At 39.5% G+C, this 144,179-nt stretch overlaps 1 protein-coding gene across 2 annotated transcripts; it reads left to right on the top strand.

The window, feature by feature from the left end:
* Positions 1-31,169: 31,169 nt before the first annotated feature.
* CERS6 (ceramide synthase 6) lies at positions 31,170-141,267 on the top strand. 2 transcript variants are annotated; one of them, XM_017838995.1, is made up of 11 exons: positions 31,170-31,450; positions 64,809-64,914; positions 67,155-67,285; positions 84,533-84,590; positions 106,643-106,693; positions 109,260-109,352; positions 116,038-116,166; positions 120,035-120,141; positions 135,296-135,452; positions 135,792-135,815; positions 138,305-141,267. In XM_017838995.1, exons 1-11 carry the CDS (start codon positions 31,281-31,283, stop codon positions 138,464-138,466), a joined length of 1,188 nt encoding a protein of 395 aa, XP_017694484.1. In that variant the 5' UTR covers positions 31,170-31,280; the 3' UTR covers positions 138,467-141,267. The 2 variants fall into 2 exon arrangements, with proteins under 2 accessions (XP_017694484.1, XP_017694494.1); XM_017839005.1 differs by lacking the exon at positions 135,792-135,815.
* Positions 141,268-144,179: the final 2,912 nt, after the last annotated feature.

The raw sequence follows: 144,179 nt of genomic DNA, 5'->3' as shown, positions 1-144,179 counted from the left end.
AAAAAAAAAAAAAGGAAAAAATCAAAGAACATTTGCCAGGTATATTTGCAAAGAATGGAAAGGTGACTCATGAGAGGTGTGGGACTCTGTCCTAGTGTCTAAGGCTCACTGGCTACAGTACAGTGATGCACCAGCATATGAATGATAGACCTTTCAGAAAACTGTCCCTGCTGACTGTGACAGATCCCAAGCTGGAAACAGTGCTGCTCATTCAGCACCACCAGTAGGACTACTTTCTTAGTGCACATATCCAAACACACTTATGCACCTGTGCACACCAGTGACAATGTGAGAGCTCTCAACAGACTTCAAAACTCACTATTGCTTTTAAATGAAAATCTTAAATTCTGAAGAGCTCAGCACTGATTCAAATACTAGATAAATATATTAGGCTGGCTGCCTTCAGCCAGGAGAATTGCAACCTGACATACGCATTATGAATCAGGAAAGTAACCTGTATTGATTTGTATTAGTGCTGATCATGGATTCCTCAGCAGCTCTCAGGTGACATTTCCTCTCTCTTGATTAATTATAAGTTCATATTGTTTGTAGAGGCAAGCCAGACAAATGCAAAGAACTATTACTTTCAAATGAGAGGTTTCAAAACAGAAAGAGCTCATGTTTTCTCAGGTTTTGAAGCATTTTTAACCTTGTGACCCTGAAAGTTGCCAAGCTGACTATGCTGGATGCTAGAACCACTTGCTTAATGGAAGAAGAATAATATTGTAAGGCTGGCAGATAGGCTTCCTCTAGCTGCAGAATTAACAGTCTCAGACTCCACCACCCCATCAGTCTTCAGGGTCTCTGCAGAGAATGCCACAGAACATTTAGCAGTGGCCCCAAACTGCAAGGAGAAAACGAACTGATTTTTCTCAGCCAGGTGACGGGGCCAGGTACACTCTGTAATCAGAGGCAAATGAACTTCTCTCACTTGCAGACTGTCAGTTTCTGGATTTATAAGTTGATCAATGCTCTATAAAAGATGTAATCTCTCATATTTGTCCCAACATAGCTTTACAATACCATTCCTTACTCTTCCATATACCTTTTACCTATGGGCTATTTCTGAGACTTATCACAGAGCAGGGGGCTGAGTGCAAGTGCATTTGGGTGAATACATCTTCTGTTTGGTTTTAGCATTGGCTGTATTCCCAGATTTGAAGCTTCTGGAAGGTGACTGTACATCTCTGTCAATCAGGGAGCAGGAAGGGCTGCATGCCCTGGCAAGGGCAGGTGATCTGGGAGCTGCAGGTGCCAGCGAGGGAGAAGGGACAGCGGCCACACCGAGCAGGGTCTGGCAAGACCCCAGCCAGGGAAGAGGGACAGGTCTCACAGCTTTTCACATCAGGATGGTTCAGGTCACCAAACCACATTGTATCAGAGTAGGCTTTGAGCATAGGCAGTGAAATCCCTGCAAGGGGACATTTCCTGGTGATGTACTCAAGGTACTAACAGACCTATGGCTTTGTTTTAACTCAGTTTTGTCCACTGGAAGTTCAGGTTTGTGAATGATAGAGGCTGCTGGTGGGACCTGTAGTCAAAGAAGAAGCAGTGCTCCCTGACTTGGGTCCATCATATCTAACAGAGCTGAAGTGCTGTAATGTTGAAGAGAAGCTGATGCACGTTAACATTTTGTATTAGTTGTGTTGTTGTGCTTAATAGCAACCAAACCAAAGAATTCAGTGCTCATTGTGTAACTACAGTTAAATTTTTTAAAATTTCATTCACACACAGGGATTCAGAAAGTTCACAGCTGTGTGAACAGCTCTTCCTAGCACTACCTAGCACTGGTGAGAAGGGAAGGGCGGCCAGCAAATGTGTGTCAACATGTTTCTCCCAACATGTATTCAGTCCACTGTTGGTTTATTTATTTAATAATACTCTTTATTCTGTTCTCATCATGTTACCTGATTTTTAAGCTGTCTTTCCTTGTCCTTTCCTTGTCTTTTCTTTGTCCTTAGAAAAAGAAAAAAAAAGGTAGAAATTAACAGTGGAATCTGAATGCTGAAAACTACCATCTAAAATAATTTCCTTTAATGAGAAAGGACATCTACATTTGACATGCCTGAAACAAGTGTTCTAAAGTCCATATTCAAATGAACATTGAGAAATAACAGAGGGAGAAAGAAATGCTGAAGATTTACTTGTTCAAGAAAGTTTTTGGTGTATTCATTTGTACAGCTTTATTCCCTGCTGCATATGTGCATGTATGATGAACGTGCAACATAATTTAATTGGTATACAAGCTCTTTGTAAGAGAACTGCAAAACCAGATGGATTGCTAATATGAAGACACTCAGAGAAGTTTGGAGGGTTTCACTTTGGAGGGTTAAATAGTTGTTTTGCAAAGCTCTTTGGAAGTGTGTAAAAAGCCACCCCACTATCATGCCAGCATATCAAAAAGATAATCCTTCCACAGTTTACCTTTCTTCAAATACAGTATTTAGTTAAATGATTTGTGAAAACTATTTCTAATGCTTTGATTTTCCCTTCAAAAGATACCCCAGCCTAGAGCTTACCCTCAGATTTCAAAGACTCCCCAGAGCCCAGAGGGATGGGGAACAGAGACACGGGTTCTCCCAGAAAAGCCCACTCCTCCTGCCTCTGTGGGGTAAGGGCAAGCTGAGTCACAGGCAAGTGAGACAAAAACAGATTCACAAAAAAACTCTGCCCTTCCATTAACACTATTTTATTGTATGCTTGCTGAGATATGCCAATGGTTGTGGGAGCTACTGCATGGGGAGGCTGCATTTTGCTCCCACTGAATGCCCTTGCCCAGCAGCAGCTCACTGTCTCCTTGAGACAGGGACATTGGCACTGCTCCAGGCACTGCCAGGAGCTGGAAGGTCTTCCAACCTGGCACTGTTGACCAGAGCAGGGCTCTGTTTTTCTCTGACTGTACCAATAGTCCCTTGGCAAAGCAACTAATGAAATTGGGATTGTGGAACTGAAATTTGTAGCTATGTCATTATTAAATTACTTAATAAAATCTATCACAAAGCAGAAATTGCAGACCACATAACACTTTAAGTGATAAATTATTGAAATAGGAGCTGAGAATGAAAGAGCAACTTTTAATGAAATACCAACTCTGAAAATTATGTCCCCAGTTTTTCTTTGTTATGTATGTTCTGAGTCTGTTTATGGCTTTTATTATAAGAAGTGCCTTGAGATAGTTATCATATGCCACAAATCTTAGACTCAATCAGGTGATCTCTCTGCAGTGTCATTATGGCAACTTAAGTGACTGCCATGAAATTTAAAAACAAAAACCACTTCCTTTTCTGTTCCAATCATCATAATTATGATTCAAGTATTGGAGAGAGTGAGAGAAAAAAGAGAAAATGTAAATCACTTCATTTTCCAAAATCACAGTTAAGAGTTGGACTCGATGATCTTGCGGGTATTTTCCAACATTAACAATTCTAAGGCACATATTTAGTTTAATCATTATTATTGTAACTTGGACCAAGGCTATCTGAAACCTGTCTCTTGCCATTTTTTTTTGTATTTTGGTTTTGGAATACAATTTTTTGGGATGGGATGTCCCAGAATTTTTTTTACAGAAACCCAGGTTATAGCTCATGTCTCAAAGCAATTCTTTTGTTCCTGACCAATGCTGGCTCTGTTTGGGAAGACAAATAGAAAGCAACTGTGGGGATGGACACTGCTCTGCATAACAGTTATGTTAAAAAGGCAGGGAGGATCCCGCCGGATCAAAACATAATACCAGAGTGAAGTTCTTATACAAGATCACATGTGCCTTCTTCAAACTCAATGTAATTCACCTTATCAACATCCAGGTAGCAAAATATTGCTAACTCAATTATTAGTTCTAGTTGCACTTTCCTAACCTCTCTACATCCTATACAGTGACAGCTATTGAATTTCCCATTAAAATGAGGTCCAGAGACCTCATTCCTGCCGCCTAAACACCCCTTCCCCCATTGTCACTAAGGTGTTTGTATTTCCCAAGCCCTTTACTGCTTCCAAACCTCAATCTAGTCCTCTTCGGTTCAGAGAGCACACAAATGTCTTTCGATGCTCTTCTCACCTGAAATCTACCATGTTACAAAATTCTTTTCCAGCTATTCTTCTCCCAGACTTATCCAAGCCCCCAGATTACTTTTAAGACCAGTTACTGCTGCAATGAACATCAAACCATTGGGAGCAAACCAAATGATTCCTTAGAGGAAGGCTGAGGGGGGCAGTCAGATGGCGGTCACCTGCCTGAGCACCACAGCAATGGAGAGGGACCTCCTGCAAACTCAAGAAGGTAGTTCCGTCCCTCCTTCTTCACTGCTATGGGCAGTCAAGATGTGTAATGCTTGATCTCTGACATTTTTCCTGACCTTTTTCCTGTGATACTGAAGTGATAATTGTTTGTGTGAACTTGATGTGTTAAATGCAATTTCTAATTATGTAATATTTATATTTTGTGGATAAAAGTATCCAGAAAAGCAGTTTTTCATATGAACTTCACATTTTGATGTTGAAATTGCAGAAAGAATGTATGGTGGCACCATGCAATAGGGTACCTACCTTTCTTCCTGATTTTTTCCATAAAATTGGATTTTTAAAAGGATGCTGCAGTCTCTAGTGATCAGAGCACAGTACTTTTCATAAGCACTGCAATTTTAACAAGCACCTAATAAAGAGAAGAATTTATCCAAACTCTTGACTACAGAAGTACTTCCTGATTGCCTTTCAGAATCCCTTCTTGACTCAATGTTTTTTTAAATTGGTCTTTGATCCTGATATTTTTCTGAAAAGCCAACTACCACTCCTTCTAACTCTATCTCAGCACTTCAAAAGTCCTCTCATGCCAGTATTACAACTTCGTGGAATACTTGTTTTCTTCAGTGAGTTCTTCAAGATTTAACTAAAAATAAAGTCCAAAATTTACAGTTAATGCTGAGACTGGAGATGAAGAGTGATTCCCAGCTCTATGTTCAGCTGATGACTCTATGCAATTAAAAGCAGTGGTCTCAAAGGAATAGCAGTGCAAAACTGTTTGAGACAAATCTACAATCAATAAGACCTCTTATTTGGACATCAGCAAAATATCAGTTCTTACAGTGCAGTGGATAGGATAATTTATCACAAGAGTTCCTACGTGCAAAACATGCAGAATATTTTAATGCATGATCTTTGAAATAACAGAGGGAAAATTCAATAAATATTTTTCTTCCATTAGATAATAGCAGGTAGTTCACCAACTGATGCAGCCATCACATACTGCAAATCACTTATTTCCTGGCAGTTAGCATCATTACCCATGTGATTGCTTGGGCAAGCTTTTGGCTGTATACTCCTATTGTTTTAACCATTTTGGTCCTATCTGATGCATGGTAACATGCTAAGGAGACAGTAGTATGCTTTCCCACTGGGTCTCAGATGTCCTTCTTCTCTAAGCTTTAATCAACCTTTATGCCTCTAATAGTTAATTCACAGATTTAGTGAGCTTTTGCTTTTTCTAGAAACATCATTCAAATTTAAAAGGTGGACATTTTTCTCTTCCCTTGTGGTAAAAAGTGATCAATCAGCCTAAAAAAAATTAAGCAATGCTACTGGATTTTTAATTGTCTGTGTCCTGATTAACTGTCATTTCTACCTCTTGTTTTGACTTTCTACTCTTGATACTAAATATGATGGCTATACAGAGACACTGAACCTCTGCAGTTCCACTAATACTTAAAATATTTCAACTGCTTCAGGGAAGAGTAAAAATATCCACAAGAAAAAGCAATTTTAGGAAGATGATTTTTTAGAGAGATATGTAAATCCCCTTTCTGCACTTGAAGCTCTCCCTTACATAAATAAATAATTTTTGCAGATGCCTGGAAAAGTCAAATTGTGATGACAATTTAATCTGATACATCCATCTCTGGGACTGCAGACTGTCCTTAAAGAAGAATGGACTTGCTCACGAAAAAAGGTTTTTTTCTGTCTCCCTCTGCTATGATTATCCATTTCATATGCCTCAATATCAATTGAAAAGGTCATCCTAGTTCAGAAAATGTTGGCTAACAAACATGTAGAGGCAGAGAGACTGCAGAAAATGCTGTCTTCCACGTACAAGACAATAACTTGAACCAATGCCTGGTCTCTATAGCCAAGCAAGAGCCAAAATACAAGGGGACTGTATTGCAGATTTCTTGATGATTTTTAAAATACTTTTTAAGGAATGGAGGCTCCATCTCATGCCCAAACTGCAGCTGAAAACAGAGTTCACAGTGTGTAAATTGGGCTAAAAGCAGCATTCAGTGTTTTGAATGGATTTTCAAATTCTACTTAATTATTACTTAAAGAATTATTTGGAAAAACTCCTCCTTTAGACCATGTGATGTAATGGTCAGACTCTATCTGACACAGCATGTAAGGTGTAGGACTATTTTTTACTTGTGTGTAGTTTTTGTTATTAATACAGTGAAGTATAGTTCTCCTGGAAACTTTCCAGTGAGATGTTAAAGCTGATTTAGCCACCTCTGTTGACAGTTCTCCTTAGCAGCACAGCCTGTGATCACCTGCCTTCTTCTCTCTTTCCCACCTTGTTTTAAAAACTGCTCCAAGCAAGAGAAGTTAAATCTGCTGATTACTTGCTCTATGTTTTTCAGGCCTTTTGTATGTCTTGGTATATAAGCATCTTAGTTGTGACTTTTCAAACTGTAGTGTGGCACCAAGAACTGAAGACAATTAGTGACCCTGAGATTAGCTCAGTTGGTTAAAACTTGGTGCTAACAACACCAAGGTCACAGGTTCAATGCCCTGTATGGGCCATTCACTTAAGAGTTAGACTTGATGAATCTTGTTGGTCCCTTCCAACTTAGAATATTCTCTAATTCTTGATAAGTGACAACAGCTTCACATCAGCAGCCTGAGAAAAAAAATAGTCTCCTGTCTGTCCCTGTCCTGTTGATTCTATTGTGTAGAATTGATGTTACGAAGGAGTTTGTATCAATAAGATTGGAACAATATTTGTGAAAAAGTAAAATCCTGTGTCTTGACAAGAATATATTTGTGTATAAGAAAACAACAGAAGTCCTCTCACACTACAAAATAGAAGGAAACTAGCTGATAACTTATCCTCTTTTCCTAAGGTGGCCAGAAAATTCCAGCTTCCAGGAAAACTCGGTGTCCATTCATCTTTTACTTCGGATGCATTTAAGTCTTTCAGATATAAATCATCAAGTCCTCCTATATGAAGACAATATGTGGTGGGAGGGAGAGTGAGGTTTGGTACATGCTGTGCTCAAAAGTTATTTGCTAGAAAGAGACTAAGATAAACACAGACATTCCAGGTGGATGGCCAAATGCAAGTAGTGCCATTGACCATGGGCCAGACCTGGCAAGCAGTAGTTTCAAAGGTTTGGATGTGAAAAGAATAGGAAATCTCCTCCCCACAACTTTTTATATGGGTGAAGTCAAACACATCATGTCGCCTGTTCCACTCAAATACAGTGGAAGATGCTGTTCCTTTGGGATAATGAGCTGCTTATAACAAGGTGTAAGTTCCCCTTCCATGTACATGTGGGCTTCTCAGCACCGTGCAGAAAGCTCTCATTGTGAAAGTTAATTCAACAGGAGAGATACAAGAGAAACTCACTCACACCTATGAGGCAGCATCATTCACATTTCTCATTTTTGTGAGCTCTTCCTAGCAGTATGTTTCCATTTCACATCTGGATTAGGATCTATCCTGGTGAAATTAGATCCTAATTAAAAATATTAAACATTGAATGTAGATCAAATACTGCAGTGCCACAGAAGAGAGAATACAGAGAATTTCACAGCTGTATGTTAAGTGATTTTCAAATCAAATACATTTTCAGACTATATATTTGTATTGAGATCAATGAGCTTATTTTACATTGAGAAAAAAAGAATCAGTCATTTTCCTTAAATATCAGTTTGCCATTGTAACCTTGAACAATCAAGTTAGTGGAAGATTTTATTTCATTTCACCCAAATGGTGTCAAGTTCAAGCTCTTACTCAGATACATACTCAGCAAAAAGCATTAGGTTTTTAACACATAGATAATAAGGCTCAATCTTGAATCTATTGAAGATTACAAGATATTTCTGTCTTCTGTATTCAGGAAAATACAGGGTTAAGTGCACACATGAATCAACATAGGTGTCCTTGGTACATATTTATACATTAACTGTATGACCAATATGACAGTCATAGAATTAATGAATCGTCGAATAGATGTTAAGTGTTGGAAGGGACCTTAAAGATCACCTAGTCCCAAATCGCCACTGCCTTGGGCAGGGACACCTCACAGGTTGCTCAAGGCCTTATCCAGCCTGGCCTTGAATGCTGCCAGGGTTGGGGCATCCACAACCTCCCCCTGTTCCCCTCCTCTGGACTTTCTCCAACAGTTCCATGTCATTCTTATGTTGGGGACACCAGAACTGTGCACAGCATTCCAGGTGGGGTCTCACAAGAGCAAGGTAGAGGGGTAGAATCCCCTCCTTCAGCTTGCTGGCCGTGGTCCTTTTGATGCAGCCCAGGACACTGTTGGCTTTCTGGGCTGCCAGCACACATTGCCAGCTCATGTTGAGTTTTTCATCAACCATCACCCCCAAGTCTTTCTCCACCGGGCTGCTCTCAATCACCTTTCCACCCACATTGTAGGTGTGTCTGGGATTGCCACGACTAAGGTGGCCTTGTACTTGGCTTTACTGAATATCAGGAGGTTTGCACTGGCCCACCTCTCAGTCCTGTCAAGGTCCCTTTGGAACAGTCCAACATGTGTAATTGGTAGAAAATGAAAGAACCTATGTCAGCTCCAAAAGAACATTTATATTCAGCCATAAGAGCATAGCTCCCTAGCTCTTGAAAAAGATAGATATATGTAATAAATCATGTGAGGTAATGAGTTAGGTTTTCGGTAATATGCATTTTAAAAGAACCCTGAATATCCATTGTAAGATGGTCAATAAAATATATTTGTAAGAGTTCGTCATTAAGTGGGAGAAATTCACACATAAAAATATGGAAGGTGTATTCACTGTTAAGTATTCAGTTTTAATCTCAGAGTCTATTTTTGCCTTGATTTATGAGCATTAATATAAGTGGATGCATGTCAATGCACGAATACTTCAGAGAGGAAATGCTAACTGATGGTTGTAACAAAATATTAAAACAATAGTAGCTGAAAACACTTCTTTAAAACATCTCTTCTGGTACATTTGAATTGATTTCATTGTACTGAGCTCTCCTGTAGGTGTACAGCGAGACCTAATTAATATTTGCAGCACATTGTGTCTGCGTGAAAAAAGCTAATAGAATCCTAAGTTATTAGTGCCCACATGTCTTCTGTACTGTGACTTATGAGGAACTGTCCAAGTTGACATAAAGCATTACATGGAAACACAGGGCTGATGGGCTGATATACTATCTCATCAATTTATACCCAAGTCTTATTTTTAATAACAGTTTTCTTTCAAATTACTGACAAGTAAAAAATCTGTCTGGGACCAGTATTGTATCTCTGGAGTTCTTGACTTTTCAACATGATGATCAAACCTGAGACAGTTTTATTACACCTGAAAAACAAGCACTCTTCATACAAATACACAAACCACATGAACAAATAAGCGATGATAAAAGTAACCTGAAGTGCATTTCTCCTGTTGTATATGAAGGAAGGAAAACCTGTAATTGGTTTCCCATGTTATTAAGGTGCAAAAGCTAGTGTTGCATCCCACTAAGATACTTAGAAAATAGTACATATAGCTATAAAGTTGTTATCAATTCATTACTGATAAAGAATCATCACTGAAATCCTTTCATTTGCATGTGGTATACCACTGGTGCAGGACCCAAAGACAGTGTGGCGAGTGGAATTCAAAGTCAGCTTTAGATTTCCCTGTTTAAATGCATTTTAAAAAGAACAAAACAAGTCAAGAAAGAAAGCTTCCAAGAAAATAAGCATCATCAGCCAGCTGGAAGGTTCGTGTGGGTCATATTTTTCAGTAGTCCAGCTTCCAGGGATAGATGGTGAACTTTCAAGGGCAGTTTTCCCTGCTCTTATCAGTGTCCAGAAAGAATCTTGTTCTGGGAGGCTGCCTGTTTGAAAGACCTTTGTTTGCAACAAGCTGTAGTTATCTTGCAGTTGATTCCGTACTTACATATTACTATAGAAATCATTGATTTCTAATAGAAGGAATCGTCTTCCTATTAGTTAAGTCAATACTGTAGGCAGCTTTTCCATCTTCCAAAACCCTGGAATGAGTGATCAAACTATAAAAGGCGAATCCTTCGTTGCCATCACATTACCCTGCTTTTTAATTCAATCATACCATTTTAACATGACTGGCATGAATGGTGTTCCAAGTCACAGTGCTGATCACTGCAGACAAGCTGCAGCTTGTTGATGAATATTTGCTATTTTACAGTCAAACAGCATCAGTTTTGCAAATCAATTACTAGGCTCCTGAGTGACTTTTGGCAGCAATACCAACAACTACATTACCTGCAGCTGCTGTAGGAAGACTGTGAGAAAGAAAAAAGAAATTCCTTCCTTCTGAAGGAATTATTTTTGACTCAAACTCACTTTGTTTGGTGTCAATTCCAAGAAGCATCAAATGGCAGAGAGGAACATGCTGCACACCTGAGAGGTTCAGCAGTGGCAACAGGACCAATGCCACCTTTCTAGAGATCTCTGCAGAGCTCCCCTTTTCTCCCCCAAAACAGTGCAAGAGAAGCACTCAAAATTGAGACACACCCCACTCCATTCCCCAGTACTTTCATGGTCTCCATTGCTACTGCTGAATAAACAACTTCACGGAGATGCTCAGAATGACAGCAGCTTTTATTTCATCCTTGGTCTGAGCTCTTAGACATGCACAAACATGCATTAAATTAGGCTGCCGGAAGATAAATTCCCTTTTTAGCTTGTGTAAAGCAGGTGATGACTGACTTGCATAAGGATACATTCTCAGAGATGCATTTCTTAGTGGCTGATTGCTGCAGGGCAGTTATTGGGAGCTTTCTCATCTAAGACAATCAGTGGATCAGCTCACAAGGAAGGTAAGCACAGACTAACCAGAGTATACGCTTCTGGAGGCACGTGGGGGCTTTATTTGAATAAATTTCACTTGGTATAATGGTGCTTCTACCAAGTATCCTGTGGCACCCCAGTTCTCCATGATCAACAAATCTGGTATGACTGAGGGTTACAAGTTACTACGTGGGGTTAATATTGCAGGAGGTCAAACCCATCAAGCAGCTTGCCAGTCAGAGAAACGCATCTAAGGGCCATACAGGCAGGTCCCAGGAGTGGTTTAAGAACACAGAAGAGCTGAGCTGCCAGGTTCTGTCTCCTCTGAAAATGCAAGAGACCTTGCTAGAAATGGCACCTGAACTCTGCCCAGACCAAGAAGGTTTGGATGCACATGGGATCCAAAGGTCAGGACTAATTATCAAGAATGACAACTGGAGGACTCTGCCAGTTTTGTAACACTATTCTCTACCTACTTGCTGTGGAAATTTCATTTTTTCCTGTCCTGCAGACTAAAATTATCCCTGTTTGACAGCTGGAGAGGAAGCGGAACTACTGCGATGTGAACTGATTTGCCTAAGGCCATGTCGTGTTTCTTTCACATAAGGATATGAATTTGTATTTTTTGGCTCTCAGTCTAGTTCTGGTTCCCATTCTTATTCTTACACCTTAAGTGATCATTTTTCTATGTTTTTACAGATTTTTCCTCCTGACACAATGATAAATGGGTGCAAGAATTTAAGTGGCTTGCTAGTCTTCTGTTTTGAGACATCAGTGGAACATATTGAAATAAAAGCCAAATTAATTTTTGAAAGCCAAAATTAACACATAGAAGGAGCTCACTCTTCTGATACAAGTACTTAAGTGACCAGTTGTTAGGCAGCCCTGCTAAACCTGTTTCACAGAAGTATTTCTTAGTGTACTCATGATGAGAAGTGTTGAACAGTTCATTTTGTGTAGAGCAAAGCACTTAATTCTCGACTTCAAAGAAATCTTTGATCAGATTGTTCATACAACTATTATTGAAGGCTTGTCATGGCTGATATGGCCAGAAAGTATCAAACAAGGAGGGTAAGCACATATGATCTGGTGTTACTGAAACCATCAGAATCTTCCCATTAATATATAAATAAAGCAATACCATTGTGTATAATTTAGGTAACTAAAGAGTTATTTGTCATATGTTTTTAAAGAAAGGTTGAAGTTCCTTTAATTAATCCAATATATTTGACTTATTCGGGATCCTAAATACATTTTTAAATAAGGTTTTAAAAATTACAGCAAACAGGCTTGTCCCATAGTTGCCAAAAAAGACTGTAATAAAATAGCTTTAAAAACTTATCCAACAATCCCTCCAAACTCATACTTTTCTTGCACTTTTTATATTGCGAAACTGTAGCATAAAGGTAAATAAAGAAATATTAAAGAAACTGATGTTTTCATCATCCCCTTACTTCTGCAACAGAAAAGAAGCTGAAATTATCTAGGAGTCTGTCATTTAGGCAATTATCTAGGAAAAGGTACAGTTTATGAAAAGAGAGGGGAATATTTAAAAATTGTCCCTTTGAAGTTCCTCAGATGAGATAAAATAGATTTTTCAGTGCTCAGATATGCAAGCTACTGTAGATTGAATGGGAAAAATTAAACTGATCATAAGTCTCCTAGGAGTCCAAACTAGTTTAAAACCTAAAATGAAGGATCACTGCAGGTTTCTCAATGGGCATTGGTGGCCAAAAGAGCAAATAAGTCATTAAAGGGGAAGAAAATAATAGCAGATACGCTGTGATGGAAAAAAATTCTGTCATTGTTTGTATTGACACTGCAGCATCAGCTGCATGGTCTTCATAACTCCATGTCAAAAAGGATGACCCAGAGCTAATTAGAGAGGTTTTGGAATAAAGGAAGGTGAATCAGAAAAAGATGATCAATCAAGGGAATGGAAAAAAAGTCTCATATGGAGACAAGATAAAAATACAAGGTATGTTTGCTTTTCATTACAAGGTATGTTTGGAGATAAATAAGAGCATGGTGGATAAAAGTAATATTATGAACTTACCTAAAGCTTTCTGTCTGCAGTACTTTTATAGACAAGAGCATGGCACATTCAATTAAAATAAAGAATGGGCATACAACAGTAGTGAGTCTCTACACTGGACACCTAATATAACTATTCTACCAGCATGAGGAAAATCATGAAAGCTGAAAAGTGGTAATCAGAGTTTCTCTGAATAACGAATAGCCAGAGTTGTAACAATGGACAAAGGTCTCTGAAAGGTGACCAGATCAGGAAGAAATCTAAAGCATGTGTAGGGGGAGAATGTAAGACACAATGTTTCCCTCATATGCCGGCTGCAGAGGTCTTACATATTCTTCTGAAACACCTTGTACTGACTGCTGGCAGATAAAAAGAATCCTGGGTCCGATTCAGCTGCCAAGTTCTTGGTTTGTGCTGGACACATCAGAATAATAAGTTCTTGACTTTACCTTTTGGAAATGTATTAATTACCTTAAATGCATTGGCAATCAATCATCATGATACAAAATACTAAAGTGATGATGAATTTCAGACACTAATTTAGAAGGCTGGAACATACCTTTAAAGTCTCTTTGCTATGACCTGCACTGTGTGTCAGGAGAAGAGCTGCAGAGCCTCCTCCAAGGCTAGCCACGAAGGTGCCCTGAAACCTCTGGGCTGGATTCTCAGCAGATCTGACTCGATGTGTCTTCCTTCAACCTCCTCCAGTCATCAGCTCTGATCCAGAGCCTCTGCTCTGTCCTCCTACAGGCCCCATTGTACAGTAGGTGTAAAGATTACAGGAGGTTCTCCCAGCAAAGAAGGATTTGTTATGCATTAAGTATCTTGAAGCCTCAAACAGGAGAAGCCTCTGTAAAATCTTGCTATAGAAAAGCGTCCGCTGGCTGTAGGTGCTTGAATTTTTGAGGTACCTTTGCTCTTTTTCTGCAGGGAGATTGCTTCACATTTAGGACAAGGGCAGGGTGCTGGAACAGTCCTTTAGTGAGGAGCTCCTTCAGTGAGGAGCAGGCTAGGTGAGGGTAGAAGAAAGAAACCATTTGTGTTTTCACGTATCTCCAGTTAAAATACATCAGAATACAAAGTGCTCAGCTCATATTAGTATTTCAAAACAAAGCAGTTATAGAAAAACATACACTTCATCCAGATATTATTATTATTTCTAATAATATTTAAATTAAATGGTGAGAAATCACCCAGTAACTGCTTTTGTTCTGGTGCCATGACAGTCTGTGGTTTATCGGCTGTTAGCTTTTCAAGCTAAATCCTGGAATTTATGCTAGGGTTAATTTTAACCAGCTCATTACTGCAAACTTTTAACAGCTTGCTTTACGCTAGGATTTGAAAAGGTGTTAATAAACAGTGCATGTTAAATTGAAGTCTTCTCTAGCAGAGTGTCAATGGAGTAAGCATAGCCACGGAGTACATAAGGATAACAGCTGCCAAGTGAGCCGAAAGATTTTTCACAATGGGATATCCCTTTCTCCCAGTTCCCAGCCTGGCAAGATAAAAATGATCTTGTTGCCAGCATTTGCCACTGCCTGAAACTCTTGCATGCCAGAAAGCTGCCTACTTGTAACATTAGGTTTCCACACAGCATGTGTGCAAAGAATCCAGATTTGCAAAGAGGAGTTTGCCTTATAGGTGGGACAACATCACTCAGACTTCCAGGGTGTTACACAGTATCATTTCCAGCCTCCTACCTTCCTGCCAGAACATGGTCATCAGACTCCCTAGGGAGGATGGTTTGTCTTTTTTTTTTTTTTTTTTTTTTTTTAAATGGGGCCACAATTTTGCATAATGCACTCCTGGACATTTGGGTTAACTGTACCATATGGTATATGTTGCACATTCCTTAGTAAATTGTTTGCTAGTGTGAAGCCAGGAGGAATGCCCCTGGAGAACACTGTGTCTTTGCTACATGAATGTATGCAAAGCAATCAGAGTACAATGACTTCTGCCCTGAGGAAATCTGTCACAGAAAAGAACTTTGACATGTAATGACACCTGCAAGAGTCCATCCAAGTGAATGACCGTGGGACACTCCCACTGTGCCTTCCAGAACCACGGGGCAGGGTGGCAGCATGTGATCTGCAGCCCTTGCTCATCCCTGTGGCATGTTTCCCTCCTGCCATGTTCACACAGGTGGCATTGCAGTCTGCAGTTTTCTTTGGAAGGGTGTGACTCTACCTGTTTATGTTTAATTATTGCATTCCTCATTCATCATCAGCTGCAAAAGTGAGTGGACCCCCTGCACCTTGCCTCAGTTGGGCTACCTGCCATTAGCGTGGGAGGCAACAAGGCAGCACCTCTGGGAGCCCCACAAGGGTGGGAGGACACGGCAGGGGGGCTGCCCCACACCAAGGCCCGGTGCTCTACCAGGGCCACCCCCGCTGTGGGTAGAAGTCAATCAGGACATCGTTTGTGTCCCATCCAAGTGCCTGGTGAGCTGCAGCCTGCTCTCCTCTAGGTTATGGCAGAAGAAGACAAAGAATTCAAAAGGAGCATTAAACAGATTTTTCTCTGAGTAAATCCCAGTTTAGGAGCCTGAAGCATAATGGGGTGGCAAGGCAATTTTTTTTTCCTTCAACTGCTAATATTCCTGAGCTCCTGGCCTGTCTTTTTGCTGATTCTCAGAAAGGATGATTTGTAGGTGTTTACTGCTGAAATTTGAAGTGATTTAAAATGACTGTTTAAATGTATGACTTTCAGAACTAAGTTATCCATATATTACTAATTTTCTAAGCAGTTAATACTTTTTAAGGACTCTTAAAATTTACTAGCACACTTCATGTATTATAGTTTATGCAGAAATACCAATTAACCCACACAATGTGCAGTCAAGATAGATGAGAATTAAGTCCCTACAGCCGAGGGAATAGCAGAGATGCAATGACCTGAAAATTGTATCCTTAGCTCCATTGCCTGTAATTAATATAAATTCACCAGTGGAATGCCTTTACTCTTTTTATTAATCCCTTATCTACAGTCCTGTATCTCTGTTGTTCAAGCAATTAGGACAGATAGCTTATGCTTTCTTGATTCTTTCAGATTTGACTTCAGACTTGCAAGGCGTGCCTGACCAGGCTTGATAAGCTGGGAGGTATTGGGAACACGGTACAATCATCCTGCATATGTGCAATAAATTTCCAGTTATGCAGAAAATGCCAAGGCATGTAACCAACCAGCTCTCCAGTTCCTATTTCTTGTGCATTTGTTTTCCTTGCACATTTCTGAATATGCATTATATCTTCTCTTCTTTACTCAGTGTCAGCCCTTCCACACTAAATTTTGTTCATTGCTGCCTGCTAGCCCACAAGTCCAACATGCAGTGTAGGACTATGGAGGATGTCTCCATGTTCGTGCATGGAGCAGAAGCTGAGGATGAAGGACTCATGGCCTTGTTTGCAGTCACGGAGGCATGGATCAGGATAGGACCAAAATCTTTTAATGGGGAGCAGAAGTGATTGCTTCAATGCTATCCCCCTCGTTTCCAGAGCTACGTGGTAAAAGTAAGAGCCTACTGTTCCGACTCCCGTCGCTGTGGATTGGCATAAACTTTCACATCTTTTGCTTCTGGTTTGCATGTCAGAGCTACACTGCTTTCACTGGAACCAGGCACATGAGGAAAGCTGCAGATGCATGTGGTTAGCTGAAGAGGAGGACATTTGAAACTGCTCCTGTCCTGATGTGGCTACCAGCCACACAACTCAAGGCTATCAGAAAGAAAGGGATGACTAAAGAGGCTTTGAGAGACTTCAGAGCCAGTGTTAGATAGCTATGGTGAATGCTGTGAGGTAATTCAGAATTCAGGTTGGCAAAGAAGTTCATTACAGTATTCTTTTTTTCTCTGTGAAATTACTTAAGATTGTATATAAATTATATATATTTATATATATATATATAAATACAGAGGAATGTACACCTTTGTGTATCCTTGAAGATGAGAAGTGCTGTATACTATTACTGCTGTTTTGAAAGTGCAGAAATTAAGGTTAAGGGAGGCAGCAGGGCTTCACTGAGACAAGAGAAAAACTTCAAAAGTAGCAGGATGCTTATGCTACTGTTCAGAGTTGCAGAAAGACTAAACTGTGTTTTGGTTTAGAAATCTTGTTCTACCAGCTGAGATATTTATAACATTACACTCCTTTGTACACCTCCTTGCTCATGTATGCTCATTTTTTGAGCATAAAAATGTAGCTCATTTGTTAAGGAGGGGTCTTAAAAGTGGTAAAATGTTCCTTTAACAAAGTGACATCAAGCTAGAAATCCACAGCTAAATGAAATGATAGAGAAGGCAAGAACCAATGTGCTAGGAAATAAGGCCGTGAGTCATGGTGACAAAAGGATCTCTTAGAGTCATCATCTGACAATCCTATAGTAAATCTATAGGAGGACATACATCTGCTGACTTAATAGGCAAAATTGATAGGATTAGAGCAGTGCTGAGAAGCAGCTGATTAGAGTCATCTGTTTAAGACAGAATGACATTAAAAGTAGAAGGTCATAGGATTTAAGGATTTGGAATATTAAGCTTAGAAAAATAGCAAACTCAGAAGTCAAAGCTGCTAGACAGTTTTCTTTGGCATGTTATCAGTTACTGCACCAGGGGAAGAACAGTGGCATATGATAGGCATAGGTATGTAGTTTGAGCCACCTACAGAGATGTGTTTGTCCTACTTGTAAAACCACCAAAATATATTCAAATTATGCATACTTTTTTTAAGGCTTTTAATCGTTAGCTTGGGAAGGCAAAGATTGTTAAAGAATTTTTTTCTTAATAGCAATCCTCATATGTGTCAACTGCAACAGACAAGTTGAGAAGAAAACAGAATTTGCTATTAAAACATTGCTGGAAAATGCCATGGTACTCACCTGAAATGTGTTATCATTTCTGAAATGACAGGGGAACAATTCACTGCAAATCAAAGGTGGATCTGATTTCCAGTTACAGTACTTCCATACAGGTAATACAGACATACTGTCAGTGGGGTCTATGTAGTCTTAGCATAAAGAGGTGGAGATGGTAGCAGATTTTTTTTTATTATTTTATTTTTTGTCTCTCCAGAAACCTTTGGGTCCCAGTTTCTACTAACATACGAGCTCTCCTGTCCTGATACTGTGTCTCTAACCCAATATTACGACATAGCCAACCCAAAAAGGGGCAACCAGTGGTTTCCCTACTAGCAAATCTCATTCACAAGTCATGTAAGATATTTTTCTATTGCTTTTACCTACTAGATTGGGAAATACCATATGAAGTATCCCGCAAGGGATGTGTTGTGAACAAGCCACTAATCTCTACTTCTGTCAGGCAGACCATAAATCATCCTTAAATAATCCATTGTCAGGTGCAGTTCCCTTCATATCTGCTTCACCTGATCCCTGAGTCAATCAGTTACCACCAGAGCTCAGGCTTCTGCTGGTGCTGCTTCCTGCTCCTCTGAAACTAGTGGCAACAGTTCTGCTGCTGAGAGGCTTTCTGATGGACCTTTCAGTCACTCTTTTTCTCTTTTAATTCTTTTGGAGAATTAACAGCAAATGTTGAGGTAGACAAAGAATGAAACATGAGGTTTTTAAAAAGACAAATCTATTTATTTCCTTGGCATGTACACTCTTTATGGCTGGTGCCTTTTTCCATCCCAAAGGTGGAAATCTGGCAATATTGTTTCACATCCAATTGGTATTGGTGAAATCCTTGCGTGTATTTGCCTTGCTCCACGCAGTTTTACTGGATAACTAAACATGCTGAGAATACTCTGGTAAACATGAAAACTATTTTCAATACTTGTGGCTGAGTGATTTTTAAAGCATATTTTAGTGCCCTCTTAATTCCTATTTGAAACAGCCTCTGCCTCTGTACACTTCCCTAGTTTCTTTTGGTTCCTAGGACAATTTTGTAGTCAAGTCAGCATGAAATCAAACAGATTCTGTGAGTGCACTAATAAACACAGTAACCATCTAAAATAATACTGCAGTAAAAAGATATATATTTTCATGGCTTAAATTTAGTGAACATTGAGTTTGAATAATATGAAAAATGACCACATACACAAGAAAAGATAGAGGCAGTCCAGTGAGAAAGAAAAAAAGGCTTAGAGTGGAGTAAAAAGTCTGCACAAGAAAAGCATTAAGAAATTGTTGATGCAGAAAGAAAAGGAAATAAACAGCAATTAGGGGTTTAAATACCTAATTAATATCATCTTGTTACAAAAGAACACCTGCAAAGCATTAACTGCTGGTCTTTTTACAGTTACCGATTGGTAGAATAAAAATAAAAGGAGAAAATTGCTATTGCCAAGTGCAGTTAAAAGGAGTTGACAAATTGACACAAAGTGCTCCCTCACATGGTGACTACCTACACTGTTACTAGATAAGTCCATCCTTGCAGATGTTTGTACTTAGTTTAGTGCTCAGTGTTATGATTCTTAATTCCTTCTCAGTTTGTTCTGTCATGTAATAGGTTTGGTGAAACACAATTCAACACAATAGACTAAATTTACCAAAGGGAAAGCAGTTAAGTATACCTATATGTCCTTTAATTTTGAAAGTCATTAAAACTTAAGTGTATAGATGCTGACAAAACGTTGGTATTTATGAAGTGGGATTTTTCTACATTTTATAATACTACAGAGCCTGAGTCAATATACTGTAGAGTATAAATCTTACAAGATGTGTGTTGAAGGTTTAATCCCAGAAGTTTTTCTGGACCCTCTGCTTTCAGACTGACTTATGAAATATTATTGTAGTGAAATAAATACATCAAACATGCTATTATGGCACAAGGAAAATGCTGCACACATACTGGAACAAGCAGAGGATTATAGAAGTTGTATTGTGACTTTACCTGCTGACTGACTTCAAATAGAATCTAAACATCCCTGTAGCAGGAAGGCACAGCATATGACCCAAAATAAGATGCCGGAGTGTGTTTATTTTGCCTTTCACTGAAAACTGTGGGTAGAAACTACACAACATTTCATTCATTAAAAAAACAGTTTCAGGATGAACTGTCCCCATCATGTCTGTCCCTGTCATCCAGCAACCTCCCTCCCAAGCTGTCCTCTACTGGACTTGAAAAATATGTCATGGATTTAATGTCTTTTAAGAAAGTTGCATTTATTTAAAGACAGGCAAACAGGGGGTGGTGTATTTTGAAATTCAATGCAGTTCTGTCTGTCTGATTTTGCTTAACCACAGCTAATGTGAAGAGATTTTGTGTGTTTGAAATTGTGTAGCTACAGGACGCTGCCTACCTTCTCCTATTGTTTCCTGAAAAAGCTTGTTATGGTGCAGAAAAATCTTGTTCCATAAGTGAGGCAGCAAGGTATAACCCATCCTAGCTCTGTTCCCTTTTTGTAAGGGCTGCAGCTTTTCTGCTTTGAACCACAGCCATGAGATTTCATGAGCAGCAGAAACTGAACTCCACAGAAATAGACTGAAGAACGTAAACTTGTCGTGGCAAGACTGGAGAGCACTGACCTCATCGAAGTGATGTGGGTTCAGTTGGAATAATGTCAGAGTGTTTCTCTCCATCCCCCATCTACCCCCAAGGGCAGAACAAAAATAAGTTGTACTTGGTGATCAAATCCACTGGAAGGTGCAACAGGATAAAGAAAGACAGCATTTTCCTTACTTTAAACTGTGTCCCTTTAACTCCCTTTCCTGCTCCCCTCCACCAACAGTTCAGGTCCAAGCCAGCTGCATCTTCATCCTCTGCTGATATCCTAAATGCACAGTTAGAAATGAGTGCATTGTGGTTTGTATTATTTCAGTTGTTTGTTTCTGTGATGAGTTCTTATTTCTAGAAGCAGCATTTTCTTCATGAGGATTAATTGCTTGGGGTTTTAGTAAATGAAAGCCTCTTTTATTGATAAACAGTAGCAAATAATGACAGTGATGAGAATGTTAGTTAAAAGATAATGATTAAAATTAAGTTGTACCATTTTTTTCCCCTCAGAGTATCCTTTCCAAGAAAAGTCACTGTATTGACAGAAATTTTGGGAAAAAAAATTATTTTTTTTTTTAGGAAAGTCTGCCAATGCTAATTGATATTATTCAGCTACCTTCATTTCTTGGTTTGGAATACTCCCATTTAGTTTAGCTGTCTCGATATAGACCTCATCCACCAGAGAAGCTCCTGAGCTTTTGCAGCTGTACTTATTCTGGTCTTTTATGAAGTGGGTTTGTTAACAAAAAGTAGTTTCAAATGTACAGTTTATGTTTGTAAAGTTCCCAACTACAGCCTGGTCCCCTTCATTGTGCAGAAGGAAAGGCGTCCTCAACTCTGTAACAAAAGCCAGAGTGTAAGAAGGCAGCACTAGCACAAACAGTATTTTGCAGCAGTGTTGATCAGCATGTAGTATGATACCTGAATTTGGTTACTCTGGAATGAAGACCACATGCTTCAACAATATCTACCATTAGCTGGGAAATGAATGAAATAGTACAACTGCTCTGCATTTGGCAAAAGGGTGCCCCCCACCAATATTTTATTTCCAGAAAGTTACTCATTGATGTACTTGATTTGTTCAGATCAGTTTTATAAAAATTCATTAAATGGTACATGTAAGCAGTTAAAATAGCCTTCTCCTCTGTTTTTTTTTCCAATTCGTGAAGTTTAAGTGTACACTAGTTAAAGCAAAATAGCAACAACCTGATGACAGTCAGAGAGCAAATAATAAGCTCAGCCACCTGCCTTTTCTATCAGTCTGATAATTTTCTTTTGAAGTCAGAGACAAAACTGCCACTGACTTCAGAGATGGATTGCAAGGCCTTCAGCAACAGTGTCAAAAGCCTTCAGCAAGGCTCTCAACACTGTCTCTAACAATATCCTCATAGGCAAACTCAGGAAGTGTGGACTTGCTGTGTGTACAGTGAGGTGGACTGAGAACTGGCTGAATGGCAGATCCCAGAGGGATCACAGGGTCTAGTTGGAGGCCTGTTACTAGTGGTGTCCCCCAAAATTTCAGTACTGGGCCCAGGATTGTTTAATTTATTCATCAATGATTTGGATGAAGGGGCATATGCTTCCTTAGCACGTTTGCTGATGACACAAAGCTGGGAGGAGAGGCCGATACCCCAGAGGGCTGTGCATCCATTCAGAAGGATGCTGACAGGTCGGAGAGATGGGCAGACAGGAACTGTTTGAAATTCAACAAGGGCAAATGCAGGGTCCTGCACCTGGGGAGGAATAACCCCAGGCAGCTCTACAGAGGACCCGGGGGTCCTGGTGGACAACAAGCTGTGTATGAGCCAGCGGTGTGCCCTTGTGGCCAAGGCGGCCCAGTGGTATCCTGGGGTGCATTGGGAAAAGCATTGGCAGCAGGTCGAGGGAGGTGATCCTGTCCCTCTACTCAGCCCTGGTGAGGCCTCACCAGGAGTGCTGTGTCCAGTTCTGGGGTCCTCCGTACAAGAGAGACATGGTGCTCCTGGAGTGGGTCCAGTGGAGGGCTGTGAAGATGATTAGGGGACTGGAACACCTCACTCATGAGGAAAGACTGACAGAGTTGGGCTTGTTCTGCCTCAAGAAGAGACAAGTGAGAGGGGATCTCAGCAATGCCAGTAAGTATCTGAAAGGTCAGTGTCAAGAGGATGGATCCAGGTCTTCTCAATGGGGCCAACCAGTATGACAAGAGACAACAGGCAGAAACAGATGCACCAAACTTCCACCTGAATATGAGGAAGATCTTTTTTTCCTGTGCAGGTGACCATGCACTGGAACAGACTGTCCAGAGAGATTGTGGAGTCTCCTTCACTGGAGATATTCAAGAACTGTCTGGACACAATCCTGTGCCATGTGCTCTTGAGCAGTTGAGACACTTGAGCTGACCCACTGTGGCCAATTCTAATCTTACCCATTCTGTGATTGTACATAAATGATATAAAACCATAAACCCACTAATACCTAATTTTTTTTCTTATCTCAACACTATAGGCTTTTAGGAACTCGGGTTTCTAGGTCAAAAGAGGCAAAGGCATTATAGATTTGGAATCTTTTCTAAAAAAATAACTTCAGCTCTACATGTACATGTAGAATAAAATTAGTTATGCTAAAAATACCTGTTTGATAGAATGTTGATATAGTTAGATCACGGTATGCAGACTATAAACTTAAATGTTCCGTGTCTTTGCAAGTACTTCCTGTTGGGTTCACTAAGCTGATTTAGAAATTTTGCAACCTTGAATACCATTCCTTGAGGATATCTGCCCATCTGTCTGTGATGCAGTCACTTTACAATCAGCCTCACTCTACAAAGCAGGAGGAAACTTGATCACACCAGGATCCTCCCTTACACGTGAAAAAAGTAAGCAGCTGCATCAAGATTGCCAGCACCTCTTTCTTTCTTTCGGTGTAAAATGCAATGGGGAAAATATCACAAAATTATCACCAACAATGAAGCCAATTGTACCTTTTCAACACTAAGCATTAATGCAGAAAATACAGTCTTTCTTACAAATAAGAAAACTTTTAGTAACAAAGGTCCAGGAAAAATCATTCCTCTTGGTTGATGGTCTCTGGATCTTTTTTATAAATTGGTCTTTCAAGCATATAAAAAGCCAGCATTGCACATATGTTTTTGACAAATTAATTCTCAATGAAGTTGCCATAAAACCATCTTAGTGGTTCCTTTAGAGCCCTGTGAAAAGTAAAATCCTTGAAAAAACTTCTCTAAGTTTGCCTTGTCCTTCCGTTACTATCCCCCAAACATCATTATGGTGGTATTCCTTGAGCCTTTGGAAATAGTAGGAATGATAAGTCCCTGAGTAGATTTTGCTGGTGTGTCCATGTTACTGTGCCTGGACACAAAGCAGCTCTTAGCCTGCACTGACCAGTCGACTTGCAAGGTGGATGGCAGCTTTGGTGTCAAGAGAGCAACAAAGGCTCTGAAGAATACAAATGGGCTGCAGCCACTAATTTGAAGTGTTACCCACTAGAAAAGGTAAAATGATGACACTGGTCAAAGACTAAGTACAACATTTAAATCAGAGTGTATTTATGTTTTATATAATAATATAGTACCTATACACATGATCTTGCAGACATAGTATGTTGGTGCTTTTTGTTTTCATAGGAGGAGTAAAAACAATTTCTTTTTCATAGCTGGAATGAAGGTTCTCTTATTTTTCTTTTGATTAATTATCCAGTATGAACTTCTGCAAGACAGAACACATGCTGGGGTTGAAACAAAGCTGGGAAAGTTTGAAGTGTTGTTTTCTGTCTTTTCCTCTCTGCCAGTCCAGAGAAAACAGAGACAGAGTGTTATATTTCCAATTCAGAAAATGCTTAAAGCCATACCTAACTAATTTACTGTGTTAGTGGCCATAATAGCTGGGCTCTGGAATAGAGGGAGGAGACAGGATGGTCAGCTTCCATTTGTGGAGTTATGACTGTGTTTACAGGACGCAGTAAGTTGTTACCTTCACTACAGACCATAAGCAGCGCTAGTTTACCCCAGCAGGGAGTGTGGCCATTGAGCTATCAGTTCAGTTTTCTGGTACCTTTTCCACTTAACTGACTTTAATGCAATAATGTGTGACCTATACTCTTGAGAGCCTTGACACTGCCAGTATAGCTAAGGGAATCTTTAATTACTGTCTGGAGCTTTAAACATAAACTTGCATCATACAATTATGATGTGTCTGATTTTACTCTGTCCTTTGACTTATATTTTACTTCCAAGTCACATAAAAAATGAAATAACCTTACTCTTGCAATGTCATTACAAAATAAAAAATGCATGCTTTGGTTTGAAAATGCCAGAATATATATTTGATGATTTAGGGAAATGAAAATGCTAATTTGATAAATTCAGCATGAATTTAACAATAGTTTCAGTCAACCCAAACATATGTTTTGGGCAAAAATAAAATTCTGCACAGCTGTGACATAATTACGGTGAAATTTATAAGGAAGATGTTTAAAACTGTGATAAAATACAAAATTATTGCCAGCAAGTTACCTGTCCTCTAGCTCCTAGGTGAATAATAATTTATCTAGGTGGGGTCTTAAAAACAAATAACAAAAAGCATTGGCTTCATTCAGGTATAAACACAAAGTGTTACCAGGTAACTAACAGATGATATTGTGACAGTGATGTTAAATGAGCTTTGAAGAAAAAACTGAGATGACCAAGTGAATGTTCTTCTGAGCAGAATATAATTATCTTGGAAGCTGTCTGAAGATGTAAGTAAGAGAATTTAGTTCTGACAGTAATTTCTGGAGTTCTCAGGACTGTGGTTTGATAAGACAGCAAATGACTCCCAGGCTGCCAGGACTGCAACACAGCTTGCAGCCGTGAGATGGGAGATACTGATCTTGCAGAAGCTCACACTGACAATGCAAACTCCCTGTAAATAATATGACAGGTCAGCATTGTAGTAGCTGGTTTTTTATGCCAGATTAGTGCTCTCATTGCGTAGAGAGTCAGATATTGTCTGTCCCCTCATAGCTGACACAAAGCTGGCAGAGACTCCAGATTGCATGTTCATTGTTGAGTTGGGCACAACAATGTGGTTGGTCAGTGCCCAGATTTCACTGAGCATGGAAACAAGGCCTGGCTACTGAAAGTCTGCAGTCCCCCAGAGCATCTCTGGATGCTGGTGAGAAAAAATGCATACAGTATACAGTAAATTTTGTCTTCCTTCAAGTTTAAAAAGTTCTTTTACTAAGTAAATTCTAATGTGACTCTATACCCCAAACCTGGCCACATGAATAGGCATGAAGATGTTTCTGAAGGGCAGTTGCAGTGTGATGCAGTGTATCTACTTCAAGATAAAACCAGCACTTTTTCCAGCTGCCTGTCTATGCTCAGAGCTGTGCAAACCTCATTACAAGCTTTTTTTCAGGATAATTTATTTAAAATTGTTACAGAAGACTCTGACTACTCTTACTGTAGTTTGAGTAGGGCCTAGTTCAGTTTATAGAATCATAGAATAGAATCATAGAATCAACTGAGTTGGAAAAGACCTCTGAGATCAGCAAGTCCAACCCTTAATCCAATACCGCACTAAGTGCCACCTCCAGTCTCATCTTGAAAACCTCCAGTGACAGTGGATCCACCACCTCCCTGAGCAGCCCATTCCAATGTCTGATTACTCTCTCTGTAAAAAATTTCTTCCTAGAAGTTCATTTCTTCCTAGCATAAATTCAGGTAATTAAACAACATTGAAATCAAGTGAACTATGATGGTGTCATAATTTGGATGTACATTTTGGCACGCTTTCTTTAAAAATCTAGAGCAGGAAGCCAAACCAAAGTGAACAACGAAGACGAATGAAGCATGGAGACATACAAGGAATCAGGCAATTCCTGCTTCCTCCTCTCCTTCTGACCAGTCCTCATAGAGCAGTTCTGCTTCAGATCTTGACTTTAATCGAAGCCCAGCACAAAGCACAAACCATCCCAAGGCTTGTAGACCTTTCTTTCAGCTAAAACTACTTGTCCGCATATCTTTTCACAGCAGCCAAACTAATTACCATTGCATGTCTTTCCAAGTGACAAAACTTGTTTGTCTGCCAAGATAAAACATTTGGAAGCCTATGGAGTGATATAACCTGAGGACTCCTACTGTATTGATGTATTTTAAGTGCTATTACATGGAGCTCTGCTAGTGATTTGAATTCAGGGCATGTTGTCTGGTAATTGGGTAAAGCCAGACTGGTCTCTTCAGACTATTACAACCCTGTGCAGGAGTCAAGACTGATTGGACTGGCCCAGCATAGCATTTGTAATCAAGACTGCTGCTGTGTTAGTGTGTTTCTCACATGAAATTATTAGAGAAGCTGGAAAAACTAGTAGCACAAGAAAGTGGAAGGGAGCACAAGAACTGCTGGGACCAGCAGGCAGAAGACACGTTAGAAGAATGACAGCTCATGGCCATGACTTGCACTGCCACTTCCCCCGTGCCCATGGTCCTCCACGCTCCCCAGGAGGGCACAGAGCAGTCACACAACACCCGGGCAGTTCTTGGCCCTTCTTCTAGGCACAATATCAGCAGTCTAATGACACCGACCTATGGAAGTGGGACTGGCACCACTGCTTTTATAGGGATCAGCCATAGCCACCTCTTCTGCTTAAGAACAATCCAGTTCAGATTTGGACATCAAGAAGTCTCAGTGGATAGTGTTATTGGCACCTGTACTATCCGATTGATTAAAGGGACTGGTCCAGAGTCTGATCACAGTTCCTTGCATGTAAGTCTACTCCAGAGTTATAGCAGACTAAATGAGATAAAAAATTTGTCTGATTGCTTTCAATTAATTCTTCAGCAGTTCTTTAAAATCAAGGTTTTTCTGCAACTTTTCCTGTTTTGGTGGACGAATTCCTCCAGGTGGCTCAGCAATATGGCACAAGCACATTGGTGGTAACAAATACATGTTACTAAACTCTCTCAAAGCAGTTTGGAGATGTCATACACACTCCTGTTTACTGCAGATGGAAAAATAAACCATGACAGGTAAACAGAAATAGTGAGCTATTGCCCACTGCAAGCTAGTAAAGCTGCTTTTGAAACACTCCCAGTAGGAAAGATTCCTGTTAATATCCTTGAAGGAAGCCTCCAAGGTTTTGTTATGAGCTTGTAAATCAAGCCATATTTGCCTGAAAACTTTAAATGGCATTTCTATGCCAAATAGCTGAGTTTAAACGACATGCTGATTTTCTATGCAATTTTTGCAATACTTATTGGAACATTGTCCTTGTATCTTAGGAGTCCCATTACTTAAAGCAACTCTCTTATCTTAATGTCTAACTACTGCTTATTTTTATTTTTAACCTATGCTTTTTGTGTGTGTGTGTGTTTATATATGTGTGGAAGCCTAAGATAGCAAAAATCACTGCATATTTTAAGCTGTTTAATATTTATTAAAAAAACTAAATTAAATATTCCAGAAAACTTTCTGAATTTTCATGCGTTAAAACAATGCTAAATTTGAAAATGTCACACATTTTATTCTATCTCCTAGTCTGATGTGAAGAGGCTAGCGGAACTTTGTCGCTGTGTGGAGAAGTGAGGCTGGTGAGCAAATGCAGTCTTCCACTGTGTGAAAATGTATTCAATACACTTGCTCTTAGCCTGAAGGAGGAACTTCATTAGACTAAGAACAGTAATTTTATTCCTAAATAACCTGGCTCTTGATGCTAAATAAACAAACAAGACATAAACAAAGAAGTCCTTCATTTTACAGCGGCCACTCTGCTGATTGCTCAAGGTCTCGAACTAGCGAATTGCAGCCTGTCAGTTTTCTCTTTTCCTTTTGGAGTAAAAACACAAGTTCAGTAACTTTTGGTGAATCTGTCTATCTGCTTTTGTTTAATTATTACTAACTCTTGTTAGTAATTACAGAGTGCCCAGGATGGGTTTTTGAGGAACCAGACTCACTTTCAACCCTTTACATTTTTTAGGCCAGCCAAGTTCTAGCACCACCTTGGAATAAGTTCCTTCAAGATATGAGACCACGTATGAAACCATGGTTTTTAAAGTTCTATCTGGCTCCATTTTGTTATATAATAATTTTAGGGGGCAGAAAAAAACCCACCATGGTAATATCTCCCTTCAAAGCACAACAGTTAGGCATCCTCATTCCACAGTCATATCTTGGCTACATCTACATAATTGCTTCCCCAGTTTGAATTCAATTAAAAGCTTTTAAACATCATCCTTCCAAACATTCAGAACTGTCATTCATTTTCAGATCTATTGTCCTACCAAAAATTTTAGTCTGACACAAAAGTCAATTATACTAATTGTTCAGAAGGAATTAACCTCTTACTCATCATCAGATTATTACTGTTGCTAGGTTCATTTTTCAAAGGTCTGTTCCTTTCCTATATCTGTACATAAGCAAAGCCAAGCAGCAGCACCTGTGAGTCTCAGTACTGACTGTGAAAAAACTACTTCACTGGAATGCAAACAGACATAAATATTGAATGTACTTCTAAAGTGATTGGAATATTGAAATAGGCTGCAAAAAGACATGTCACCTTCAGGTACGGAATAATGACAGCAATTTTCTGATTAAAAACAACTTTGCCTTAAAGACAATTATCATTAATGAAGTAAATGGTTATATGTGTATTGTCAGACATTAAAATGATATCTAAAGAGCTTTTCATCAGATTTCAAAGTTGATGCTTCTGAGGGCATTCTGAGGACATGCACTCACATCTCCATTTAAAACTGACTTATGCAAGTCCATTCATAAAATTGAGTGATCTGAATGATTTGAGAAGCACATGTGTATGTGCAGGAGCCAGGTCAGGTGTTTGTGAGACAGTGCTGAAAGATAAGCTCCCACTGGAAATCCTAGGTGAGTTCTAAGTCAGTTGGAAGAGAGGTTAAATCTGGCTGTGAGAACAAGGCAGAGAAGTTGGAAGGAGGAAGAGAGATGGTAGCCAGTTTTTGGTACTGGATAAAAGGGGTCTTGCTGATTTGAGCAGAGAGATGTTTTCTTCTGCACAAAAAGTCTTATTTGTAAGTGAAGAAGGCTGCATTTGAGGTGTGCAACTCATGGTCTGCTTTCCCTCTGAACTGAAATTACAGCAAAGCCCTGGATTTTGACAGATAGCTCATGTCAGAGAAGAATCCTGAGATGCAGTGAAGGAAGAGATGGGGACAGGCAGATCTGACAGTGATGCTAGAACTCAAACTTTTTTTCAGACAATTTGAAGGACTAGGTGTCCATGGAGCAGGCTCCAGCTATCTGCTCTTTTCTCTCTCCCCAAGAAGCAACCACAAAAACTGAATCAGAATAATAATAATACAGACACTTAGGAAATTGGCTCAGCAATAAAACAGAAACATTCAGTGGCAGGTTTACCCACATGGCTACTCAGCCATCCTGCCAAAGCATTTCCTGAAACTTCCCTGAAATGTCCTAGATGGAAATTATCTCCATATACAGAAATTGATAGCTTTCTTTAAATCAGTGCAACGTTTTCCATAGCATTATGTTTGAGCTATAATTTTATTCACCACAGAAATGTCAGCACAGACACAAGGAGCCATGCAATTAATTTTTTAGGAAGGGGAAATAGAGCCAGTGGAGCGAAAAGAACAAGTTAGCAGAAAACATAAAAGCAGGATGGCAAAACTGAAATATGCCATGTGCAGAATTCTGTGTCTCTTAGTATTCAATAGCTAGCTGAAGAGAATCATGACACAAGGGAAGGAAACCTAAGCCATCTAAAATAAACTGAGGCAGGGCAGACAAAATAGTGATGTTACTGGAGTGGTATACCTACTACTTGAAGTAACGTTGTGTGTGCTTAGACCACCATGTGTACAGTCCTGTGGCTATAGCTACACTAAAGTCTGCTAGACACCTTTGCTGTAAAGTATAGTGGAATCAATTATAGTTTTCCTCTTGCAGCATATCTTTAGTGGGACACGGCAGTGAGATAAGGAATCGAAAGTGAGAACCTATGCAAAAAACAAAAAGGTTTTCTTTAGCCGGGAGTGCAAAGCCACAGTCCTAACCTCAGTTTTGTTGCTGATCAGTCGTGTGCTTTCCGACGCTTTTCCATGCCTCATTTACGCCTGTACTCGCGTTCAGGGTGAAGTCATTGAACGTTTGAGGGTCCTTCCACCCGAGACAGCCCCGATCCCGGTTAAACGCCTCAAGAGCAGCACTTCGGGCAGGGGTCACTCGCGGGGATCAGGCTGAGGCAGCCGTCCCCGCTCCGCGTGGCTGTGCAGCTTTTCGCTCCTGCCACCTGCCAATTCCAATGGGAGGACAGCCTTTCCAGGCTCGCCGGGAGCCCGGCCGGGCGGCGAAGGGAGGGAGGGCCGCGGCGGCCGGGTGACAGGGCGTGGAGCCGCCAGGCCGGGGGGGCGCCGGGCCGGCGCTGAGGCAGAGGCTGCGCCCGGTGCCGGCAGTCCCGGGCGCGGTGAGTGCCCGCGGGACGGGGTCCCCGCTCGCTCGGGCCGCGTCACTTGTGTTTCGCGGTTCGGTGAGGTCTGCTGGCACGGGAAGAGGGGCGGGGGAAGGCGGCTCCGGGGCAGCCCCACAGCGGCGGGCGCGGGCGGGAGCCAATGGGGGCCGGCGCGGCCGTGTGACAGGCGGGGCGGCTGCTGCCCCCGCCGGGCGGGGAACCGGCACGGCCGCGCTCGGCAGCATCATCCGCGGCTGCGGGGCTGACACACGCCTCCATCCTCCTCTCCCTCGGCAGCCGCTCACACGCGCCTCGCCGCGGGCGGACCGGAGCGGGGGGTGCCGCGGCAGACAAAGCAAAGATGGCAGGGATCCTCGCCTGGTTCTGGAACGAGCGGTTCTGGCTGCCGCACAACGTCACCTGGGCGGACCTGCAGAGCACGGAGGAAGCCGCCTTCCCGCAGGCGGAGGACCTCTACCTCGCCTTCCCCCTGGCCTTCTGCATCTTCATGATCCGGCTGCTCTTCGAAAGGTAACGCCAAGCCCCCCGCTCCGCCCCGGGCTTGGCTGGGCTGGGCGGGCCCAGGGGCAGCCGGGGACCCATGTCAGCTCGGTGTCTTTCCCCGGCTTTGCTTCTCTGCTGGCCTTGCCGGGCCCTTACGTTTTCCCTGCCCCCTCGGTCGGTCACGCGGTGGGCCCGATGCAGGAAGGTGGAGGGGCTCGGGAGGCAGCCGGGGCGCCGTTCCCGGTGCCCGGAGCGCGGCCCGGCGCGGGCGCTAGGAGGCGAGGTCTGCCCGGGAATGGGCGCAGCCTTCCCGCCACCTGCGCCGGCCGCGGCGGGCACGGGGAGAGGGGCCCTTCGGCACCTACGGGACCCGCGGGCTGCGGCGGGGTCCTGTCCGACCCCCGCAGGGAAGCCCCGCAAGAAGCCCAAGGACGACGGGCCGCGACGGGAAGCGGTGCCGGCAGGAGAGTTTGCTCGTGCCCCCGCCGCAGGGCCGCTCTCCAGAGTTAACCGGGGCGAAGCCCGCGCTGTGTCCCCTGCGGGGACAGGGACAACGTGGGCGTGCGGTGGGAAGGGGCAGTTCGTGGGGAGCAGCAACCCGGGGTAAGGGCTGCAGCGGGGCTGAGCAGAGCTGTGCGTGGCCCTTGCGAGTGGTATCCGTGTGAGCGGTCCTGTGTTGGAACACTCCCGGTGCTGTCAGGATGTGGGAGCTCGGTGATGAGACGCGCCAGACGCTGTTCATCACTGAACCGAACTCACTGTACTCCGAGGTTGCTGAACTCAAAACACACGTTTCACAAACATATAAATACGTATATATGTATATTTAAACACAAGACGTCAGGCTAATGATCGGTCAGCAGTGACTGTTCATTTTCTGTGAGTGTTTCCGTGCAGAGGCCGCCTGTCACGGGGAGGCAGATGGATCCAAGTGGGTGCTCACTTGCGCACGCTGCTGCGCCGCCTGACAAAGGTGGTGTTCCCTCAACAGCAGAGAACAAAAGAACGATTCCTTATGCCAACACCTACGTGTTTTCAGTGCTGTCTTCTTAGGTATGCTATTAGGATAGTCAAGGAAGATAAAGGAAGACGGGTAGTTACGACATACCAGAGAAGGGCTGTAAAGATGCTTTAAAAATGATAAAATAGCTGATCTGCCAGGTACCACTCCACTAATCCTAAGCATTCCCTCTCCCTGATTAGAATATGGCACCTGGGATGTTGGTTTGTGAAAAAACCCTGCCTGTTTTCCTAGCTCAGTTGAGAGCCATATTTGTTTTGAAAAATAAGCTGTCATGGGCTGTTTTTAACTTCTGTGTTGCTTTACAGATTTACCAAAAAAGACAGCAAAAGTTGTCATCTGCCTGAAAATCTGAGGTTCTCAAAAGTTAATTGAAGCACTTGGGTTAAATACTGTAATAGAGTTACAATTTAAGTACTATGAGTTTAATTATGAGTATTATTTAGATAATATAAAATAATGAATTTTTTTCTTTGCAGTCTGTACAATGTGTACTTTTGAGCACTGAAAGCGGGTGCGTGATGTTGCATCTCTTGTCATCGGAACTGCAATATGTATCACAGCAGGGCTGTGTTTTGATGGAGGAACAGTTAGTCAGCCTAAACTTAGATTCAGATTTCTGCTGGTTTCTATGTGGCTGTTGTTAGCATCACAGAAGCTACTCTGATTATTTAGTAGTCTGTATCCACTTGCTTTGGTTATTTTTCTTCATTCATTTAAAGTAATTTTTAATTTTGCAATACCTTATATTTTTAAGTGTTAGTTATACATACAGGTGAGAAAGTCAGTTTTCAGAATTCTCTTGTATTCATTAGACTAATTTTGAAATTTATATCTAGAAATGCATTCTGCCAGCCTGATAGTAGGTGAGACCTCCCAAAATGTTTCATTAACAGTTACTTATGTATGTAAGTATTTTCCTTTTTAATTTCAAATCAATTGCAAAACTCTACTGTGAGAGTAAGATCAGGCTGTTTTGTGTGTGATTAATCCACACAAATTGGCATGGTACAATTTTGATTTTTCATGCAGAGCATTTTACTAAAGCAGGCTGAGCAAAAATGACAGGACCTGCTTTTACTGATCAAAGCAGGGGGATTGTACTTGACTTGAATGGGGTAAAGATCAAGCCTTATTGTTGCTCATTTGTAATTGATTTTGTCAGATTTCTGTGCTTTGTTCGTTGGGAGCCACAGAAATGCTTCATGCACATCATCAATTAAGGGCTTGCAATTATACAAGATCTGGAAGGGGAAAAGAGAGAATATCTTTAAAATTGATGATTTTTTCATTCTTCTGTGTATTAAAAGAGCTACATTTTTTCCTTTCAAAACTGAGGTTGTAGATGACTGATGTTGAACCTGCTACATTTTAGAACATGCTCTTGCAGATGTGTAACTTTCAATGGTACCAGCTAAAGAAAAAATAGAAATAGATTCTGTAACACATTTTAAAAAATCCCACAGGTCTACTTTATATCCATGCCTGTACGATAGTATTTGTAACATCAATGTAACATCTCTATTTTGCTTTGTAAGATATCTAATACAGGTGCTCTTGTAATTCTTTATACTGCTAGGTAAGCAGATACACGGTGTTAAGAATCTGATTACTTATTTTATAACCATTATTTTCAGACTGCTAGGCTGCTAGGAGCAGTATAGTATACTTCCCATGCTAAAAAGGGTGATTAACTTCATGAATGCTCAGAGCAGTAAGAAATATGGTTCAGGGGAGTTGGACTTCACATATCTTTGCTTACAAAGTTCTTGACATGTATGGGGGATTAAACTTCTAATGCTAAGAGTTAAAAGTTGACTTTACATATATATATATTTATATTCTATATACATATATATTTGTGTGTATATATTTGCAGGTGGAATTGAAATGGCAGAGCTTAGAAATTTTGTTCTTTACACATTCACCTATTATTTACAGAGTTAATCCAACTGGGATTTTGTTGTTGTTGTTTTGTTACTGGTTTGGCGAATTAGCTAACTAAGTCAAGAAAATAATCTAGTAAATTTTTGGGGTTTTTTTCTCCTTTCAGTAAGTTTCTTTTTGTTGATTTCCTTGTCCTGCCATCCCTGACCAGCACTCTTGAATGAAAGGAAAAAGTAGATTAAAACATTAAGTGTATGCTGAATCGCTTCAGCAAGTGGATCTGATGATGATAAGTGCTCTTGAAATAAGCTTTGCTCTGAGGTATAATCTCATAACCATGAAATTTAGTGGATATATCTGCTGAGACCATCATAGTTATGGATGAGGTGCTAAAATACTTTTAACAGCCTTTTTTCCCTTCCTTCTCATTCGTCTCTTTCTTTAACACAAAGTAACTAAGCACGAAGATAGTGTTACCTAGTAATGTGAGAGATGGCGGGAGTTTAGCAAGGCGGTGGTAATGTGGGAACATGTTTCTTGATAGTATGTATCTGTTTTGTGTGTCTTACTGCTTTTTTAAAGGCATGTAAGCAATTAAGGATCCCTCCTGTACTATACAATGCTTTCAGCCATAAGGAGATAATGTAAGTGCTCAATAATAGCAGTCTCTGTCTCCTTGGCTCTTTTCCCGTTCTAGTGCAGGGAAAAACAGATTAAAGCTGAACTGAAACTGGTCTTACTTATAGCAGAGTGTTGTAGTTTTGATTGTCCTGACAAAGATAAACATCTGTTATTCTGAACAAATAAAATACTTCTTTTTGTTTATGGAATATTGTGGCTCTTCTCCCTCTGCACTCATTTGTTGGACACAAAGCAAGAGGGTAACACACTTCTGCTTTAGAGGCTTCTCTAAAGGGGGAAGTTGGCTGAATCCTCCAAAACGATTCTTGACTAAATACATTTCTGATGTGGTCCAGCCATCTTCTGAGTCAAGTAGTCTGATATTGCTGCCTTCTTTACACCTGGCTCACTTATTCAAGTTAGTCGTATCATCTTTGCATTGCATTTGCAGTATAATTTCCCTCACCTTGTAAGCAGCAGTTTGGGCTCAGATCTAATGAGATCACTCCATGAATCAGCAAACTAGGCTTATACTGCTTTTATTGTCCTCTGGCCTGGACGAGGAGCAGTTCTCAAAGGTGATGCTGATATTCTGCAGCTGATGGAATGGCTCATATGGTCAGAGATAGCTTGATTATATATAGCAACAGCACTCCAGCTGTGCTGAGTTGAACTGAGCCAGCCACATCATTTACTATCACTCTGATCAAGATACCCTAGACATTGAGTGTATGGAAATTCATGGCTTTTATATGACGCTTTGCTTTTATAATGATAAATCAGCTCCAAAGGTAACCTCAGCTGACTCTCAGTATGACACAGTGACATAATGCAATGACCATGTATGGGCATGGATATGTATTTTTTGCTAACTGTAAAAATTCATTCAGGTGACTACATACAGTTTTGCAAGTGTTTCTCATATGTGGCATATATGTACAAATTTGATTTTTATACTCCCTAAGACATCTAGTATCTGTGTTTTCTTACAATGAAAATGAGGCTAGACAGAATACAAATTTTGGAAGAGAGTATATAAACTTGGTGCATTTCCAGCAGCCAAAAACCTCATCTGGGGAGGCTGGGTGGGGCAGTGATAGTTATTTCTATCGAAACCTGTTTGTAGGCTGTGGTATTTATAGATTTCTTGCCTACTTCCCTGTGTGTTAGAGAAAACTGATCATTCAGGTGTAATTCACATGTGTAAGTGAATGCATGTGTTCACTGACAATAGCTTTCTCAGTTCTTTCTCTTTTCTTTATATAATTTTTTTTTTTCATAAAATGACCTGTAAGGTCTTTTCTTTTTGCTTGATTACTGTTTACTGAATGCTTAATTCTTTTGAAATGAAATAGAATATTGAAATTGCTAACTTTTATGAAAAGACATGGGCAGTGGAAAGAAAATAACTAAAAAAAGCCATTTCTTTTAAACTTTAAAACAATTTCTTTTAAACAGTAATAATAGATCATTAGCAGTAAATAGCTTTTAAATATATTTATATCTTGCTGATTGTATGATCCATTTATCTGTGTTTCTTTAAGTTATTAATTTTCTGTCATTTACATTTTTCTTTATAGGAGCAGGTTTTTTTTCCTAGGGTGCAGGGTTAAGCTTCAGCCACTCACACATGCAGATACCTCACAAGAAAATGATTGTTTTTACCTGGAGAGCTGTTGTCTACCTTGGCCTGTCTGTCTTACCAGCTCAGAGCAGCACGGTGTGTGCTCACCCACCTTGATTCTGCCATGGCTGACTGGTACAGATTTCTGCTGTGTAATACAGTTGTGTGTTCAGATGTAAGCTCAGTGTTCCTCTAAAAGAAGGTGGAGTGGATAAAATGCATGCTATTTGAATGTCCCTCGTAAAGGGCCATGTATAGCTGTGCATTAGTGTCAATTTTAAAATTAGGAGTTAAATGGGAAATACATGCTGATTTCCAATAGAGAATGCCATTAAAACTGATTTCTGAAATATCCAGGTGAAAGAAGTATGACAGCTAAACCACAGCTCTGCTGATGGAAAGGTTTCAGTGACAGGTCACTAGTGGGTACTAGGAGCCTGTTATTGGGATTTTTTCTGAGTGCAGGTTCCAGTTACTGGTAGAAACTCCAACTTGGTTCCTGCCTGGATTCCTGTAACCGTGCGGTTGGATCCAAATTGCCTGTGGCTCTTTCCGTTGCTCCTACTTCTGCCTCTGTCACTGATTTACAGGCATTTGCTAAGGATTTGTTCTTGGAAAAAGAAGAGCTTCTGGTATGCTGCCTTTTTCTACACATCTGCAGACCAGTGTCTTATTAGTCCATACAAACTATTTAGTAAATTAACATTTGGGGTAATCTGTTCCCTTAAATCTATCTTTTCTTCTGCCAACAAGGTTGATGCCTGAGCTGAACAATGGTTATTTGACCATATTTTTGGGGGTTTTTTTCCTCCCCCAAGTTGTTAAATATTCCATGCCTGCGGTAGTTTGGCAGTTGATCAGCATTTGGTGTTTCTGTGCCTGTCTTAGAGTCTTGACATGAAACTTAAAATTACAGCATAAAAGCATATTGCTGTTGTAAGTGATGTAAATCTAATACTCAATAGTATGCTTAAGGCTGTAGTTGGTACCATATGGACAGTCAGATGTGTATGATTTGTATCAACAGTTCCTTGGAGTTGTTCCTCTAACACCTTGATTGCCCTGTGGTCTCCCACAACGGTGACTCCTTTCACACATTGTGCACGTATGGATTTTTGAGGTGCAGCAGGGACAGGCATCCAGGTCAAGGAAAAGGAAGGGAAATGTGGGTCTCTGATCACTTGAAAGAGTAGGACCCCTAATGTCTTGCTTTAAGGTGATCAAAGTTTCTGGCATTCAGATGGGCTGAGAACTTCTGTCCTCTGAGGCAGGGTTTTTAGCACATGGTCTTACAGAAGACTAACACTACGCTATGTAGCAAGCACCAGTTTCTGGTGATGCTTTTCTGGTTATTCTGAGGTAGTCAAATTGTGGCCAAGATGGGAGAACTGGAGTATTTAGCACAGTCAGTTATAATCTTAGAGGTGGCTTTCAGTTGGACCTGTAACACAAAGCTGTAACTTCTGTACAAACAGGGACGAGTAAACTGTAATGATGTTTTTTTCCTATGTAGTTAAAACCTCTCTTAATAGCAAATTCTGCTGTTGGTAAGCTTTCATATTGTTGGACAACTATGATGCCTCACTTAACTATTACTGATGTAGCACAATCAAATTTTAGCTCTCAAGGTGGTTGTACAATTACTAAGAATTATAAAGAAGGGTAACATCCAGTTAGACATGTCGTGTATTTTTTAATATGTAAGATACATGTATATTTGTATATTGGCTATTAACCCAAGTTTCTTGTTGCAAAGGGAGGAACAAAATGCTAAGGTTCTCCAGACCACCTTGTGTTAATGAAGAATCTTTCAGATTCACTTACCTAAACCTCATTTTACTGTTACAAATGATGCACTTTACATTTTGGTCTGAAATGATGAAAAGCCTTCTTCGTGCTCACAGGTCACACTAGGACAGTTAAAGCAATATAGCTAAATCACTTGCATTTTTTTTCTCAGTGAGAGTGAAGTAGAAGTTTCCTTTTAGTAATATCTTTGCTGTATTGGTTTCTCCTGTATGGATGGGGACAATAACCTATAGTACTATATTAAAAGAAATAAATCTAGCTGACATAGTTAACACTGGTGCAAAAGCAGAATATGTTCATTGTCATAAAATTTTATATTCGTGAGATTGTTTGAGTATTTGTGCATGCAGTAGTATTTTTCTATCCTTTGCAAAAGCTAGTTGCTCTATTTTTATCAGTAATGAGATAACATTACAGGTGGTGTAATGTTACAGTACTAGTCACATCTACTCACTGCCCATTTGCCATCCTTTAAGATAAACTTAATATTTTTTAGTTCTGCAAGCAGAAGGAGAAAAAAACTAAACAGAAATGATGCTGAAATTCTCACTTATGTGTTGTGATCTCTTTACTGCCTTTTCACCTCTGTTCCTAACTCAATTCAGTTCTATATGACATTGTATAGATACCTGAACTTTCACTGGGACTATCATTTACCACATCCATGGCACTCTCATCATTTACTGAGAAGAGAGTGGAAGCAGAGACCACTTTGCTATGGTGTTTGGCAGAACTTTAAACTATGGAAACTGCTTTTGTACCAGTACTGTCTGTGTTGACGAATGGTACAAAGTAGCAAAACCGCCTAGGCTAATGAGAGGTGCTTTCATGCAGTGGCAGGGAATTGCTTATTTGGAAGTAAGAGTGCGTTCTATAGCTCAAACTGAAGAGACATTGCTTACTCAGAAGCAGTTGCTGATCACAGAAGAATGTGAAAAGAAGATTAGAGTAGTACATTGTAATATACCTTGTGCTTGCTTTTGCTTGTGTCTGTTGTGACTGCGCGATGTGTCTGTTGCTGAGAGAAATGCAGTTTGCCCCGTAGCTGGAGGCAACCTGGTTGGTGTGCTGCTGTTAAGGGAACTGCTCAAACAAGGTATGTTCCTTAACATACACAAAAATTAGCCTTGATGTGGCAACTGCTGGAACTTGGTAGGTGGGTAGCATAATTGTGGAATGCTAGTGTAGAGCAGTGGGCACTACAGTGTGACAAAGCAGACAAAATTAAATCTACATGAAATAGAAGTGAGCTGAGAAATTTTGGGGGTGGTGGTGATGAGCTCCTCTGCTCTCCTCAACCAGGAAGAGACCTGTGCAGCTGGGGAGGTGAAGGCCTTCAGCCTTCAGCCACATCAGGGCTGTGGCTTTCCCGAACTCTGCTGTAACAGATGAGACCAGAGCATCATCGAGACCAGAATCCCCCTTGCAACTGGTGAGACCACTTGCTTCAGTTGAAAACAAAGTTCTGGGTAACGAGTGGATCGTGAATGAGTATGTACCTGTTGACAAGCTTTTCTGCAGTTGTCCGTTAGATTTTCTCTAACTTCCCGCTGTTCAATACTTGTGGTTGTCCAAAGCATGCTTCCAGATGAGATGATCAGGTCCAGTGGGGTATAATTTATTCCCGTTATGGGCATCATGTTGAAAAGAAGCTGTTGAGAAAAGAAAAACAAGTGATTAGACCACAAGCAGAAACATGTTTTGTATCTATTGAAGTAATAATTGGGTGGTAACTGAGTGGTTGATTCTTATCTGTCAACTTTTCCCACACCGTAGTATGAGAGAAGGGAGAGAACTGATATGATAAGAGAGTAGCCTGAAAATACGAACGGTTCCAGCACCAAACATTTCCCAGGATTACAACACTTGTCCTAAATTAACTTTGCAGTGATTGCGTTGATGTGATGATGACAAATTGAATTGTAGATGGAGTCCTGGGAGTGCTGGTGGACAAAAAGACCCTTCTCAGTGATATACAGTGAAAGGACAGGAGGCAACAAGCAATTGATATGCTGAAAATTCTGTTTAAACATAATGAACGTCTTCTTGGGATGGTGGTGGAATATTGTGACAGGTAACCCAGAGAGGCTGTGGAGTCTCCTGTTGTGGACGTATTCAAAGAAACAACTGGGCACAGTCCTGCTGTATGTACATCCAGTGGACTCGTTGATCTCCAGAGGTCTCTTCTAACCTCAGTGATTGTGTGAAATCATAAACCTGGCTAAATAGCATCTTTTAACAATGCAGGACTCCAGGGGCTCCTGAGATTTATGTCTGTATGAAATGTGTAAACAATGTTGGAAAACTGAATAGGAGATGATTAAGTTGAAGTTCACTGTAAGCCTGCAGACAAAAATTAGGGCAGAGCACATAGCACTTGATTGAAGGGACATCTGGATTTTCCATTTGCTATAGGATGGGGTCTTTTGATTTTGTTGTAGTCTGGCATGTAAGCAGACTAAATCAACAAATAGATGTGGACCTTCTCTACCTAAGACAGGAATTACCTTATGGGTACCCAGAATGAAGTTTGAGTTGCTGTGGTATAAACATATTCTGTTCCCTTCTAGGATCAATGCTTTGAGTCTCCTACAGCATTAAATTTGATTATAACAGGCCATTTTGAGGATGATTTTAGTTTTGTTCCCCTTAAGTTGATTCTTCTCAACACTACAATATCTTCAAGACAATTTTGGTTTTGAAAAAAATTCACAGAAAGAGGTGCTTCAAAGATAGGGAACAATCATCAAATGTCTAACTGGAAAAGCTTTTATTCCCTTTGTGTTCAAGATAATAAGAGTAAATCAGTTTTAGAGAAAAAAAAAGAGAGAAGCCAGTCTTTAGTTTCACATTCACTAATTGTTTATATAGATTGTTTATATAATATATAGTGGAAAATATATATATATATGTACATGTATGTGACACAGAGCAATTTATATACCACAATAGCATCATATCACTTTGATGTAATACTTTTTTTTTTGTTTAAAAAAATAATTAAATTTTAAAAAAGAATCTTAAGGAGTAGTTGTAAAATACGGACTGCTCTAGAAAATGAGGTATTTAAAAATGTCAGTTGCTGGGGTGATAACAAAACAGTTTGATATTTGACACAAGAAACACAACCTGTATCCTCACTAGAGGAACTTTCGTGTGTGCTAATCTGGAATTGTTATTTTCTAGAGCATTTATAGGAAACATGAAAAATACTTGGTTTTCTTCCAGTTTGGAATGAAATGGAAATTTTGAAATGTCAAAATTTCATCAGGCACAGATGTCTTGACTTTCAGCCAACACTGATAAATGGTTTTGGTTACAAGACAACGATGTAGAGATAAAAATGAGATCTCTATAGCATTGCCAGCCTCCAGAAGCATATATTCTTCACCAGCTAACCAGTTTGTATATTTGCATGCATGATGCACAGAAAGTTTCCTTGTAGGTTTTTTTATTTGTGGTTTTTTTGAAGGAAAAAAGATATCTCTTACCAGGTTGACTTTCTTGAAAATAGGCTAATGGTTTGTAAGAATCATGGCAAGAGCTTGAACCTCCAGCCTGGCACTTACCTTCAGTTGTCAAGATGAAAAGTGCACTAGCAGAAATAGAAGAACACCATTTTGTCTTGCTTACTCTGCCATTGAGAGCTGACCCCAAGGTTTGAAGAGCACGTAGCACTTTGTATCCATCACACAAGCATTACTTGTGTTTTGTCTTGTTTCCTGGTGGGAATAATTCAGGCATAACAGTGGAGTGGCATTTGTTTTCCTAGATAAATTTTAGTGTAAAAAAGTGCATTAATTTTGTGAAACTGTACTACATACATAGAGTTTTGTCACCAGTCTTATTGGATTGTTTGCAAACAGTAAGTTCTACTGGTGCTGTAAATTCGTTTATTTGAGGGTGGTCAAAGTGATTTATACCTGTTGAGACTCTATATTAGTCTTGAATATAATTTATTTACTCACAAAGGTTCTGAGTCTGATCTGCCAATATAAATTAGAAATCAGCTTTTGCAGAGTTCTGGTGTTTTGTCAGCATGTAACCTGTATGAAAGACTGAAAGTTATATGCCATTAGAAAGAAATTCTTTACAGAGAGGGTAATCAGCCATTGGAATGGGCTGCCCAGGGAAGTGGTGGATTCTCCATCCCTGGAGGTTTTTAAAAGGCTGGACGTGGCACTCAGTGCCATGGTCTAGCAACTGTGGTGGTAGTGGATCAAGGGTTGGACTTGATTGTTGTTGTTATTGTCATTATTATTATGTCATTATTATTATTAACCCATCTGATTCTATGATTCTATGATTATGTATGGTCATGTGTAGCCATTGAGTTTTAGTAATTTAGTAATTAAGAAGCAGAAGCTGTTCTATCTGTATAGCTAGGTAGAAATCAAGAAGAGATGTAGATAGATATATATACACCTAATTTTTTTTTTGTTCCATTTTTCTCTCCTTGACTAAGTGCCACATTTAACGCTTCCTCCATTTTTTCAGGACTAGTAGTATGTGTGCAGCCATTGAGCATTGTTCTGTCAGAAAATCTCAAACATAGAAGGTTAGTTCACATTCGATATTAACTAGAAAGACTTGTGCTGTTTTCACAGAGTAAGACATGGGCCCTTGCTCCTGCATGTGCAAGGTGATCGAGCAGTCAAAGGCATCACATGCTAGCCTTGCTACTCCTTCCCTCAGTCCCTTTGACAAGAGCATCTCTAATACTGACTAAAGACATCAGGTCTGCCGCTCAATGACAGCCTGCTGGTCAGCACCCTTGGACAGCTTTCTTGTGTCCTGCCTCAGTTCTGCTCTTGCACAAAGCTACTTTATGGTGGAAGTCTGATACATCTGTGCAGTGGTTGTAGCTCCTCTTAACATGTGTAGGGTGACCTGGAAGTAGTTTTCTGATGTTGCCCTAGCAGGCATGCTGCTGCAACTGCATTACTGTCAGTCCATGTGGCAAGTAGCTTAATGTGAACACAGGTGTTCTGTGTAAACTATAGTTACTGCCAGAGTAACAATATACGCCTCTATTATGAGCTCTGAACACAAACAAACAGAAAAAGTGTCCTCCTTAGTGATAATGATGTTTGTTCCACATGTGATGAGTTTGTGATTTAGAAAGTACAACAGGGTGTGTGTACATGTGGATATTAAAATGGGTTATAATGGTGGCCTCCAAGACTGTCTCAACAAGTCTTCCACTCTGCTTCACAACAGGGTGCTCTTTTTTCCTGTGCCTGGTAGTGCTGCAGGTATTTGTACTGAACGACAGAAAGAGGCCTCTGAATGAGTGCCCTTGCATAATGAAAAGCGTACTGGATCTACCCTGTGTTCTCTTACAATTTCCTTTCACCAAGCTCTCTTCAAGTGAAGGCTTGGCAAATGTCCCCTCTCAGCTTTGCCCGCAGAAGAGCAGTTATCCACCAGAAAACTTAGTCACAGGGAGTGGGCTTTGCATCCTCCCATGCTTCCACCATTCCAGCCCATGGGACAATAACTGAAAGTATACTGGTCTGGTTTTGCTGTTGACACTGAAAGAGCGAGGCTCCTGACCTCGGAGGTCTAACTTTGAGTATTACAGTCAAGCAGAGGACTAAAAATTGATGTGCTTGTGTTCTCTGCTGGTGATTTTGAGCGTAACTAGGGTAACTAGTTACCTTCTAAAAGGTTTTCACATAATTTAATGAGAACTATCACAAATAGTAGGAAGTTTTTAGAACTTAATGCAGCTGATCTGCTGAACTCCTAAGCCCCCTTCCCTTTGGACCATTTACAGTCTTAGAGGTGCAGTTGCTTTTGTTCTGGGATAATTTCATAATGTGTCTGGGGCTATATGAGGATAGACCAGAAGAAGAAAGATGGAAGATTTCACCTTCACACTTGAGTTTTATGGGATACTTTTTCCTCATCTCTTAAATAAGACGTCCCAGTGATTGATAGTTGCCATCAACTGTATGAAGCATTCATTTCTAAAGGAGCACCATGAATGAGTCCCACTCCTGCTCTGACAAGGATGGACCTGGAAGAAGATGCAGAAGTTGTGGGAATCCTTATCAGAAATCTGTTTTGGAGAACCCAGATCTTGAAAAAAGGGCACTTTCTCTAGCAGCCACTGGAGCATTTACTTTTTTTACTTTTTAACACCTTGAATATTGTCTTGACTGGAAATTTTTCAGCATATTACTTAAAAGAAACAAAAGAAACTCTTCATGGTAGCAATATGCAAGCTGTCAGAATATCTTAATTTTAATGATGTCATCTTGCTTTGCCATCCATTTACAGTGTGCCTAGAAGAGTTATACACAGTTGGGGTTTTTTACTTCCCCATTTCTTACCTCTAAAATTGTATTGAAAACATAATAATAATGACAATAACAACAACAATAATAATAGTAGTGGTGATAATGATAATATAATATTTGCCTGTTCTAAAGGTGTGTTTTCAGATGCAGGTCTGGAAAGCGGACTTAATGCATATGAATGGTTGAGAAAGGTGTGAGTAATGATATGATGGCTGTGTAGCTGGCTGTGTAATAAGGCTGTGTAAAGATGAAAAACTAGCAGAAGTAAATGCTGACGCTTTTCTACATAAGTGTGGTGTAATACTTGGCATGAAGATATGTGAGCAGAGGAGGGTTGCTGTGTGTGGCAGTGCTCTATATCAAATGGATGTGACCTTTTTATTTGGCAAAAAAGAAATAAATTTTGGAATGCCTTAAAAATTTTTGTTTTAATAATGCTTTTGGACACCTGAATGGTATTTAGGACACACAGTATAAAATGTATTTACAAAGTTATTCTCCTGTAATTGGTGTAATTTTAATAATGGACTTCTTACTCTTTGGTTTTATTTATGGCGATAGTACTCTAATGGAGTGTGCTTCATCTCTGTTTATAGTTTTAGGTTTAGATCTTAGTCCTGCAGCTGGATTATTTATGGTATAAATGAAATAGTGATAAAACATAACCTCTTTTGGTCCTACTGCAGAACAGGCTGAGTGATTTTGATGTTCCAAGGCCTCTTAACAGTGTTAAAATAATGAGTAATAAAACCAGAAATTGGAATACTTCTGTGCCATCAATAAATATTTGCATGTCAGATGACAGATCATGACAAGTCAACCCCCTCATGTGTGTGAGTAATGTAGATAATTTTTGTGGAGATGCAGTGGAGCAACCACGTGACTTGTGGTGTGACAATCTGCTGCTCTTCAATATCTTGACACTTCTGTTGCTTTCTCGGAATTTAAAGTTTAGGGAATTAATTACTCCCAAAATTCTTCCTGTACTTGCTAGGTAAAAATTGTTAACGGAGAGGTTGAGGACCAGAGGTGGGAATGGGGCAGAGAAGTAGAATTGGAAGGAGCACACAGGTGTCTTCTGCACCGTGGGAGAGGGGAGTGACTCTAAAGATACAGTGTGTGTGGGGAAAACATGACCATGATGTAAGTGCGTGGAGTTAGGAGGAATGTGGTGTCACCAGGCACGCCCATTTGTTTGTGATCACCACAAACAGTATGCGTTTGCAACTATTCTCTTCAGATACACTTCTAAATTCAAAGGTATATGAGAACACTTGTATCCTAGGAAAGGAAGAGGCTTGATGTATGTATGCTTTGTCTTCCTCAACTTGTGCATGGGACAAATCTGAAAGTTTTTAAGAAGAATTAAAATTTTACCTATTTTTTTTCTATTTTTAACTAAGCAGTAGAAAGCCATAGTGTTTGTATCATTTGTATCCCCCATAGAAGGGTGTAGCATGTCCAGCCACCACCCCCACCTTCTTGCAGAATCTTTAATGAAGACAAATGGCAAAAAAGAGATAAAAAAGATACCAGCTGGCTAATGTGACCCAAATTGTTATGGACTGGTATCTGTTTATTTCTGCTGATGACATCTAGAAATCTGTCATTAGGGATCTACAGCACCTTTGCTCCTCTTTGCAAGTTAAATCAATAATAACCTTCCAGCTTTGGTTGGAAAATGTAGGTACTGTTACTTCTGGCAGATCTTTGTGACAGATTGGATCCTTGTCATTCACCAGAGCTCTGGGTGGTCAGTGAGACCAGGAACTGGTCTGAAAGAAAACCAAAAGGAAATACAGGTGTTTTTAGGGTAGGTGGTTTCCACCTGTAGAAGTTACAAATAGCATTAAAATAAACCAATTTCTGATTGCTGAGCTGAGAGCTCCAGGAACAGAGGAATTGCAGCTGAGGCGACAAACCTAATATAGTCAAGAAGAATGGGAGATCTTGAGGATGAAGCAACTAGATGAAATTCGAGTCTGAGGGGCCTTTTGTGGGGAAGTAAGAGAAATACTGTTACATGCAGAGTTGTCTAAAGTGGACTTTTTTTTGCCCATTGCAACTGCCTGCAAACTCTGCTGTTGGCAAACCAAGACGGATGAAAGAATTCTTGATTTTAAGATAGAGAACATTTTCAATCAGCTGGGCAAGACATCCTTCATATCCTTAGGCCATCACAGTGCAAAGGTACTTCTTAAATCATCTAGGGATACTTAATGTATGTGATGACTTGATTAGCACTAAAGATTTCTTTTATGACATTAAGAATAATGCCATATAATTGTTCTTGCTTTATGCTGTACTGTAAGGGCAGGGAGGAATGTGTTTCTATGTGTGAGAGAAAAGTGATAATGTTCTCTAGTAACCCAGAACAGTTATGATCGCCTGGATCATCTAGAAGAACAAGATGTTTTCGGCAATTAATTTATAGACTTAGCAGATGTTCATTATGGCAAGGACCCAATAAAGAACGAGAGCTGTTCTCTGAAAGACTCGTAGATGTTTCCCCAATAGCTGAGGCTTAGGAAAAAAATCCACAAACTTTTATTTCCTTATTGAGAAACACTTGTTTCATAAGGGAGATCTGTTAAGTTTGCATTTGTGACTGTCAGTCATAAAATGCGTTAATGATCTTACAGAAGGAATTTAAATAATTGAAAAAATTCACTTTCTTTACTCCATACAGTTTGAATGTTCCTGAAAGCTTTTGTTAAATTGTATAAAACATTAGTTTGAGTATCTTTTTAAATAAGTGAAGGAAAAAGTAATTTCCAGCTTGATTTTTGAGTACGCTGTAATTTCAGCTGGCATTTTAGAAGTAAAAATAAACTTTGTTTCATATAGAAAAATAAAGGAAATATCATTTAGGTAAAACCAGATGTACTATCTTACCACTGTTAAAGGAATTATTATAAAAAGAGCTTCACATTTTTCTAAAAGCAAAAGGTCTTTATTAGACCATCATGCATGAGCATAGCTCAAGAAGAAATATTGAGCATTAAGGTACAGGCTTCAAAACTGAGTGAGTCGAAGTATGATGGATGTTGCCACCTGACAATGTAGTGGTTCCAGGATGTTTTTAGTTTGGCAATTTTCTCACAAATGCTTGTTTTTCCTTCTTTGGTTGTCAGCTCCTCATATCTACCTCAAGAATCTCATCACTGTGGTTTCTTTGCTTACCTTCTGATCCAGTAGACATTCAGCAGAGGGTTCAAATTCCAAATGTCTTCCTGGGTTCAGGTCCAAGATGCCTCCCCTCTCTAAATGTGTCACTGTCAAAAAGCCTAATAAAACAAACATAAACCAACAAGCCAAAAAGAAAACCCAAACATTTTCCTTAGGAATTCCTTAGCTGTTTATCTAAGGTACTGAGGCTATAATTGTTTATGGCTTTCTGAGTTAAGGGTGAAAAATTATTCAAGACAATGAAAGTTCAACTGTAACCGCCATAGATAAGATACAGCTCAGAAACAAAGGCCAGATGGGACTGATTTAGATGAGTTATGTGTAGCATAGCCTTGGCTTCAAAGGAATTCAGCCAAAGGCAGAAAGGGCAAAAGTAAAGAAATATCAAAGACAAAGGCTCCCTGTGCACATTCTTGAATTTAGGATGCATTCTGTGTAGTCTGCTGCTTAGCTGTATGCTGTGCTCCAAATGGCTTTTCTGGGTGGTCTGTAGCAGTCTTGAGTTTACTGGTGAGACAAAAAGGCTTTAGTAGCATAAGAGAAACTCTGCTTAGCACCTGTGTGGAAAGACAAATTATGACGATTTCCATTAATTTGATTAAATGGCTCAAGACTGGTTGTGAATTTTGCCAGCCAGATCTGCAAGTGTCAAATTCCACAATGGTCTTTATTTTCTATCAAACCAAATGAATGAGGCACTTCTGCCTAACCAGCAGCACCCTCCCCTCTGCTCTCCCACCACTGAGGTTCCTTGGCTGCTCGTAAGCAGAGTGTCCCAGTCCTCGTGGGGAAGGCAGCAACACCAGCAGTGTCCAAGGCCGCTGTCACACATCGTTAGAGGAAGCACTTGGCAGCAAGAATCGGAACTGGTTCCCCCACAGCCTGTGTGGCAGGCCAGTGTTCCCCCAGCCGTCAGCTGTCAGCATGTGGCACTTAACCATATGAGGTTGTGGTATGTGACTTGCCAAACCAGTTAGGTTGGCCATCACTGCAGTAAGTCAGAAAGTTGATTCTTTGCCTTCTTGCAGTAACTTGTCAGGCAGCATATTGCATGTGGTGGAAATAGGATTCAAGGGTGATTTTAGTATTTGGCTGATGCAGAATGGCATGTCCTTTTTTATTTTATTTTAATGATGAAATAGAGTGCCTTCTGTCTCTGTGACAGAAGGAGAGGAACGAAAAAAAATGAGTAAGTTGAAATTGGACTGACTCGGTTCCTAGATTTTGTGAAGATTTAAAAACTTTGTAATGCCTTTGTGACAGTGAATATATGAATTGCAGTGTGTGAGTCCTTTTTTCCTGAAAGAGAATAGTTTAAACATACAGAGGGGGGTGTAGATATAAAAGCTAGTATTACAGTTTCTCTTTGGAAATGTAGAGTCAAAATGGAGATATTTATGAGATTTCTAAAACTGTTCACTATGAGGCTGTACAAAATACTCTAGCAAGATGTCATTAAAAGCAGCAGATGCTATCGTGGTTTTGCTGCAAGCACAGCAAAAGTGAAAGCACAGCGATTCCTCTATTTTTACCTCTTGCTAGCCTATCTTTGTCTTGTCCCTCTCCCTCTACTTTTATATTTTGACACGCATCATTTATTTAGTTGCTAATGGACCTCTGCTATAGGATTAGGATTTATGAATTGGAAAGACCATAGTAATTTTTCCCCCTTCCATCTGTAGTTGCATAGATGACTCCCCTGCTATGTACCAGGCAGAAGTAATTTGAGACCTGCATGACAGGTCTGTAATTGATTCTTGTTAATTGATTCCTTCAATAACTACTGAAAGCTAAAGGGGAGGAGGGCTGGGCAGGAACAGCAGTGAGGTTGACTAGCACAAGATTTGACCTAGTTTTTTCAATCTGCGTGGCTGTGCAGACAGACTCACTTATAAATCTGCTCTTTCAGAAGAGCTTTTATTTTTTTTTCTTTTGTTCTCTGTGTGAACAGCTGCATTGGTTTTGAATGTTCAAATTTGGTGTACTAAATGTAAAATTTTGTCATTATTGTATAGTGTTATTGAAATGTGCATGTGTGATGAGGAAGGAATGGAAGGCACCTACATCTGGTGCATTGCTGTGGGGTTTGCTACTTTCTGCCCTGCCACTCAGTCATTCTTCTTTTTGTCTTACTTGATAGCTGCGTGACATTACATGCTTGGGTTTTTGTCCTCCCTGCAGTATTACTAAGTATGTGAAATACACTCACTCTTTACTTTGTGTAGGAGTTATGGGTACTGCTTTGCATACAAACTGAGGCTGAAAGACTTTTTTTTTTAAAGTTTTTGATAACATGTCTAAATTAATCATTTTGCCTTCTTATATCTATTTATAGCAAGTGGTCCTGGCCTTTGTTTGGTTTACTTGTTTGTATATTTTTCTTCCCTTAGCAGTGAAGCACCAGGGATTAGTACTAAATACTGTAACAGCGTGGGGATTCATGACAGGCTGTCGACCAGGGCTTTGATTCTCCAGATGCTCTGAATAAACATTACGACAGACATTTGAAGGGGGATATTCAGTTGCTGAATAGGTTTATGTATAATGAGGTTTATGTATAATGTTTGTCTTAGTTTTGATCACAGAGAGGTCTCCTTCTATAGCCATTCCTTAATTGAATGACATGGAGTTTTTTTACCTGTTCTGCATTGTGCAATAACTAGTTTTGTTCTTGAACCACTTGTATCTGCTACAGCAAAACCATACCCAACTGAAAGCCAGGAAACTGACTTCTGTTCCTGAAGCTGCTCTGAGATACAACTGAACCTGCATCAGGAGATTGCCTAAACCCATCCTTGCTGGTTGGCTTGCCTGGCTTCCTACTCTGTCTGGCCTGAAACTCTCTTTCATTCTGCTATAGGCAGTGGCCCTGGAGTATAACTCCATGCTGCTTTGCTGTTTCTCACTGTTTGCATGTGATCTCTGCTCTCTTATGGCACTAGTTGTGGCTCCAGTGTTGCTTCTTGCCACCCAGAGAGGCTCTTGAAGAGGCCAAGAGTTCCAGCTCTTGGTTGGCAAGGAGGGGACCTCAGTGATGGGGAAAGAGAAAAGCTAAGGTGGTGCTTGGACCAGGGGAGGTTCTGTGGGCTTCTGGGGAACTCCTCAGAGATTTTCTCTCTCCTTAGGTGGCCTGTACATGTCAGTCAACAATATTCCCCTGCGTTAGGGTTGGATATGGATGCATGCTGCTGTGACTTTGGTGTAACACCATTTACTAGCCTTCCTTCTTCCACTCCTGTTTGATTTCACAAGTGCTTCTCTCTGAAGCTAGGAAAATATCCCTGTAGGTAGAAGCTGATCTTGCAATGGGATAAATTCATCACTGTTTCCTATTCTAAAGTAAAATTTGAGATTATGCCATAGTCCAGGGTATTCTGAAGACTTTTTGCTTTTCTTCATGTTTCTACCTGTTGGTGAAATCAGCAGTCACGCTCTTTGGGAGCCAGGCTTTGTCAGAAACATTTCTTTAGGGGACAATGACTGACGTGCATGTCAAGGAAGTGACTGTCAGCCCAGTAGCTGAAAGGAGGTGCCTGCTCGCAGGAGCTGCTCTGAGTATCCTTCTGAGGCATTTTATCTGCTGGCCTGACATTTCCCATCCCACTCCAAGTGAGCTATGGTCTTGGGCTGTGATACTTTGTCATGTATCCTGGATATAGATGTCGTGTCTAATTTGTTCTCAAGGGAAGGCAAGGTTTGATCTATGATCCCCTGTGAAGCTGGTAATTACCATGTGCCCTCAGTGCTCACAGAGCCTTGCTGCAGTTCAGGCACCGTGCAGACGCTTAACTGATGTGCATGCTGAATGTCTTAGAGTGTTGTGCAACAGGGAAGCGTGAGGATCTTGGCAGCACACTGGCCAGGGGCATATGGTGGCCTATAAGTTTATAACACTTAGGTTTGCCTGGGCAAGCAGAGTGTGTGGGTGAGGCTTCAAAATGAGTCCTATAGTGATTCCTACCTTGGTGTTTCCCCTCCCTGTTCCACCTCCTCCTTTCTTTGTGCTCTTGCCAAGCACACAGCCCTCCACAGTTCAAGTGCAGCAATATTACCCATGGCTAATCTCTAACCCAGCTGGGTGAGAGACTGGCTGCCTCTTCCATTTGAGTTGTCAGACAAACATACTAGATAACATTCTAAACAGAATTTGTGCTTTTTTGGCTGAGCTGCCTCATAATTGTCCATGCATACCAGAATGCTCAGTTAACCCAGAGCAATGGGACACACACTGAAGATTTACAGAAGAGCCGATCCCCAACAATGCAGTGTGTTTGTGTCTTAAGTTCTGCTGGGTGGGTTTTGGTGGTTGACCTAGCTTAGCCTGTGCCTTCAGGAGTACGTACGTTGCTGCTTTGCTCAAGCTGTATCCTGACATTGCCTGGTCACAGCTTGTTTTAAAGGCAAAATATTTTTCCTTTTAACTTCTTAGTTATTCTCTTAAACAATAATTACTTCATGACTAATCTTAGGAATGATGTTTCTTGCCATTTAAAAAATAAAACTGATGATCTACAGTTATGTAAAAAATCTTCTGTAATGATAGTTATGTCATATGGGTTCCCAGTTTTGATTTTTATCCCAAGCAACACGTGCTAAAGTGTCTTTTAAAACGAATAAATAAGGCAAGACAATTGTAATGATCCTAAGGAGATAAAAAAGCATATGGCACCCTAAACAGAAACATAAAAAGTAACAAATACTTGCCACTTGAAAGTTCTACTTAACTATTATCTTACAAGTAGTTAGTTTTACACTTTCTGCTGGTACAGGTGGGAAGTTATATACCAATACTATTAGGGAACCATGTTTTAGTTAGGTGTCCTTTATGAGACCATATGAAGTTGTAGTGTGCAAGTTGCTGACAAAAATCTTGTAATGAGCTAAAAGAAATCAGGATTGCAAAAGTTTCTTTTGTGTTTTATGTACAAAATACACTCGCTTATGGTTCCAGTGTGTAAATTATTCACAAATACCCAAGATACGAGATGACTTCTATTCTTCTGTTTGTCACATGCTGTAGCATTTTCAAATGCTGTCAAACCTGGTAGCCCAACATTGTCCTCCTGTGGTGAGCTCCTGTGGCTGGCTGGTAGCTGTGTGTGCAGCTCACCAGTGCATCCTGCTGCATGGCTCCCTTCCCTATCTGAGGTTTCTGGCTGCAGCAGCCCAGGGAGTCATTTCCAAAGTGAGGTTTGGGTGATCAGCTAGCAAATCCTATTATTTGTTAATAGGATTTGTTCTTGCACTGTTTTGTCCGATCAGTAATTGTTTATCGCGCATTAGGAGTACAATGAGATGCCTGTCAGCTGTGTTATGGGTTTTTTGTGTGCGACACTCATTGTTTGCCTGCGATGGCAGGTTTTGCTTTGGGACAGGCTCAGTGCAGAAGGCAGAAAACATAAGGCTCTGCATTTCAAACACTGCAATATAGTGTATCCTGCACTGTCGTAGGCACTAGTTTCCCCATCTCCCAATAAATGGTGGGATGCACAGAGGGTCACTAAGCTCATCTAGAGGGCTGGGCGCTCTGTGCTTTTGCATGCAGAGCTGCAGCTGCCTTCCAGGTTGCTTCTCTGCCTTCCCAAAAGAGTGCCCTGCTGAGGTGGCAATCAAACAAGAAAGCGTTAAGAAAATTCAGCAGTAGAATAGAAAGGTGAAAAAAGTACAGAAAAACTTGGAAGGTAGTGAGAACTAGTTGCGTTTTGTCTTTGTTGAATGTTTTGATCAGTCCATATTGTATTTAAAACTCATACAATGTAGGTAGAAACTACTTCTCAAAAGGGGTCCATCTGAGCTGGGTTTTGAGGTTTCAGGTGTGAGCATTTGTACAGGTAATTTTATGAATCTTTTGCTGAAGCATTTCTTTTGGAAAAACTAATTGATAATAAATATTTTGAATTGCATGTGTTCTAATATGCTTTTTTAATACTTTTTCTCAGAAGATAATACATTTTAAGAAATACGAAGGTCACATTTCCAAAACAGAATCTGAATATGGTCCTGTGATGGCTTGGCTTCAGTCTCTAGAGAGTTCACACTCAGGTTTGCTAATGTCTGTTTAGTGATGCTGTGTTGATGGAGTGAATCAGATCAGGTCACTGATCCAGCTGAAAACTCCATGCTTTTCTGGACAGTGATAGTCTCCAGTTTCTTGAAGCTCTAATCTGCTGCTGCAGTAAAAGGGGCAGGGTGGGACAAGTGTGCTTTGAGTGGCTGCCCCTGCTCAGGGTGCTGTGCCTGGGCAGGTGGGAACAGCTCAGGTCAGCCTGGCCCATCCTGGCTGAGAATTTTAAACAGTCCTTGTTTTCTTAAGTAATAACAATTTAAGGATAAAGTAAGGAAAATAATTTATTGTGTGGTTTGGCTGCATGCTTCTTTAGAAAGAGTTTTCCTGAATGTCTACATGTATCTTTTATCTTTTTTTTATTGGAATCTAATTAGAAATAAACTGAAGAACTTTGTGCCAGTTAGGAACTGGATTTTGTTCTGAGTTTGTGCAAAGTGTCTGGAAAGAAATAAGGCTCTAATTCTTGTAGTTGAGTAGTCAAATGTTATGCTGAAGTTTGATTATATATACACACTTATATTACATATACACATACACAATATATAAATACATATGCCATTACTTATACTTTATATATGTATGCGTGTTTCAGTATACATATATGCATCTGCTCATACACATATAAAAAATACAGTGAATAAATAACATTGTGATCATCTTTTGTGGCTATTTCCTGCCAGCCAGAATGCAAATTGGTTCCTCGTGAAGTTCCTGCAAAAGGTTTGATGATTTTGTGACCTAGCTCTTGGAATGAAAGCTTAACCTTCCAAGTCAGACCAACCGTCTCTATTTCAAGTACTTACAGAACCACAACCATCCTTCAATGAGGTATCCATGACCCATTCCCTCTTCAAAGGGAACAGTTTGCACCAGAATAACGATTTAGTGTGAACATTCTACTCAGAGCAGGAAAGTTCCTGAAACATGCCCTAACTCCTGATGTAGGGAGAAATAGAATTTGCACCAGAGTAACGAGTTTGTCCATAAGAGCGAGGCATATACTGAAATTCTCTCTGCTGTATGCAATGACAGCCCACCAGCAGTAGAGAAGCCAAACTCACAACAGGACAAAGAGAAAGCTTACAATTATTTAAATACTTTGTGGTGTGTGTTCTTCTTTCAAGACCTGAAGTTTGTGCCACTCCCAGGTAGTGTGCTGACAATGTTCAGGAGCAGACCATGCCTGCAAATCATGTGGGCAGGCTGGGTTATTTGCTCAAATGAAAATGCACATTTGTAACAGACAGACAGAAGTTTGGGGTTTACCTTTCTTGCAGCACCTGCCCTTGCTCAGGGATTGGTTGCAGAACCCACGGAGCAAGGCAGTGGAGTAGGATTCTTGTGCCCCTGAAACATTTTAAGGACTTATATTTTTTAATGTTTCGTTTAATACAAAGCATCATCTATCTTCTCTGCTTTCAAAAAATGCATTCTGACCTGATGTAACCTAATGAGTTCCTATTTAAGTTGAACAATGTAGTTTCTCAGCATTTCAAACACCTCCTAATATTTTCCAGGAAGGCATTGCTGAACTCTTCCAGTTTTGTTCTGTGACTTGCTACAGTCTCTAGTGATAATATCAGATGGACTGTATGCTGTTAGATTAATCACTAGGGATTTTTAACTACATCCTTCATTTTTTGGCCTTCTGGTAGTAAATAGATCAAAGTAAGGAAAATAAATTAGAATTTAAGAGGAAGTTGATGAGGCGAGTTATCATGTAATGACCAGGCCAAGAACTACCATGGAGAAACCTGGAGAGTAGCATTGACTTTCTAGTGGGCAGAGCTATGTTATTTATCAAACTGATTGCTGAGAATTTTGCTTCTTTAGACTATTGCTATGAGCCACTTAACAACTTTTGGGTTGTGCCAAGTGGCAGATAGCTGCAGTTTCTTTTGCACCTTGGAATCTGCCTTGGTGGATGAAGGAGAACTGCATTGAAAGTGTGTATATGCCAAGAGGCCAGTGGATGGCATGCCTTGGCTGCAGCTTTAATGTAGACACATGTATTCCTCACAATTTTTAAATGTTTTTTTTTACTCACATATTTAAGATGTGACCAGAGTAAAAGATAAAGTAATGCTGCAGAGCCTGGGGAGTTAGAACTTCATTGTTGTTTTAGGTAACCTACTGCCATTTAAAAATTAAATTACCAATCTTTCAATTATTTTTGTACTATCTTTTTGCCCTTTTCTATGTCCAACATCTAATCCCATTTGAACAATGTGTCTTTTCATATGTAGATGTTTTATGGTTGGTTCTTTGCTTTAGTTGTCCCAGGCTTGCTGAAATGAAGGGACATATCAACTCTGTATGTTAGAAGGTGGCAGAGGGGAGTAGGAGACAAATCTATAATGTCAGGAGTGGCACAGAAAGGATGCTTTGGGTTTGACTGTTCATTTTTACTCAGTGCAAGAAATAAAGCAGAACTGAAACTGGACAGCGATGAGTTCAAAGCGAAGGGAGATGGTTGTCTTCACACAGTCTGAATTCATACTGGGGAGCTCTTCCATAGGCTGTGGAAAGTTTTCACGGGCTCTATGAGTTACTAGTGCAGCTTGGGTAGGGAGGGTCAGCTCTTTGGGGACTGCTATGTGGAAAGATGCCTTTTTTGGTCTAGAAAGTCCCTAAGCCACAACTTTCTAGAAGTTGGGAGAATATTTTTATCTTCACTGACCTTTAGCAGTGGGCTAGAATTTTGGAGACCATTGACCCTGACTTGTGTGTCCTGATTTTACTGTGTGCAAAAAGGGTATGAGTGATAACCTTCAGCATTGTATCATCTATACCCTCTACAGCCTTGGTGAGGCTGGTGGAGGGCGGCTGAGAGAAGGCACCATGTGTGAGGGGTGGGGGGGACTAGACTGTATGTCCCCTTCCATTCCTTCTCCCTCTGCCTGATCTGTGCTTGGAAAGTTACAGAGTGACTGAACTCTTTATTTTTAGACATTACAAAGAAAGAAAGCATTAGACAGCTGGCTGCAAAAATATTTTTTGTGACCTTTGTCTACATTTGTGCAGTGCTTGTTTCTATTCTGGAGCATATAGTTCCTACCCATTTCAGCTCTTCAGTCTTATGTAGTTTCATGAGAAACTGAAATGCTTATAACTTTATGCATACGTATATTCAAAAAAATTGCTTCCATATTTGTTTGTGACACATTTTCATAGTAACATACAAGCTGGAAAAGCAACTGGAGCACTGTAGGTAGAGGCTGCACTGGGGTAGTCCCATATTGGTGGCTGAACACCCTCTGCACCAGTCGGTCCTACTGTGAACTAACCTGGAGAAAGGATTAAATAAGTCTTCCAACTCAGTGAGGCAAAAGGTTTAGTAGTATGTGTGAACAGGGTCTGGAACTGGGGCTGTGATCAGTAGGGTCTGGCCTGCAGCTTGGGATGGTAGCTAGCAGGTTTGCAAAAGCTTAAGCCAAATAGATGTTATGGGTCATGGTTTTTCTTATTGGAGCAATATTTCCAGAAAAGGGGAGTATTTTTAACTTTGAACAAGGAGGGGATGCGTCTTTTAGATATGTATGTTCAGTTAAAAAAAAAAAAAGAAAAGGCAGGACAATATGAATATGAGAAATCCAACTGTGAAAATAAAACAATTTTACAGTAATTGAAAGGTATGGGCCAGTCATGTCAGTTGTGTTCCTGAAGAGTAACTCTGTAGGACAAAGCATTTTGTAATACTGCTGTTGAGTGATCAGGATAATTTGTTTTATTTACTGAAAACTATATGGGTTAGCACTGCACTAACCAGTAAGTCTTCAAGCTGAAATACAGATGCTAAATCCTTTTTTCCCACAGGTACCTTTCACAGATTGTTGGGTGAAGTGAAACTTGCTATTACATGAAAGTACTCCTAGGTGGAAGCCCTTATATCCCTTATTGCCCTGAAGCAGATTACTGTGACAGAATTTTCTTCTCTAAAGCTGATCTGTAGAAAACCATTTTTCACTTGCATGGCATCCAAAGTATGAAAAAAACAGGTGATGCTGTTTTGCTAGGACAATATGCTGAATTTATAGGGTACTTAGTTTATCAGCTGAAAAATTACAAAACGCTTTTTGAAGGTGAAGTATTGCTCTTGCAAGCAGAGCTGGAGTGATTTTATACAGCTAATATGTTATGTGTCAGTACTCCTATTGCATCAAGTGTTACAGGTGTAGTGCTGTTCTTTAGCCTACCTTTTATGTCCATCTTTGATATATTAAAGGAAAGACTCATTTCTCTCAAAAGGCTGAAATGGGAGTGGTGCAGTAGCATTACAGGGGCTGTGGCAGTACTTGGCAGGTGTTCTTTCTGGCCAATGGAGCAAACCTGACAGAGCCCATATGCAGGGATATATTGCCTTCTGCCACCACTGGCTTGTAGGACTCTGCCCATACTAGATCCTACAAATACCTGCACTCAGTAAGGTGTTGGATTGTGCTTTCTTATTATAGATAAGCAGTTTCTCATTCCAGACCATTAGTTCCACTAGCCCTCAATGGCACTGCAGGCTTCTGCCAGCCCTGCTCCATGAGGTCCAAGTATTTATTGTAATAGATGCATTTTCTGCTGCCAGCTTGACATGTAATTTGAATTTTGTTAGGAGGGATGAGCAACGCCCTTTGTTAGGAAAGATTTCAAATAGCTTCCCATCTCTGTGTTTAAATAGCAGGATATTGGTGATGGAAGGTGGTTTTTTGGTTGGTTTTGCAGTTGGTTTTTTTAAGCCTTTTAATGAAAGGCTTAGGTCAAAGACATTTGTTTCGTCGAAAGGTCTCTTGGGTCAAAACATTAACAAAAAGCTTTCAAAACCTTGGGGGAAAAAAACTCCAAAGTAGTGATTTTCCAGGAACCTTTTTCCCTCTCTAGTGTGTATGAATGCTTTGTAATAATTTGAGCCAAAGACAAAAACCTCACTAATTCAGTAAGCTGAATTCTCTTGCAAGCTGCTTAGCTTTTGTTTTTTTAAAAACACATGTGGATTGCACCATATAGTGCTTAGATTGTATAATTTGATGTGAGGTATGGGATAATGATGCTGGTGTTGAAATAACAGCTAATGCATCTCTATGAAAAGAGAAGGAAAAGCATTTAACCTCTCAGATGGCAGGCAGATGCATACGTTGCTTTTCTGAAGTTATTTCAGGTGGTTTGGGAATAAGTCCCCCTGAAAGAGTTGGCTCTGCCCTCTCCTGCACACTTGCCTCTGAGACAGTGCTTGGGATGCTCATGCTTGGGATGCTCAGTAGGAGAAGGCTCTTGCTGATGTACCAAGTCGTGTGCTGGGCTTCTTGCTTGGGCAGACAGGTTCTTCCCTCTGAAAAGGTTTCATGAGGGAAAAGGGACTTGTGACCCATTTCCCAGCAAAGCCCGCAAATTTCAGCTACTAGATGAGATTAATTGCATTAAGACCCCTGCCTGTGCTTCAGATGCTGTTGGGTCTTCTGCAGTATAAGGTGTTGGGAAACATTAAGCCAAAACCAGTGCTGGTATAGGTATACTGAAGTGATAACCCTACTTATCTACTGAATTTATCCTAGGACTATTAAGATTTTTCTGTCGTTTTGTTGTTTGGGTTTTTTTTTAATTTTTCAATTGCTACTAATACAAGTAACTTCTGAGTTAAGTAGGTCAGATATCCCAAAATAACAAAACAAATTCAGTAATTATTTTTGTGTGTTGTGGCAGTAATTCTGTTGAGCATCTGCTCAGAAACAAACCTCTTCTGCTTTTACTCATCCTTGTAGTTAGAGCAAACTTAGATTGTTTCTGTTTAAAACCAGCAAGCAATGTCCAACAAGTTAGACAATTGTAATCATAAATCCCTGGATCAATCTGTGTTTAGTGAGCATAAAGTAGATGAGCTGGGAAAATTTGCTCTGCATCACTCTTTCAAAAAAGGAGCCAGACTCTTCAAAACAGATTTGCGTACCTCCTTACACAGAGAGGAATTTTTGCTGGTTTAACTGCCTTCCCTGCTATTTGTAAATATACTGATAGGAAACTATGAGATTTTATGGATATACTTGATTGGCAGGAATAGCTTGCTTGGGTGTTTTTTTAATGGAGCTCACAGTTGGCTGGTGTTAGCAGTGTGAGCAGGCCTTTATGCAAGCACCACCTGCACTATGACAGTGTCTGAGTGAGACTTTTTACCAGGTTCGCAGGAATGCTGTATGTATGTAATCAGAGCATAGCACTTAACTAGAGTTTGTTATCACAGAATCACAGAATGGCTGGGGTTGTAAGGGACCTCTGGAGATCATCTAGCTGTACTTTGGTTGATTCAGAGATGTGCTGCACGCTTTCACATTCACTACAGTTTTCTCAAATTTCTCCATATAGATGCATCCTCAGCACGGGAAGAGGAGACTCAAGCTCTCATTGTGCCCTGACAAGCAATTAACTCAAACATTTTCAAGTATATGAAAGGCTAAAGCTTTACAGAATTTTTTATCTGTTAGCAAAAATCATGTAGGAACAGTCTCCAGGGTGATTTTGTGCAGATCCTTTGTGCCAGGCTGAGTTGTCCTCTCAGAAAATAGATTGTTAGTTATGGGATGGATGGTATGTAATAAGAGACCATTAGTCATGTCTCTTGGTCCATCATGTGACCTACTTTTGATACAAATGAATGACAAAAGTGAATGATTTCAGCTGTGATTAACAAATTTTTTTTCTAAGTGTGAAATGTGCATTGGCTTAGCTTTTCTCACTTGCACTAATGAAAATTTCTGAGTGGGCTTCCATATTGAAGTTGCCCACAAAATAAAGTTGCTTAAGTGAGAGAAGAAACTTTCTGTGCTTAAAATAATTCAAGGGGAAAAGAAGTTTACTAATTTGTGGGATGAAGATTTTACAAAGCCTGTTAGCTATTAAAATGTGTTATACCTAGATAGAAAAAGTCATTGCCTTCACAAGACTCAGGAGGAACAAGAAGGCTGATGCAAAACTAAGAAATTACAGTAGTAGGGCAGCAACTGAAATGAATTCAGTCTTTGCAATCCTAAGGAGAGGTTTTGAGGTCAAGGAGAAGACAGGTCAATTGTCTCAGTGCATGTGGTTTGAAAGTTTTAAATTAATAATTTAACAGATTTCAGACATCTTCTTGACATAAAAACAACATTTAAAACATGTTGTATGTGAATGGCAGGACAGCTTATAAAATCTGATAGGGGAAGTCCCTAAACAAAAAAAAAAGTCTAAACTTACTTTGTCAGTTATTGCTGGGTTTAGGACCTAGTAAGACTCTTGCAGCTCCTTCCCTTATGATGGTGAGTTATTTTAGATATGCCAGTTTTAAATGCAGAATTGTAAAACACCTTTTTTCCTTTGCATTAAATAACCTTGTCTTGATTTAGGTTCTCATGAATGGATAATCTTATCCTTTTGTAAAAATAATTGGTTAACATGCTTCGCTTGCCAGCTAACATTGTCTATTATTTTAAGACTGATATTTCTTAAATTGACGGTTTAGAAGAAGCTACTGAATATTTTATTTGTATCTCCCCATACATAAAAAAAGCGTATTTAATTACATAAATCTAATATTAGCCTTGTTAGCTTAATTTTGGTTGGTTGGTTGGTTTTTCTGGGTTTTGGGCCCCGTTTGGAAAGCCTCATTAATTCTTGCAGACCATCTAGGATGTTTTAAAAAACCCCTGTAATTTACCTGTTGTGGTGGTTTGAATGTCTTCAGAACTGCTGAGAAACTGAAAACATGAATTTGTTAAAGGGTAGCCACTCTGGTTAGCTCAGAAATAGCAGATGACCTGCTGGTAGGGAAACACTACGTTCATGTGCTCTAAAAGGGTCCTACAGGCACCTTTCCAATGCCCCAGATGACTGAAGAGTTACATATCCGTGTCTGACCAGATTCAGGGTAAAGATTACAGGTTACAAGTAGAGCTGTTTGATCTGTAGTAAAAGAAAAAAAAAAGGTAGTTTTACTTTACTTCTCATCCTTCATGTGATACTTTAAAAAAAATAATTATTTCATGCAGACTTGGCAAGTGCAAATGAACATCTCGAAGGATTGTAAAGGCTGACGTTTCTAGTTAGTTCTGTTGGGTTTGGGGTGTTGTTTTCCCCAGCATTGATGGTCAGTTGGGGTGGTTGTCTCCCTTGTGCAGTGCCACACCTGCTTGGGGAAACCCAAAATGGTACTTGTGGTGAAAATGATGCTTCTTTTTATGCCTTAGAGCAGGTGGGGGATCATCTTGCAAAGAGTTTCCTAACCCCTTTTGTAGCAAAAAACTGATCTCTGAGTTTTGACTGGAGTATGAGGCATTGCTGTTGCTGTTGTAAATAACTGAGCTGAGAAAGACAGGATTCCAAAGTGCAAACTGGTCCCTGCCTTGAGAGGGGCACTGAAATGCTTGTCTTCAGGCACACGGTGTGGTGTTTGTGTGCCTGCAAAGGCTGAGTGCTTTCCACTCCAATGCTCTGCAGTAACCCACGTTATCTGAACTGGCTGACTGTGGGCTTTTTTGTTTGGTTTTGTTTTTAAATGTGGCTTTAGACTATGCATGAGGAAGCTGCCTTTAAAAAGGTTCTTGAATTCTGAGTTTAATTCTCTTTTTTTATGTTGGTCTTTCTTTTCTATATCCAGAAGAGAAGGGGCAGCATTCAGCAAAAGATGTTTGTCCTTTAATTTTTATGTAATTGAATACCAGCTTTCAATTCAGCTGTATTGAAATCCATTGAAAAAGAGATATTAGTGTGGTGTTTGTTCAGATTTATGTGTTTTAAAGAGAAAAGCTGACAATGTACTCAATTCTGCTCTCCTTACTCTTTCACAATAGTTATTCACTCTTAATTGCAGTACCTTATGCAATAAATAGTCCCATGGGTTTCAGTAAGACTGTTTAGGGAATTGAATACCACAGTGTTAGCAGAAATGGAAAAAAATGAATAGTGCTTTTAAGAAGTGCATGATTTGGCAAATTGCTCATAGTTTGTACATGTATCAAACATTAATTCTGTTTTGTTTACTTATGGATCAGTTTAAGTTATTACAGAAAACTATCATGTTAATGATGCTTTCTATGACACCTGATGGGACATTTGCAATCCTATTAATTAAATTCTACTTGAAAGTTCTATTTTAGCCTTGTAAAAAATTTTTTACACTGCAAAGTACAGCTTGAATTGGTTACGTTTTTGTATGAAAAGTAAAAAACATCTCTTAAATTTTATTAGTTCCACCAAAAGTAATCATGTGGACGTGGCTTGGCTCATCCACACTTGAATTAGTGGTAAAACCTGCTCAGTATTGCAGGTATATAGAATGTTTCTGTTAAAACTACTCTGTTTCTCTTGAGTGTCCTAGTAGGACCTCTGGGGGGGTTTTGAAGCCTTCCCTGTCCCTTTGTCCTTGACATGGCTGGCCAAGATCATCCTGTGTCTTGCAGCTGTGTAACCTGTACGTGTCCTGACTACTTTGCTGTCCTTGGGGATGAGCTCTGGTTTGGGTCACATGCCCATTCCTCCCATGCATGAGAAAAACATAAGCAACAAAGGAAGAAAAACTCAAATTTCTGTTTAGAAAATGTGTTTTGTTTTAGCTAATGAGTATAACATCAATATTACAATTCTCTTTTTAAAATCAAAACAAACACTGTAGCTGTGCTTTGTCCTGGATTTATCTATGCTATTCATTAACGTGACACGTCATTTTAAGAATGTCATTTAAGCAAACCCAGCTGGTTTGCTTAGATGTAAATGAAGATCAGCTCAGCATGAAGCTTGTTGGAATTGCTTTGTGTCGAATTTTTTCTAACTGGACCTTTTTATCTGCTTTTGACTTTACCAAATTATTTTTTTTTCATCTAAATTAGCACATTTAGGGAACTTCCTTTCTGTTGAAGTTATATCATGGATATCCCATTCCTTCACTCAGTAAAGGAGAAAAGAAAGTGCTTAAAATGGGGCTTGTTTGTGGATAAGAATTTAATGATTTTTAATACCTTGTGGTCATTCAACTGGATAAACGTGGAACTAAACTACCTACTGTTGTTTTGGTCCTTGTTGGTAAATGAAGTTTTAGGAAACAGAAGTCTTTTAAGTAAAATCAAGAGTTACATGGTTCAAAGATGGTAGAAGTTCATAGTATTCATACATTAATATGATTCCTATACAGAGTTTGTAGCTTTCATGGGAATTCCAGAATTGGACTCACAGTTACAAATTATTTAGTTTTTAATGAGTAGAATGGTGGTCTTTGAGTATATGTAATGTAAACTATGCAATTCATCTCCAAAAATGTATCAGAGAACTTATGGACTGATGTTAGGATCTGTGACAGCTTCTTATTTTAGCAGAAGAGTTTGGAGGCAGAGCGTTGCTGTGGCTCTGCACCATGTAACCTTTATGCTTCTAGAAAATTATGTTGATTGGGCAGCTTAAGTGCTTGCTGTCTTTCAGGATTTTGAAATTCCATTGTACAAAAGGAGTTCTGAGGCAGTAGCTACTTTGGAAACTGATTTACGAAAAAGGCTCTGTTTGGAGGATAATATTATGTGCTCTTCATTTCTGCAAGCTGCCCTGCTCTTTTCATTAGCTGGTGCTTCTCTAGGAGGCATTCCTCTCATGCTTTTGTTCTAATCTCTTTTTTCACAACATGAAAGAAAATCCTCTGTTTCATGTGCTCTGTGGAGTTCCTTTCATCCTTCAAAGTGATGTTACTTATTTTGCAATGTAATTGCCTGTATGAGCTTGCTTTTGAGCTGGAAAGCTAAGAACTGTTTTTGTTGGCAGGGTTATAATGTTTGCCCATTTACCACATGTCATTGATTGATAACAGTAAGGAAGTAAATAACTGAAGGATTTCACCTGTTTTCTCATTCTTCTGTTTCTCACAGGTTCATTGCTAAACCATGTGCCTTAGGCCTTAAAGTCCAAGCCAATGGACCACAGAAAGCTCAACCTAATGCTATTCTGGAAAAAGTTTTCACAGCTATTACAAAGGTAGTGTCTAACTAAAATATTTACATTATAAAGTGGGATACTGTGCTACAAACTATGTCTGAATAAAGCAAAGCTAATAGATAAATGGAGTGCTGCATTTTTACACCTAAAATCAGAAATGCTAATACTGGGCACACCATTAGTATGCCAGATTGAGCAGTTGTGCATCCCTTTGTGACACCTCCTGTAAGCTTTTAATCAAAAAATTTTCACAGAAACACTTTGTAGATGTCATATGGCCACTTACTCTTTTTTTGCTTCTTATCTGTTAGAAATTTCCACAAAGTCTTTGGGTTTTTTGGGAAAAAAAAAAAAAAAGAGCTAATTTTGAGCCAGTAAGATTGATACTGTATTTTCCATGAAACTTATAGCTACTCCTTCTAGGGGACTGCCTGAGCACAGGGCACTGGTGTCTTGCTGGTATCCCAGCTACAGGAGAAGAAGCTAGAAAAGTGGGAGAAACTAACTGAATAATAGAGCTTGCAGATTTTTTTTTTTGTGCAAGTTTTTCACCCACAACTTACATCTCTATCTATACATCTCTCACCATGTGACATCTCAACTAAACCTCTATGTCATTCTGTCCATACTTTTTGAAGCATCCTAAACTTTTCTGCAGGAGCTTTTCAGTCCCACCTTGGCTCCAGGCTGCAGCTGGACATGCCACAGAAAGTATTAGACTCAGAGGGCAAAATTGGGTTCAGTGCCACAGACAGTAAAATATCCTGTGGATCTGCCTTGCTTGTGTGTCCCACCCTCTCCTGAGATCACCGTGGCACTTGGTGTAGCTTTTGTCCTGTTTTCAGGGAGGGACTTGTACATACCTTCTTTCTGAAGGCTGTAGCACATGCTCTCTCTCAGACTCAGATGAATGGTTGGATTTTGTTTGTTGTGGGGTTTTCGTGGTCTTTTTCCTTTTTCTACTTCTTTTTTTTTTTTCTTAATATTTCCTTGTAGAATCTGGTAGTCTGACAGAGGGCCTGAAATCCCTGTGAGGGCAAAGAGCTCCAGAGGAGCTCCAGCAGAATCTGGTAGCTACTCTCAGAGAAACTGTCCAATTTAGCTAACTACCTTTTTTGAATCACATACAATAGTTCTCTCTAGTCAAACTCCTAAGAGCTGCATCAAGTATTTGACTTTTCTAAGATTACAGACATTGGTTTTCTTAACCTTCCATTATAAACTAATGGCTACTTTGGTTGACTAAAAAACTTCTTTGAGATAGACAGCAAATACTTTTTCCTTCTCTTGTCTCATTTCCCTTTTTTTTTGTGTTTTCGTGGAGGCTGATAGACAAAACTTCAGCCTGACCAAAGTTTTGCTGTTCTATATCTTGTAGCATTTAAGAAGTTTTTGTCGTGAGAGCTCTTGTATCTCATTCAATTATATAACTGGCTTGCAGAAATAAAGCTAAAACTCCAGAAAACACATTGTCCGAAAGCTTTTTCTGTTTCTTTAAAAAGCAATGTGATTTGGAGAAATATGTAAGTAGTACTCATGCTGTGCTGTACATGTAGAATTGCTGAATGATTGAAGATGTGCCCTGTACTGCTCTTAAAATTAAGGACAGACTTATTTTCTTTTGCCTTACCTTACCTCTGCACTGGTTTACAGCTGTGCTGATGGTATGAGAGTTCCACATTTTCTGCTTTGCAGGATATTTACGTATAGTTAATTTAACAGAAAAAAATTCTCTCTCATTGTTGTCAAAGTGATTTTCCTTTTGAAGTTGTCACTTTGTTTAATGACCTCATTTTTTAACATTAAAATTCACAAACATGGGATTTATCTTCTTTCTGTGCTAGTCAAACCATCGTCACTACTGCAACAGATGATAGGACAAAGATCCTGATGTAGGAGGATGGAACAGGCACACTGTGTGTCAGGCAGCGGGGTGTTTGTAAGACCCGCTGCTCAAGAGGTGCATGGCATTTTATGCCTACTTACCTTCACTTCCAAGTTTCAAACAAGTTTTAATCCCATTGTTCCCTTTAAGTTTCTTACTAGTAATGACCTGTGTGTCATATTACAGGATCTGTTCTTCTAGATCAATACCAGTCACTGTAAATGTATTTTGATGGGAATCTGCCAGTAGAGATTTCTGTGAACATATTTCTGTGTATCCATGTGTCTCTTAGGCAGCCTTGATAAGAAGTCAAGAGTCAATTATAGTGGTTCTAAATTTAAAGCATTAATGCAATTGGGAAAGAAACTAATTTTTACACTTCTCTGTTCTATAGCATCCAGATGAGAAGAGGCTGGAGGGCCTCTCCAAGCAGCTGGACTGGGATGTGCGCAGCATTCAACGTTGGTTTCGACAAAGACGCAACCAGGAAAAGCCCAGCACTCTTAGGAAGTTCTGTGAGAGCATGTAAGGATGTGTGTTCTCTTCTTGAGTTTTGTTGAGCCCATGTTCTCATCAGTTTTCCCCATTGTACTTTACAGGTATTTCTGTAGACAGGTAGAAAATTATACAAATTGGTAGAATATGACTTCTTTAATGAGACAAACAATCTTCATTCTCCTGAAGGAGTCAGATTGTGCTTTTTGTGTACTTTCAATGGTCAAAAGCTTTCAGAAGTCAAACAGTTGTGATTCTGTACTGTCAGGGTGCCAGCCTGATCCTTTAAGAGAAGTTGCCTTGTGTTAGGGTGCCTAGAGCCCTACCTTTAGCTATAAACCTGACAGAGATCTGAAATGGAAGAGTAAAGATGAAAGCCAGTTGGGTTGTTAAACAAGAAGAAGACAATAGATAAATTGACTAAAGACGATTGCCCTCTAATAAAAAGAGGAACTTAAATGTCAGAGTGCTTAAGTCCTCTCATTGGTATTTACAGCTAAAATCCTCCTTGCTAAATATTTAATAAGGCCAGGCAGGGTGAGATTATGGATAAACCTAGTCATCCTGTTGCCAGCAGCTGGTGGCCTTAGAGTTAATGATTTTTGAGATCAGTGAAGAGCACCCTTTTTTTCTTTAAGGGTTGTAGTTGTTAACTGGTCTGCTTAACTTGTGGGAAAGGCTATGGACTCTTGGGAAAAAATTAAAACTGTATTAGTGTTAGAGCTAGTGTATTTGGGTGGTATATCTTGCTGCCTCTGTAACTCAGGTCAAAGACTTCACTCTCTTGCACTAATGCCACCACATCTGGGCTGACATAGTTGTTAAGAAAAACTTAAACATACCATGAAATACCATCACAGATTGGATGGTAATGTCCTTTGTGACATTCATTATGGAGAAAGCATGCAGATGACAGCTATGAATGCAGAATGGAAGGTAAGGTCAAGCTGTAATGAAGTGCTGACAGAATTTAGTGCCAGTTTTGTTTAGAGGGAGCCATTGGGCATTATTGCAATATGTGTACTTGATAGTAATGCCCAAAAAGAAGCAACATGGCATAAATAATGGGTGGATAGTTCAGGTTCCATCTGCTAATGGTTTGAGGAGGTGCAGTGGGAGTTGCCTCTCCATTTCTGTATGTACATAGTGCTGTGATAATGAGGTGTTACCCAGCCAACCATGTGTGCCTTGCCCTGGGAGCATTTCCAGTGGTGGAGTATGTGCCACCAGCTGACCTGTCACATGTTGGATGAAGTTGTTGGCAGATAGCCAGACTAGCACTGGGAAGCCAGGGCTACCCTTTTATCCCCTCAGTATGGGTGTTAAACTGTTGTCTAGTTAAATCTGCCCATCAGGGCACTAAGCAAGGTACTTCAGTATGTTTTGACTAAAGAAATTCTTTGGTATGAGGTCTGTAGCCTTTTCACAGCTATTGAGTTAACAGGTGGCTTTTTGGATGTAGTGTCTCTGTGTGGCAGCTGCTGGGCTGCATAAAGTACGTCATGGGAAGGGGGGCACTCAAGTCTTCAGTAACTGGGGTGTCAGTGGAGAGTTACATAGCCAGGACAGAGAACGAAATGTGTCCTTATGTAATAAGTACAGAGCAGGCAAAATGACAGTGATCCCTGCCTACACCTTCATACTGTTGAGCTGCTGTTGTCCCTCCAGAGAAGACTTGAGTTTTGCTGGCAATGGTATTGATTGACTGTGGCTTGGGAAGAAAAGTGACAGAACACACAGCAAATGTGAAGTTACTCTAAAAAGAGTTCCACTTCTTTTTACGTGGAGATGATTCAATTTACTGCTAGACAAAGTGTTCCTTGGGCCCAGAGTGGCTTTTGCATGATGAAAGGGAGAAGGCAGCTGTGCCAGAAGGGCTGTAGGCCATTTCTGACTGCCTTATCTTTCTTGCAAATGAATAGCGTGGGCACTACATAAGGTAGAGGAGTTTCAATAGGACAAAGGCTGAGAGTGCAATTTAGTGATAAACACACTTGCCTGAGATGCATGACACCCAAGATCCAGTCCCAAACACATTATACCAGTAACTTCATCAGCAGATTCTTATTGTCCCAGATTTCTCACTTTCTCTTTCCCTTCCCTTCTTTTTCTTTTCAAGCAATTCCAATTCTATTCCTAAACAGAGTGTAGGGAAACTCCAAAACCTACACTGCTTTGGTGTTTGGTTTTTTGGTTTTGGTTTTTTTTTTCCAAATGGAATAATTCCTTTGCTGCCAGTCTTTGTCAGATATCCTGACCATTGGCAGATGGTGGTTATATGAAGAAAAAGGCAGTAATAAAATCTCTGTCTAGACACTGTTTGTGCCATGGCATTATAGTGAAAATAAACTATTTTTTCAGGAAACTTAACCAGCATTCCCCCCCACAGTTTTGTCTGTCAATCTGAAAGAGAAGGTGTAATTTGATTATTGGAGGTGTAGAGACACTAAGGGTGAGACTTCAATGGCATCATGTACCTGCTTAAGATTTGAGATGTTAATGGTGATAAGTATCTATTTGAAATACAAAATAGATAATTTCACCAGGTGGTGCTTAATAATCCATTATTAGTTTTTCAACTATTTGGTCATTCTGGCACAAAACTTGAAGTTAAAGGCAGTCACAGTTTGCAGTCACTAGGAAAGGCGTCCACATGGTATAACCTCAGATTGCAAAGATCAGGCACTTAGCTTACTCTATGAGCTGCTGGGGTTAGTCGGTCCCTAGCTTTTCTTTCTCTTGTGTGAATTTAGGCAATTTTGGCTCCTTTTCTCGACTCGAAAGATCCAAGGAGCATAAAGGAGACGACAAAGTGGTGAACTGAGTGTGCAAAGTGGACTTTTCTACTTCCATGTATTTCTGTTGGGTTTTTATTAGTCTTTCCTTTCTGTCCCCATGGCACTGCCTAATATCAAGAAAATGACTTCGCTGATTGCCAGACCAAATACAGGATCTGAGAATGTCTTTGTTAAAATCTGATGTGTCAGAAAGCAAATGCAGTGTCGATTCCCAAACCACTTCCAGTTTCTTCCCCAGCGTGTTGCGCTGCTGCTCACGCTACCAGTGCAGAGGCGTGTCTGATTTCCTCAAGGAATAAGTAGTATAGAAAGAGACAGCGTTCTGTTCTCCCACCTTGTTGTCCAGATCAACGTGAAAGAACCTGTGATGGCATAAGTTATTAGCCTGGGACTTTGGAATGTCATCAGGCTGATGACTTGTCTGTCCTACGGCTATGTACATTTAAGCAAGATGTTTATTAGAGACATTTATGTGGTTTCCAAGGAGTGGCTGAAAGAAACATATGGCCAAGAGAGTTTTTTTGAGTTTATGCAACATTCTATGTGTGAAAACATAGAAATGTGCAGACTGAAGAGCCAAAGATACATTTTTCCCCCCCTCTTTCCTTTCTAGAAGAAACTTGGATACCAAAATGTTTGTAAGTGAGGTGTCTTTTAGTTTTGATGTAGGAGAGAGAAGAGTCTCTGTCTCATATCCTAGCCAGACATTTTTTTTTCCTAGGGCATTGAAACTGTGTTTATGCACATTGCTTTGAGGGACATTTTATCTATCTAGAGTTGGTGGGTTTTTTTGCTTGTCATGCACATTTATGTGAAAATTATATGGGCTGTTTACAAGTTCTTGGCTATACTGCTTTTCTCAACTAGCAGAGTAATTCTCTCCTACAAAAATGTATTGGAAAAATAACTATGCAAGGGAAAGAAATTAAGACAGATGTTTGGTTGTTGAAATTCTGAACTGTGGTGATACAAATCTTAACAAAATGCATAGAAGTATTCTTCAGTCTGTGCTTTGCGTGTAGCAGTAAAGCCCTAGAAAATAAATAGGCTTCTAGCTTTGATTTTTTAATACCATCAAGCCCTCTTAAGCTTCTAAAAAATATCTGATCTGAGGAAAAATATGTGGTAAATGGTATTTTGGGTCCATTTAATTCTGATTTGTCAGCTGCTTCAGTGCTACATGCAATGAAGGACTAACCAGTGTTTCATGACCAGAAAAGAGAACAAGGGTCTGTGAAGTCGTGCTATATGCTCTGGAGTGAGTGTGATAGTTACTCTTCAATGGCGGTAGAATTGGTAGTATCTCCCTTGTTTTCCTCTGCTGTTTTCCATGGAACAGGAATGGCTGTTCCTCCTCACTCTCTAAGAGGAATGAGGCGTAATCTCTTCGTTGGTTTTTTTGGTCTGTTCAGGAGATCTAAAGCACTGGTAACTCAAACAGCTGCTTGGTGAAAGGGGAACTGCGTGTCTGACTAGTATGCTGATAAACAGTTAAAAGTTTTCCTTGCTATTGTAAATCTGGATTCTTTATTTTTTTCTTAACTGGGCAGATACTCAGTTCTGCTGCTCCTTCTCGTAATGTGCTGCAGTGGCCTGTGTCCTGCCATGGGCTGCGTGCTACATCCACGAGCTCGTGGGACAGGTGCTTCTGCTGACAAACTGCTGATCATAAGACAGCAGTTTTGTCTGAAAGAGAAAGCATCAAGGAAAATCCAAAATTTCTGGTAGTCACTATGAAAGGGAGCAAACTCTGCAAGGAGGAATAGTATTGAAAGCCACTATGTAATTACTGATTTCTTTCTTCTGAAACGCTTAGTACTGAAACAGTTAATAGAACTGAAACTCTTTTATACAGGTGAAAAAAAGTGAGTCATTTGCATTTTTCTTTTGTTGATCCTTAGCTTGCTTCTTTCAGTATTTCAGTTAGCTTTCTGTGACCTTGAATGAAATACTCCTTGGTGTTTCACAGACACTTACAATACTGGAGCAGATAATTTATATTTTTCTTAGTGGTGTCTGAAGAACACAGTATTTTGTGATATAATTGAGGACTACGAAGTGTGTTTTGTGTACACCTCACCGTGTCTGGATGTAGATTTCTTTTTTCCCCTTTCTCCCTGCTGTGGACTTAAAGGGAGTTTGGCAGTAAGAATAAGAGGAGTATTCCTTCAAGCACGTAGCTGAGTTTATAGCCAAGAGACTGCTTTGGCTCAGATCAGGCAACAAGTTTCCCTAAAGCTGCTAACTCAAAACACAACATGTCAAATCAGACCTGGCACTACTGAAAGGATAATTCATTGAAAAGACAATTCACTCCAGGGATTTCTCCAGACAGATTATATGGATATAAAATTTGCTACATCTGACTCTTCCAGGTGGGAGAGTCTTGTTATCCAAGGAGGGCTAGTGCCTCTACATTGTGCCATAGGGCAAGCAGCACATGCTTGGTGTCAGGCTGTGAAAACACCATACTGGCAAGGTGCCGTACCTCAGTCTTAGAAACATGGATCCTTCTTGCAGGAATGGAGGAGAAGGGAGGGAGTGGGGGGAATGAAAACAAAAAAACACAAACCCACAAATTCTCATGATGTTTCAGAGCTGTATTTTGCATGAATGTAAAGTAGATCCTGAGCATATGCTGTCCAGTGTTCCAGCCCTGAGCACTCTGGCTACGAGCCCATTCACACTAGTTGGTTTCTTCCAACCTGGAACTCTGTGAAATGTTTGGATAAGGATTCATATATCAGGTGATTCAGATTTAATGATGGTGTTAGTGTAAGACAAGGGGGAACAACATAGGCTAGCTCTTAACACTACTCGGGGAATGCTGTCTTTGGAGGGAATAGAATTGTTACTTGGTGAAACCTATGAAGCTGGGTTGCCCATCACTGTGTCCCATTTTACTGCTAGACTGGTGTGAGTAGAACAAACTGTTCCATTGCCATTTTTAATTAAAATATTTATTAAATGTGATTGAAGATTCAGTACTTTGTAGGTGCAAATGGCAGCACAGTGACTTGTAGATGCTACCAGGATTGTTCAGGAGGTCAGAAAGACAATGGAAGAAGAGAGAGGGTCAGCTTAGTGCAAGATAAAAGTGTATGGAAATGATAGATTATATAAAGAAAATAAATGGAGAACAGCAACTTTGTGCAAGAACCAGAAAGCATTAAATGGAAAAGAAAAAGAAGCATATTCAAAATTGAATAGTAAAAAGTTTTTCACACTCTGAGTAATTAAACAGGATTTCATGTTTCTTTCATGGAATTCATTGCTCTCCTGAGGCAATAATTCAGCAGTAAGTTGTAATTAATTGATTGTTTTATTTACTTGGACAATTAGAGTATTTGGTATTGTGTTGATAAGTGGATTGTATCTTCTAGTTTGCTTAGAAGACTGTTGTGAAGACTAACCTAAAGTCTTTAAAGTACCCTGTACTGAAACTGGAGTACAGAGGTAAGGAGGAGAAGAGCCTTGTGAACAAATGGCATTTGTGGCATGAAGGACAAGTAGGGAGTAGGGGCTCAGGTGTTGACAGAGTCAGATTTGTGAGACAGCTTGTTGAGGGAGAACATAGGTTTTCGATGAGATGTGAAGGGAGTTTAGAGTCTGTGAAGTTATTCCAGAACATGGAAGGTGTGAGTTTGCTGAGTGCAAGAAGAGTTTGTTATAGCTTCAGGTAGTAGGGAAGTTGAGAAATTAAAGTCATCTAGCAAGTGGTAACTGAAGTGCAGAGTAACAAAGATGGTCTGGCAATTGTTGTCTATAGCAAGCATGTAAAATACTGCAGTTTCATCGTAGTACTGTAGGAGTTATATCTAGACTCTGGGATTGATACATTCAAGGACCTATTATTCTCTTGAGAGTGTTGTGTCTAGTAACATCACTGAAAGGGAAGAGAGATGTGCTTGAATGTAAGGCCTCAATAGAAGGTAAAAGAGAATGAGGCATTTATACTGAAACTCATGTCAAGAGCTGTGCAAAAAGATCTGGAGTCATGTTTCAGTAGGTAAAAACCAAGACAGAAATCCATGAGAGTAGCAGTCAACAGCTCTGTATATTACTGACTCCTTTGTCTGCTACCAGGAACTTATATTTCTCTCTAAGCCACATTTGAAGTCGGGGCAGAAGAGTATTGATAAAACTTTTTATTAAGGGTAAATAGTCTTTGTTTTATGATGTCATTCAGCACTGGTTCACTGATGGCTTCTCTGCCACAAGAGAAAGAGGGTAAGACAGTACTCGTTGCCTTGAGTTACATAACACAAAGTAATTTGTAGCCTGAGTTCCTGGGCACATGAGTAAGTCAATGGCTGGCAAGCTGTCCTGATTTTAAAGTTGTGAGAATGCAGTGCAGCCACTGACAGCGATTTTAATTCTGCTCTAACACTTGCTCTCTCATGAATCAGGACCAAACATCTTGCAGGTACTTCCTCTGCAACATACAGCTTGCTCAGCACTTGCATTTCCAAAGGCAAGGCCTGGGCAATCATGCCCAGCTGCTACAGCGTGGTTTGCCATGGGTTTATGCTTTCAATTTTGCCTCTTGGAGCATCTGTATTAGGCTCTGGATGATTCATATTTCTTTGGTGTCCAGTCTGGATCTGTAACTTAGTTATACATCCTTTTATGATTTATTTACGCACTTTTGTTCTGTCATGTATTTGCACAGGCTGGCTCAAACTGTAGTTCAGCAGCACAGGCTACCATTGCAGCTCCAGTACGCTATAAAGGCCATCTCCCTGAGCTCTGCACCCTTGCCCTCCCATTTGCCCTGCCCTGTGCCAGACAGCTGGGTGTACAGCTGTTTGTATGGCAGCACACTGTACCTACTGGGTCACCCTGCATGAAAAGATACGGTGCTCGTCAGTCAGGTTTTCCTGTTGTGGGTCACAAGGTGGTCACATAAGGATGCTGGAGTTCTGTTGCTTGTGGTTGTGGAGAGTGCATATGCAATCAACTAACAGAAGGGAAAACAGGGAAGCATGGGCAGTACTTGCGTCCAGTGTGAAAGCTCAGGTTTTGATGTGATGGAGGAGAGAAGTGGAGGAAATAGCTACAGTCACTTGGTCCTCCTGATGTGACAGGGTGGGAGGACATGGTGTGGTGGAGCAGGGCATGGTGTGCCATGTGGTGCTCTGAGTGCATCTCTTCCTTCTGCCTGCTCTGATACAAGGGCTTAGATTAACACAGCTGAGTAAATGAATGCTTTTCTGCTGAACAGCTGCTCCTGTGGCTGTGTTTATTTTCTTTGTCTAATTCTTGCTATCATTATTTCCCAATTCTGAATAGTGAAATACTGTGTCTGGGTCTGCTGTTGTTGCCTTGCTAACCTGATGCATAAGAAAACTGGTGAAGAGGAAGATTGGAGTAGACTTCTTGCAACTCTTTTGTGTGCTGCTCAAGAGGCTCCAGTTAGCTCAGGGCTCGTATGAAACAGATCCCAGAATTGGGCAACGTTGGCAGTTTCCCTCTTGGTTCCTTTCCTACTACATCTGCCATACTCACATGTGAATCTGGTCTATGATCACTGTTTTGCCTTTTTATGCTGGGCCTCAGAATGTGTCTCTGCCCAAACATGTTATTAGGGTGAAATGATAACATTGGCTAAGTGTCAGGAGTTGCCAGCCCTCTTTCCATGCTTTTATACTAGAGCAGAAAGGCAAAGCTGTCCATGCCATGTCCTCATTTCATGCTCACCGTATTTTTAGATTGTTCATTAAGCACTTTTCATTTTGCGTCTTATGAAATCTCCCTCTTCCCTCAAATTGGATTACTTAAAACTTTGAATTCCCTGCCCTTACTGCCTTCTGTGACACAGTTTTTAACATAATTAATAAATTTAAATTAACTCATATGCTGGTCCTGCAAAGACACTATCACTTAACATTATCATTGCACATTAGGCAAGGTTATAATAAATTAACTAGGCTTCCATTCTCTTGTGGGTTGTATGTACTCATCATTATTTTATATTATGGAAATTAAATAATTCCTCCCTAATTTCTAGTTAAGGTGAACATGGGTTCAAAATTACAGTCATAATATAACACTTAAAGACAACTAAAGGAAAACTGCAAAGATTGCAGTAGCTGCTGTTTTCTTCTGTGTGGAACAGTACCTTGAATTGTCTTACTCTTCATTATGAAAGAGACCAGCTGCCACCTTGATAAAACCTCTGTCTTCTCCTGCTTCAGTGTCTCACCAGGGTGGGTATATGCAGACCTGCTGTGACATAACACAGAGCCCAGGCTGCAATGGAGACCTGCCTAGTAACTTCATGTGTATGCTACATTTTGCATTTTATGTATGTCCATGAACTTACTGTGTTTTACTAATACCATTACTGTGACAGACCCTTCTGCTTGTATTGACTGGTGACTAGCATTTGCTCATACAGACATGTTTTGTTTTTCACTTCCCTAAAGGTCAAGAAACAAGCAGATAAAAAAAAGTATATGTGAGAGTTAAAATTTTTCATTACTTTTTCCAGAAGATTCAAGCAGTGCATCAGCTCATGTAGTCCCAGTTACTTGCAGGTTAAATCTTCAAAGATCAGGCCCTGAAACAAGGTGAAATTGTGACTGTCAGACAAGAAATATTCAGCACAAGGTGCTGTGAAATACTTAATGCTATCTCTTGTGGTTAGTTATTTAAATACTTCCAAACTAATGAGTATGATTTGATTAGATGGTGCTTCTTGGTAAATTTGGGGTTCTGGCTTCTTTAGTTTCATTCTTGATGACAGCACTTTTGCATAAAAAATAGTACAAAAATTTCTTGTCCCTATTTCTTTGTAGAGTGCTTGAAATACTGAGGGATAATAAATCTTTAAAAATAAAAAACACACCAAAAAGAACTTGCTTCACTGCAATGAACATCTTGTAGTGGTTTTTCTAGAGTTCCAGTGATGCAACAAATGATGACTGGGAGGTAGGGAAAGGGAAGGAACAGAAATGACAAAGTAAATATACTTCTACAGGATGCAAAAGGGAAAATAAAATTGACAAGATGAGCTTTGGATATACTGCTAAAAACATTCCTTATCCTCCAGTCTCAACTATGACAGCACTGCAACTCCTGCTTAGAAGATGGGGAGGTTTATCTTCTGGAATGAGAGTACAGAATGTGAAGACACAGCAGACCCTCCCTAGAAGACTGATCTATAACTGTGTAAGATGGAGAGTGTGTGGTTGCTGTGCACAAACTCAGTGTGTGCTGCATGGATCAAAGAATGCAGCTCAGGTGGGCTGTTTCTTCAGGGAAATGGAGAAACAACATTGACATCTAGCCTACATCTGGAAAGATCAATACTTGTAAGGCGTTAGCATCTGCTTTAGCAGGCTAAAAACCAATTTGGGGCAGATGACATAATGCTACAGGAAATTAACATTTAGCATGGAAAGAAAGAAAACAGCTAATACAACTTGCTCTAAGAAGATAGTTACCTGTCACAGAAGTTGCTTTGTGCATACATATATGTTGGCCATCATGGCTAGGACAACATTGCTAGGTGAAAATCAAATGCAGCCTGGAAGATTCAAGGTACTATTCCTCTAGAACTGTAAAAGAGTGGGATAGTGAGTGACTGTTGTGTTTGGAAACTGGTGAAATCACTAGTGAGAATGGAGAGTAGAGGTCCCAGTTAGAAAGACTTCGAATTGGTTTTTCTCTCCAAGACTCATCAGCTGTGTACATCAAACATCACCGGTGGGAACCACAGGGGAGGGTGCATGGCAGCAACATCTGTTTTTTCTGTGTGCGCTTCCCATGAGCTTTCCAGATAGTATCTCTTTGTAGAGCAAGATTTGGCAATGCTAATAGACCTCTGAGGTCTTATCAGACCTTTATTTTATCAAGTCCTCACAGTACTCAGAAGAGAATAGTTGCATAACCATTAAACAGAAACTATGTAACCTGGAAGGAGTTACCAAAACACCTTTTGTATTATGCATATTTTCTGGCCTAATTATATAAACATACTTTATTATTTATAAAACTGTATCTCTTAAATTTAGTACTCTGTTTCCTTTCTGCTTTTTTGCACTACTAAATTTTGCTCTTAAGATTTTCAGAGCTGCATTTTGAGCACACAGATTTAGGACAGGACTGGTTTCAAGTAGCACTGTAATATTAAATATTAAATAACTGATTCAAACTGCATCCAAGAGGAAAATCAGATGACAGTCAAATCCTGAGCCAGAAAAATTGAAGAAGAAAGCAATAAAGATTTCTCAGTTTATCATACCTGCTATTTTGCACATCTTAGTGAGCTGTGCATAACTATCTCCTTCCTCAAATAACTCCAGCTTAACCATAGCGCAGGAACTATTTACCATTTGCACAGTCCAGTCTACCTCAACAGCAGTATCATGCTAAAAGAGGCAAGAAGATTTTATTTTGCTTTTTACCTGTGTATTCTTTTTTTTAATTAACATTTTTAAAACCACTTGCATTTGCCAGGCTTTGTGGAAATGCAGCAAATTATCATTATAGAAATCTGGGGAGGCAGTACATTGGAACAGTGGAGTTGCTGCCATCAACCACACAGTTACTTGCAGCTTTGCGTGAGACTAGATACTGGGAATGAATACAAGTAAAGATTTAGTGGAGGATACTGTTTGAGCTGGTAATAGTCCTATTTATTGGATGGATTAAGCATTATTTTTCAGTACTCTGTCTTGTATTTTTGCATTGTGTATTGCCTAAAAATAGTATCTTTGGGGAAATTTGATTGTTTTTTACAGGAGAAGGGTTGCTGTTTGTTGTGTTGGTTTTTGGTTTTAACCTAAAATTGGAGTAGACCTGAAGTGGTCAGTAGACAATGTCACAAATATTAAGGAGTTGATCCAGAAGTTCAGAGTCCATCAGTTTTGGGATCATCCTCTAAATATCTCTCCTTAGACACAGTAATCTAGAAGGAATGCATACCTCTGCTTATGTCAGGGGCAACATTATTTGGACTAATAACTGCTGAGGGAATCAGAAAGTTGAAGGCCCTGGTACTGTGTTTGGGGGAGCAGAAAAATGTAATTTGAGGATAAAACGTAGACTGCTTTAAGTCACGGTGGGAACACGGGGAACTTAGTGATGCTTCCCATTTAAAACAAATAAACATTTGCTATTGTTTAAACTCAGCTTCAGAAATGCTCCTTTGAGCACTCTCACAGTGAACATACTCTTCACAGCCAAAGGAAATCATTGCAGCAAAAAGTAGTTTTCAGTCTCAGCTAACGATTCCATAGCCCCGCTACATCCCTGTCCAGTCCAGTCAGACAGTGGGGATTCAAATGGAGAACAAGCTGTGTAATGGCAGTTCAAGCTTTCTCATCTTCTTCAGAACCAAGACCTGCAACTGTGAAGTTTGCTTTAGGCTCAGTTTGACTTTTAGCCCAAAGCCTGAGCCCAGAAGTCTGTCAGCCACTACCAGCAATTGAGCAGCAGGTGATGGAGAACAGCAAATCTGACATTTTACTGAAATGTATTTCCATGTGAAAGCTTCAGGTGTTTGCAGTTTCTCTGAAAGTAGTTTTCAGAGCCAGAAATCCAGTTTCTTTGACTGCAGGCAACATGGTGAGCCCTTAACTAGTTGCTAAATATGCTGCAGTTTTTTAATGTTAACTGTTTGTGGCCCTGACTGTAGCAAATCAATGGCAAAAGCATCAGTGTAAATAACATCTACAATTCTAGAAGCAAAATGGCTGTTATGTTTTTAATATTGTGCATTTATTATGTTTCATGTTTGATTGCCAAAAGTCAGTTGAATAGATTTGGATCCTTGCACACCATTTCTGAGCAGCAGACATTGATTTGGCACCAGAGCCCTAAGGACCATTGCCAGGTGGGTGCTGCAAAGATGGGGCTCTGCAGGAGTGGTGCTGTTCATAGCCTGGCCTGTCAATCTTCCTGCAAAAGAAATGGAAGAAAAGGAAAACTTCAGGAGCAGAGCCTCTTCTGTGCCTCTTCAGCCTTACCCTTGGAAGAAGCAGCTGTACTGAGCTCACTCAGCTGGACAGCAGATCCATGGGGAGCATGGTGTCTTTCTGACGCAGAGCACAAACTCCATGTGGTGGGTTCTGCAAAATGTGTGATGTGTATGGGGTAGGGGAGTGCTTTGCTGGATTATTGCTTCAGCAATTTGTTTTTATTAGCTGAAGTTTAATTTCACATTTCAGAGCAGAAATTTGGAGGGAAATTTGAAAGACAGAATTCATCAGTGTGATGAAGGGAATGTGGTTAGATATATGCCTGAAATCAGGGAAGTGCTTGCCCAAGTGGGCACTGGAATATGTTTTGCTGAATTGAGTACCACAGGGTATGGCAGTTTAGTTGGCATAGGCTCTCCAACTTTTCCACATGCCAAAGCATCTTTAAAATTTCAGTGGCAGCTCAAAGTTAAAAGGGTTGAGAGGTTAAGAAACTGACTTATGCTCTGTATTGCAAATGCACTCGGATGTTGAACAAGAGCAGTCAGATCTGTAGCTGCACCTTTGATGGTCTCTAGAGCATTCATTTTAAGACTACATTGGAAAAGAATTTATTTTTTTGTTACAGAAATGTCACTTTTTAGCTTGACTTTTTGCTGCAGTGTGTCACATCCACATTTGAAACACTGGTCTGGTAACCACCATCACAACTTGAAGAATTTGTCAGAAGGGCCATATGTAAACTAATTTGATCTCCCTCATTCCAAGCTTGAACAGAGCAGATGTAAGCCTGGTTCAATTTGGAAGTCTTTTAGGCATGTTAATGCAGGACCTTATAAACTTTATTGCAAGCAGACAGATCAGGTCTTTCAGAACACTTGTTCCTTGAGTGCTTTCATTCGGGTTTGTTGGATTTAAACTAACTTAAAAGTCTTTCAAGCAGCCCGCTTTGTGTGTACGTGGGTCATTCAAATTTTATGTCTCTATACAACTGACAGAAGGAGTGTTTCAAGTCAGAGGGCCAGAATAAATTTTCACAAAACAGAACAGCTTCAGTTATCTTCATCTTTCAGTTAAATGCGAAGAATTGATGTGACCATCATCCACAAGAGAGTGCTTCACCTAGTGGCCTCCATTGTATGGTTTTAGTAGGGCAGTGAGTATGGCTGAGAGAAAAGGGGAAAAAAGATATCTTAGTACAGACCTTGTCTTACTTTTTCTAGTTTCTTGGACTCTGCTACTTCTGCTTTAGAAGAATTTGTTACTTTCCCTGTTGCAGACAACCAGCTGTGACCCAAACAACAATGGTCCCCAGTGACCCATGGACATTCCACATGAGCTGCTGATGGTTAAGGAGGACCTTGAGCAGGATATGAGAAAGGGTACCAGAGGGAGTGTATACCACTGGCCAGGCATTTTCCCTTCCCTGAGGTCTGTGACTATTCAGGCTGTGCTCAGGCTAAGGGCATTTTCCAACCATGAGAGCTGGGACTGTAATCTAGGACTAATTAAAGAATTAATTTGCACTTAATCAACTATCGCTTTGTGAATTCAGTTGGGAATAAGACTTGATAATCTCACACTTAAGAAAGATATTCTCTTCTATGATGTTCTGTGCAGAGAGAGAACATTTTGCCCAAGGTCCCCAAATACTAAGGTGGTTTGCACACTGGGCTATACTGTGAGTGGACGTGATTACTACTTATAACTGTTTCCCTTTGCTTGCATTCCTTCATCAGTGGACTGCAGTGACACCCAAATAGAGGGATAAAGAAGTACACAGTGTAGATTGAAATCTGTTGTTCACAGTAGAGTACTTGTTGCAAGAGTACTGATGTGAGAGTCCACCTTTGGAGGAATCTTGCTGGACATATTTGCATTGCATGAAACTTATTTCTCACATACCTTCTGCCCTTGTCTGTGTGATTTTGAGTGAATAATGCAGCTTCACAACCTAGTTCCTGTCTCTTTTCTCTCTGTCCATCCCAAGTCATGGACTATGCATTCATCTATTTCACCTTGGCCTATAGATGTTTTGCTCTTAATTGCAGCAATAAACTGTCTACAAGTAGTAGTAAAACAATGTGAGAAACTCCTTGGGCTTCCTTGTATGAGACTGAGATTCCGGTTGGGTTATTCAGCTGGCAGAATTGTCCTTTGAAACCTGCAGAAAAGGCAGCTAGCTGCCTGCTACAGATCAGTGGAAAGCCCTTTATAGCTCTGGTACCACCAGAGTTAGGTGATTAATGATGATAAACATGCTGGGAGGCCAATTTCGACTTTGTTTTGTTTTGAATTTTTGTTTCTTGCAGTTTGACCAAGACAAAATTTTGTAGGATAGCTTTTGGACATGTTGTTCAGCAGGAATGAGCAACTTTTTTCCTATCAGTATTATTTATTTTTTTAAGGAGTTAGCACTTTGACCACCTCTGTCTATCACTCAGTTCCGAGCCTTGCTTCATCTTCTGATGCTCAATCCTAGTACACTTGTTAGGTAGGTTAGGGAAAAAGACCATATATTGTCATATCCTTGTGTGCAATTTTCACCTTTGTAGCAGTTGAACAGTTTGTCAAAGTTGGTTGTCTTTGGCAGACCCAAATAATACCTAGTGCTCTTAGGTCTGAGGTTTTTCCAAAGCTCCAGAAGTTCTCTTACAGGGCAATCCATGGCTTTAGCGCAAGTTTACAGCAGAGGCAGTACTTTGGAAGGTGGGTGGAAAGTTAAATGGGGAAATTGGTGAGTTTGAATTTACTTGTTTCAGGAAAATGTCTTTTTATTTTCTTTGGGGTGACAGCTGCAGGAAATGCTGCAATCAGAGTATTCCAAATGTCTGTGCAGACTGGAAAATCTCTGAGACCCACCAGCTAAAACTCAACCATTAACATATTTCAAATATGTTAGGCTGCCTTTGAACAACTTTGTGGAATGTTGCATCTCCCAACAGCAAGCTACAAATGTCCTCAAATACATTATGAAATTTGCTTGAAGAAATGTGAAATAAAGGTGATAAAACTCTTTGTGAGTAATTTATCATAACTGCTTATATTTAAAAGTGAAAGAAGAGCACTAGGAGTGCTCATCAGTGATTAGGTTAGACAGTTTTTTCCTCCTAATATTTTTATTTTCAGTGACGGTCTTAAAACTTTCACTGAAAACTTTCACTTAAAGTTAAATGGCAGGTTTTCTAGCTACAGGATTGGCCTAACAAGAAAATTGTTGCCCAAATAAATCCTTCATTCATATTACTGTACTTGCAATTTAAATCTCATTGATGTTCTTACACTCTCCTCAGTTTATCAGAGTGTTATTTATGTATGACACAACTGTCTTTCTAAAAACCTTTAAAAGTAGCTTTGAAGAGAATGGTTTGGATTAACCTTGTTTTAGATAGAAACATTTTCAGTTTTTGTGACCATTCCACTAATGTTTGAACACACTCCAGTGCCAATTAACGGGAAGCCAATAGTTTTGCCAGTGGAGAGTAAGTTGTAAGTGCTGTAAAATATGTCATTAAAGGTGATTCATGTTGCAGCATTGCCTCACTTTAAGGAAGCTAAATCTCATCCTGCTATAAATGTTATGAATATTACTTCACTGGTGTTTATACTAAGCGTGTATGTGTAGTCACTCCAACCCTTGGGGAAAAAAAAACAAACAGAAATTCCTCTAAGAATTTACACTGCACAAGGTTATGATTTTATTTCCATATACTTCCGTTAGCTCTTTCCTAAGGGAGTAATGGGTCCAAAAGATAGGAAGTTACTCTATATGTCTTCTTTTACTGGAGAAGGAAGAAAGACATAGATAAGAGGATGATTTTGTATTAAATCTCCTGTTGGTTTCTCTTACTTTCCATGGCATCTTGTTCTTAGCTTCTAGTTTGCCTCTCTCTGAAAAGAAAAACCAGAAGCCTGGCAATTTTTCCATGTATATTTGGTGAAATGTAGAATCACTTTTATCAAGGGAACACTTGGGAAGCTGATGTAAATTGTGGATATATATATCTGTATTCAGCATATCTATCTGACACAAATGCACTCCCTAAAGCAAAGTATGAAGTGCTGGAATCTGCTAAGCAAATTTCTAGCTCATTGTGAATGATTCTTTTCATAATTAAAGAGTGTATTTGACACGCATTACTCCAAAGTCACCTGTTGAAGGCTTAATAACATTTCTGATTATCTTTGTCCTGGTGTCTAATAACAGGTGAACTTCCCTGCAAGAGATGTGCAAATTGTCCTCTCTCCTCCACTGTCCTGTTAGTTTTCATAAAACTTTTAAAAATCTTAATTATCCTTGAAAATTTGTGGGCGTTTTTCCCTGTTATGTTTAGGTGAAATTAGCCAGTATTTTCAGAGAGCTAATGAGGCCAGCAAAAGCAGCCAAATTGAGCACAATGCTTAGTAACAAAAGTTGTAGAAAAACAGACAAAAATTTTGCTTCAACTTCTGTTAATATGACTGTGGTTTGGCAGTGCTAGAAGAAGTCATGTGTTGAACTGTAAATCATGTAAACCTGGTGTTCTAGAGTTAATCTCTTGTACCTTTTGCAGGTGGAGATTTACATTTTACCTTTATATATTTACCTATGGAGTACGGTTCCTGAAAAAGGTAGGCATTTATATTATTATGCTTTCATAACACATCACAGACTTGTTTGAAGTCTCATGTAGGTATAACATAAAGCATAGGCATAAAGCCTATGTTCATGAAGAATAAAAATTAAAATTTACTTAAAATTCATAAAATGCTTTGCTACTGACATTATTAAGGTATATAAGTTCTTATCAATATTTAATGGGGTTTAAAAGAGAAAAAAGGTCTAACAACATGCCTAGCTGGCAGTAAGGCTTACCAAAGTGTTCATCTCAGTTTCTCCATCACTTTTTTTTTTAAATGCCTCTGGCAGAGGTTACTTTTTACTAACAAACAAAACGCATTAGTGTATTATAAAATGCTTTTTTTTTAACCTATTCTTTGTCTGAAGTTTCCATGGAGTTTCCTGTCAATGCTGTGTTTCAGGTGATTTAAGCAGAGAAGAATATTGATAGCTTCTAAACACTCTGGCATAGGTCTGTTAACCCTGCCATAGACAGTAATATGGATTTATGGTGCAAACTGTTTTTACAGTGTGACTAGTTCTCAGAGCTTTTGTGGAAGTTGGGTCATATTTTTGCGATTCTGAGATGTGAAATTAGGGGAATGTGGGAGTCAATGTGTTCGTATGATCTTACCTCCTTTGTTTTGGACAAAAATTTGACAGGAGAAGATGTATCCTAAATGTTTCTGGTGCTTCATAAGTAAAAGAAGCTGTTTAAAAAAGTACTAATCGCTTTTATGGCTGTAGTTCTTGAGCCTGTCACAGGTGGCAGGCAAATTGGTGCCAGTAGGACTGATGATGTGCCTGTCTGGGGAGGGCACATCAGAGCTGTTCTCAGCTATTTTGCAGTAGTTAGCCCCAGGGGAAGGGTGGGCACCAGTCCTCCAAACCAACCCGAGGAGCATGTGAGGTGCAATCTCTCCCTGCCTCCTTGAACACTTATATTTTGTGTGTACTTCATCCATTAACAGGCTGTATGGTAACGATCTGATATTCTGTTTTCTGCGTTTGGTTTTGCAAATGTCTGTGGTATGAAATACAAGAATAGTTTTAATAGGCAATTGTCGCAGACTAAAATGTTACTCAGCCTGCAGGTGTGCAGAGATCACAGCTGTGGGTTCACAGGATTCTGTAATACACAAGGACACAGAGACTTTATAATCTGAATTTTTCTACTTCATTACCACAAATGCCGCAAAAATCACCATTAAAAAATACCACAGTCACTACAAGAAAGCATATCTATGATTAATAAAGTGAATCTCTCTCAGCACAAAGAAAGTGTCTATTCTAGGAAAAATTCTGAATACCAGCATTTCTACAGACTAAGAAGAATACAGTAAATGCATGCTTCATTACAAGCCATTGTAAGCTGTTTCTAAAGGCTGGAAACATTTGGAAGGGTCAGGATGTCTTCCAGTTCAGCATATCACTGCAGTGTGAAGAGGGCTGGCTGGCACAGAGCATGGTTGTTTGAACAAGGTGTACAACTGCTTGCTTAACAAGGAGCAGCTGTGTTCTTTTGCTGTAATTTTAACTTTCAACATATTTCACTTTTACAAAGAGAAATTGTTCATTATGTCATTATGTATGTATTTATAACTACTCATTTATACACAATGTTATAAATGAGTCTTGTAACATTTTATGCTATTGTCATTATTCCCGTGTTCTGCTTTGTATACTCAGGTTTTTCACATGGAAATAGATGTAAATTAACAAAAATATGATTCTGATTGTATTTATATTTACAATATCTCCCTAGTAACACTGTGTAACTAAAACAAAGTATACTCTTTTTGCTGTTCATCAAAACATTTTGGTGTTGATCAAACACCAAAGATTTTGCTGAGTCCACTTAAGTGGGAGATCTGTATTTGCAAGAAGTAAAATCCAGACCCCAAAATCTGGAGGGAGAGCTTTGCTACAGTACTCAAGTGGATAATCCTTTTTAATTTGTCTTGTTTTTCATAATTGAATAATTGCAAAGAACAGTTAATTGCTTCCTTAGGAAGCTAGTGAAAGAATTTAAGTATAATAAATTCTCTGACAAATTTGATAGAAAGATCTTTTCTTCAAAAATCTGTTTTGCCTGGAGATAAAGTTTGTATCATAGTCAGTAGTAACTTACTGTGTTAATGCTACAGTAGAGGTTTGAATCCTTTCAAATAATAAGGTCTGCTTAGGCCCATCCCTAAGATACCTAGTCCAGAAGACTGGAATAAGCATGGTGAGCGAGCCCAGGTGTAAAGGCAGTCCCTACTGGTGCAGTTCCATCACAGCATCATGAGCTGCCCTACTGAGAGAGGGCACAAAAGAGTGAATGCCACAAATGTTCCTGTTTTGAAGAATGGAATATGCCACCAGCATAGCACCACATTGGAAATACTTTTAAAATCTATGCTAATGCTTAGCTAATACATGATTTTGGATTGTTGGATTAGACATTTTGATACGGTGTGTCTTTCAAACATCCAAATGTAATAAGAACATATTTTTAAAAGGGAAACTGCATTTTAGTGCTTTTCAAAATAACAGAATCACTCAAGGTGCATTGGTTTGTCCATTTCTGGATAGTTAAGATCCTTGATTTGAGAAAACTGGTTTTACCATGTTGAGTGGGAAGTACTCCTCATTAGTTGACCTAATAGCTTTAACTCTCACAAGTACTTCCTTTAGAAAAGTGAACCAACTCAATAGTACAAAAGGTGCTCCCTAAAACACTATGCCCAATGCATCGCCTCTTTTGTAATTTCTTTTTTAACTCTTGAATTGCCAGGCAACAAAATACTCGAACTTCTGTATTATTGGCCATCCCTCCTGACTTACCTAGTCTCCTTACAACCTGACACTCCCTTGCTTTGCTGCATATATTGATGACTTCATGGGGTTTTCTGTTCACTTTTGACTCTCTTACATTTTCTTTCCTTAGTCTGAGAGCGAAATTAACCTACAAGACTGGCCCAGGGCCGCCAATTACTTAGGCACCACTTTGAGCTAGTTTGAGGTCCTTTGCTTTGTGCTGGCCCTTTGCCTAGAAGTGAATTTTGGATTCTTTCTGAAAACACCTTTCTCTTAATGCCGACAGCACATGAATCATTGCTACTTTGTCTTCTACTGTCACCTTCCCTATTTGCTGCATAAAGCAATATTACTGCATCGGTGCAGTACCAGCAGAAGGGTGGATGTCAGTGTCTCCTTGTGCCCACTGGACCACCCAAGAAGATCTATGCAGGATACTGTAGCAAATCACCATTCTTGCAAAAAGTGTCATTATGTCTTCTGTGGCTTTGTAGAGCTTATCTGGCACTTGGGGAAGATGCACCCGAGCTTAATAAGCAGTAATTAGTTAGATTTATCAGCTCTGTTTTAGTTCTGAAAGTGTGATACTATCAGCATGGCACACATGCCAAGGTTAATTTATTTTTGAATGATGGTAACTAACTACATTCAAGTTTTAGGTTTGCCTGGGTAGTGCATCTTGCAAGGAAAAAGAGGCCTAGGGTTTCAACTTTGATTTTTGCTTCCCTACAAAAGCACGCAAAAGCTAATAAAACTGCTCTTCAGAGCAGTCATAACACCCTCTGAAACGCTGTGGCAAGCTTGTCTTTGTTGCTGTCCATGACTGCAGTTAAATGGCTGATATAGATAGAAGAAATTTCTGCACTGAATAAAGCAACCCCTAAATTTTTGTGGTAACAACTGCACATGATATATCAATTCTCTTGACATGCTATATGTCCTGAGTACATGCTGGAGACTTATGGCCTTCTTACTGAAGACTGTGTCTCTTTATCAAATTCTTCTCTTGGGTTTTGTCTTTTTCCAGTGACAGATGTATGCTGTTAAGGTATTCATAAAATAAAAAAATGTTACTTCTGTTGAAAAGTATTTTCCAAAAATCTCAATTCATATGGAAAAAGTGTCTGACATAAAACTTTGTTGTCAAAGTTTGCTCTATTGCAACAGAACCTGTATGTTTCAAATAAGTTTTTCTCTTAGTGGTATCTGCAGGACACTTAGATTGGGTCATTTTGCTGAATAAAGTTCATCATGAACTCAGAAGAATCCCTCAGATTGGGAAGGCTGAAGATTGACAGTAGTGTCCTGAGTGTGGCTGTTTGCTGTAGGCCATGATTGTGTGCTGATATTGCGTATGAGGGGCTTTAGCAGTGTAAAATGCATAATAACTCATGCTACCATCCACTCTCCCTCCCTCTATCAGTATGGATATCTTCTTTGCACAGGCTCTGGATGATACAACAGCTTATTCACAACACTCTCCTCCACCTCCTGTCAACAGAACCACTGAACTATCAAGGCAGGAGAACTTTATGGAGTTTGTGCTGGTCTCGTTCTTGGTGCCTGTGACCTCAAATGGGTGGATGTTTTCAATTTTGTTTTGATAATAACAGTGACACTGTATGAATATTATAATGTGTACAGGTGATGGCACAAACCATATTCATCTGCTTCAACTGTTTCCCTTTTCTTGGGCCTAAAGAAACAGTAAAAGGGCAGCTTCTACCATTGGTGTTTGCCTGTAGGGTGCAGCTGTATGATTGGTATGTCTTACAAATTTTTTATGATATCAAGGAAACGTGTGCCTCTTTGAAGAGTGAAGTGGGAGACTTAAGTCTTTGGTGGGAAAGTCGAGAAGGCAAGGTGCTTGCTTGCTTACTTACAAACAGACCACAGCGTTCCACACACTTAGTCAAACCATTGTATCACCTACAAATTTTGACTTATATATGCATAAGAGACCAACAGACTTCAGAGAAGAAATTTACCATAGAGTTATTAGTATCTAATTATTGTATTAGACATTCCTCCCTTCCCCAGCTCCTTTTCAGTCTGCAAGGTTTAATTTTATCAGGGAGTTTGCTATCATCGTCTGTAACTAGTGAAGTTGTTAATGATGTTTCAATGTCAAAGCATCTCAAGGATTAAATTGTTTCTTTGGTTTTGGTTTCTTTTTTAAATGTTCCTCACAAACTGTTGCTTCTTCTTCTTCATATCTTCTCTAACTTCATGTTTTCAGTTGTAACTTATTTATATTACCAAGTAGTGTAATAGTGGGATGAGACTTTCTGCTTCCCAAAGAGTCTCCCATTGTTGAAGTGAAATGCATGTTTGTTCTTTCAAATCAGAACTTTCAATTTGATGAAAATGGACTGTAAACTTGCTACATAATGGACATAAAGTAGATATGGGGAGATTGATAGGTTTGTCACTTAACCCCATAGCACTGTGGGTTTCTGGACATGCCCTGCAGTAGTGTGGTGGCTAAAGCACTGAGGGGATGAAATAGGTCACCATAATTAGGATATGTCACCTCTGCCATTTCTGATACATTGTGAGAAGAGGGAATCAATGTAAATGTAGGTCAGAGTTCCAGCCAGTTCACTTTCTACCTCAAATACTACCATTTTCAAGAGCAGACTTGATAGCAAATATTCTACTATGCGAGGAAACAGACCAAGGCACAGGCTTTCAAAGAGAAGATGAAGCTTTCTTTGTTACTGGCTGCCAACTCCGTTCTTCACTGTTTTCCACAGCAGATTTAAATGATTTGTGGCTAAAGAGTGGGTGGCCCACAAAATCATTTAATGTGAAGCATCCACCTTTGTGTCTACTCCTCATTGCCCCCATTCTTGGCAAATGGCAAATGCTAGATGTGACCATCCCATTGTCTTAGTTTCCAAGCTTCTAAAAGAGATGTTTTGGCACTTAGGACTGAAGGACCAAAGCCAATCCTTTCACTACAGCATTCTTTGTATCTTTATCAATCGCTAAGCTTTGAAGCATAAAAGATACGTAACCAATTATATTTCCAATCTGATCGTATATATGCAAATTCTTCCTCTTTCCGAGTGAAGCTGAGACTTTTCAGCACTACCATTTGTTTCATTTGCATGTCTACAAAACACTTCCTTGCAGAGCACCATACCAGTATTGATGCCAACAAGACATGAAATTCCAGTGTCATTAAACTGACTGCTTGGCTTATCATTAACTTAGGAACAAGATAATGTTTTCGTTTTCTTCAGTAATATTTGCAGTTGAATAAATGGTGGCTTGGCTCATTAAGGGTTAATGGTCTGACTGTGCTCCCATTAAATGGAAAAAATAGCATTAACCATGGTGATAAAGAAACAGACTGAGGAATTCAGGATTCGCTTGTTTCTTGCTCGCTCATCCTTGGTGCTAAGCAGTGTCTGTAAAATAAAAAGTCTTTACAAACATCTGGAAGCAAAGCTTCCAGATGTCATATAGTGACTTTTCACATTTAGTTTTCTTCCTTTAATTGCCCATGAGAATTACAAACTCAGAAAAGAGTATGAATTTTCTCCAGTGAAAGTCTTGTGAAGTCTGTACTGAGACTTGGAAACCTGAAATTGCATGTAGATATCCTACTGGGGAAAGGACCATCTGCCTGGATAAACAAATCTTGCTGTTTTTCAAATTTAATGTTGAAGTAAGGCTGATGATAAGTTGTGGCTATGTTATAAAATGCTGGGTGCAACAAGCTTCTGTATGTATGCAGCTGATTGAGTGTCCTTCCTAATGAGTCATCCCCTACAATAGAACTGTGTGCTGTGTAGTTACAACTGCTGGTAGTGCAGATAGCTTGCAAAAGAACAGGAAAACCATGTTGAAGAGTAAATTTGACTCCAAAACCCCACTTAAGAGAAAAAGATGTATGGAAGACAAGGTTTCACTCTGGATTTTAAGCCATAAGATGCCCAGAGCGGTAACATTTTATTTAAGACTTTTTATCCACTGTTAATAGGTTTTCCCAAAGAGACAGATAGCAATGACCTTGATTTAGTTCTCAGGGTCATTCATGGTTCAGCAGATTTGCATCAGGGTCTTTCTGGAAGTGATTTGTCCCTGTCAGTTTTCTAAAATATGGAGATAATAAATAAGGAGCTTTATCTTTGTACATCGCAATTTCCAAAGCGCTAAAGAGAACAAGGTGCCGTTCTGCCTCCATTACTGACACTGTGCCCTGTCACCTGCTGGAACAGTGAGACAGAGGCAGCCGGGATTGTGATCAGTGGACTCTGGAGGTGCAGGGGAAGCAAGCCCGGGTGCAGCTGCTTTGAAGCCAGCTGGTCTTTCTCACTTATCCAGTGACTCTTCACTGTAGTCACACTGCAGGAGATATACATGGTAGCCTTTTCAGAAGCCTCATGCTGGTTGCAATGTTTTATTGAACCATGATTTTAAAGAATACTTTTGAAGTCATCCCTCCCGTTTCATGAGAGAGCAGTTGTGTTGTAGCAAATGTGGCTGTATCTGCAAAGAACTGTTAAGATATGCAAGCAGAGCATGCTCGTGAACAGTTTCCCTAAAGTTACTGATTTTATGTAGGTCTTGCTGAAAAGGATCCTTTTGAGCTCTTTGACAAGTTTTGAGGTTGACATTTTAAATACTATACTTACTTGGGAAGCTGTGCTGTATTTGTAGTTACTGTGCACACTACATTCATGACACTGTGAGTTCTGCAGTGGAATGAAGCTGCTAATAGAGAAGATCCCTGACTGTGCTTTCAAACAAGTTTATGTTTCTCCTTTAGTTGGTGTTGGATTGAGAAATGAAGGAATACATGGGAAAATTTTGAAAATTATCCTGTTTGAAATGAAACCTGTAGTTCCTGTGAATGTTCTCTGGCATTTGTGCATTGTTGCTAATTAGATTGCATGTAAATAAATGTAAGTGTATATTCTTATAGCAAATATAACCAACCCGTATATAGAGCTGATACTGTGCTTCCTTAAAAGCCCAGTATTTTACAAGCATGATAGCTTAGAAGTGTCCTTAGAATAAAAGCCCTTGGACTTTAAGACCACTCACAGGATTCCTGAATAGGGCCTTCCCCTCTGTACCAGCTCAACTGAGGCCTTGCTTCTGATTCATGAGCAACGTGATTTCTGAAACCAACAGTTGCAGAGGTGTCAAGTGTGTTTACTTGGACTTCTGGATTTTCATTTGGCTCAGGATCATGAACTTTTCATAATTTCAAAGCAAAGGTCGTGCTGCAGTTTAAATTATATTTAAATTATAGTTAGAATATTAATGATACTGTTCTGGGGAAAAACAAAAAAAGAGTCTGAATGCAGAAACTAAGTTTCAAATTCTTTCCTACAAGTCTTCTGCAATGCATCGAAAACATCTTTCATGGGGACTCTCAACCACTACTGTCATTAGAAATAAAGAATAAATTTATTTTTCCTCGATATTTTATGGAATCATAAGAGGACATCATTCATGTATATAGAATTGACAACAACTCTTCCAGCTGGAAGCTGTCCTATGACAAAGATCACCTGTAATAGCTGAGTTCCCTAAGGCAGCAGTTGGTAGCTGTGGCTTTTTAAACTTCTTAGATTAATGCTGTAAAGATTCATCATGGGTAGGAAGCAATTCTGGTAGATCTAAAGTATCTAAAAAAATATACAGCAAAATACCAGCAGCTGTCAAACTGAAAAATAAATTGCTGTATTCAAAATGTCTAGTGCCCTAGACAGTTTTCAGTCTTTCTAGTTGTAGAACAGACTTGATTTTGTTGTAAAAATTTCTCAGCTATTGGAAAGCTATTTGCATGACATGTTGCATGTTATGTCATTTGGAGCAAAAAAAAGTGACCCGAATTAGAATGGTAATGGTCAGTATTTCATTTACCATTTCCATCTCCTCTTGCTGTACCTGCTGCATCTGCTTTTTTGTGAAGCTAATGCTGCTGAGTATTTTGCAGAACATAATAATACAAGAAATGCAGCATCTTGGAAATATTCACACTGTTTGGAATATGTCCGATCATCTGATTCTTAGAATAAGACTACTTAAATCGGGCTAATTGTTTCTAGTTTTAATGCTGAGATGCCAAAATGAGTTTGGGAAATACCTACGTTTTTAGAGTCAGAAGTGACTCTAGAAAACAACACTATGGGAAGAGTTGGGAAGCAGGAGGTTTACCTCCAGAGCCCTTGCTGTCTGCTTCATTCTTGAATTCATTGAAGCAGGCATTCTTTTGGGCACTTTTTCTGGTCTGGTCTGCATCTGTTGTTACATTTTTCTTTCCTGTGTTATACCTGAAAGGTTGTTGTATTATCTATTACTGAAACCTTGTAATTACTTTTGTTCAGTGACCTTATTTGCCCAATACTGGATAAATACTCTCATTTAAATGACGAATGTCAGAGGCCACTGTGGAGCCCTTTTAACACAATGCTGATATTTGATATTTTGCTGTGCTATTAACAGAGGGATAATGTGATACGTATGCCCCTCAGGGAGGAAATGAAGCCTGCCTTTGGCAGATTATGCTTCCTTAAAATTGATTTGGATTCTCTGGGGGGTTTTATTATGTTTTTTTTTATCATAAAACCAACTGTAGAATATATGTAAGTGAAGAAAATTTTTAAGCTAAAATAATATTGGATGTTAAAATCCAGTTATACTCTTACTTCTTTCTGTGAAAGCAGGGTTGAGCATTAGGTGATAAATAAAACAATTCCTAATTCACTGTGCAAGCAGGAAACAATACTTGTGCAAGAGTCTTTTGAAGAATACTGTTGTGAGAAAGGGGAAATGCTGTATTACATTTTTAAATCAACATCATGAATGGAAAAGGTTTCCAGTAAGACCATAGTTAGATCCTATCTCATGGAAAAGGAATTTGTTTAATCTCTTCAAAGAGGCATAAAAATTGTTGAGGGCATTTAGGAGAGATTAATAGAGTGTTTTGGATGCTTGAGATATAAATCATGAGTCATGCTGTGAGAAAGATCAAAGTCGGTGGAGAAACTTAATTTTAAATGACTCCAGCACTTCAGTGTACATCACCAAGGAAAATGAATGCATTTTGGACAATGAGGATTTGTGATAGACAGCCAGTCAACACAGGGAAGTTAAGATAATAACTGGATCAGGCAAAAAAGGACAAAGCTAGGCAGGCTGGCAGAATTTATTTGAGGCTGAAAGGAAACTGAAGAGTTTTGAAAGAAAAAGCAAAAGTAGAATATCAATTATATCCTAATTCAGTAACAGGACACTAATGGCAACAGGACTTTCAAATGTAGACAATGCGGACAAATTTTACATAATCATGGGAAGGAAAAGCAACACACTAATTTAAAAAATACATCTAGAATTGAATTTCACTTTATCTGTTTTGAATCCAGCTGGGGGTATTTAATAACATCAGAGTAATAAGTAAATGCTATGTAATCATCAATTTGGCGAGTTAGGCTGGTACTGAGCCATAAACAGCATCTTTACTACTTGTGCATTGCACTGTTGTTCAGGGCAGTGAAAGAGTGGCCACCAGACCTCATGTCCCCCAGTGGACTGATTGCTAATTTTGACTTGAGCACAGTATTCATTGTCCTGTCAGCCCAGCTTTCTGAAAGATAGAGATTTTTCAGTTTTCTATCATAAAAATGGCAGATCTAGATGAAGTACTCCCCAAAGTGTTATATTTGGGCAATTTTAATAAATAATAAATAATTTTAATAAATAAAATAATAGTTTTAATAAATAAAAATAGTTTTAATTAATCTGTAAACTAAGGTGGCTCATTCATACCTGTACCAAAGTATTTAGTTCAACACTCCTATTGCCAGAAGCTTTTCATGTTTTACTATTCAAATTAATGAAGCAGTCCTGTTTTTCACAGCTAATTTAACCTGAGCAAAGAGTACATGTTTGGATATAAGAACAGGTTATTAATAATTTGACTGGTGCTTTGAGTTACCATTGTTGAGTTGAACTCACTATTGAGGCAATGACTTGGAGCAGGATAGCTGTATTCTCATTTAAACTAGTGTAACCCGTAGAACAATATGTATTTTTACACTCTTAAGTGCTTTGAGTCATAAAACTGCTTCATTTTATCTTTAAAGTAGTAGGGCAAAAATCTGGCCAGATCTGGCCAGTGATCTTTTAGGTTTTTTTCTTATTGTGGAAAAATTTCCTTCCATTGTTATACCCTGTTACACCTTTCAGAGCTTTCTAATTTCTTCTACCTATTGATGGTCTTGGCTGCTGGCTATGAACAATGCCAGGTTAGCATGGGGAAGTACTGCTGTAAGTTCAAATCTAATTCAGAGTTTTGCTTCTATTTTTTTAACTGCCATTATCTCACATGTGACTTAAGGAGTTTCCCCAGGAATTTTCATCCCATCCCCAAGATTTGTAGCCTCAAGAAGCTGGAGTAAAGCAAATTCTTTCCTCTTGCCCAATTACTCTAGGTTTTTGTTGTAGCCAAAATTTACAGTTTATGGATTTATACTAAAACTTATTATGAATTTGCAAGTTATAAAACATAAGCATAGTTCCCTTGTTCTCATCTCTACCAGTCAGTCTTATTGCCAGTTGTTTTAATGTATCAGTTGCAGAAAAATACCACAAGTTATGTCTACATAGATCCACCAGCAGGATGATAAATGGAAACAACAAATGGCTTGTATCTGCACTTTCTCAGCAGGAGGGGAAAGTGAAAAAGAGAAAATGGATGTAAAATTTTATGTAGGCTTAGATATTTTTAAAGCTTGAGGAAATTAATTTTGGCTGTCTTCCCTTGCTTTAGTGAAGTAAATGTTATCATGGTCACTGACTCAGAATTGAGCAGGAAAAAATTTCTTGCAAACTGTGTTTTAGTATTAAAATTAATTAGCATTTCCCCCTTCTCTCATTCTGTTACAGGAAAATACAATATGAGAGGGATTCTCTCACTGGGATTTTTTTCATTCAGTACTTAGTATCTGTGACATTATTAAATACACCGAGAATTGCGACTCTTGGGGTGTCATGTGCAGGGCCAGGAGTTGGATTTGGTGATCCTGATGTGTCTCTTCCAACTCAGAATATTCTATGATTCTAAATATTCCATTTGTAAAGACACCTGCAGCCCCATGGGTGAATTGCCCTGATACAGTATATGTGCACTAACCTCAGAAAAATGCAATGGTTGCAGGACTGGAAGTGAACGAGTCTGCTTCAGTCTGTCCTTATTGTTGCTTAGGGTTGTGCCTTATTTTAACTGTACTCAGTGACTTCATCATGGCTGGGCTTCACGGACGAAGATTTGGAAAGGGCTCTACCCACGTTTGTTGCAAGCGTGTTGGTGGCTAAAAAGGCCAATACGAGATAGGCATGACTGGTTGCAAAAGGCACAGCAGAAAGACTCCTTAGATGGTGTATTCTGCAAGGCATGATTCTTTCTGCATTGTCTTTTCTCCTCAAGGGTGATCCTGCGTGCTTAGAAATGAGTACCTAATGACCATCACACTAGTGTGGCTAGAGATGAGGTGCTTTTGGCATGCCTGTTCTAGCAACCTGTCTGAAGGAGCTCTGCTCCCTGAGTCATCTGGTGGGACTTGGTGCTGTCTCTATGTTTAGAAGCAGTCAGCACTTCTGCCAAGTGGCAGTATTTGAGAGTGGGGAGTTCACTAATGAAAGGCTTCTTCACCAGACTGTAATGGCACCGTTTGATTCAAACACATTCTTGCCTCTCTGGGGATAAAAGTTAGCCCTGTGAACTAGAGAAAGGCTATATTTCCTATTAAAAATCCTGCAGTTGCAGTAAATTTCTAATTTTCAGACTGCCAGGGATGATCTTGAGACATTGTCACAATATGCCTGTATGAAAGTACAGCAAAACATACCAGTTGGAGGAGTGGAAGGTGGAAGAGGCTTTTGTTTGTTTTTTCTCTATACAACTGTTTCCCAGTAGGCAATGTAGGTTCATAAATAACACAGTCTTAAACATCAGGGTTTGTGCATGAAATTGTACCATGGTGCTTACTTGGTAAGCAGTTGTTTGTCATTATTAAAAATTAAGTCTATCTCCCTTTGTGGGCTGCATGCATTGATGGAACATGTTATATGTCAGTGAAACAAACCATGGTGAATCCTGCAAAGGAAAGTAGCTCTCTGGGAATTTCCAAAACTCAGCACCAGGAATACAATGAAGGATGGGGTAAACACTTCCCATCAGCACATGGTATGGAAGTCAGTGGCTGGCCAAAATCAGACAGATGCACTCTTCCGACAGAGCAACCACAGATAGGAGCTATAATTACAGGAAGTAGATATGTAATGATGAGTTTAATTATTAACCACTTTCCTGTATGCCTTTGAGTAACCATAGTATCAGAGCACAGAGCACTGGAAACCCTGGAGTTTTGTTGAAGCTGCATCCTGTAAGAAAATTAGGAGTACTCTGAAATCATGCAACTCTGCAGTGATCTACCAGAGGTAGATTCACTGCCCTATTTATTTTTTTAATTATTTGCTTCAGGGATTTTTCCTGGTCTCTTAAAGGTATAATTTTATGCAGGTAACCAAGGTGTGGTTTGCCAAGTGTAAACCTCAGTACTCTCCGTTCACAAACTAATTCCAGGCCTACAGTTATGTGTTGTCTTTTTAAATAAAATAAATTCATAAATATCCTCTTAGATATCAATTCTAGGCTAATTGATGTGGTCTGGCTTTGTGATCAAAAATAGAAGGCAGCTGTAAAGCTAATGAGTGTACAGCTGCTTTGCTAAAGTGTTATCTGGAGTGCTCAGCTGAATGTGTCCACTACTTTTTATGCACCCTTCTTACTGTGTGGATAGAGTAAGCCCAAAATACATTGGATAGTGTTGCTGGGAAACCTGTTAACCTCAAATGAATAGGAACTTTAGCCTGGTTCCTGCAATATTTATATAGGCCTTCAACTGCTCTAAACTGTAATAGCACCACTGGCTGCTCAACCTGCTCATGACCAAACAGTCCTTGAAAATGTTGCCATTACACATGAAGACAAAAGTTTTTAGAAGTTTTGCTTGCTGTAAAGCAACTAGTGGAGGAAATATCAGAGGAAGAAGGTACACAAAAGAGAGCTTTGTAAGGGGACTGGTAAGGGGAGGAGATGCTACAGCCACCAGTTTCTCCAGCTGGAGTGTTCTTCACTTCTGTTCAATGCATTGTTCTAATCAACATTGGGACCCTTCCATATTCTGTAGGATTATCAGTTCCTTTTGCCAACTTCGTTTTCCACGTAATTTGTAAGTTGAAATTAAACATTTATCAACACAAGACATAAGCACCAGATATCTGTACATCATATTTTTAAAGAGAAAAGTGGATGTGTGTGGTGCACGGAGCTTATTCTGCCTTCCCAGAGATCATTTTATGTAAATACATCAAAACTTGAATTCATATTTTTTCTAAAAATATTTTTTGCGCACACACGTATTTGCATTTGAAATGTCAAGTGCGTCTTCCAGTGATTGTGGTTAATCTTGGCCTTTATGAATTCTACCATATGTTTTATGGTTTCTGATCGGTAAAAGTATGATTTTTTATTATGTTTGGAAATCAGCAGTGCAGATTGCTGACAGCAAAGACCGAGTGCTCTTCATTGCAGAAGCATTTTCCCCCTAAACCCTTGTTTCTGCAGACACAAAGCACTAAGCTCTAGAGAAAAAAAAACCACCCAGTTCTGCAGAAACTTAAAACAGCTTGCTTAGTCACAATATATGAGAAGAGAACCTCAGGAGGTTCATCAACAATGTGTCACAGTCTTCATTTCTGTAGTCAGCTATGCCAAGAAATATGAATGACTGCTTGGATCTGTGAAGGATTTATGAAAATGTTATTTCTGGTGTGAGAAGCTACTGCATCCTAAACCAAATTAATGATCACTGGAAGGAAGAACACACAGAAGTTGATGCAAAAGAGTAGCCACGGATTTTGGTTTTTTTCTGAATTCTCTTTGTTGCCAGAGTGGTGTTTTGTCAGAACTTAGTGATTTTGTGGATAGAGGGAAGCATACATAATTTTGCTGTGTAGGTGACTAAACACGGGTGCTTGCAGAGTGTCAATAAGAGTGTCAATTTACTCCACAGTTCAACCTGCAGTAAACAATATCAACCAGTGCTGTTGGCATCGTTTGCTGCTAAGGTTGTGCCCTCAGTGCCTGCCACATGTGACCAGTGGAGACTGGAAACTGTCTGATGTATTTTTTAAATCAGTGAAACTTTAATATGAGACATCCTTAAGCTGTAGCAAAACAAATACAACAGTGGCAAGGGATGATGTTGTCCTGTGCAATTTTTCAGAGGATAATAAAAAAACCCAAAGACATATTTAGGAAATCAGAGAGTTTCCAAGACACTGTAAATCTGAAGTCCTTGGAGGGCAGGCGAGCTTAGTGGAAGATGATAGAAACTTTGAAAAGGTGGCTTAGAAAGTTCTAATAAATCTTCTAAAAATCAAGGAAAATGAGGATGAGTTTCATTTTCTTTCTGCTGGAGAAAAATAAGCTGCAAAATATTGATACTTGTGAAAAAGAAAAGGTCACTTTCTGTGACTTGTAAAACTGTGGCTTGTTTTACAACAATTAATACAAAGGAGTTTTTCTGTGGTTAAGTAGAAAAAGAGTGTATTCATTTGTACCTTATATGCAGAAGCAAATGTTTTCATGGATATATATTGCCCTTAAGAGTGAAAGGCTGCAGTAGTCTACAGTTATGTTGATCCTCACTGAGCCACGTAAGAAGATGGGGAAGGAAGCCTGAGGTCATTGTGGAATTTATATCTAAGAGACTAATTTATTGAAAAATCTCTTGGGTTTACCATAAATGGGCGGAGTCATTTTAACACTAGAACATAGAGCCCCTGGCACTGGAAACTAAAGAAGGATGCTTTTTGTGCTGCCTGGTAATCTGACTTTCTCTCTAAGGTCAGCGGCCATCATGCCATGAGGTTGCAGGTGTTGCAGAAAAAAAAAAAGAAAGCAAGCAATTTAATTCACCTCTAAGCAAGTGTTTATTCAACCAAGTGATGTGCAAGAGGAATGCTTATTAATATATTGAAAAAGAAAAAATTATTGTAATCCCTAGCCATAACTAGGGGGAAAAATGAGTGTTAATTTAATTTAAGCATGTAGAAAATCAAATAATAAAAATTTAAAAAAAAAAAAAAATAAAACAAAAAACAAAAAAAAAAAAAAAAAAGAAAAAAAACACACGAAAAAACCAAAACAAACCACAACCCAACACCCCAAAACAACAGTTAATTATGAATAATTGTCCTTCTGCTGATGTTATGAAAGGTGCTGTCCACTAAAAGCCTGTAATTTTTCAGTTCCTGGATAATAAAAAAGGTGTGAAGAATGTTAAATGTATCTGTATTTTGCAGTCAAGAGAAAGCTTGTAGTCTCCTCCTCCCCTGCTGTTGCAATTGCACTCTTGGGTAAATAAGCTGTAAAGCTCAGAATGCAGGGTGGTGCCTGTCCATGTGAGCAGGAGATGGTGTTCTGCCTGCAGTGGGAGAAGGCAGCTGCTGTTGAGGAAAAGACAATGTGTCGTGTGTCATATGTATCAGACAGTGAATGTTTGGTCTAGGGAAAGGAGCGAATTCCACACAGCATTTGTGGGGCTAATTAACGTTAAGAGGAAATCTTCTGGCCTTACTTTGTACCAGTTGTTTCTGTGAAGAGCAGGGACCTGCTCTAGCTTGATGAAAGTAGATGGGAATGCCGTGAGACATCTTTGGCATCTTTGCCTGCATCAGCTTAAAATAAATGAGATAGTAGAACTTTGCCAAAAGTATATATTATCTTGCATGTAATTAACAGTGCTAATTTCTGTTCCACTTAATATTGCTTGTAACTGTCAGAGACAAATGATACAAAGCTGTATTCAAACACATTTACCGAGCCAGATAAAATCTTGGCCTTTTGAATTTGCAAAGCAGTGAACATATACACAGTGAATGCTCAGGTTTTCTGTATTGTGCTGGTTTTGTTTTATAGGATCAAAAGTTTTCTAATTTCAAAAGCAAGTTAAAATCTTTTTTTTTTTTTTTTTTTTTTTACTGAGGATGTCTCATTTTGGTTTGAAATGTGTTTTTGAACATAAATCAGCTCTTATGAAATGTGAAGATTGTGTCATGATGTTCCTGGATTTTTACATGCTGGATTCTGATAAAAACAGCAGGCATATTATATTTCTTTATTTGATGGAAAAGTCAGAAGATTTTTCTCACATATCCAAGAATTTAGGAAGAACCCCTTTGAGGGTTACAACATGCCTGTGAGGTCAGGAGTAAATCAGGTATATAACAGTGCTTTGTGATACTCCAAACTGCAGAAGCTGCTCTGGAGATTTTGCTGTCATGAGACTTAGTGATGAGCTTTTGGAAATGTTTCTTCAATATATTACTTGTTTCAAGTTTATGGACTACAAAAAGAAAAATATGGGTAACAGCAATGCTGTATTCTTTATGTGCACATCTCTTACATATCTGTAGGTTCACGCTTTGAAGGACAAACCAACATCAGTGCTTGTGGTACAACTTGTGTATTGGGATTTCTACTTGTGCTGGGTACAAGGCAAAGTTATTCTGTTGCTGGATGCCACCTCGGTCCGAGGTGGGGTGTGGCCGTGACACAGCACTGACGTGTCCAGAGTCGAAGTAGAGGTGCAAATGGAATACTTCATTGAGGTGTCCAAAGGTTTTATGGGTTCAGGCGGGGAAAGGGCTAGAACATGGGGTGGAGCATGAGACAGACAAACGGGGCAACAAATCGGGGTAGGGACACAGGCAAAGGGGGAGGAACATGGGAGGAACCGGGGAAGGAAAGGGCGAATGGTAAATGTCTCCTCTCTGCAGCTTCTTCAGCCTATCAGAGAGGAAAGCAGGGAAGCGGGCATGCCTGGGAAATACAAATACTGGGGAAACATACAATGTGTATACTTATAAACACATAAGAACTTTAAAGTCCGTATCATAAAGTCCTTTCAATCGCTGTACATCCTTCTCCACCCCTGAAATCGTTCCCATCCTGAATCTTGCTCCTTCACAGCTGGTAACAGCAACTTGCAGTGAAATGAACTGTGAAAGTAACTTTGGCTGCCCAAAAGAAGTTATTTTGCAAATTTATGAGACCTACGTATATATATTTGTATTTACAGACACAGATGATTCCATGAGAAGTGTGTAGAATTCTCTTCCATCTGTGAAGTGCCTGCTACACACTGATGGTTGCCTTGCTGACAGTATGGGAAGGTTCTTGCTTATGACATGTACAACTCTTGTCTGTCTCTCTGAGAGCCTAACCTGTGGCTTTTGTGTGTTTCCTATACTCAGTGAATTCTATTAGGCACATATGGATGAGAGAGGAGTATTCTTGGTTATTATTATTGCTTTATGATGAACCAAAATTTATCTTGTTACTTTAAGATAGTGCTTCAGGTGCATCTATTGCCTCCTTGATAAAATACACACAAAAGTACCTTTCAGCCAAATTCACTGTCTGTGGAGCTGATCACAAATGGAAGGGGTTTTATTGTACTACTTTTTTTCCCCTTCCGTTTACTATCAAAACTGACCTTTCACATACTAGATACTAGCAGCATTTTGAGCAAGAATGGCAGATTTTCATTTCTTTGGGGCTTCTGAAGGCCAGGGGCCAATTAGAAGCTTGGATACAAAACAACCCAAGGCTTCTGACTAAGCATGCAGACATCACAGATCATTTGGGGGTTTTGTGTTTGTTTTTTTTCCAAAATCCTCAGTCATTCCCTTCTCTGAAGAAGGGGATTCTGAAGTAATTTTTAAAATTAATGTATTTAATCACAGGGTTGGAGAGAGGTTTGATGGAGCTTTTAACAGATATTTCTGTAAGGAAATTAATAGTGATTTGTTTCTTAATACTGTAAATTACAACAGATTGAACAGCTGTTTATCATCCTGCTCTGTCACTGATACTGCACTTATTAGACACTGCACCAAAGTGTGGTAAAACTTCAGTTTCTATCTGAACTCCTTTATGTTCTGTAAGGCAAGATGTCAGCGTTGCAGGGCTAGTGCTTTGTGCGTGGCATAATTGGTACTGAAGTTTTTAGTATCCTGTTTCCAGCTTAAGGAGGCCTTTCTCTTATCAGAATCTTTGTGTTTCCTCTCTTCTCCAGTCCCCTCAGATTTCTTCCTTCCTCGGAGATTATATACCAAGAATAAGAAGTAAAAGGTAAAATTGGGTATTCATGAGGGAATGGAAACAGTACCATTCTTTTATGTTCATCAGAAAAGGATCTTTTTTGAAGCCAAGTCACTGACCTTTTCTTCTTATCCATCATGAGACTCTTCAGGAAGATCTGTGTTCAGCTTCATGGTGAACTTGCCTGGCGTGACAAAGTTTGCAGACATGTCCTATGAGCACACACAGGGCTCAAGTGAGCCCTGAGAATGTTGGTCTTAAGTTCTTTCTGATTGATCCACCTTTCACTAACGTGTCTAAGTCTCACACTGCAGACCGTGTGAGCTTTTTTAAGATTTTCTCCTTCCTACTGAAGCCTGTACAGAGTATTCCACAGCTGTGAGGTTTACAGAGAACTAAACAAGATGCTTCTTGGTCCAATTATAACCATGAGTAACCAATTATAACCATTATAACATGCAGAAGTTAGGTTCAGTCTAGGGCTATGCTCATTGTGGAGGTCAGAGCGGAGGGCTGAGCTTAAACCAAGCTCTTCGTCTACCTCTTCCCTAAAACCTTCCAGGGCAAGCATAAGCAAAGTTCCCTTCTGCTGCCGCTGTTAGAGTCAACTCAGAGATGCCAAGGCAAGTCAAGGGGAAGGGAGACTGGGGAGAGAGGGGAAAGAAGGTGATACAGGAGCCTTGCCATCTTAACCGCTGTCGCCTTCCAAGGATTCATTAGGTTTCCAAACAGCTACTCAGAAGTATTTTATCTGAGATGGCAGCGGGGCTTTCTGAGCTTTATGTGGCTCAGAAGAGGCATATGTTCTGCAATGTGTTGGTCTTTGAGGCTTAATGCATACATTATATTATTTGTCAGTTTGTGGTATCCTGTCGGGCTTTGTGGTTATATGTTCCTCCAATGAGCTCTACTTTATTTAACAATCGTCATTTTAATTGCACGTAGACCTTTGTGTCTGCAGCTGCTACAGCAGGCATCTCTATGAAGAAGCCTTAAAATGTCATAATATTTGAAAGAGAAAAATGTGCATTTTTTCCTAGGACCTGTAATTTAGGCAGCAAAATAATTGGGTAGGAAGCATCTCTTATCTCTTGTTGAATCTAATATGAAAGACAGTTACAGCTTTTCAAACCTATGTAAAACTATGAATTATCCTAGAATACTTGTATTGATCTAATTTAAGCAGCTATCAGACAGAAATATTTTAGATTCTTTATATTGTCTTGCAGAAGAGAGGCTATGACTGTTTCCAAAGATGTTTTTTATTGCATAAAATCTGGGGAACTTACATAGCACGGTAACTACTGTGGAGATTAATTGGGTTGAACTAATTAATTTCTTCCATAACAATTATTTCTAATACAGAGAAGGAGAAGTTTGGGTGGACTTTGATCATTCTTACAGCATCCTTTTGAGAGGCATATCAGAAACTCTAGAAGTTCTGTTACTTCAATTGTTGGTATACTGCTCAGGTTACTGTAAGAATTATTCTTTGCCATTTCACGAGCATTGGGGGTATAGGTGTGCAAATTTCATTTTATCTTATTTTCCATTAAAGGACACATTCAAAAATACAGGAAGAGCCTTTAATAATCATATTACATCATGTTAACCAAGAAAGGCTCTAAGAACCTTCTATAAGACAAATTGGGCTATAATTCTGCATAGCGTTTGTCCTGTCTTTTATTAAGGTACAGATCCTTCCTGCCTAGCCTGATTCTCAGCCTGGGGCTTTGACATTCTGCCTAGTGTTCATTTTATTGCTCTGACACACACTCATTTTATTTTGAATGAGTTTGTTATTATGGCTTGCCTGAGCTGAGCTGCTCCACCTGATGGTGAAAACAAGAACATGCCGTCCTTCCTGCAATGAGAATTTATTTGAAAAACTGTAATTAATCTAGGGGAAACATTTCATGCTGTAAGTGTATGTGTGCCTTAATCCAAGAGATCTACTAATGATGTTCTGTCCCCTTTAAACTCGAGTTTCGAGCAGTTAAGGTTATGGGAACTAGTTGCACTAGGATCTTGAATCCACAGTTTTCTTTCAAGTTTCTAATGAGATGCCCTGTAGGTGGTTACTTGTAGTGTAAACAAGTGCTTCTCAAGGTCCAGATGCTGCCAGAACCTGAGGTGCAGCTGTGCTTTGCAAGACATGCATCTCTGAAAGGAGGTGTTCCTGCTCATGCACAAAAAGGGAATTACTTGGTAGCTGTTGATTTGGTCATGTTCTTATTATGCAATGTGGAAATATTTCATGGTGAGTATGTTGGGTAGAAGACCTTGCCCATATGGTAGAGCCTATCTCAGATATATTTAATTGCACAGAAAAGGTGATAAAAACTAAATAACTCGGAAAGAAACAACCCGCTTACAATAAAAGATTTAAAAGAAAAAGAAATAATCACATAAATCCCATGCAAGCAACAAAGAAACAGGAAGCATAACAGAGCTTCACCTTCCCAAGTCTTTTAGTTTACCGAGCTTTTTGCAATGCAAGGGTCCGTGGATCCTACAATAAATTTGTCTCTGGCATATTTCATGTTGCCCTAAGATGTGAGAGTATTTTCCATGTGATAGCAAAATCTATCATCTCTGGATGGTCATGTCTTCAGCCAGGAAAGCAAGAGATATGATTTGCTATTTTGTGCTGATGTGGCAAGGATGAAGGATGGTTCCTGTATAGAAGGATGCTTGTAGGTAACAGCACATGCGAGGAACTTTCCTTAAAATATTTGAGCAGTCTGAGGTCAAAATTTCCCATGCTATTGAGAAGGTAATGTGAGATCTAACCATCTAAGCACAGGCTGATTACATTCAGTCTGCACTCCTGCAAAACTAAGGTCATGGGGTACCAACAAAAAAGAGGCAAGTTGCTCTAATTCTTGCTGTGAAACTGGGGAATCTCCTTGTTCTATTCAGTTTTCATAGCCTCTAGCAAAAACTGAAAATCTTAAGCTGTTCCTGTAGTTTTGTCTTTCACTTGTAATAAAAATATACACTTAACATTGCAGAAAATGGTGTGTACAAACCTTTGTTTTGTTTTTTCTTTCTTTCTCTCAGACACCCTGGCTCTGGAATACCAGACAGTGCTGGAACGGGTATCCATATCAGGTAAAAGTTACAGTGCTGCCTAAAAACAAACATGACACTTCTGCAAAGCTCTGTTTTTAATATGTCAATATGTTAGTGTGAGTGGGCTACTTGGTATTTCAGATCATTGCTACATATGTCCCATCTTGCTTGAGTTCAAGATGGGAAAGACGAATATAGTTGTCACACCTGAATTCCACACACTGAATTCCAAAAGCTCCAGAGAAAAGTTGGCAATTTAAGGAGTTTCACCTGTCTAGGTGTTTTTTATTTTATTTTATTATTCTTTTTTCCCGAAGGAGGGGGAGAAGGGGGGAAAAGTCATTTTCAGACTGGAAAGTATGAAGAAGAGTATTGTCTGAAAGACATGTGAATTCCCTGTGACAGTAAACAGCCCTTGACAGACTGAATAGGAGAGGTGTGTTTTGATGCTACTGTTCTTGAAGGTTGTGTACCTGTTGGAAATAGTTCAGTAGAGATAGTTCAGTAAGAATGACCAGAAATCTTGATCTGAGAAAGGTTGAAGGAATTTGGTCATGTAGCCTCAGAAGAAGTGATGACTTAAATTCCACCCGGAGACTGGAGGGTAAACTGAACAATTGAAGCAGAAATTGAATGGAGGAGGTCTTGAATCTTCATCCCTCAGAAATTTTAGATACAATTGTTTTTTAGATTGATATGGCTATAGTTACTTTATGGTTACTTACAGGTACTTTTCAGTCCTGTTCTCTCCTATTTTTGTGTTATTATATGCAATAAGAGATTTACTTACAACAAAAGAATATGAATCTTACTGGTCAAAGAACATACATTTACCAGACTTACCAGAAGAACAAAGTCTGGTTACAACTTCTAGACTGTAGTAACTAAAATTACTATGCTAGTAGTGGTGAGGGTGCAACAGGAAGCAAATCACCTAATTAAAGTAATTGTGAAAATCATTTTCTCAGAGATAAAATTGTCTACTGGGTGCTAATCAGAACTAAGTACTGTGTTTTAAATTTGTTTTGTTTTGTTGGCTTTTCCTTAACTAGATAAAATTTCTAATTTCTTGTTTGCTACAAATCCTTTGTAAGTTACTCACCAATGCATTGCAAAAATCCAGCTGGACTTTACTGTATTACTGTAGATATAGACAAATGGATCATTTGGGTCACAACACAGCCATAAGCACAGAACAGTCCTGTTGAGGTTAAGTCTTGAAGAACTGAAACCTAACATTTGAACTAAATTAAACACACACTATTGATCCAGGAGGGAATCCATGACATCATTAGAGTTACCCTACATTATCGTTATGTATGGGTTTAGAAATACTAATGCTAATAATGCTAATAAAGCAGCTGACAATCTTCTTTTTTACTAGGAATTTTCTTCAGTGAGTTCCCTTGCAATAATGAGTATAATAGTCGCAGTTTATTGCTAGCTCTTATTCTCTTTCCCTTTTTTAATTACACCTAATTAAAAGTCTATTGGCAGTCTCACTAAATCAGAAAAGGATTATATTAGCCCAAGAAATGGCTTTAAAAGATTGATATTAAATGTACACATTTTCATAAAGGATAAGCATATTTCTATATTAAAGAAACCCCTACAGAGCATTCATTGGGCACCTAAGAACTGTTTTTCAGCGACTAAGAACTTGTCTGCAAAAGAGAATGTGAATAAAAGAGGCAACTGAAGCACCTCTTGCCAATGGAAACAGCTCAGGCCCTACTTGGGTGCGTAGCTGTGCCAGTGCAAACTGCTCTAGAGATGGTTTATCTAATTCCTCAGGCAATGCCCTCAGGAGCTTCTCCTTTGCCAGTGTCCCTCTCTATCACTGAGGTGGAAGATAAGACTATCAGGGAGGCACATTTGCATGGAAATTAGAGTAGCTCCTTGGACTGGCTCTCTTAGGCTGGGGGGCCAAACAGCTTATGCCTGCCACCAGTTACCTTCTTTGAAGTTACCCCAAGTTGGTTTTGGTTGTGCATAAGTTCCCATCTCTTGCTATTTATATTTATTTTACTTTTAAACATCTGTGTAACCATGTTGTATATCAAACAGGATGCCTGGATAAATTTATTCTATTTTCTTCTTTTCAAATGTTAATATGTTCCCAAAAAATGGTAAAATTCTTTAAAAGTAGACATCTATATTAGAAAGAGCCCTGTTCAAAGCTCACAACATTATCATCATGAGCTGATGAGATTATATACTAGCATTACTTTTTTCTAATCTGCTCTAGCATGGTTTTTTTGCTGTGGTTTAAACATTACTGATGTAAAGCAAGATGTTTCAAGTAATCTTTCAAAAGACTTAGGAGTACTCGGAATTTGGTTTGTTCTGGGTTCCAAATTAGCAACATCATAATTTTTGGTATTACAGTATTGTCAAGACTAAAACATTAGAGGAGAGAGGGTTGAGGAGCTTTATTTTTCCAGAGCCATCAAAGTTTGAAAGAGGCAACCATCATCATTTTTCTTACATAGGATGCTTATGTATAATTCAATAATTCTCTGTGATTAAACGTGTCTCCTATAGGCCACAGCTGCCTGTAATGTCAGTTAGACTCTATTAACCTTTTCTCATCTCCATCTTTCAGCCACTGATGCCTGACCTTCATTATTACTACCTAGTTGAATTGTCATTCTACTGGTCCTTAATGTTTTCTCAATTCATTGACGTCAAAAGAAAGGTAAGGACAATCAGACTAAAAACATTGAAAGCTTTACGTATGTATCATTCTTGAGCATTATCTGTATTACTTGTGTAGCGAACTGGAAATACAGTTTCTAGTCTCTGCTTCTTGCAGATAGTACTCACTGAGAAATTGGTGTTGAAGTGTTTGTCTTACTCTGTTCCTTGTTACTATGATGTGGGTTTTTCCTGCACATGAGAAGAAAAGCCTGGAACAATCAAATATTGAAGGGCAAATAGCAGTAGCTAGAAAAACCTTCTGCTCTTATACAGTGACTCGAATGGAATTGAACATATAGTATCTAGTAGATGTACTGTTTCTTCTAAGAATGAAATGATTAAATATCAATGACAGAGCAAGACTGCCTCATAAATCCATAGTATAACTTGGTTAAGATCTATGAGGGGTTTCAATTTTTTCTATGAAGGGATGGTAAAAACAGGATATATGTAATACTAAAAAGTAATTTTACATTTCATTTTACCATTATGGTTATGAAATTTCAAGTAGCAGAACATTGCTATTAAAGGGCTATTAATGAAAAAAAATAAAACTCTGGCCAAATAAAAACATTTTTCCAGAATCATGAGTAACCCATTCCATATTCCAAGTTCTCTCCTCCAAGGAGAATCCTAGTCCATAGCAGAACAGGCAGCACAACAGTTATTCTGTAATAACAGTCCATTGAGATACTCTTGCAGGGGGTTTTAATGTTTCAAAATTACATTTTTAAAACATTTGGAAGGATTTTATAATATTGTTATGTTCTTCCTTCAGCTGACATTTAATTAAATGATTGTAGGCTATGCTAATGGAAAAATCCCTGTTTATTAGAATTTTAGCAGGAGCATAACTCTGAAAAGACTAAATGAGAATCCAGTATGTCTTTAATAAATTTATCTGCTATTTGGAACCACAATGTGCTCCTGAGAGTCTTGTGCCACATGTATGTATACAGAAACACCCCCCTCTATCTGGATTTCCAAATTACTGCGGAAGTAAAAAGCTCAAGAAAGCATCTAAAAAATTTAAGTCCTTACAGGAGGGTAAATTGTAAAAAAAGCAACCAATATATGATGAATACATGTAAGTCCCTTGTTTGCATAGTCTGTAGATGCTAAACATTCTGTTAAATAATGGCTTTGAAATGAGCGAAACTTCACTGGTTCAAAAACCAGAGATACAGAAAAACAGTGCACAACAGAGCTGTATGATAATGCAGATGAATTTAAATCAAGAGTAATATTGACTAGTATACCTAAGCTGCAGGTGCCAAGTCTATTTTTTAGTTATATATAAGTGACTTGTTATCAGGAAGACTTTACAGCAACCTGCTGTGGAAATAGAATAGAAGATGAAGGTGGGGAAGTGGATGGCTAACAGCTGAGTAACACCCCTGCCACAGATTTGCAGTGCTAGAGCACCAGATCCAAGCATGTCCCATGCGTCTGCTGTGTCTGAGAACATGCAGTGTCCAGCAGAGAGCAGGAAAACAGCATCTGCAGTGCAGTGACAGCAAGTCAAAAGCCTTTCATTAGAAGCAACCTGCAGGAGACAGTGGAGGTGCCGTATTTATAAGCAAATAATGCATTAAATCACTGACCAGTTTGGACTGAAGGGACAGTTCTTTTTCTAGTGTAAGCGAAATCGATAACTAGGAAGATTGGATTGTAGAAATGCCCTGATGTCACACAGTAAAACTGCTCTGTGCCCAGGGGCAAGTGCAAGCTGTCAGGAGAACCCACTGAGCTGAAAAATGTCAGCACTAAAGGCTTATAGTAGTTGACAAAAAGAGGTACAAGCTTGACAGAGACACCACCCCTTGTAACATCATAATAGTTCTCTTTTAAAGAGAAGATTTAGTTTAAAATAATGTGGAAACCGCATAATGCACCCAATATGCAATGTGTGAAATGGTGCCCATATGAAATAAGGATCTATTTAAAAAGACGCAGGAAATTTGCCAGCTAATATCAGATGCTGTTGTAATATTTCACAGTGGCTTATACAGAGTAGATTAACAGTTCTCAGCTGGAGAAACCTGTTGATGTTTTCATGTTACAGTGAAAGGATTACTTTTATCTAAGTCTTGGTTATCATTTTAGGTACTTTAAATTCAGCAGAAGTATCTGCGTTGTATTCTGAGATGGTCAAAAGTGCCCTGGCAGCTTTGTGCACTGCAGGAATTCAGCCTTTCATGTAGTTGGGTTTCCCTGAAGGGGAGCTGCAGTGGGTCCTCACTGAAAGCACCAGCACTCAGCACTGGCCTAACTCCAGCATTGGTCTTTTACTTGCTGTAGCTCAAGAAAAATGTACTTGCTGTTTTCCATCTCCATTTTATTCTTCTACAATAGTAAATTGATGACTTCAAATGACTTCCAATTGTTTTTCAGACTTTCAAATACCTCTTTATTTAGGTGTTTTAAATTCCACCAGATTATCTTTCACTGGCTGGAGAGGTGTGAGCAAACTAGGCCATTGCACATACCTACTATTGGCATTAAGGCAGTGAACTGAGTAGCTTAACTTTTACAGTTTTATAATGGCATATTGTTTGCTTCATAAATATCTGTTATGTTGTTATAATGATATTCTATCCTTAAAGGTGTTAATTTTCAAAGGCTGCAACCTAGTATGATCTCTGGCCAGCTTCCCATACTCCTGTTTTGTAAAAGACAGGAAAAAAAATTAGATCAGGAAACTTGGTTAGTCTCACAAGAACCTGATGAGTTTTAAAAGCAGTGAGGCTTATTTACATGCTTTCTGGTTACCAGAAGTATTGTTTGCATAAAAATATTTGACAGGTGCATTTAAAGTAATGTGTAAAATTTCTATCGAGTGTTTTAACAGGTTCGTAGAATATCTAGGAGATCTGTGTATTCACATCTTTTAGTTCCAAACATTTGGCAATTTCTAGAGCTTCTTTTTTTATTAAAAAAAAAGTTCACTCATTCCCAAAATAAAATAATCTGTAACTGCTAATTTTCTTGAATATTCCATTTTGATTCTGTAAAGTTTATGCTACATTTTGCTAAATTTATGCTATATTTTGCTAGATCTCTTTCTTCAAACTCAGTAAAAAATGAGACACAGAGCTGATTTCTTTTGGCTCAGTAGAAGCAATTTAGATAGCGTACATTTTACAAACCTTTCCCTTTCCTTGTTGATCTACAATATAAGCCAAAAAGATGATGGTTTGCCCTTCAGTGCCACTAATACTCCATAGCCGCTTGGCAGTTTAGTCAGTGAGTGTGACATGTTAAACAAATGTGGGTGGCAGAAGCCTTGATTCCAGAGGGCTTGTCTACAAGTTAAGAGCTGTGGGGTTTCTCTGCTGTCTGCCCTGTGTTCTTCCAACTGATGGTGTCAGGAATAGGTTTTTTCTCTTATTCTTAGCCACATATTTTCATGACATAGGCACATGACAGCTTTCCGGAGGCTACAAATCTGCTGTAAATAAATCCAACTTTCACAAACGCGCATATCATTTGAACTACATTAAAAAAAAAAAGTAGCCCATTCCTGAAGAGCTGCTCTTCTGCTCTGTATGGGTGAAAGTACTGGAGTAAGCTGGGATCACAAGTACCATTAGTATCTATGTGTTCATGTGCAGTTTTGGTCACAAAAGATATTAAGCTCTTAAGAGAGCATCCAAAGGAGGGCAACGAAGATGGTGAAGGGCCTTGAGGAGAAGCCGTATGAGGAGTGGCTGAGGGCACTTGGTCTGTTCAGCCTGGAGGAGACTGAGAGGACACCTCATTGTAGTCTACAACTTTCTTGTGAGGGGAAGAGGAGACACTGACCTCTGCTCTGTGGTGACCAGTGACAGGACCCGAGGGAATGGCCTGAAGTTGTGTCAAGGGAGGTTTAGGTTGGATTTTAGAAAAAGGTTCTTCATCCAGAGGATGGCTGGGCACTGGAACAGGCTCCCCAGGGAAGTGGTCACAGCAGCAAGCCTGACAGAGTTCAAGAAGCAGTTGGACAACACTCTTGGGCACATGGTTTGACTCTTGGGGGTGGTCCTCTGCAGGGCCAAGGGTTGGGCTCAATGATCCTTGTGGATCCACCCCTTCCAACTCACCATATTCTGTAATTACTCTTATGTGTAACTAAAATCTAAGAGGTAACATCTTCAAAGCATTGTATGAATTAATGACTTTATAATGACTTTAATTAATTAAAGAAATGTCGCAAACAGGAAAGAAAGTACTACAATAATGAAAGTAGTTTTATTTATATCATTGCTACTTTTTTCTAACAGTTTTCAGTAGGTCAATCTGGCATGTCTGTTTCAGAGCTGGCAGAGTCAGATAACTGTCTCTTTTAAGAAACATTATTAGAGAAGGAGTTCCCTGGACAGCATTTCTGTAAGAAGTGCAGAAGACTGCTGCCCAAGAGCATTAAGATTGCTTAGGAATAATCCATATTGTCAGGAATGCCTTGAAAAATACCCAAGAGGGACTAGAAATCTTGTATTTGTAGAACATGGATGTGTCAGCTATGAAAACAGAGGAGATTTTCTACTTGACTTCTTGCCCCGTTTGGACTACCCATGTGCTAACATAATTGCAGTTAGAAGGAAAATTAAGAACAGTGCCATAGTATTTACAGCTAAAGAAGGTAAAGAGCTAGTTTGCAGTATGGCCATAGGGCAATGCTAGTAGCTTACTTCTGATCCCATGGAATAAGGTAGGTGCTTTGCCCTTTTTATTATTGTATGGTGAAATGGTCTCCATGTGTGGGTTTGTAGTTACTGAAATGACTAAGATGCCATACCTTTGCTTTCCCTTAGGACACTCAGAAAGGGAAACAGCCTTTAATTCACTTTTTCTTCAGTCTGCTTGAAGAAAATAGTTTCAAAGCAATACCTTGATATGACTGCTGAATGTATTTAATTGTGCTCCATAGTGCTGGGGGTCAAATAATCCGGCTGAGAAATGTTGGGAGTATACTAAACTAGGATATGGTTCCCTCTTTTAGTCTTCTTTTTATTTCTTTTCTCCCTTTCCCCTGCCTTCCATGCCCTCCTGGCCTCCCTCAGCTTTGTGTTGGAGTTACTGGGAGTGCCCACTGATGGGTATGAAATAGGATCTTGTAGCATCTCACAGCATTAAACATAAAGCGATAGAGGCTGGGAGCAGTCCTGTCCCTCTTCAGTCGGTGACACTGCTCAAGCTGCACGTTTGTTCACTCCAGGTGAACATTGCAGTGAAAACAAGTGCTGGTACTAAAAGGCAGTGGCACTGCATGTCCTTAAAAACAGTGGTGTCTGCTACATGCCTGCTGCATTCCCAAAGAGAGAGGCGTGGGGACATGGTGCAGTTACTCTTCCTGGTATTGAAGAGACAGAGCAATCGGGAGCTGCTGCTTTTCCAGAGTTGACTCTGTGTTAGTGGGAGCTCACAACACTTTCTGTAAGACCCTGCCCAACACATGTATCTTCAGTCCCTTTGCAAACCAGGTGTTGCCTCTCTAAAGTTTCAGTTTCTCTGCTGTGGGCCCTGTAGCTGAAGAGTATCACAGCTCAGCAGGACTGGCCCACGAAAGCTATCAGAAAGACAAATCCACCTCCCAAGATGCTGAGCAGGCAGGCTGCCTGGAGGAGCTGCTCCTTTTGACTGCCTGGATCTCTCTCCCTTCAGACAGCTCTGTATGAGAGCTACTAGATCTGCCAGGAGCGTGGTACTAACATTGCACCTGGCGCATGGAGAAACTCCCCAGTTAAATGTTGTCTGTGATCTTTCCTTAAGGGTTTTGATATCACTTTCTCAAAGCCATGCAGGTAGTTCAGCAAATGCCAGCAAGACTTCTTTTTGACTGACTTAGTGCCTTGCAGAGAAGAGTCGCATCTCTGCAGGTCCTATTCTCTCATTAATCAGTCTGGAAGTCTAGTCCAGGCAGGTAGATCATTGCCTCTGCTTTGTCTGCCCCTTGGCATGTATCTGGGAATGTGATGTTACAGAAGCTTCACTGCTCCCTGATTTTTCAATAGTAATAGTTACTTTCTGGCCAAATAACTGAGAGTTACTGACCTAACTGGAGACCAGTTAGCCTGCATCGTTTGGGAGGCAGTGGATTAGAACTGAGCAGGAGGGGCTGCACCAACTCATTTGAAGACTTTTCTGACCCTGTTACAGTGTGAAGACAAAGCACCTTCATTAAAAACAAATAAAAACCTGGATCTGGAATTCTTGGCTCAGTGAAAGCTCTCAGTTGTGCTTGGCAGGTGCCTGTTGTCCTAGTGCAGTGGAAATGTATTTCTTGTTTCTTTGTAGCTGTTTTATCTCTTGTGAATAGTGCATTATTTTGCACTTGGTTATGCATATTTTTATATGCATACGTTACTCAATGCATAAAATATATGGTGTAATTTGATTTGTATGTACATATGTCTTTTCAAAGTAACTTCAGTCACAAATGTTTATTAGGTTAAATTACTATAAACTGAGAAGTGTAGATATTGCCTAGTTTTCAATAATATTTTGCATTTTGTTAATACAATGATTATTTTATTCAGTCTAAATGAAATACATAGCACTTATGTAGTAGGATCTTTATATAACTTAACCATAATGCTGGGTGTAAGAAACATCCATCCATTTTTGTATATGAGTACTGAATATAACTGTTTGCTTCATTGTTTTTTGGTTTTTGTTTCTTTTCTTTACTTTTGCTGCTCTAGGATTTTGGCATCATGTGTACACATCACATTTTAGCAGTCACCCTGATTTCCTTCTCATATATAACCAATCTGACACGAGTGGGAACTTTGATCTTTTGTCTCCATGATGCGTCTGATATTGTTCTAGAGGTGAGATAATACCTATGTCATCCTGTCAGTAGGTAGAATCTTTTTGCTATGCAAAACAAGTATTTCCTAAGCCAGGGGTCCAGTTCAAGATCGTAATGGTGATTAATATAGTGTATTTGCTTAAATGTATTACCCTTGTAGCAATGCATGTTTCTGACTTAAGGCTGATTTATCCCTTGATAAGTTGCTTGTCCAGAGAAGAGAGTGGTAATGCATTGTATGCCAGGGAGGATTACACACAGATTTTAATTACAACATGGTAAAATCAAAAGCTCAAAGTTGCAAAATCTGGAAAGTGGTAACAGTGGGATAGAAGCTCCTGGTTCTTGACCACTCTGACATGGGGTGAGGAGCAATAACCCTGTCTGCAAAAGAATCAAGGTGTCACAGTGTGTTTCTGCTGTGCTTTGCTGGACAGAGTGTGTTGGACAATTTGGTGGCTATTTGGGCATGGGCAGTGAGCTGACCTCCGATTTTCCAGGTTCTCGTGCCTCTGGATCCCAATGCCACAATTAAGCATTTGGATTTGAAGAAAAAGGGATGATTGAAATTCTTTTAAGTCAAAATGGTCTGTAACTTCCATAGCGGTAATTTAGAGATGATGTCATCTTTACCTGCATCAGTTATTAAACAGCTCTGGGTGATGCTGGGGTTGGGTTATCTGTGAACTCTGCGTCAGGATCAAACCAAAGTTAATAACTGTTTTGTCTGAAATTATTTTTTATTAAAGTATCTGCAAGGATCCTATTATGTGAGAATATAGTCTCACTGTGTGAGTCACCTATTGCAAAATCAAAATCCTGCCATTCTGATTCAGTAGTAAATCCCAGCTGTAAATCTGGTTTTATTTTTTAATCTTCTTTTAATCTAGAAGGCACATGACTGCCTGAGATAGAAAGCAAAAGAGAATGTGGATTTCTCCTGATAGAAATAATTGCATCTTTACAAGTTTATTTTTCTGTTTTAGCAATGTGTGTAGCTAGCTGTGGCTTCACCTAAACTTTCTTCATTCCTCTTTTCTCACCACCAGAAGGACTTACTTGAAGATGTTCATTCCAGATCAGACCAGTGTCTGTGGAATATAAAAACAGTGGAGAGCAGCTAGAATAGGGTAGCTAAAACCTTACCTTGAATACAGTGAGATACATATTTTTGCTCAATTGCTTTGTTTATTCACTGACAAAGAGGAATTGCTGTTATTCTCATATGATTTGCAAACATTCATCAAATATCCTTCCTCATGAGGCACATACTTCAGTGGTCTTTCTGGTCAATTCTTTCAGTCTGTTATGACTGGAAGTTCTGCTAGGGCAGTGGGGCACAGCCCTGGTGCCATATGAGAGGAGATGGACTCTTACACACTGCTGATGGTACTGAGAGGAAAGTCAGTGCAGAGGAAAAAAAAAGATCAAACTGCAAAAGAAGTTGGTTAAATATCCTTCCATGATAGGTCAGTTGTATACCTGACCTGTTCTACCTATTACATATTTGTAAAAATGAAAAGCTATTTCTGGAGGCCACTAGGCTCTTTCCACCTACCATTTCATAATGACACATGTGCAGTGGAAAGCTGGAATGCAACATTTTTGCTATTCTCATTGCAGAAAGTAATGTGAATTGGTGGGAATCCTGGAGGTGAGGTTTTTTCCCACAGGTGTTAAGGCATTTGTAAGTATGGAAGAATCATAGTAGGATTTTCAGGAATTATAGCTGGTTTTTTAGGTCTGAGTGAAAGTTATCTTGGATATTCAAAGCATTCTAGCCATGGCAGGTCATATCAAACATAATTTGCTTGCCTAGGAAGCCATTACATTAGCATAAACTAAAATCTAGGCCTCTGAGGAGCAACTTTCAGAATCCCAGCTAGTTGTTTATGGGGTCTTGGGTATATTTGCACTGCAGTACAGCTTGTGGGTTGAAACCTCTGTGCCCTAACATGTTGAAGCACTTAAAATTCCACCTATTTGGGGACCTTGAGACTTCTTAACTTCTATTAATGGACACTGTGGCAGTTTAATGCTAGTCTATGCATGTGAGAAGTTGCCCGTGTGTGTAGTCACAGTTCAACCTGATTCCTTTCTGTCAGGTCCTAACTATCTGCTGACATACTTTTATAAAAGAGCAGGGAATGGAAACTTCAGACTAAGGCAAAAGCTGTGCTGTAAAACACATGGATTTAAACAGACAGACTAGCAAGAGTATATGGAAGAGCTGTGTTACTTAATTGTAGTTACGGTTTTTAAGCTCTGAAAATTGTGTTGTATTGTCTTAGGTGGCAAAATTTCATCCAACAACAACATATTCTTTCCCTTTTTTTTTCCTGTAATCTTTTTTAATCTATAATTTATAGATTTGTTACTTGAGAACTGATGTTTTTGAGAACTACAAGTTGCTATAGCAATATCAGCTCCATGCACTATGAAAACAGTTTTTTACACTGCTGCCATGGAAATACATGCAGAATTCCTATGTGAACTTCGAATCATCCGAAAGTCAAGGAAGTTAGTAATGCTTCTGTTTTACATGCTGGCACCAAAATGTTCTCTTTTCCTTAAACCAGTCTGTGAGTAAAAAACTGCTAGGAAACTAGCACCAGGGCTGATTCAGAAGGGTTATGTTTTCTTTGGAGCACTGGTAGCTTTCCTCATGTTTTTTGAGCTTCTTAACTTGGTTTCTGTTAGTGAGGAATATTCTTTATATTCAAGTTTTTAGTGGAAAGATTGCAGAAATTGGGTAACATCCAAAAGTGCAGTTTGGTTTTGGTATCCAGATTGTTTGATTATCTAGTTTGAATTCTGCAATCAGAATAGTATTCTCTATGCATAGTTGTGGTAATTTTGTTCCCTCTTAGTCCTCTGGAAAGTCTACACAAGTATCTTCTCAATATGGGAGCTGAATACGGGTCCCCTCAGAGAGGGCTTTGAAAGGGTTCCCACTGACTTCAGTGGACACAAAATCAGACTCTTCATGTACTTCATTGTGCAGTGACTCTATGGATACATTTAACAGAAAGTATGAAGAAAGACTGTCCCTGCCTTGAAAGAGATATTATTTAAAAATAATTAACTGCTTACGCACATGAATACTGTGGAAGCAGCAGAGACGTCTTAAAACAAGCTTGCTTGTACGTACCATTTTCTTCAGGGAGAAGAGGCTAAAGAAACTTCAGGGAAGATTTGTGTTTTTAGTGAGGAATAATTAGTTCTTCACTGGGGAAGACTCAGAAGCCTGCATTAAGATAAATGAGATAAGCATATAAAAATAGGCATAAGGCAACAAGTTGGAAAGGAAAAGTTGGAAAGAGAGGGGAGGAGAGCGTTTGAAAAAGACTTGAAGAGGAGTGGTATAATCTTTGAGGTGGGAACTGTTCTGTATAGGCCAGAAAGGAAGAAGAGATGCTTTAGGAGAAAGTAGGGTATGGGGTGTAGAAGAGGAATTGAGACCGCTGGAATGTCAGAGAGCATGGGGCAGATGGTAGGTAGATGGACTTTGAAAATGCAGGTAGAGCATACTGGTAAGGTGAGAGACAGGTAGGTAAAGAGGCTGGGGACAAGGATAGCAAAACGCAGTGGGGTTTAATAAAAGGTTTAGAAGAGTTTTGTGAATCTGAAATTGTAGGATCTCAAAAAGGAAATTGAATGGGGGATAAAGAAATTAGATACTTATTCTGGTTTTATGCAGTCTGGTTTGTTTTTTCTTCAAAGACATTTTCCAACTGCTTAGTAGAGAGGAGTTGCAAGATCACTATGAGGTGGCACAATGAAAATGTTAGTGATTTCATAGAAATTTGATTTCTTCTCTTACAGCTTATACACGAGAAAACTCAGTTGTCCTCACAGAAGTAAAAAGACATTTCTTTCTTTTTCAGGCTGCCAAAATGGCAAATTACTGCAAGTGTCAAAAGCTGAGTGACCTTCTGTTCCTTACATTTGCCGTTGTCTTCATTGTCAGTAGGCTTGGCATATATCCCTTATGGTGAGTAAGCACATCATTGTCCTCAAATGCTAAGCATCAAACAAGCTTGGCAATAACTATGCTGTAATTGAACATGATTCATTGACATTACTCTGTTTTCCAAAGCACCAAAAAGAGTTTCAGACATAACCAGGTGCTCAAATAGCCTACTTGCTAGAATGCCATTGTGTTTACTGTGTGCTGGACAAGAAACATACAGGGCTTCTGCTGATTTTAAGGTAGAAGTGAGTTGGAGACAACATAGCTTCAGGTTAGCGGTTGGTTGGCTGTCTTGACAAGAAGTTAGAGGAAAATTAAAATATTAGTCACCAAAAACACTGACCAAAGGCTAAGCTTGAAACTGGGATATTCTCAATAGCTTTCAGTGCACACTTTATGAATGTGTTCAGCTTAAAGAAAATTACAATGAGATAAGCAAAGTCTAGCCTGCTGAAATTGGTGTAAGGATGTTATTGCAATGCAGATTGCAATACTGCAGGCTACTCCTTTTCCACCCTTCCTTTGAATTAGGGTTCCTGGGACAGCTGTGTAATACATATATCTGTAAGGTAGTTATACAGGTGTTACTGTAATCTCACCTCTTCCCAGACAAAGATAGCTGCTTGCATGTGCACATACTCTCTCTTCTAGGTACACACACAAGCATGCACACAAATGGAACACAGATGTTTGATGCTTTAGCTAGAGTTTTTAGCATCCAAAAGGCAGCTGGCTAATGAGGAAATACACTGATGTACTTCACTGTAGAAACTCATTCAAGTTTCTCTGTAAACCTGTGCACTATATATGAGGAGGGCTGAGAGAAGGCATTGGCATTGCTCTTTTCTCTTCTGGATCCTTCCTTTCTCTTGTATGAACAGAACTAACACAAATCTCAGTATTCCTTTGTATCTTATGAAAGTAAGAGGTGTCTGTCATTGCATCAGAAAATAACAGTGATGATTTTGTTCTTGAGAAGCACCGCAGACGCCAGAAATTTTACTCTTTGCAGAGTATGTTTAGAGAGATTACCACCAAGCCCCTTGCTCAAGCATGCAGAGGATTTATGGATGCCACTTATTCACTGTGAGAGTGGCTGAGGACTGGCACAAGTTGACCAGAGAGATGGTGGAGTCTCCGTTTTTGGAAATGCTCCAAGGCCATGGTCCTGGACAGCCTACTACAGGTGACCCTGGTTGGGGTCACCAGGGATGGTTGGACAGGATGATGTCTAGAGGTCCCTTCCAAACTCAGCAATTCTGTGATTCTGTGAGCTGTCTTATGTGTTTAGCTGTGATTCTAGCATTTAAACCTCACTCTGTATTATTTGAAATGGCAAAGAAAGAACTAATGATTTGAAATTTTTTGTTATTCAAACACAAAATTTACCAAATCACTGCTATGTGCTTGCTTTGATGAATAATCAACAAAGAGCAGATTAATCTTTTCCAGAATGATTTTGAAAGAGGTCATTAGAGTCTTCACACATTTAACTAGAAGGAGTTGCCCAGTATTTTTTTCTTTTGAGACATCTGCAAATCAGCAAGGTCCAGATTTTCCATCCTTTACATTCTTACTATGGTAGTAAAATTTTGCAAAATCCACACTTTCAACCTGTAGTGTTTTAAATAACACTGTTTATAACTGGAACTGCAGCTCAAAAACTGGAGGTTTATGCTGTCTGGAGTGATTTCTGTGAAGTATTGCAGCCAAGTGTCACACTGTGCAGGAAACCATTGCTAGGACTATGCAAATGATAAATTAAACATTGACATGTCTAGTGGGAATCAGGCATCACAGAACTGAAGTCTGTCTCTAATACACACTTCAAGCTGTCTGACTGGCAGAGTCCCAGAAGAGATTACCAGCACAGCAATAAGTTATCTAGCAAGTGTCAAAACTTGAGCGCTGCTTTACAGCTGTGGCATTTTGTGCTGGTGTTCAGGATGTGCCCATCCATTCCTGTATATGTTACTGAAGCAGCACTTCCATGCCACCTTAAATTGAACCTTGTCTGAATCCTCCTCTGTAGAAGTTGGCCCAGTGTGCTGAAAGCAGGGTAAAAAGAAACAAGTAGGTCTGGGGAAGAGGAAAAGAGAAGAGGGCTTCTGTTATTGATGTTGGCTTCCTTGGTACTGAATGTTGGGCTAAGGAGGGCAGTAAGTTACAGTCGTGGGTGAGGTTTGCCACTGGAGTGGAAAAGATCAGCATCGATTCTTGAAGGCAGTGAAGGCAGAGGGATTGTTTATTTAAGAGGAATGCAGCAGCTGACAGTGCCACAGTGTCACAGTGTCAGAGGGTGAAGTAGTTACACTGGTGATCCTCTGTCTTTCCTCTCCCTTGTCCTAGTTTAACTCCAGCTGCTACAAAGCCCAGTGCAGCTGCTCACTTACTTTCCCCGGTGGGGTGGGGAAGAGAATCAGGAGGGTAAAAGTGAGAGAACTCATGAACTGAGATAAAAACAGTTCAACAAGTAAAGCAAAAGTGGTGCACACAAGCAAAGCCAAACATAGCATTCATCCACCACTTCCCCTGGGCAGGCAGGTGTTCGGCCATCTCCAGGACAGCAGGGCTCCATGGGTAGTTGTGACTTTAGAATGCAAACACCGTCACTCCAAACATGCCCTCCTTCCTCCCCCAGTTTTATATGCTGAACATGACACCATATGGTGTGGGATATCCCTGTTGGGTGCAGCTGTCCCAGCTGCGTCCCCTCCCAAGTCCTTGTGCACCCCCAGCCTCCTCACTGGTGGGGCAATGTGAGGAGCAGAAAAGGCCTTGACTCTGTGTAAGCCCTGCTCAGCAATAACGAAAACATCCTGGAATTATCAACCCTGTTTTCAGCACAAATCAAGAACATAGCACTGTACTAGCTACCGTGAAGAAAACTAAGTCTATCCCAGCCCAATCCAGCACTTCCCTTAATCAATGAAAAATACATTTATTTATTTGAAAATGCTCATGGTTCAATGTGGTTGATCTTTGATTTTTAAGACCGTTTTATTTCCAAACTAAGGCCTCCATGTATGTATTCCTAATGGTTACCCCTACATACACCCAGAGGCAGTTTCATAGTTCTCAGCTGTACTGTAGGCGATGTATGTGGGAGTCAGCAAGGATGAAGCATAGGATTTATGAGCTTGTCTCTCCCAAATCCTTTTTCTCTATGAAGCAGCAATTCTAAATCTTCACGCTCATTAGATTGCATACCAGCAAAGATGAGTCACTGGAGTGGCCAGGAGCAGGCCAGGAAGCATAGTTTTGCTCTCCTTTGCTTAAAATTCAAAATAGCAAAATTCGGTGCCTGATTAGTATTACATAAATACGCAAATTTTTCTATCATGAAAGCTGAGAGGTATAAAATCAGTATGCATGTAACGTAAAAGGAAAACTGTAATTTATAAGAAAACTTCCCCCATGCAGGAAGGTGAACACTCAAGACATGCTTCAAGAGACGTCACTTCCGAATCGCTGGCATGCTGTTGTGCTCCAGCTCTGCACAAGTGCCATTTAATTTTGCATAAAGGTGCTAATAAAGAATTCAGAATGTATCAAATGCTGTTGTTTGAAGGTTGTTTAACAGCAGGGCTAAGACAAAAGAAACTGGTAATTAGGTATATATTTAGCAGTCTTTCTGCAGGCATCTGGAGTTCATTTCAGCAATAATTCAAAAGCCCCAGGATACTTTCTCCCTCCTGCTGCTAAGTGAATGTAGGAGTAAAGCTGCTATTTTCACTGACAAGACATTTTACTTGTGAAATTCTCCCACTTGCACATAATCACTGTTCTAGCAAATTACAACATAAAACAAAACTCTCCGTGAGTCAGGGGGAACATGATGCCTTCTCAGGTGATAGAAGAATGTAGGGAGAATGAAAGCAATCTCAAACAAAAAAAATAATAGAAATTATCTGGACCCTTGACTAGTCTAATCAGGCTAGGCAAAGCAGTTACCTCAAGCCTTTTTTTTATTTAAATAAGCATTGCAATTCCTCTTCCCCAGGCCTCCAATGCTTGGTTTTGCTGTAGCTAGATAGAAAGAGTCTTTTCTCCGTTGACAAAGGAATGGATTGCTTTTTGCTTTATTTTGTTTAGCTTTCAATATCCAGGAAGGGAAACTCCATGGGGTCATTCTATTTATTAATCATTTTTTGAGGTGTGGAGAAGACTAACAGGCATCTTCCATCCCAGAAGATGTAAGTGAAGAAGGTGATGCACTGCATTTTCCAGTCTTCCTTTGCTCAGTGCTAACTCCAGAGTTCTTATTGTGAGAACCATGAAACTCCTCAAGTTTGGGCTGTACAGAAGACTCAAGACTACTCACTTATTTCCCTTATTCTTCTAGAATACATGATTTTTTGGCAGGGCAGTTTGAATAAATCTCCCAATGCTGTGAAGAGTTTGGTATCTGAAACTGGTTTCACGGAGTGACTGTGAAACAGGGTATTTCCATAAGCCTCAGTGGAAGAAAGGTGGTCAGTGTGGAGGGAGATGTAAGCTTACTAAACTGTTCATTGTTTTAAAAGATAGAGTAACTGCAGGTAAAAGTGTAACTTTGGGATTTGAAAGGAGAATGAGAAGGCTCTCAGGAAAGCTAGGCTGATGTTTACCAGATGAAGGCACCAAGCTGGGTAAATTCAGGTTTTTTCAAGTTGCCTGACTAGTACTAGTATGCAGTTTTCCTGAGTTTTTCACTTCTTTTGATTACTTTTATAATGAGTTATATTGTATGAGAGGTAGAACCCAGTGGGTTCCAGGGAAGTGTTGCTGACAAGTACTGCTGTCACAGGGCGAGGAGGCAGCAAACAGCACGGGCATTCATGCGACCTGCGCGGTCTCAGCATGCATGTATTACATGCATGCATTGACAAATGTAAAATAGTGCCTTAACTGTACAAATTTAAATGAAAGCCTGATTTAAGCTGATTATAAAGAACAGATCTTGTGTTCTGCATATGCTGTCTCCCACATTCTCACCTAGGCAAATTTGGTATAATTCAGGTAGTCTGTATGCCTTTCTGTTCTTGATCTCTTCATACATTGTTAATGCCCAGACATTGTATCACATTAAAAACTATGAGGACAGTCAGCCAGCCACTTTGGTTAGTTGGTATGGTCTTGTTTGATGTCAGTAGGTGTGTCTTAACTGATCTTCTGTTTGTGAGTCTGTTTGGAAAATTCTGTGGAAAAAAATGGAAAAATTTCTTGCTATTAAAATTCAAAGCTTTCAGGTGTATGTCTCCTCATCAACTGTAATGTATGGTTGCTAAATGGGATTTTTGTACCAACATATCTTATATAAGCATGGGTCTGCCAGTTCTCAGAAGAACAACTTTATTTCTTGTTATTCTTTCATTTTTAAAACTCTTGAGAGTACACACGGTCTGGCTCATGTGTGATTTCTAATTGCCTTTTCATGGCAATGAGTATCTGCTTGAACCAGACAAGCATGGCATGATTCTTGATGAGTTAAAATTAACTTCTGTTCACCATGGTGAGCTGTAATGAACTCTAGTTACTTATTACCAGACTTTCTTTCATCTCTGCATGACTGGCCAAATAGCTCTTCCTGGGTTTCATCGCTGGTTCAATACTAGTGAGAGATACAGCCATGCTGCTAATGAACATGCCGGGTCTCCAAACAGTACTGTCAGTTTACATCGTTCTCTTTACTGTTCTCTATCCTGGAATCAGCTTCTCTCTGAGCAAAATTGCAGCTTGAGTTACAAACTGGGCAGCGCAGAACCCTCATGAGCAGCAGTTGCTGCAAAGATCTGCTGAACCTTTGTTTTTCTTAGCTCTGTTGTTCTTTAGCTGATATTGACTGGTTTTGTGCAGCTCTTAACATGCAGGGAAGTTGAGTTGTCATCTTTCATACTGGTTTTCTTTCCTGACACATTTTCTCCTGTTTGGCCCTTGGAGCATGTCTATTGTGTGGGAAGACAGCATGTGGACCCCAGCAGAGTCATCCTGAGTCATTCCTCTGAAGATACTGGTAAAACAGAAAGCTCCAACCTACTCTTAAAAGCACCCTACTATGTCAAAGCAATATGTAGGCAGTAGTTAAAGCAAGAGTACTGATCAGTTACTTGGCATGGTAAGAATGTGGGTAGCCAGATGAATCCCAGCTGTCCAGACCTTGTCTGGACTCTGAATGAACACAGTGTTTTGTGATGGTTTTAGCTACTCTTGCTGAATTGAAAACCTTTCTAGCCTGCCTAGTATTGTGTACACAGCCAAACATCTCTAATTGCTCTACAGTAAAATAACTTTTTAACTAAGATAACAAATCTCTTCTGATGCTGTTCTGAGCTCATTTTCCTTAGAATATTGTCTGAACCAGAGCACAATCTTAAGTTGCTTGTGGGGAGCAGTTACTGAAGGAATAAATTATGTTTTTGGTACTTGATTCCTGATGTTATTCATGCTGTCATTGAGTGGATGCTGTAGGACTAACAAAACTAATAAATTTACTCACAACTCTTGTCTTAGCTCTTTAGCAGAACATATAGAAGATTGTCATCCCATGTGCTTTTGACAAAACATTATCTGATGTTGTCCTTTCTAATGCCTGGTTATTTTATGTCCTCTAATTGTTTACTGCATTTGTGAACTCAGGCCTTTGAAGTTGTACAAGATGCAAAGCTGAAGTCTTTGGAGTGCCAGGTTAATACTGACCTAACTATTTACAGCGAAGCTATAAGAAATGGAAAGGTTACAAGTGTCATTCACCATTGTAGGCTTGCAATGTAAATAACAAAAAGTGGCATTTGCTCAGTTTTCATTTTCAAGATTTTCATGTGATCACAATAGGAAGAAATTATTTGAAAAAGGATTTCATCAGACTTCTAAACCTGATTCTTACCCTCATTTTTATTTTCTACAGTCTGTAGTCTGTGGCTATAATAATGCTTTCTGTTGTCAAGGATAGACTATTCAGTCAGTGTTCTCCCTTTCCTCCTTTTATCGTGAAGTATGTCCTTTCTAAAACCTGTGCTCTAATTGAAAACAGGACCAATACCTGTGATGTGGCACCTTTTTTGCCACTTTTTTTTGCTTTGTAGTCAGCTGAAGTTCTCCAAGTCTCCTCTGAAGTTGCATTGCTTACAGGAAGGAGGGGAGAAAGAAAAAGGCTGGCCATTGGAATTTTCAATTTGACTGAGTTTTTATCTAAAAGAGAGGGATGTGAGGAAACTTTGCCCCAAAGTACACCTCTAAGAGTTGCCCATTCTGTGGAGGGAAAAGCTGTGCTGGTACAGTAGTACCACAGTGAGTGACAGTTGAGGTGGATGGAGGTAGTTCAGGCATGGGCAAACATTCTGCCTCTTCTCAACCACTTTTCTTTTCTCTTAGAGTATGTATCTGTAGCACCAGGATGTATCTGTGCTGTTACTGGCACATATTTTGTAGTGCTACAGAGTCAGTATAAAAGCAGAACACTGTGAGCTTCTGATGTATGTGGGATGTAAAAATCATAGCACTACAAAAGCATGGGAGTAAGTTAACTTACCAGCTTGAAATAGCAAATGACTTTTGAACACCGTGTTCCACAGCCATGATGCATTTAGGATCTCATTAGTGTTCAACTAGGAGGAGGTCACTGTGACTAAACACTTTGGGAGAAAACCAGCACCCATGTAAGTAGAGTAACCATGCACATTCTATTGGTTTTATCAGTGTTGCACAATGGCAGAGTTTGACCCATAATATGTGACAGTAGAGATCATTATTAAGAAAATTGGATTAAACTGAAAACTGTTTAAGGCTGATTTCACAGATGTGGAGAAAATTCTTATGGTGCTTTTTGTAGCAAAGTAAAGTTGATTGGATTTTTGGTGGTGGTGTTTTTCCTCTCCATCCACAGCAGGACCATAATACTTGAGTCACTGTTTGAAAGCTGAGTCCTTGGCAGACACTGTGCCACCACACTTCCTTAAGCTGTATGATTTTTATGGATTTAAAAAATTTTATATTACTCTAGGGGCATGTGGGCATGTTCTCAAAACTAGGCCAATGAATCCCAAGTGTGATACCCCTACTATTAATGGTAAATAAGCCACCTAAAAATCACTGGGGGCCAGGCAAAGAACTGAATGCAGATGTTCTGTGATGCTTTGTGGGCTTTTGAACTAGTTCTATTTTGTTCCTGTGTTTACAGAAAGTTTGGGTAATCTTTCCCCCCCGAAATATCTGCCATGGCGTGTCGTTAAACACAACTGCACTTATTTTTAGTCAACAGAAAGAGGCCTGAGGAAGGATTTTTTTCTATTCTGATACTCTGCTTGCAAAGATTGGAACCTATAGTTTACAACAAATGCTTTTCCTACTTGGAGAATAACATGAACTCCAGGCAAATGGATCTTGATATGTGTTCTCTGTTGCTCATATGAAAGTTTTATGCATGCCTGGAGATTTTCAGATTTGGAAGTGTTATTGTTAGCATAATATAGTTTCTTTGGGCCTGTGTGGTATTATCCCAGGCCTTTACATATGCATTTTGCCATAACACATTACTGATACAACCTTTTGCTGAGTATAATTACATTCTACTAGGAAATATAAATTCCCTCCATATCCTGATGTCTGTTAAAAGACTCTCCTGAGGTTTGAACGTGGATTGTGAAGGTGTCTCTGACCTTTTATTCTTAGTTTTTTTCTCTGCACAAGAGTGTAAATACTACTATTCATACCAGTGGCTGCAGAAACAGCTTAATGGGCAGTAACCGCTGATGAGAACAAATTGAGTGAAAAGCACAGCTGAAACCAGTGACAGCTTGATCAGAATGGTCCCTTCTACTGTACATCACACATGAATAATTTCCTGCCTGCTCCATCATTTTAGATAAGTAATTGGAAATCCTATTGATCTGCACAGGGCTTAAAATAACACAGTCTCAAGTGTCAGGCTGTGATTTCTGCAAAGATGTATTGTTCCTAATTAGTATTGGGACAGGAGCCACCCATCTCTACAGCAGCTGAGCTTGTATTTGGCACCATGTCAGGAAATCCTCTAATGTGGGGCTGGTATGGGTGAGCAGAATGCCACGTGATGCTCAGCTCACTGATAAAATTGAAGTGTGGGGGTTTAATGTCGCTCTGAATACTGAGTTACTCAAGAGTTTATATTCTTTCTGTCGCTGCATTTTGCAGAGATCTTTCATCAGCTGTCTAAAAGAAGAGGGTAATAAGCATCACCAACCAAACAATCTGAGGAATCAGCCTGAGATGCTGTTAAAAGATCATCTCTGTCTTCCCAGTCCTTCTTTCCCTGTTTCATTGCTTCTGTGTGGGTGACTGGTTCATTTGACTCTTCTCAGTTCACAGTGGGTCTCTGCTACTCCTCTTGTATTTGCCATGTGCTGCTTAGTAGCTTAAGTCCTTCTCTGGAGGGCTGAAAACATAAGAGGCAGCAGGATCTGAGAAGGGAAACAAGCTTGTTCTCCCACTCAGCAAGGACCAAGAAGCATCTGTTCAGAGCAGAACAGTGATATAGACACAGCAGCTGGCCAAGCTGAAACTCAGAAGATGAAGTACAGCTCTTTATGTACTGAATTTGCTATAATTAAATACTTAGCTGTGCTGCAGCTTGAAGACTCCAGTACATGAAGTGCTACAGACCAAAGTTTCTTCAATTTAATGACTATTTTGTGTATCATTCCATACACTTCTCAGGTAAAAAGTTGTGTAACTCATCTGAAGTCTCTCATGCAGAAATATCTGTGTGTCAGGTCTGTTGTGTAGCATTGCCATTAAAAGTAACTAGGACAGCCTGGGATATGAAGTCCTATTAGATTTCAATCAAAGTCTGAATCCTAGAGATAAATCTTGACTTCTGATGAAATGTAGCTGATGTACTGTGGCTGATCAACATGTGTACATACATGTGCTTTCACACTACACTGCCTCTTCATTTATATGTAAATCGCAGTGATATTTTTTCTTACTTGTCAGTTTTAGAGCATCCTTTAAGGCAGTAGTCCGTTGTGTTTTATAAACAAGCTAATTCTCCCAGCATCTTTATGTGGCCGACAGAATGTACCAGTACCTTGTGCTCATCATTAACAAAAAGTGAACGATGTAAGGAAATTTGAAAATTTCTTGGATCACATAAGTTAATGTAACTAAATCCAGAATTTAGAACTTCTTTGTTCTTTGGTCTTGGTCATTTTTTACTATATATAGTAGAGAACAAATGACTATGTTTTGGGGCAAAAGTAAGTGCAATTGTTTTTGGTTTTTTTAAGGAAAAATTTAAAAAAAGCAGAAACTTTGAAGCATTGCTGGCAGTGGTATTGTTGGGTTACTTTTGCTAAATAGGATCTGAATGTCATTAACACCCACCTAGATGTAATTACCTGTTTTCTGTCATGAATGCCGTATTGAAAGATGTCCCAGTACAGGTGGTTATGGTGCAATATAGAATACTGTTGTTTAATATGCACTAGGTAAAGGAGATAAAGACATTCATTCTGAATTATTTAGACCAGCTAGTATCATATTGTACTATCCTTGGTCATACTTTGAGACTTCAGACTACTGTACTGAGGTGACTACTGTGAGGTGACTTCAGTGTGTTTCACATACAGTATGTTGGTCACTGGACAGTGCTGCAGAAGTTAAGGCAACTTGCAGTAGCACTAATTTCAGCTGCACAGCTTCTGCTCTCATTGGATGTGATAATAGTGCCCATCATTCTGCTATGCTTCATTCTGAAGAGTTTATCAATAATTTCCTTCTTATGTGGAAGAATGTCTATTCTTTCCACATGATCCCCTTCTTTATCTCTTTTTGTTCCTCTCAGGGTCCTTTCAGAAGGAAACACAGCACAATTTTGTCAGTTCTCAGACAAATACAAATAAGCATTTTACTCTTACACCCATCCCTCTCTTTCGTTATCTCTCTTCCTTCATCTCCAGGTTCTCCTTTCATCCTTGGTGCAAGAGCCTGGACTTGGGCCCACTAAGTTGAGGGGAGGGAGTGTAATCTTAATGAGTCAGTGTATGGGTCTGTTGCCGATAGTCTCTCAAGTACTGCTTTGCTGGCTAGATAAAGGGTTAGACAGTAGAAGAAAAACCTATGTTACTGTTGATGTGTTGCTGCTGATTGTTTAGTAGTTGTTGAAAATGTGTTATTTTTATTCTGAGTGTTCAATTAGAGTGGTAATACAGTAAGTACAGGATTACCTCACACAGTGGCTCAGATATTGTGGCAACATTCCTGAAAAAATACCACAGATTTCTGTAAGAGTAGATTGGATCTTAAGGGGTGAATTTATTTTTGTTTGCCTTCATCAGCCATACTACTTAAATCAAAATGCTAAACTGAGAGCTTCCCACAGCCAGGTGCACAACCCTGCTTGGGATGCATTTAATGAGGGAAGAATGCCTTCCATGAGATTGTGTTGTTTTGTCCGGCTATTATTTATTCCAGGGCCTCAGAAAAATTGCTACAGTCCAGAACCTATTTTCAAAAACAGAAGCTAACATTTACTTTCAAATTGCAAAGATCTGAGAAATGCTGACCAAAAGTTTCAGAAAGGTAGAGCACTTGCAGCTTAAAGTAATTTCCCACTATGAGATCAAGTCCAGCTGTTTCAAGTTAGATACCCAAGAACCAAAGTTTCCACCATTCATTATGAAAAGCTGGGATTTAACTACTGGACAGCTTTGAAAAATTTTGGCAAGCATATTTGCAGATTTAAGGGCCTGAATGCTTTTCTGAGTATTTGAACCTAAGATTTATTTGCATATACATCATATAGGCACTTTCTCCTTTGTGTAATCCATTCTCAGGCTGCTTTTTCCAGTACCTGTTATTTGTGTGGTTGGTTAAAATGCTTCCATTGAATATTTTTAGCAGTGGAATTGATGAAAAATGGTCTAACCTTTCTTCCCTCCCCCCTTTCCTCAGTCTCTACAAGTAGAATTTCTCTGTGTATTCCACCTAATAAACTTACGGGATTTTTTCCCCATTTCAGATTTTTAATATGAAATAATTGATTTATACTGAGAGTGTATTTGCTTGACTACATTTTTTCTGTCATTTTCTGTTTTTTTCACTCAGCTTCTGCTCAGCCCTAGGTGCTTAGATATAGCCTTAGCTCTATCTGCACATCTAGCAGATCACTGACCCCTCTTAACATTGCTGAGCAATTAGTGAGGTCCTTTATGCAGCTTTAATGGAGAATTCCAATCCTGTCCTTAGTTTGCCAGACATGAGCAGGTTAGAAAGAGGTCTGCTTTTTCAATGAAGGCTTATTTCCCATATCTAATACACACTAGATGACTCATTTGCACATGAAACTGCTTTGGATACCAGAAGCACTCTTTTTGGCCTTGCTTTCTTCCTGACTTCTGCAAGACCGGACCATCTGCATCTCTAATGCTGCTTTTTTGGCTTGACCTCTGTGGAAGTCCCCAGAGATGAATTTGGTCCAGTGAATGAAAATATAAACAGAAACCTGTAGAAACTGCATCTACAATTCTGGAGCTATAAATTTTAGACATAAGGACAGCTGGGTGTAAACAATGGTAACTTTATGTACAGGAGTTGTTGATTTCAAGTTTGAATTTGATATAATGGTTAGAACTGCAATAAGTGCTGGTGAAGTAAAACATTGCTGACTAGAGTTCTGTTTTGATATGAGTGAGAGCGTCTCCTTGAGCAGGAAAGTGCGGTATTGCTATGCCATGTAGGGCTACTATTGCCAGAACAAATTAGACAAAGCTGAGACTGAAAAGTTCTGTCTGACAGAAGCAATAATGTGATGGGATCTTTACAAACTGGAAAACAGTTTCTTTTTCTAATGTTCTCTCCATAAACAGAAGACGTAAAAATACAGCTTTATAATAAGGTTATAAAACATCAGCTTCTCAATAAACCATGAAGCATATGTGCAGTTTAGTGTAAGAAGGCACAAAATAAAAAGGTAGACTTACTATGAAATGCCCATTAGGCATTTAAGGCCAGTGTATTAGAAATCACTGGTTGATTTTTGATCAATGCTGTTATACACATAAATCATTACCACTAAATGTTGTGTTCTGGATTTGCTATCTGTACATACTTCTTATTAATATTAATTTAACTGATTTTATGTTGTTGTAAAGGATTGTGGCAAATGTGATTGCTTATTAAAAGGCTGAGACCGGTATCTGTAACTTCTCCACTGAGAGAAGTGTGGGACTCCAGTGCCATCCCCTAGAATCATAGAATCACAGAATCAATCGTGCTGGAAAAGACCTCTGAGATCATCAAGTCCAACCCTTGATCCAACACTGCCGTGGTTACTAGACCATGGCACCAAGTGCCACCTCGGGGCCGAGACACGGCTGGTGCCAGGAGCTGCGCAGGGGTTGTCTGGGTTAAACGCGCCATCTAGTGACTAGCAGGTGATAGTTAATTTAAAACGAAGAAAAAGGACATAAAGCCAATGGAGATTTTAATGAATTTTTACACCAGCGGGGAAAATAGATGGAGGTTGACAAATCCTTATATTGCCTTATTTTTCTCCCCCTAATTAACAGCCATTACTAGATCATTATTTGTTTCAAAAAATGCCACTGTTTTTTTTTCTGTTCTCCACTGTCTGCTCTCAGGCTGTTTGCTGGGGTCCAAGTTGAAATCATCTGCTACGGCAGAGTATTTGGGCAGAAAATTAGTGCTGTATTCACAATGCTTCAGAAGTCATGTTACAACATCTGTTACTGCCTGCATTTGAAATGCTGATTTTCAAACATTTGCTTCAAATGACTAGAATTGTCTGAATTTCTTAAAATCATAGAATCATTTGGATTGCAAGGGACCTTTAAATGTCATCTAGTCCAACCCCCAGGCAGTGAGCAAGGACATATTTATCTAGATCAGGTTGTTAAGAGCCCTGTCCAACCCAACTTCGAATGTTTCCAGGGATGGCGAGTTTACAACCTCTTTGAGCAACCTGTTCCAGAGTTTTACCACCCTCAGTGTAAAAAACCTCATCTTTATATCTAAATCTACCTGGTTTAGCTTAAAACTGTTACCCATTGTTGTATCTCAACAGGCTCCACTAAAAAGTTTGTCCCCATCTTTCCTATAAGCCCCCTTTAAGTATTGAATGGCTGCAATACGGTCTCCCATCCCTTGCTGCCCTGTTGGCCACCTGTCCTTTATGTAACTGCTAAACTTCACTCTTGATTGTGCACACGTGGTGTGCAAATTGGATTTTGTGCAGAAAGCGGCCCCAGAGCTTTCTAGTACCTTAGTAGTTACTGTAGGCACCCAGGATGTTCAAGACCCAGGGTTAAGCCCCTTGACTGGTTGGCTGTTTTGAACTTGGAATCCTGTTGGTGCTGAGGTTTCCACTAAATAAGATTTTAGCCAAACAGCCAAACTCACACACCCATCCCCAGTTCTTAGAAAACCCCGAAAGAAGGTGAATCCTGCCCCACGTGTCATTTTTCAAGTGCCACTGAAGTTTCACTTTAATTGAACAGTCTCAGACTGTTTTCGGTTCCACACAGCACTTCACTCTCATTGCTGATACCAACTGGACAAAGACATCCTTAGTTGTGTACACTGAAACAAATCCTTTGAGTTTGGCTTTGGGAAAGAGGGCTTCAGATGGGAGTACCTAAGGAGCATTGCCTGGCTCTTGGTACAGGTTTGTGCCATTTAACACAGGAGAGGTTGCAGCTCACTGTCACAGCCTGGGAATGTGGTTTGAAGAACGTGGTGCTGCATGTGGATTGCATGGGAGTTTAACAGTTCTCATACATGCTCTTACCTATGCTAATATGGGCGTACCAAACCTGTACTGGAGGCAGCTGAGATGGACTAGCTTTATTTTTAAAAAATGAAATAAAGTAAGTTTTGTAATTAATCAGGGAGGGAGTTATTTGAGTCAACCAACACCTGCCAGCTTTATAGATGGAGTTGAAAAATGCACACTGAGGATCTATATTTTCTGTATGCAATGTTTGCAAAATGAAGTTAAATATTGAAAGCAATATTCTCGTGTTGTTTCTCTCTGGAGAAACCTGTGATGTTCAGTCCAAGCCAGTATTACTGTGAGAACCAACTTACACATGTGGATCCCATCTAATCAAGTACTAGTCATCTTGATTTAAAAAGGTCTTCTTTGAAATTTGTTGGCTTAAAGAAAGTGTTATTATATTTCTGTCCCTCTCTCTTCTAGGATATTAAACACAACATCGTTTGAACTGTATGACGCTCTGGGCAATTTTCCTGCCTTGTGGGTCTTGAATGTGCTTCTTATGGTTCTTCAAATTCTCCACTGTCTTTGGTCTTACCTAATCATAAAGACAGCCTACAAAGCTATTTCAAAGGGCAAGGTAAGACAGCATGGTTCTGTTTCATGATTTTAACTTTTTCAATATCCATACAGGTCACTTTTTGGTTACTGTTTTTTTTCTAATCCATAACACACTACTGAACACACATCTTATTTTATGTAAACTCTTCTTTCCTTTCATGGAAACTTTTTTCCACTCCTAACAATTGTCAGATAAGTTAATGATACTCTTCATAGTGATTGCATTTATATATGCTTCCACACTTCTTTTTTTGTAATCTGGTACACTGAACCAAACTACATTAGGGAAATTGGATTAAAAAAAAACAACTCTCTCTTACTCTGCTTGTTTATCCTTTCCCTTGTGCTGTGCTGGAAGGCTGGGAAGTGGAACCCCTTGCAGGTAAGTTTCTTTCAAGTTACTTTGCAAAAGATTTATTTTGACAAGGCTGATGTTTGTGTTTTGGTTTGGTTTTTTAATTTGTAGTTTCTGATTGGTATTTTTTTCCGTTGTTGATATTTATATATTTGAATTAAGGCTATCTTTAAAGGCCATATTTACTTCTTGGCTATGCATTGCCTAAAACCATTCAAACCCACATTTATCTGTAGTATCTGGGTGCTGTTACACTGCAACCTTTTATACACAAAATACACACACATGTCTATATATCAGCAGGATAAGCAGCTGTCACCATTCAGGATGCATATTTGAGAGTGTAAGTCCTCCACCTTGTAGTTCTAACAATTGCACAGGAGAAAATTTAGATTGTACAAGAGCAAAGTTAGACATTTGCAGTAACACAGTGACCAGGTTAAAGATGCATATGTATGACATATACACAGAGGATTCTTCTTCCTTCAGATCTTAATTCCTCGCTGGCAACCCCATTCTTTCCATTTCTGCAGTAAAATAAGAAATATTTTCATGACACCTTACAGATATCTTACAGTAAATTTTCTTCCTTAAGTATTATTTTGGTTTTGTAGTACTAGTATCCACCTTTGGAACAGCTCAGCTGATAAAGGAATTTATTATCATTAAATTCATAATGTAATCCTGATCGTATATTTTTTACTCACTGTTGCTGTACTTAGAAGTTTTCTAAACCTATATATACATATACATATACATATATATATATATATATATTCTAGACTACTTCTGCAGAAATTACTCCAGTGTGTTCTTTTGGGGATAAACAAAGAGAACTAAATACTACAAGATATGTTGCAATCATATCAGGTTTTGAGTGCAAAAATAGAGCAGATCACATGTTTAAATGAAGTGGCTGCAGCATAGAATCTTCATTTGATTGTTTGGCTTTGGGGCAGGACTTTAGCAGAAGAATCAGCAGTGAATCTAATATATTAAGAGAATTTAAGTTGATGTAGAATTTTTCAATCATCTAGTCTGCCCTTGAATTGATCACAGGTGCTCAGTACCCTGTGCTGAGACTATTCCCTTCTGTCTGATAACAGTATAATTTTGTGTATTTCTGTACCCCTAACAGATTTAATATAGAACTCCCTTCGTATGAAGGACACTGAAGTAATCTGTTAATTGAAGCTGTGTAAGCATGGAACCAAATTTCTGGCCTCTGCTGAAGTTCGTGGGTGTCATAATTGTGGGCTTGCTAGACATTGACATTAAAAACTGTACTTATTAAGAGGTATATGGGACCTGTGTTTCCTTTTTTCACTGGTCTCAAGCAGAATAGTGTCACTCAGGTGTTATGATATTGTAAGGACAACACTGGGAGCCCCAATGGCAAATGGCTGTTTCTGAGATGAGAGCTGGAGAGCTGAATTGTCATGAGGACTTTCTGGAGTAGGGGAGGACTACTGTAAGCAAAAAATTATATGCAGTGGCTCTGCTCTTTAATGGTTTTGAGGAAAAAGACTTGACATATGTTTTGCCCCCTTTATGTCCATTCACTATAGTAAAGCCAATTGTAATTGCCTGCTGTGGCAAACAGCATAGCATGGAGAGATTTTAAACAAATGTGATGCTCAGCTATACAGATAGGAGTAGAAGCAGGCATGAAAACTGCATTCTTAAAGCTGCATGCAGGTTAAACTTCAGACATTTTTCTGTTGATGCTTTTTTTGTACTTCATCTGGTGCACTCTTATCAGTTTTGGAGATTTTCAAGGAAGTCAGCTGGATATTAGTGGACAATCTCTATCAGCTCAGGTCGTCTGTTTCAGAAATAGCTTTCCAGTGACACGATGGGGCACACAGTTGAATAGCTCTAGTAAGTTTGTCACTCCTGTGTTAGGAACTGAACTGGACTATGTCCACAGTTTGCAAGCCCCATTCTCACCATTTGTCTGAAGTCAGAGACTGGAGTTACCTAGTGTGGTGAGTTATGTTTCAGCCAGTACTCCTGTCTCCTACTGCTAGTGTGTAGAACCGTTCCCTGGAGCCATGTGGTCTCTAGGGAATGAGCTGGGAGGTGAGGGGAAGGAAGTTGGGTTGTATATTTTGTATTACTAGGTTGAAGAGAAGCACCCCAAATGAAGGACAGGAAATACAGTTGTAGTTAGGAGAGCAGAGGGACTGAGGCTAGGTTGAATTTGGGAGCTTGAATATTGGTTACTTCAGTCTATGCACAACCCGTTTCCTTGAGCACTTGGACATACTACCTTCAGTGCACGAGTGCTAAGTTCTCACCCTCCCTTTGTACATGGCATATGTGCATGGCAGATGTGTACAGACATCTGTGTTTGAAGTGAGTCCAGACAGGCAAAGGAAGAGAAGTGTGCCATAGCTGAGATTACCTTCAAAGATCAAATTGAAAAATGTGTGAATTTCTGATTCTCTTGAACCAAAAAGCTGAGTTGTTTCCTTACAGTCACCTACTGCTTGCTTCTTTTTTAACTTCTACAGGTAGCAAAGGATTCCCGAAGTGATGTTGAGTCAAGCTCAGATGAGGAAGAAACAGTACCTCGCTCAAAGGCCCCGCACAGCACTATGGCCAGTAATGGGACCAGCGGTGCCAATGGGACAAATGGGTATCTTACTGGTGGCACTTGCTCAGAGGAGCATTAATCCTTGAGTTCAATCATGAGACATGAACAGAATGAACTGTTTGCTACTGGAAGTAAATTATAAGTTGTGAATGCGGTTTCTTCATATATCTCAGCATCAGAAAAAAATATGAGTATCAAAGCATTCTGATAGCGCACTGCCATTATTTCCTGTTTGTGAATGAAGACAGCACACCATTCTGTATACGTAGGCATGCTGTATGTGTATGTAACTGACACAATGGGAGCAGTATTTTCACTTGTACTGTCTTGGAAATATTATTTATTTTGTATTCTTTTGGGAAGTTCTGGACAAAAGGGAATATCCATTCTTAAACTTTGTATCTTGGATTCTCAGTGGTGGAGAGCATCATGCTCAGATCTCTTCTGTCCATCCCTGATGCTTTTGCTGAATCTGCTATAAGTAATAGTTGCTTAATTTGTTACTTACAGTAAGATAGAGCATAGCTTTATAGATTTTAGATCAGCTTCACATATTTTTGCTATCTTTGTGTTTTAAAGTACTGGTTTTGAAATTGCCTATCAAATCACAGTGACTGTTCCTCCAACATAAAATTTTAAAACACTGGATCAATATTTTAAATAGTAGGTAATGTGGTTAATTAGCAATTTGGGGAAAAAATGTGGTAATTGTGGGATATTATTTTAGCATAATTTAAAATTCAATTTGGTGGTTAATTGCATTAGCAGTAGACTTGATTTGTTGTGCAAATACCCAAACGCATTGATGTCAACATTTAGGATAAACTCATTCTCACTTTTTTTTGACCTTTCAATTTTTTACCTGTATAGATTTCAGCTTTTTGCAGAGATTCCGTGTAAAAAGGTATTTGTTCAAATGCACCATTATGAATCCAGACCTCACACCTGAAATTGTCCTTGCACATTCTCATAAATGAGAGCAGGGGTGTAGTGGGAAAAAGAGCACATGAAAAGTTCATTGCTTCCTCGGACACAGTTCACTCTAGATATTTTTCTTAAAATTATTGCCACTCCCTTAGTAAGGTAAAGAAGAGAAGGCAGAATGCCATACATTACTAGAATTAGTTTATCTTAAATGTGTGAAAACTTGACCAAAATTCACTTAACGTAATTCACAGCAACTTTTGATTGCTCAGCAGTATTTCATCACCTCTAATTAATAAAATTAAGGGTGTCTGTAAAATAATTTTGTACTCCTTTTTTATTCAGGATTTACAAACAATGTCCCAAAGAAGACAAAGTAACACCCAAAGTAAACATCTTCTTAAACATTATATACATACTTCTTCCAGTCTCTAGATCAAAGTTTGATGTAGGATGCTAAGGATCATACAACTCTTGCAGGACACTTTTCTGTGATTTGTGACAGCAGTGCCAAAAGTAGGCAAGGTTCTTGGGTAGCAGACTCTATGCAACCTACTGTTCAACAGTGCTGTGTGTGCACACAGAACCAATGTGCTTGTAGACCAAAGACTTACATATATATATATTTTAAAAAAAAAAGTTTAAAAAAAAAGAAGGAAGAAACAAACCAGGAAAAAAAAATCCTAAGTGTGTCTTCTGTATTCAAAGGGTTTGGAGTGCTGTGTTCAGCTGGAACTCTGAGCCAGGAAGTCTTTCTGATTCCTTCCACCTATGCAAATAGCAAAATATACATGGCTTCTGATGCCATAAAACATGTTTAAAGACTCTATTTTATACAGACTCCAGTGGAGAAAGTTGTGTTGTCACTTCTTTCTTTTGAAAACAGATTTGTCCTATTCCACTGGTCACTCTTGAAAACTTCTGAAACCTTTATTATCCGTAAAGATTCTTGTGTGTTACCAAAAAAAATGTGCTAAAAAAAGTTGAAAATAAAGGTAAGAAAACTGGAAAATTATAAATCCTGGAAGAAGATCTATCAGTTTTACTACCTACAGAGCATCTTTTGAAAAAGTCAGGTAACCTTGTCAGGTAAGCTGCAGCTTATATGTCCATGAGTATATCTGAGGGAGCAAGGGAGACTTATTTAAATCTCTGTCTCCCCCAAAAGTTTCTCTGCCTCTAATTTTTCTCTTCTGTCTCCTGTGCATTTGATTTCATAACCAACAGGGCAGGTTATACATGTGAAAATATACCAACTGCAATAGAAAGAAGCCCACCCATGGTGTTTGAAGTCACAGCTGTGTAGTAATTACTGTCAAGATAATACCAAGATTTTAAAATAAAATCATCCTGGGATATATTAAATGAACATTATAATTTGTGAAATCTGACCTGCTAATATGGTAATTGAGAATATCAGTTTAAACACACCCCTTCCATGGTGTTGATTACTACCTCCACTGCATAGATGGTTACAAAAATGGCATTCTGGCACAATACTTTGTCTTACATGAGAATATTGCTCTGAATCATCAACATGCACAACATAGACAACATACTGCTGTGTTGGTGATACCAGAGCAGAGAGCAGTTCCCAACAACAATCCTTGTGCAAGAGGCCTTCAGTCTCTGTTGGTCCTCCCCAGCAATGCTCTGTAGTGTTGATTCAGATTTACAGTCAAGGCTACAACCCTTGAGATGATTTACCATCACTGTCTACATATGCTTTTAGTGTACCATAGAATCATAGAATGTTAAGGGTTGGAAGGGATCTTAAAGATTATCTAGTCCCAACACACTCTGCCATGGGCAGGGACACCTTACATTCGACCAGGTTGCTCATGTCCTTGTCCAGCCTGGCTTTATCCAACTGCCAGGGTTGGGGCATCCACAGCCTCCCTGGGCAACTTGTTCCAGTGTCTAACCACTCTCACAATAAAGAATTTCTTCCTAATATCTAGCCTGAATTTTTCCTCTTTCAATTTTTATCCACTACTCCTTGTCCTGTCACTACAGTTCCTGACAAAGAGTCCCTCTCCAGCTTCCCTGCAGGTCCCCTTCAGATACTGGAAGGTTGCTATGTCTCCACACAACCTTCTCTTCTCCAGGCTGAACAGCCCGAACTTTCCCAGCCTGTCTTCATAGGGGAGGTGCTCCAACTCTCTTATCAACTTTGTGGCCCTCCTCTGGACTTTCTCCAACAGTTCCTTGTCCTTATGTTGGGGACACCAGACCTGTACACAGCACCCCAGGTAGGGCCTCACAAGAGCAGAGTAGAGGGGTAGAATTGTCTCCTTCGACCTGCTGGCTGTGGTCCTTTTGATGCAGCTCAGGACATTGTTGGCTTTCTGGGCTGCCAGCACACATTGCCAGCTCATGTTGAGTTTTCGTCAACCACCACCCCCAAGTCTTTCTCCACAGGGCTGCTCTCCATCATTTCTCCATCCAACCTGTAGGATTGCCACAACTCAGATGTAGGACCTTGCACTTGGATTTATTGAACTTTAAGAAGTTTTCATCAGCCCATCTCAATCATGTCAAGGTCCCTTTGGATCCTCACTGGTAAAGAGTGCATCTGGGATTAAAACTCTTCCTTTGAGGTTTAAATTCATTTGCATCTATGATATACTAAAGCATGTACACATGCTTTATCTTGGTTCAGGTAACTCCAAATGACTTACCTATCCCCCATAAACCTGGCGTTTTGGAGTTTAATACAGATATGTGTAATACAGATAAGTTTAATAGATAAGTTTAATATATAGTTTTAATACAGAGATGTCTGGAAAATAGGTGAGGTAAGAGATTCAAATGACACATTTGAGGAAATGGGATAAGAGTAAGGAATCGCTGAGAACTTCACTAACCTTTGCTAAACAATCACTGATCTTTCAAGCTAGAGGATTTTTAATAAAAGTTAGGAATTCACACATTTTTTCCTCTCTCTAGTGGGAAGGACCAAGTGTTTTAGTGATCAGATATAGCAGTGCGCTTTGATTCATTGCTTTAACTAATTGTTGTCAAAACTTTGGCTTCATCTTGCACTCTGCAGAGAAAATGCTGTGCAATTATTTCCTTTTTCATTTGTATTTGTTTGCTTCTCTGATGAAGAGCTTTGCAAGATGCATTTGGAGGCCATCAAGTATGTAGAGGTTAATTGCACATATTCCAGAAAATTGACTGAAATTATTCGCATGGTTCATAGTAAATGTGAGACCTTAAAAGGTTCTGTATGTTCATACCTTTTGTAGAATCGTCATTTTAGTAATTTTAGAAATGAGGGTTTGTACTCCATAACCTCTTTGTCTTCAAGTTCTATGCTCCCTTTTTATAGTACAGTACACGACACAGTGGTTGAGATGTTGAAGTAGTAAAATGAGGAAATTATATGTAGAGTTGATTAGTAAATAGTAAGAATTTGTCTTCTCTCCCTAGACAGCCCAGAATATAGTAAAATAAGATTCAGGTCACACTTTTTTTTTACTGTTTCCCATATTGGCATATTTTGTACCAAAAGAAAAAATATATGGTGGGTTGCTGTTTTTTTTTCTTATTAAAACCAGCATTGCAGAAAATGGTAGAAATATCTGATCAAACAACAAGGGTGGACACTGGAGTCTTTTGGGTCTTGGATCAGTGTTAAATAGTGCTAGTTTTAAAATACCAAAGCGTCTCATGCTGTTTCCTTGTTGCCCTTTTGTAGTTTTTTTCTATGTGTTATTTATTTAATGATTCCAGCAGAACTGGTACAGGTGACACAGCTTCATATGCTCCTGTCTCAGCCTGTGACTATTCTGTGACCACATGATTGCCAATATCAAATGCTTTTTCTGAGACCCAAATACATGCACTAAAATTTTGCTTACAGTGAAGTGATTCTTCTCTTAAATCTGTATGTGTTTCAGGTGAAAATCACTTTCTGGTTCTGAACAGGACATGACGGCGACAGCCATTCCCCTGCAGCACGTGTCAGTGGTGATCGATGCTGGTTGATTTAGTCACTGTGTGTGTTTTATGCAGAGTGCTCTAGTAGGAAGCCTAATGCCTGTTTCGTTCATCTTCCCATTATCGCAGCCTTCTGTATCTCAGAGAAATTGGTTTTCTACAGTTGATGCTTTGGTATTTTTTTAATCTCTTTGCTACAACTCATTTTTATATGTCTCCTATTGTCTACTTCCTGTGACATTTGGGGGAGAGGAGCTACTGAATAATTTTTACCCTTCCTGTAATGTAGACCCTGTTAGGCCTAACTTCAGTGTTCTGCAAACTACAGTTGCCTTTAAACCATGAAGCAAAACCAGTGTGTATTACTCGTTTTGACTGGTTTTGATTTGGAACAGGGACCTAATGGGAACTTCAGTAAGACAATGTTACTCTTTTTTTCTTTTCTTTTTGAAAAACACTAGTGGAATTTTGAGAAGGTGGTGTACATGTATAGCCTTTAAATTGTAAAGATTTCTGATTGTAGTTGCAATGAAAACACAGTGTTTGAGTGTCTCTGTACAGAATTCTCAGTCTTTAAAATTGCTTTCAATTAAAAAAACGGGAGGAAATACTATGAAATGATGTTTTGGAGCTATGTCGGTGATCACATATGTCAGACGAATGACAAAAATGATTGTCTTACATGACTTAAAATGATCTGTGCAACAGTACGCATTTTCTGGCTTCTCTTGAGCTTCAGCTTCTTGCAATTCTGGGGTTTAATTTTACCATACCATACTGTGCATGTTGACTGTTGCAAGTCAGGGTGAGGCAGATGACATGCTTTCACCTGTGTTTTCATGACAATCCTGTGCTTGAGCAACTCTTTCAGAAATGCAGGGATGTGTAGGAATTCCACTGTCCTGAATACAGTGATACACTAG

Source organism: Lepidothrix coronata, unplaced genomic scaffold (genome assembly GCF_001604755.1).
Source record: "Lepidothrix coronata isolate B3197 unplaced genomic scaffold, Lepidothrix_coronata-1.0 Scaffold7, whole genome shotgun sequence".
Lineage (NCBI taxonomy): Eukaryota > Metazoa > Chordata > Aves > Passeriformes > Pipridae > Lepidothrix > Lepidothrix coronata.
This window is presented reverse-complemented; position numbering and strand designations above follow the sequence as displayed.

Excerpts from the sequence above, each read along its gene's own strand:
- CERS6 (XM_017838995.1), top strand. The coding sequence starts at position 31,281 with ATGGCAGGGATCCTCGCCTGGTTCTGGAACGAGCGGTTCTGGCTGCCG. Across the intron at positions 109,353-116,037 it reads TCATTGACGTCAAAAGAAAG|GATTTTGGCATCATGTGTAC; the intron begins GTAAGGACAATC and ends TTGCTGCTCTAG. Across the intron at positions 116,167-120,034 it reads CGTCTGATATTGTTCTAGAG|GCTGCCAAAATGGCAAATTA; the intron begins GTGAGATAATAC and ends TTTCTTTTTCAG.